The following is a 144,179-nucleotide window of genomic DNA, read 5'->3' on the forward strand; positions in this document are numbered from 1 at the left end:
TCAGTAGCAGTGCAAGAGTCTCCACTTTGAAGCCTTCCAGTCTGCGGCAGGAGAAGGTCAGGAGAAGTGCAAGAGTCTCCACTTTGAAGCCTTCCAGTCTGCCGGCAGGAGAAGGCCAGGAGTAGTGCAAGAGTCTCCACTTTGAAGCCTTCCAGTCTGCCGGCGGGAGGAGTCAGGAGTAGTAAAAGAATCTCCACTTTGAAGCCTTCCAGTCTGGAGTAGTGCAAGAGTCTCCACTTTGAAGCCTTTCAGTCTGCCGGCACGAGAGGGTCAGGAGTAGTGCAAGAGTCTCCACTTTGAAGCCTTCCAGTCTGCTGGCAGGGGATGGTCAGGGAGTAGCGCAAGAGTCTCCACTTTGAAGCCTTCCAGTCTGCCGGCGGGAGGAGGTCAGGAGTAGTAAAAGAGTCTCCACTTTGAAGCATTCCAGTCTGGAGTAGTGCAAGAGTCTCCACTTTGAAGCCTTTCAGTCTGCCGGCAGGAGAAGGTCAGGAGCAGTGCAAGAGTCTCCACTTTGAAGCCTTCCAGTATGGAGTAGAGCAAGAGTCTCCACTTTGAAGCCTTCCAGTCTGCCGGCAGGAGAAGGTCAGGAGTAGTGCAAGAGTCTTCACTTTGAAGCCTTCCAGTCTGGAGTAGTGCAAGAGTCTCCAATTTGAAGCCTTCCAGTCTGCTGGCAGGAGAAGGTCAGGAGTAGTGCAAGAGTCTTCACTTTGAAGCCTTCCAGTCTGGAGTAGTGCAAGAGTCTCCACTTTGAAGCCTTCCAGTCTGCCGGCAGGAGAAGGACAGGAGCGCAAGAGTCTCCACTTTGAAGCCTTCCAGTCTGGAGTAGTGCAAGAGTCTCCAATTTGAAGCCGTCCAGTCTGCCAGGAGGAGAAGGTCAGGAGTAGTGCAAGAGTCTCCATTTTGAAGCCTTCCAGTCTGCCGGCAGGAGAAGGTCAGGAGTAGCGCACGAGTCTCCACTTTGAAGCCTTCCAGTCTGTCATTGGGAGAAGATCAGGAGTAGTGCAAGAGTCTCCACTTTGAAGCCTTCCAGTCTGCCAGTGACAGAAGGTCAGGAGTAGTGCAAGAGTTTCCACTTTGAAGCCTTCCAGTCTGCCGACAGGAGAAGGACAGGGGCACAACAGTTTCCACTTTGAAGCCTTCCAGTCTGCCAGCGGGAGAAGGTCAGGAGCAGGGCAAGAGTCTCCACTTTGAAGCCTTCCAGTCTGCAGGTAGGCGAAGGTCAGAGGTCAGGAGCAGTGCAAGAGTCTCCACTTTGAAGCCTTCCAGTGTGCCAGCAGAAGATCAGAAGTAGTGCAAGAGTCTCCACTTTGAAGCCTTCCAGTCTGCCAGTGAGAGAAGGTCAGGAGTAGTGCAAGAGTCTCCACTTTGAAGCCTTCCAGTCTGCCAGCGGGAGAAGATCAGGAGTAGTGCAAGAGTCTCCACCTTGAAGCCTTCCAGTCTGCCGGTAGGAGAGGATCAGGAGCGAAAGAGTCTCCACTTTGAAGCCTTCCAGTCTGCCGGCAGGTGAAGGTCAGGAGCAGTGCAAGAGTCTCCACTTTGAAGCCTTCCAGTCTGGAGTAGTGCAAGAGTCTCCACTTTGAAGCCTTCCAGTCTGCCGGCAGGAGAAGGCCAGGAGTAGTGCAAGAGTCTCCACTTTGAAGCCTTCCAGTCTGCCGGCGGGAGGAGTCAGGAGTAGTAAAAGAATCTCCACTTTGAAGCCTTCCAGTCTGGAGTAGTGCAAGAGTCTCCACTTTGAAGCCTTTCAGTCTGCCGGCACGAGAAGGTCAGGAGTAGTGCAAGAGTCTCCACTTTGAAGCCTTCCAGTCTGCTGGCAGGGGATGGTCAGGGAGTAGCGCAAGAGTCTCCACTTTGAAGCCTTCCAGTCTGCCGGCGGGAGGAGGTCAGGAGTAGTAAAAGAGTCTCCACTTTGAAGCATTCCAGTCTGGAGTAGTGCAAGAGTCTCCACTTTGAAGCCTTTCAGTCTGCCGGCAGGAGAAGGTCAGGAGCAGTGCAAGAGTCTCCACTTTGAAGCCTTCCAGTATGGAGTAGAGCAAGAGTCTCCACTTTGAAGCCTTCCAGTCTGCCGGCAGGAGAAGGTCAGGAGTAGTGCAAGAGTCTTCACTTTGAAGCCTTCCAGTCTGGAGTAGTGCAAGAGTCTCCAATTTGAAGCCTTCCAGTCTGCTGGCAGGAGAAGGTCAGGAGTAGTGCAAGAGTCTTCACTTTGAAGCCTTCCAGTCTGGAGTAGTGCAAGAGTCTCCACTTTGAAGCCTTCCAGTCTGCCGGCAGGAGAAGGACAGGAGCGCAAGAGTCTCCACTTTGAAGCCTTCCAGTCTGGAGTAGTGCAAGAGTCTCCAATTTGAAGCCGTCCAGTCTGCCAGGAGGAGAAGGTCAGGAGTAGTGCAAGAGTCTCCATTTTGAAGCCTTCCAGTCTGCCGGCAGGAGAAGGTCAGGAGTAGCGCACGAGTCTCCACTTTGAAGCCTTCCAGTCTGTCATTGGGAGAAGATCAGGAGTAGTGCAAGAGTCTCCACTTTGAAGCCTTCCAGTCTGCCAGTGACAGAAGGTCAGGAGTAGTGCAAGAGTTTCCACTTTGAAGCCTTCCAGTCTGCCGACAGGAGAAGGACAGGGGCACAACAGTTTCCACTTTGAAGCCTTCCAGTCTGCCAGCGGGAGAAGGTCAGGAGCAGGGCAAGAGTCTCCACTTTGAAGCCTTCCAGTCTGCAGGTAGGCGAAGGTCAGAGGTCAGGAGCAGTGCAAGAGTCTCCACTTTGAAGCCTTCCAGTGTGCCAGCAGGAGAAGATCAGAAGTAGTGCAAGAGTCTCCACTTTGAAGCCTTCCAGTCTGCCAGTGAGAGAAGGTCAGGAGTAGTGCAAGAGTCTCCACTTTGAAGCCTTCCAGTCTGCCAGCGGGAGAAGATCAGGAGTAGTGCAAGAGTCTCCACCTTGAAGCCTTCCAGTCTGCCGGTAGGAGAGGATCAGGAGCGAAAGAGTCTCCACTTAGAAGCCTTCCAGTCTGCTGGCAGGCGAAGGTCAGGAGCAGTGCAAGAGTCTCCACTTTGAAGCCTTCCAGTCTGGAGTAGTGCAAGAGTCTCCACTTTGAAGCCTTCCAGTCTGCCGGCAGGAGAAGGTCAAGAGCAGTGCAAGAGTCTCCACTTTGAAGCCTTCCAGTCTGGAGTAGTGCAAGAGTCTCCACTTTGAAGCCTTCCAGTCTGCTGGCAGGAGAAGGTCAGGAGCAGTGCAAGAGTCTCCACTTTGGCACCTTCCAGTCTGCCGACAGGAGAAGGAGTGGAGTGGTGTAAGAGTCTCTGCTTTGAAGCCTTCCAGTCTGGAGTAGTGCACGCGTCGCCACTTTGAAGACTTCCAGTCTGCTGGCAGGAGAAGGTCAGGAGCAGTGCAAGAGTCTCCACTTTGAAACCTTCCAGTTTACCGGCACAAGAAGGTTAGTAGCAGTGCAAGAGTCTCCACTTTGAAGCCTTCCAGTATGGAGTAGAGCAAGAGTCTCCACTTTGAAGCCTTCCAGTCTGCCGGCAGGAGAAGGTCAGGAGTAGTGCAAGAGTCTTCACTTTGAAGCCTTCCAGTCTGGAGTAGTGCAAGAGTCTCCAATTTGAAGCCTTCCAGTCTGCTGGCAGGAGAAGGTCAGGAGTAGTGCAAGAGTCTTCACTTTGAAGCCTTCCAGTCTGGAGTAGTGCAAGAGTCTCCACTTTGAAGCCTTCCAGTCTGCCGGCAGGAGAAGGACAGGAGCGCAAGAGTCTCCACTTTGAAGCCTTCCAGTCTGGAGTAGTGCAAGAGTCTCCAATTTGAAGCCGTCCAGTCTGCCAGGAGGAGAAGGTCAGGAGTAGTGCAAGAGTCTCCATTTTGAAGCCTTCCAGTCTGCCGGCAGGAGAAGGTCAGGAGTAGCGCACGAGTCTCCACTTTGAAGCCTTCCAGTCTGTCATTGGGAGAAGATCAGGAGTAGTGCAAGAGTCTCCACTTTGAAGCCTTCCAGTCTGCCAGTGACAGAAGGTCAGGAGTAGTGCAAGAGTTTCCACTTTGAAGCCTTCCAGTCTGCCGACAGGAGAAGGACAGGGGCACAACAGTTTCCACTTTGAAGCCTTCCAGTCTGCCAGCGGGAGAAGGTCAGGAGCAGGGCAAGAGTCTCCACTTTGAAGCCTTCCAGTCTGCAGGTAGGCGAAGGTCAGAGGTCAGGAGCAGTGCAAGAGTCTCCACTTTGAAGCCTTCCAGTGTGCCAGCAGGAGAAGATCAGAAGTAGTGCAAGAGTCTCCACTTTGAAGCCTTCCAGTCTGCCAGTGAGAGAAGGTCAGGAGTAGTGCAAGAGTCTCCACTTTGAAGCCTTCCAGTCTGCCAGCGGGAGAAGATCAGGAGTAGTGCAAGAGTCTCCACCTTGAAGCCTTCCAGTCTGCCGGTAGGAGAGGATCAGGAGCGAAAGAGTCTCCACTTTGAAGCCTTCCAGTCTGCTGGCAGGCGAAGGTCAGGAGCAGTGCAAGAGTCTCCACTTTGAAGCCTTCCAGTCTGGAGTAGTGCAAGAGTCTCCACTTTGAAGCCTTCCAGTCTGCCGGCAGGAGAAGGTCAAGAGCAGTGCAAGAGTCTCCACTTTGAAGCCTTCCAGTCTGGAGTAGTGCAAGAGTCTCCACTTTGAAGCCTTCCAGTCTGCTGGCAGGAGAAGGTCAGGAGCAGTGCAAGAGTCTCCACTTTGGCACCTTCCAGTCTGCCGACAGGAGAAGGAGTGGAGTGGTGTAAGAGTCTCTGCTTTGAAGCCTTCCAGTCTGGAGTAGTGCACGCGTCGCCACTTTGAAGACTTCCAGTCTGCTGGCAGGAGAAGGTCAGGAGCAGTGCAAGAGTCTCCACTTTGAAACCTTCCAGTTTACCGGCACAAGAAGGTTAGTAGCAGTGCAAGAGTCTCCACTTTGAAGCCTTCCAGTATGGAGTAGAGCAAGAGTCTCCACTTTGAAGCCTTCCAGTCTGCCGGCAGGAGAAGGTCAGGAGTAGTGCAAGAGTCTTCACTTTGAAGCCTTCCAGTCTGGAGTAGTGCAAGAGTCTCCAATTTGAAGCCTTCCAGTCTGCTGGCAGGAGAAGGTCAGGAGTAGTGCAAGAGGCTTCACTTTGAAGCCTTCCAGTCTGGAGTAGTGCAAGAGTCTCCACTTTGAAGCCTTCCAGTCTGCCGGCAGGAGAAGGACAGGAGCGCAAGAGTCTCCACTTTGAAGCCTTCCAGTCTGGAGTAGTGCAAGAGTCTCCAATTTGAAGCCGTCCAGTCTGCCAGGAGGAGAAGGTCAGGAGTAGTGCAAGAGTCTCCATTTTGAAGCCTTCCAGTCTGCCGGCAGGAGAAGGTCAGGAGTAGCGCACGAGTCTCCACTTTGAAGCCTTCCAGTCTGTCATTGGGAGAAGATCAGGAGTAGTGCAAGAGTCTCCACTTTGAAGCCTTCCAGTCTGCCAGTGACAGAAGGTCAGGAGTAGTGCAAGAGTTTCCACTTTGAAGCCTTCCAGTCTGCCGACAGGAGAAGGACAGGGGCACAACAGTTTCCACTTTGAAGCCTTCCAGTCTGCCAGCGGGAGAAGGTCAGGAGCAGGGCAAGAGTCTCCACTTTGAAGCCTTCCAGTCTGCAGGTAGGCGAAGGTCAGAGGTCAGGAGCAGTGCAAGAGTCTCCACTTTGAAGCCTTCCAGTGTGCCAGCAGGAGAAGATCAGAAGTAGTGCAAGAGTCTCCACTTTGAAGCCTTCCAGTCTGCCAGTGAGAGAAGGTCAGGAGTAGTGCAAGAGTCTCCACTTTGAAGCCTTCCAGTCTGCCAGCGGGAGAAGATCAGGAGTAGTGCAAGAGTCTCCACCTTGAAGCCTTCCAGTCTGCCGGTAGGAGAGGATCAGGAGCGAAAGAGTCTCCACTTTGAAGCCTTCCAGTCTGCCGGCAGGTGAAGGTCAGGAGCAGTGCAAGAGTCTCCACTTTGAATCCTTCCAGTCTGGAGTAGTGCAAGAGTCTCCACTTTGAAGCCTTCCAGTCTGCCGGCAGGAGAAGGTCAAGAGCAGTGCAAGAGTCTCCACTTTGAAGCCTTCCAGTCTGGAGTAGTGCAAGAGTCTCCACTTTGAAGCCTTCCAGTCTGCTGGCAGGAGAAGGTCAGGAGCAGTGCAAGAGTCTCAACTTTGGCACCTTCCAGTCTGCCGACAGGAGAAGGAGTGGAGTGGTGTAAGAGTATCTGCTTTGAAGCCTTCCAGTCTGGAGTAGTGCACGCGTCGCCACTTTGAAGACTTCCAGTCTGCTGGCAGGAGAAGGTCAGGAGCAGTGCAAGAGTCTCCACTTTAAACCTTCCAGTTTACCGGCACAAGAAGGTTAGTAGCAGTGCAAGAGTCTCCACTTTGAAGCCTTCCAGTCTGCTGGCAGAAGGCCAGGAGCGCAAGAGTCTCCACTTTGAAGCCTTCCAGTCTGGAGTAGTGCACGAGTCTCCACTTTGAAGCCTTCCAGTCTGCCTGCAGGAAAAGGTCGAGAGCAGTGCAAGAGTCTCCAATTTGAAGCATTCCAGTCTGCCGTCAGGAGAAGGTCAAGAGTAGTGCAAGAGTCTCCACCTTGAAGCCTTCCAGTCTGCCGGCAAGAGAAGGTCAGGAGCAGCGCAAGAGTCTCCACTTTGAAGCCTTCCAGTCTGCAGGCAGGCGAAGGTCAGAGGTCAAGAGTAGTGCAAGAGTCTCCACCTTGAAGCCTTCCACTCTGCCGGCAGGAGAAGGTCAAGAGTAGTGCAAGAGTTTCCACCTTGAAGCCTTCCAGTCTGCCGGTAGGCGAAGGTCAGGATCAGTGCAAGAGTCTCCACTTTGAAGCCTTCCAGTCTGCCGACAGGAGAAGGACAGGGGCACAACAGTTTCCACTTTGAAGCCTTCCAGTCTGCCGGCAAGAGAAGGTCAGGAGTAGTGCAAGAGTCTCCACTTTGAAGCCTTCCAGTCTGCCGGCAGGAGAAGGTCAGGAGCAGTGCAAGAGTCTCCACTTTGAAGCCTTCCATTCTGGAGTAGTGCAAGAGTCTCCACTTAGAAGCCTTCTAGGCTGCCGGCAGGAGAAGGCCAGGAGCGCAAGAGTCTCCACTTTGAAGCCTTCCAGTCTGGAGTAGTAAAAGAGGCTCCACTTTGAAGCCTTCCAGTCTGCCGGCAAGAGAAGGTCAGGAGTAGTGCAAGAGTCTCCACCTTGAAGCCTTCCAGTCTGCCGGCGGGAGGATGTCAGGAGTAGTGCAAGAGTCTTCACCTTGAAAAAGCCTTCCACTCTTCTGGCGGGAGGAGGTCAGGAGTAGTGCAAGAGTCTCCACTTTGAAGCCTTCCAATTTACCGACAGGAGAAGGTCAGTAGCAGTGCAAGAGTCTCCACTTTGAAGCCTTCCAATATGCCGGCAGGAGAAGGCCAGGAGTAGTGCAAGAATCTCCACTTTGAAGCCTTCCAGTCTGCCGGCGGGAGAAGGGTAGGAGTAGTGCAAGAGTCTCCACCTTGAAGCCTTCCAATTTACCGACAGGAGAAGATCAGTAGCAGTGCAAGAATCTCCACTTTGAAGCCTTCCAGTCTGCCGGCAGGAGAAGGCCAGGAGTAGTGCAAGATTCTCCGCTTTGAAGCCTTCCAGTCTGCCGGCGGGAGAAGGCCAGGAATAGTGCAAGAGTCTCCACCTTGAAGCCTTCCAGTCTGCCGGCGGGACGATGTCAGGAGTAGTGCAAGAGTCTCCACTTTGAAGACTTCGAGTTTACTGACAGGAGAAGGTCAGTAGCATTGCAAGAGTCTCCACTTTGAAGCCTTCCAGTCTGCCGGCAGGAGAAGGTCAGGAGCAGTGCAAGAGTCTCCACTTTGAAGACTTCCAGTCTGCCGGCAGGAGAAGGTTAGGAGTAGTGCAAGAGTTCCAGTCTTCCGGCAGGTGAAGGTCAGGAGTTGTGCATGAGTCTCCACTTTGAAGACTTCCAGTCTGCCGGCAGGAGAAGGTTAGGAGTAGTGCAAGAGTTCCAGTCTTCCGGCAGGTGAAGGCCAGGAATAGTGCAAGAGTCTCCACCTTGAAGCCTTCCAGTCTGCCGGCGGGACGATGTCAGGAGTAGTGCAAGAGTCTCCACTTTGAAGACTTCGAGTTTACTGACAGGAGAAGGTCAGTAGCATTGCAAGAGTCTCCACTTTGAAGCCTTCCAGTCTGCCGGCAGGAGAAGGTCAGGAGCAGTGCAAGAGCCTCCACTTTGAAGCCTTCCAGTCTGCCGGCAGGAGAAGGTCAGGAGCAGTGCAAGAGCCTCCACTTTGAAGCCTTCCAGTCTGCCGGCAGGAGAAGGTTAGGAGTAGTGCAAGAATTTCAGTCTTCCGGCAGGTGAAGGTCAGGAGTTGTGCATGAGTCTCCACTTTGAAGCCTTCCAGTCTGCAGGCAGGAGAAGGTCAGGAGAAGGGCAAGACTTCTCAAGCCACCGCCTGATTGAGAAGTCTGAGGAACTTGATCGCAGTGTCATACTCTGGAAAATGAGGAGAACTCTATGAGTTGCCCCTTTCTTCAGTAAATTGAAAAGTTGCCAGGATGTTATGCTGGTAACGTTTTTGGCAAAGTGAAATTGTCTGCGGCATGAGCCTAGTGACGCTGTTTGAATAATGTGTATCTGAATACTTTGTACTGTTTATTAATCCATTAATCTTCTGAAGTGCATTCCCAGTTTTTTGGGAAAATAATGTATCTATCCCCCAACTTTTTGCCAGGAAGAAAGAGTGTCCTTCCTCACCATTGAAATAACCCCCCCCCCGCCCCACTGCGTTCTCAGGAATCCTCCCCTGGGAGGTGCGTCCTCCCTCTGGAAAGAATACTGGCTGCTATCCTGGAGAGTGGCTTGGCACTCACGCCCCCACCAGCAGTGACACCTGATGCATCTCTGGGGCACTAAACCTGCTGTCTGCTGTATCCAGACCTATCTAGAGATGGACCCCAAATGACTAAGAACCAAGCATGTCTGTGCCAGAAGAGGCGGCTTCCGTGGGCATCTGCCATGTTGCGCCACTTAGGTTTCTTTTTAAGCAGACTTGCCTTTCCTTTTTGTGCCCTGAAGTTTTCCAGCATTATCCAGAAACACACGACTCTCTGGATTCACCCACTCAGTATTTCCGGATCAATCCATCCACCTTCCATCCAGCGGGCTCAGCTAATTCTAGAATCTTTTGCAAGGGGTTCCATATCCGGCAATCAATCCTCACGAGTACACCAGGCCATGCGTACCCCATTACTGGCAACCCAGACTAATGTCGCTAAACAGGTGAGCATCTAGCAGCGGGAGGGTTGACCTTGGGCACTGCCAGCTTATTTGAAGCCAAGCATTGGGCTGTGCACTTCAACTGATAAGCCCTAAGCATACTGAGGCGATATTAAATGAGGTGGCGGGCTAACCATATAATTTACAGCCCACTACCCAAGTTAAGGGCCTGAGTGTAGCGAGAGTCCCTTTATGTGGGTAATGGTGCCTTTACTGGCAGGGTTGGCCCGCCGCTGATTTCAATATTGCTATTACCACCCGTGAGTTCTCTACACTGGTGTGTTAATGATTGTTTTTTTTTTTTTAAGATAGAAATTTACGTTTTCGGCGTGGCCCAAGGCAGCACAGCCCATCCTCCAGGCAGTCCAACATTGAAGATGGACTGCCTGGATGACAGCACTGCGCAGCGCGGGCAGTGCCTCAAAGGTAAATCTCTTTTTTGGGGAACCTCCCCCGCACCCCACACACTCTTAGTGCCCATGTAGGAAACTATCCGGGTGCTAAGCGGTGAGGGGGTTGGTGGAGCGGGGAAGGGAAGGGCGTGCTGCCTGCCCAAGCAGCTCGGAACATGGGGTTGTACCATACAGTACAGCCCATGCTCCGAACCTCCTGATTGGGCAGCGCCATTTCCCAGAGTGCTAATGAGCAATGTGTGAAGTGTTGGGATGGAAATAAGCCTATCCCACTCCCCTAGGCACTTTTACATCCATAGGCCCTTTAAGTGAGGTAGCACCATATGGGATGGATGGGGATGCAAATTTTACTCTTGCACCAATAATAAGAACGACTCAGGAAGTTGGCACATCTTTAGCTGTTTTATTAACAATGATCTAAAACAGGGAGTAAAACAGACATTAACGGACGTTCGCCCAAGTCGCTCAACGATTTACATGAAAAAACACAGTTATATAGTAAAAACTCATCATCATTCATGTCATACTACGTGGCAACATAAGAAAACCTAAGTTATATTGTGGTTGGTCTATGGGCAACATCTAGGTAGACTTGTTATGGGGGATAGGATTGTAATTGTGACTCTAAGCTCAGGTGGACAGCTATGCCCACCCCTAATGCAAGTCATCAGTGTCATAAAATACACAATGTTTCATTGGCTGTAAAACTATAGCGCTCTTTGCTACGTGGACATTAATTAATGGTTGGCACGCTTGTACCCGTCTGGAATATTCCAATCACTAGCAGCACACAAGCTGGTACCCCAGGTGCTTGTGGGTGGACTTGACCATGCCTACCCACCCAATTAGCCCATCATCCATCCTCACTCCTGCTGTCTGCCATTCGGATTGTCTTTGAACTCGGCCTTGCAAAGTATCACTGTGCCTGAGAATAAAGGGGAGTGTGAGCACAGTTTTATCTTCAGTCTCGATGTAGGTCACCCAAAGTCTATTTTCATTTACACCATGTGACAGGTGATCGTGTTATAGCTCCTTCTTCTCCTTTAAAACTAATAAATGAATACAATTAAGTAGTCACTCATAGTGTTTTTCTATTGCACCTCAACACAAGCTCGCCTCACTTCTCACGTTCTGTCAAGAATATGGGATGGTGGAGGCGAAAGAGGTGTTTAAAGTTGAAAAGAGCTTAGTGTTGGTACCTTGACTGGAAAAACTACATTTCCCAGCAGTCCTTTGTCATATCGTAGTCCTTGCAGTGTGCGTTGACCAGATGTCTGTAATTAATAACAGCTTATCAAGGGCCAACGGCGCACGGCAGGTGTGGCTTATTGTTTCCATGAGGCAAAGCCATGCCGGAGGTTTGTGCGGTCCAGCGCACGCTTACAACAGGATTCAGGAATCTTGGCAGCACATGGAGAACTATGCGGTCCTAGAATGTACGCGCGGCTAAGGACATGCAGCCAGAAGACTTGCGCTGCTTCGTTTAAGCTTTGCTCTTCTCCCGGCGAGGACACTACGAGCGGGGTCGCTCTCATCTCCATCAAGGAGTCATCGGTTCTCATCTGGGACAGCTTGCGAGTCTCCCAGACGCACAGATAAGTGCTCAATGCTTTTGTTGCTTTTTGTGAATTAACTTAGGGCAATGTGTACAGGACTTCTTTGAGCATATCATATGGGTCGAACTCTTGATTAGACCAGGTCTGGGAATTACTGAATGTTTGACACTAAGGAGGCAATCAGTGGTCACGCTGTACAACATACAGTTTATCATTAGGAACCTGGTACCTCATTATGTATATGTGTTGAAGTTCATTCTATGTGGGTGTTGAAAATCACACCTTTTGTCCTACATGTTTTATGAGTGTTAATGTTGCTTTTTGCTTGCCCAAAAGGGACATGTGTCATGTTCTTCATGTTGGGCAGTCATAGCCCCTGAGTTTGTTTCATTCACGCTTGCTTATATGTATTCCATGTCCTAGTAATAACTACATGTGCCTGTATCAAGAGGCTATTAGAGAGAACAATTACACTATCTAAGGTCCTTATTCAGTCTGTATTAAGGGGGCATATTGATGATCTATGTGTGTGTGATGTTTCAGGGTTTACCATATTAGACAGTGTAGGGTTTTTCCCTGTTTCTTCCCCCCATCCTATCCACTGTAGGTTTTTTCCTAATCCTCTATCCGGTTTTCCTTAAACTCCCCATCCCCGTCTACAACCTCTCCCTAACCCTCTTCCCCCCATTGGCTGCCACGTGGTATCCTGTGTTTTGAATATCAGGTATCTGTGCCAACCACGGGTGGAGGGTCGACTTCATTTGGCTTCTGGGGTTCGGGGGAGAGTGTCGATACTTTCCTCCCCTATGGTGTTTCTTACATAATAAGCCACCCCCAAATTGGGATACTTACAACCTCCCGAGCCTAATGGAGGCGACCGATTCGACCTTGGCAGATGTGCTCAAGGCACTTCAGGATATTCAGGTAGAGTTAGTACAAGCAAAACAGGATTCGGATACGTTAAGGGCCCAGGTAGAGGGTCTGGTAGCGCAGCAGACACCGTTGGAAGGAGCCAATGTGGCTAGGGGGTCCCAGAGTCAGAATCCCATGGTTATTGTCGAACCCTCCAGTAGTGTCCCGTTAGCAGCACCAGAACGTTTTGCTGGTGATCCTAGAAAGTATATGACATTCCTGACCCAATGCCGTCTTCATTTTTTGTGTAAACCTACTGCGTTCAAATCTATTCAGGCTAGGACGGCATTTGTAATTTCATATTTGACAGGAGATGCGGCTGCATGGGCAATGCCGTTGGTACAGAAGGATGATCCCTTATTATACATTTGGGATGGTTTTCTAGGAGAATTTGGCAGTCTATTTGATTGCAAAGAGGTGTCATTATCTGAAGACAAGGAATTGTTGGGATTAAGACAGGGCGGTCGGGATTTAGTCACATATGTTACCCAGTTTAACCGGTTGGTCATTGAGACCGAGTGGCCAGTGGCAAAACAGATGGTGTTATTCTATCAGGGATTACGTGAGGAACTGAAGGATGCCATTGCTCAAGTGGAACCACAACCCACCATTTGCACGGCTACGATTGATTTAGCTCTTAGATTGGATCATCGCATGAATGAAAGGAAAGGAGATAAAAAGAGACCGGAAATGGGGCCTTTTGTGCGTTTAGACAGAAGCAGAGGAGGAAGGACAAGTGAAGTGGAACCAATGCAGATTGGTAGTGTAAGAGGACCCTTGTCAGCAGCAGAGAAAGAACAACGAAAGGTGAATAAACTGTGTCTTTATTGTGGGCAAGCAGGGCATTTCATATGTACATGTCCCAATACTCATCAGAAAAGTGGGAACAGTGTGAAAATTACCAAGGAAGCGGGAAAAGAGATGGGCCGGCCTTAAGGGGAACACAGGTGACAGGCCCCATGGAGATCAAGTACCCCAGATGGGTTGCAAACACAGTGGTGGTTAAGACTTCCCACTTATATATATTAGTGACATTATGTTTTGCTCTGACAAAGCAGGAGGTTCTGGCTATGGTGGATTCAGGGGCTACTGGTAATTTCGTGGATATTACTTTGGCGGAACAGTTAGGATTGCCTCTGTGTGACAAAAGCAAGGCGGAAGGGTACAGTCAGTGGATGGGTCTCCTTTGGTATCAGGCCTTATAAGGAAGCAGACAGCAACATTGGAAATGATTTGTGGACAGGGGCAAAGGGAGGAAATTTCGTTTGATTTGATAGCAGCCCCTCAATTTGGATTAATTTTGGGAATACCCTGGTTGGTGCTTCATAACCCCAGAAGATATTGGGTAACACGGACAGTGTGGTTTGAGGAGGAGCAATGTCAAGAGCATATCTTTTCGGACACAGAACCAGTGACATGGTTAGTTGAAAAGAGATCCGAAGATCAAATTGTGGGAGCAGTGTCGGAGGACATTCCTGCACCATACAGAGAGTTTAGTGAGGTGTTTGACAAGAGACTGGCTGAGCAATTACCTCCGCATAGACCGTATGATTGTCTAATAGAGTTGGAGGAAGGAGCAAAATTACCTTGCAGCAGAATTTATGCCCTTACTTAAAAGGAAAATCAGTATTTGAGGGAATATTTAGATTAAATGTTGTCCAAGGGATTCATTAGGCATTCCACCTCTCCGGTCTCCTCACCTTTATTTATTTTTCCAAAAAAAGAAGGAACTTTACGTACTTGTATTGACTACGGAGCCTTAAATAAGGTAACTATCAAGAATAGATTTCCCTTGCCATCGATTTCAGTTTTGTTGGACCAAGTGAGGTCCGCTAAGATTTACACTAAGTTGGATTTGAGAGGAGCTTATCTTTTGATACGGGTTAAGGAGGGGGATGAGTCGAAGACGGCTTTTAGAACTAAGTTTGGTTTGTTTGAATACCTTGTAATGCCTTTTGGTTTATGTAATGCCCCTGCTGCCTTTCAGTTCTTTATGCAAGAAGTTTTACAGGAATTCATTGATGTTTTTGTTATTGTTTATATAGACGATATCTTGATTTATTCTGAATCCCCAGAGCAGCATGTGCGACATGTAAAAACAGTATTGCAACGCTTACAGGATTGTCAATTATGTGTCAAAGTGGAAAAATGTGCCTTTAATGTAACACAAGTGGAATTATTAGGATTTATTTGGACAAATACAGGTATTGTGATGGACCCTAAGAAAGTGCAGGCAGTGAGAGACTGGCCTTCGCCACAATGCATCAAAGATATCCAATCCTTTTTAGGCTTTGCCAACTTTTATAGGCGATTTATCAGCAATTTCTCTAACATAGTCACTCCCATCACGCATTTGTTAAAAAAGGCAGTGAAATTTACTTGGAGTGAGGAAGCGGAAAACGCCTTTTAGAAGTTGAAAGTAGCCTTCACTACTGCTCCTGTGTTGCAACATCCGAACACGAGAGAGTATTTCAAGTTGAGACAGATGCTAGCAATGTGGCAATAGGAGCTATTTTGTAACAGAAAGACGAAAAAGAAACTTGGCACCCGGTTGCATTTTATTCCAGAAAGCTGTCAGGGTGTGAACAAAATTATTCTATAACTGATAAGGAGTTGTTTGGCAATTCGAGCAGCATTCCTTGAGTGGCGACACTACTTGTCGGGTGCTAGATATCAGGTGGTGGTGGTAACCGACCACAAAAATTTGCAATATTTCAAGACAGCACACACACTTAGTCCAAGACAATTGCGATGGTCTCAATTCTTTAATGAATTTGATTTTGTGGTTACTTTTAGACCAGGTAACAAAAATGGGAAGGCAGGTGCACTTTCTAGACAACAAAATTAGGAACATCCAGTAGGGGAAGGCAAAACTGTAATATCACAAGATAAAGTTGTTCGGGCCATTACCACACAAGTCACAGAATTAGTCAAAAAGCGTTAACATCAAGACAGATGGTACAGTGGTGGAACAGTCATCCGGCACGCATTATACGAGAGGGGTTGCCGTATCATCAGAAGAGATTGTATTTACCAACAAAAGAATTACAAGACAAGGTGCTATTCTGGTGTCATCAGTTTCCTTTAGCAGGACATGCAGGATTGAGAAAGATGCAGACCATGTTGGAAAAATATTTTTTGTGGCCTTCTCTGAAAGAAGATATGGAGAAATATGTGGAATTATGTGAGAATTGTGCAAGGAATAAAGCAGAGCATGTTAAAAAAAAAGGGTTGCTACAGCCTTTACCTACACCTGAGCAACCATGGACACACATTTCTATGGACTTTATTACTGATCTGCCACCGGATAAGCAATATGACACAATATGGGTAGTGGTAGATTTTCTGTCAAAACAAGCTCACTTCATTCCTTGTGAAGGAATACCTGGGGCAGGCAAATTGGCTGAGTTATTTCTACAACATGTGGTACAGCTGCATGGATTGCCAAAAAAGATTGTCTTCGAGAGAGGTTTGCAATTTACCTCCAGATTTGGGCGGGCTTTTTGTCGAATCTTGGGAATCAACGGTGCTCTTTCCACCAGTTATCACCCACAGACTGATGGGCAAACAGAGAGAGTGAATCGAACACCTGAACAATATTTACGGGGCTATTTGAGTGATGGTTGGAACTCTTGGGTGCACGCTTTATGGTTAGCAGAATTTACTTACAACAATACCTATCATACTTCCTTGGGTATGTCACCTAACGAATGCCTATATGGTCATGAACAAAATATGATACCAGAAGAATTGCCGGAAATACGAAATATGCCAGTGTTACAGGAGCGTAAACAGTTGATTCTTGAGGCCAGACGGAAGGCACGAGAAAATCTGGAGAAAGCCAAGATACAATACAAAAGATAGGCGGATAAGCATCGACAGGAAGGTCCTCAATATAAAGTGGGAGACAGAGTTTGGTTATCTACTCGCAACTTGTCTTTAATAGGGTCACGAAAAGTTCTGCCTCGATGCATTGGGCCGTATGAGATTTGCAAATGTATATCTGCAACTGCCATGAAATTGAGTTTGCCTGCATCTTTACATATCCACTCAGTGTTCCATGTCTATTTACTTAAACCTGCAGCTCCAGGCATGACTATGAAAGATGGTCAAGAAGAATACGAAGTGCAGAGGATTCTGGATGTAAAAAAAAGGAATCAACAATGTTGGTACCTCATTCAGTGGAAAAGGTATGGGCCAGAAGATTGTTCTTGGGAACCTGCAGCTGAGGTACATGCTCCAAAATTGGTCAGACAATTTAATCGGCAACATCCTGATAGACCAAGCCCTTGGAACGGCCCTGAGAGAGGAGGTAATGTCAGGAATATGGGATGGTGGATGCGAAAGAGGTGTTTAAAGTTGAAAAGAGCTTAGTATTGGTACCTGGACTGGAAAAACGACATTTCCCAGTAATCCTTTGTCATATCGTAGTCCTTGCTGTGTGCGTTGTCCAGATGTCTGTAATTAACAACAGCTTATCAAGGCCTAACGGCGCACAGCAGGTGTGGCTTATTGTTTCCACGAGGCGAAGCCATGCCGGAGGTTCGTGCGGTCCAGCGCACGCATACAACAGGATTCAGGAATCTTGGCAGCACATGGAGAACTATGCGGTCCTAGAAAATACGCGCGGCTAAGCACATGAAGCCAGAAGACTCGCGCTGCTTCGTTAAAGCTCCGCTCTTCTCCCGGCGCGGACACTACAATCGGGGTCGCTCTCATCTCCATCAAGGCGTCATCGGTTCTCGTCTGGGACGGCTTGCGAGTCTCCCAGACGCACAGATAAGTGCTCAATGCTTCTGTTGCTTTTCGTGAATTAACGTAGGGCAATGTTTACAGGACTACTTTGAGCATATCATATGGGTCGAACTCTTGATTAGACCAGGTCTGGGAATTACTGAATGTTTGACACTAAGGAGGCAATCAGTGGTCACGCTGTACAACATACAGTTTATCATTAGGGACCTGGTACCTCATTATGTATATGTGTTGAAGTTCATTCTATCTGGGTGTTGAAAATCACACCTTTTGTCCTACATGTTTTATGAGTGTTAATGTTGCTTTTTGCTTGCCCAAAAGGGACATGTGTCATGTTCTTCATGTTGGGCAGTAATAGCCCCTGAGTTTGTTTCATTCACGCTTGCTTATATGTATTCCATGTCCTAGTAATAACTACATGTGCCTGTATCAAGAGGCTATTAGAGAGAACAATTACACTATCTAAGGTCCTTATTCAGCCTGTATTAAGGGGGCATATTGATGATCTATGTGTGTGTGATGTTTCAGGGTTTACCATATTAGACAGTGTAGGGTTTTTCCCTGTTTCTTCCCCCCACCCTATCCACTGTAGGTTTTTTCCTAATCCTCTATCCGGTTTTCCTTAAACTCCCCATCCCCGTCCACAACCTCTCCCTAACCCTCTTCCCCCCATTGGCTGCCACGTGGTATCCTGTGTTTTGAATATCAGGTATCTGTGCCAACCACGGGTGGAGGGTCGACTTAATTTGGCTTCTGGGGTTCGGGGGAGAGTGTCGATACTTTCCTCCCCTATGGTGTTTCTTACACGTTCATTGTCTCTCCTCGAATAGATAAACAGTTTCTTGGCGGCCCAGCCCTTGACACTGGGCCAGACAAGGCTTCTTGAATCTTCCTTCATCTTCAGACGTCTTTCCCTACTGCACCACACTTTCAGCCTTTTCTGCTCAAGGGGTCCTAGTTTGTTAAAATACGACGTGGTACATCCAGATTCTATATACATATATAAAATGGCAGTACCGCCTGCAGTCTATTCACTGTGTATAGCCAGCCTTCATGGTTACTTAGTCTACTTGCGTTACTGCATCTGTACAGTTATAAAGCAATTTGCATTTTTCTTCAGTACTGTTCACATGTGCAATCTTCATTCTGCACATTAAATGTTGCTCAATTCTTCATTTCGCCATCAGATTCTATAAGGTCTATATACTCTCTTCATTGGCATCTCTCCTGGGTGCATCATTTCTGCTTCATGTGACGTTACCAGTCTTCTCTTTCGTTCATCTTCGCACTTCTTCCAGAACCTCCTTTATGAGACTGTCATCTCTCCGCAGCTACATCACATTGAGCTTTCTCAATGGATACCGTGTCTCCAGGATTCTTCGTGTAATAGGTACCATTATTGGCATCGTGCATGTCGCAATTTCTGGTTTCCAACAAATAGGCAAAATATGGGAAGGGCTTCCGGTAGATGCATTTGGCTTCTCCTCCACACTTTCAAATATGACAAATACCACATAAAGTGAAATAACCTACAAGGGGGCAGTGATCACCCTCCTCAGGCACTGTATCGTGGCGCTATAGCACTTAGAAGTAGGTGCATGGCACTAGCACTGCCCATAACCCTCGACTCCCTTTTGAGTCAGGCCCAGGCAGGGTAAGCTGCAGGCTCACTCTGTTCACGTTCCTCGTTCACAAGTCTAAGTTCTGCACAACATGATGGCTCCGCTTGAGCTCTGTTCCCACGGAAGTCCATTTCCCTTTCGTCCCTTCATTGTTGCAAATATCAAATTCACTGGAATGCACCCTTCAGGAGCGTGAGACAACACTAGGCTCTGCCCTTCGTACATTAATCTCCACTAACCTGCCAGGAGGCCTCTCACCCCCACCCAGCCAGGCCGGAGCCAGCCTCGCCCCATTGCCTGACCCCCATACCTTTGCGCTCCTTGACATGAACACGACCCCCAGGTCCCAACCCTCATCAAGTGTCCACAGGAGATCTAAGCATACGTGGCAATATTTCTTCTAGGCAACAACACATACCCCATGTAACACGAGGTACTAGGGATGATAAGTAAAAGATCAAAACCCAGGGTGGGGATCTTGAGTGCAGGAACTGCAGTATCAACGAAGCCTTGAATGTGTGGGTTAGCATGACTGTATTTTATCCTCCCTTTCCTTTCTCAACACCTCCCGTACCGCCCAGGGGCCTGCCACAATGAGTTCATATTCAGGCTTGGTATAGATAGAAACAAAGATTTAATGTGTGACCCGACCTTAACTGCGAGGATGAGCCCAGCTGACCCACATGGACGCTGACGGACAGGACAAGAACCAAGCAATTACTGCCTGGCATCCCATATGGAGCAGGCCCATGAATAGGGTCCCAGCAACCAGCTATGCTAATTTTTACTGTATAGTGATGACGATGTAAACACTTGTATATAGGCGCGTTATAAATGCCACATCTTATCATATCATAATGCATTTTAAGCTTCTGCTTGTACTGATATTGGCTAGAGCGCTCTCGAGCAGCAGAGTCCTTTGCTGGAATTTGTATTATGTACAAACCTTGTTATCCTTGCAAAGCTATCTCTTGGCCTATTTCCTAGCGGGTTGTCTTTACTCTGGATTGTGCGCATAGAGGGACTTGTCTTCAGAAGTTAGAACTCACTCTTTAGCAGGAATGATCGCCTCAGGATTGATCTCCTGAAGCGTCTCCCTTTTGTTCTGTCCAATGTGGGTGTATTGTTACAGGGTGAAATGAAAGTCCAAACTGCTAGCTGGGGAATTGATCTTCTTGACTGAGCTCCACAGGTGACAAGGTATGTACAACAGGTAAGTCCAAGGTAAGTAAGTAGGAAAATATAAGAGAGACATCCACCGGCCTCCACTCTCACAGGCTGCTCCACTTCAACTGATATTCATGGAACTTAAAGGGGCACTCGCACCACGGCATTCCACCAGGCATACATTCCACCGGGCATTCTGTCAAGCAAGCATTCATGCAGGACCAAGGCAGGGACCACACAAGACATATCATATCTCCCTCCTCAACAGAAACCAAGGTATGGAAAGAAGCACAAGGGAAAACCACGAGGTAATGCAACCAAAGCATGAAGCCAACAACACTCTAGCCACAACCAACCTCCAACTCCAAACTCCAATCCAATTCCCACTCACTCCCTTGCGAAGAACAAGTGAGCATATGGCCCTTTGGGTATCGTGCATGCAATGGATGGGGATGCAGAGTAACTCTGATACCAAATAATCAAACCAACTCAGGAAGATGGCAAAGGGTGCTGTTTTAATAACAATGATCTAAAACAGGGAGTTACAACGGACATCAACATAAATATCCTTTTATACAAAATATCCATCAGACTTTGTTATCAACAGAAGCGAAGAGGGCAGGAGCCCCTTCTCCCGCGCTCAGCTGATGCAGGAGCGTCCAGCTGCATCATCCTGAGGACTGCTGCACATCCAATGCCAGGGTACATCTTTTCATCATCCTTCTCACCCGCTGTGAAGCGGTGAGCACTACATGGTGAGGGCACCTCAACTACCATTTGCTTGGAGCCACAACAGCACATTTTGTGTTTTTTATTTCATTCGATGGCTCTTCCTCCTCGCTACCGCCTGATTCTAAAAAGGCCGGCGGCACATGGCACCATAACAAGGCTGTGTGTGTGTGGTTGCCTAGCAACCAAGACTTTAATTCGTCCAATCCACTGCGCCTGCAGGCGGAAGCCGGTCAGGCGAAGATGGCCAAAGAAAAAGCCCTTGTCTGCACATTGTCTGCGCTAGGGACGTGCTACTGTGTCCTTTTTCTCTACCTTAGTTGGTTGCAACCGCCTTCAGTCTTTCCAGCCTGAGGCAAGCGTGCACTGTTCCCCGCCTTGTCAAAGCCTGCCCATCCCGTAGCCTTCACATATTTATTAATACTAATTACGTCACAGAATGAGCTATCTCACACTAGACTGTTCTCCACGACCCAACTAGGCAGCTGATCGTCAGCAATACATGGCCATGCTTTAACCTCAATCTGCTGAACTCTTGTCTTGACTCTAGTCCAGTCCTAAACTTGAAGTTATGTTTGCTACGGTTTCTACACATTGTCTCCTGTTGAGCGTTTTTACACAATTGTACTGCCTTTGGTAATTTACTGCCGGCATTGCTTGCCTCTACATGTGCATCTATTGTGCTTTTGTATCATTTGTGGACAGCGGCTTGCTTAGCTGCAGGGAAACAGTTAAATATCACTGCCTTATTGACTTTTTTTGCAAAATGTACATGGACAACCACAGTAAATTATCTATACGCACTAGTAGCCACTTAATTGATTTAGACCATGGGTAAAACTGTTAACTTGGCGATTATCTGTTAGGACCTCGGTCATAGCTGGACGTATATTCTTTTTTACATTCTATAGGTATACTTCATAACTGTGTTTGCCATTCAATGATTTACCTAAACTACTTGACTCGCTGCTTAGTCTCTTGGAGGCCATACTCCCTTCTCGTTAGAGTGCATTCCACCATATAGTAGTTACTATCTTGTTCCGCCCTATCTGTCTCACCTCCAGAGCCAGCTGACCGCCTCATTCTTACTATGTATGCTCTCAGGTTTTGCATTGCAAAACTGGAGCTTCTTCTACTAGATGGTAGCTATTTTGTGACAGTTGTAGACTCCTTACACTCTGAGTGCCAGTCTCCTACCATGTCCACTCCCACCTCACTACCACTATGGATCAAACCAACTACATTTCTGCCTCACTTTAAGCATTGCCTCCAGTCATCATCTATTAAACCCACCACCTTCGTACCAGAGCTAAAATTGGTAATCAAGCATCATAACACAGCTGCTCCCATTTCCACTGGCTCAGAAGGTAACTATCTCCCATTCAATGGTTTAAACGTTCTGCTACCACCCTAGCACCTAACATTCCTTGTTCCATTGGAGCTACAAAAGGTTGGCTTGGCTCAAGATCCACCAAAACCTACTCTCTACAGACCAGCCTTCCTACTAAATCTAGACCCTTGCTTAACAATCCTACCACCAAGACCAACCACATTAATAAAAACTCAACTAGTGAGAGAAAGCTCCCTACTAACACTCCCAACACTGATACCTCTCCTATCAAAGGTACCCTAATCAACCTGAGATCCTTGGTAGCTCATGCCATCGCCATAGCTGACCTGATCATTTCTGAAAAATTAGACTTCTTAGCTATAACGGAGACATAGCTCCACGCAGCAGCTGGTCCGGCTCTCTTACTTGCCATACCCGAGAACTGTCCTACCTTGAGAGCATATAGGGCAGTCTCAAGAGGGGGCAGCATTACCTTTATTGCTAAGTCTAATCTAGTCCTTAGAGGATCCACTTCACCCCATGCCCAGTCCTGTGAACTGCTATCGGTGAAATTCCCCATCTCTAATTCTCATACCCTAACAGCTCACCTACTCTATAGACCTCCAGGTCCCATAAGCTCCTTTGAGGAAGACATCACCACCATAATTTCTGCAAACAACAAACCTACCTCGCAAATACTAGTGATACGAGACATCAACCTTGGTCTAAACGGCCCAAACGACCAACACGCATTGGCTCTTGCGATACCCTCACTGAATTTGGCCTTACCCAAAGAGTCAATCAGCCTCCCCATGATAAAGGCAGAACCTAAGACTGGGTGGCTGATCTCTATTGCGAGACATCGATCACCTCTATTGAACCTCAGACGTGGACAGACCACCACTTAGTGTCCTTCACTATACAAACAAGTGCACTACCCATTAAGACTAGGTTAATAGCCCCTCCACTCCTCACTAGGAACACACAGAATATCACAGTAGACAGGTTAATGCCTCATCTGCTGTCTATCTTATACCCTTTGCCAGCTACGTCTGACCCAGCTACCTTAGTGGATTTATACAACTCCACTATCACACAGGCCTTAGATTCTATTGCCCCGTTCAAAATGTGCAAAGGTAAACCTAGAGCCCACCTGAATTCATGGTTCACACCCCAACTAAAAGCCCCGCGGGCAGAAAAAAGGAAAATGAAAATCCAGTGGACAATCCTCCCTACTAAGGACAACAAATGTAACCTGTTGAAAATGTCTGCGAAATACAAAGCTGAAATACTACTAACTAAACGAGAGACCTATAATGACAAGATCAATAAAGCTAGTTCCAGTACCAAGGAACTTTTTATTATCCTTAAAGAAATGGAAGCCCCCCTGTGCCCTGCAGTCAGATGCATTAAGGATCACATATGGTGCACTAACATCCAGAATGCACTGTCCAACAAAATTCCCTCCTCTAAACAAAAATCTCAGAAACTTGAACATTCCCTCATCAAGCACTGCTCAAAGAGTCCTAGATCAAACCGCAAAACCTCTCCTGCGTTTCAAATTTGCACAAGTCACTATCCAAGAGGTGGAAAAAATGATTGCTTTGCTCAAACCATCAAGATGTCAAGGAGATATCTGCCTACCCCAGATTATCAAAGAAGAGGCCAGAAAGCTGGCTCCCTTCATCACCAAATTAATTAATGCCTCATTTCGATCATGCAACGTCCCTGCTAATCAGAAGGACACTTGGGTCCTGCCACTCTTAAAAAAACCTTCTTTGGACCCTGCCATCCCAACTAACTACAAACCGATTGTAAAGAAGACCGGTGGGGGGGTCTGTACTTCTGCTCTCTATATGGTAGAGGGGAGGCACAGAGGACCCCAGCCAAGATTCTCTAATACGGTAGCGATGGACGAGCAATCAAGGCCTAGCTTCTCAGGAGGTGATGCAGGCTGGTTCTTAAGTACAGTGTATCCCCAAGCCCCCACAAAGGAATGTCCACACACTGTATTACTGAAAACACAGTCTTTATATAATTAATATTCAAGGGTTATGTACACTTATCACAATAACGCACTTTGTGCTCAGGAAAATCAGCAATGGTAAATATCTACAATTCTAAAGTGGTACCACTAATATTAGACCTCATTAAAGTGCATTCACAATACTGTAGAAATGGCACACAGATCAATAAGAAGGAAACCAGCAATAGAGAGAGGAGAGATAACAGAGGGTTGAAACAATAGGCAGAATACTGGCCCTTGCTACTGGACACAGTTCTGTGTGGAGATCCCCCCACCTGGGCAACCTGCAAAATAAAGAGATATAACCCCAGCCCAGTCCAGATATTGTTCAATAGTCTATTTTTCTCCTATAATGTTTTTACCCCCCCAATGTACCTGGTGGAGTCGAGTTCCTCGAAAAGGCGTCGACAAGCGTCGAGGGACTCGCTGTTCGGCGACGGGGAATCGACGGCCCTTCTTGAATGCCTTCCTTTTCAGGCGGGAGGCACGGGGCGTCGAACGTCCGTCGACGAACGAGGCCGAACGTTGTCGAAGAGGCGGCAGCTCCGTCCGAGCGGTGCTCGTCGGCGTCGGGGCGTCGGCGTCCTGCAAGGCGGAGGTGTGCGGGGCACCTCGATGACAATAGTTCTGGACCGCAAAGATTGTAGAGACGGGAGCCCAGCAAGGGCGTCGAGTCGTCCGAGTCTTTGGGGTCGTCGGGTGGCGGGAAACCCACCGGCAGGTTTCTCCTCGGCGCGTTGGTCGTCCTCGACTTTCTCCGGCAGGATAAGCGGTCGACGATGCGGTCGAGAGAGTCCTTCGATTGAATGTTCTTAGGCAATGGAGCGGACGGCTCCGATCGTCGGCGGCACGGCGTCAAGTGGTTCCCACGGCTGGGCAACACAACTTCGACGGGCCTCCAGCGGTTACACAGACCTGCGAACCCTGGTCGACGGCAATGGACTTCGACAGCGTCGATGTCCGGGTGCTTCACTTCGATCTCCTCGGCGGTCCCGTCTCGGGTCGGCAGCCTTTCGAGGGTCTGACTTCCAGGGCGCTTCGGCGAAGATTCAGCGGTGCTCGATGGTCCCTCGGAGCACGGGAAGAGGGCGCCTTACCAGGTCCTCTCTCGGGTCAGTCCTCGACGATTTCGACAACCTTCAGTTCCGTCGAAGCAAATGCCACAGCAAGTCTTCTTCTTCCAGCTGGACGTCGAGGATCAGCAAATCCAGTTACTCTTGAGTGGAGACTCAGCTTCTGAATGCTTCTGAACAATTTCCAGTGGTGAGAGGTCCCCAGATATACTATTCTGTCTCTCATCCACACTGCTGGCACACACACAGCAGCCAATCACACAGAAGGGCATTCATGCAGTCAGTCAGCCAATCAGGCACACAGTGCATTCAGGCCACACTCCTCCCTTTCAGACACTCACAACAAGGAATGTGGATTGGGACAAGTACCCAGCCATTCAACACTACACACTGCATTCAGGCCAGTTTCGGGCAGGGCTGTCTCAGTCTTTGTCTCTCATGCCAGAAACCAGACAACCACAACAAGGAGTGTATATTGGTCACACACTCCATTCACCCAGGTCCCACCCACAGGAGGTACCCACAACATACAGTCACTGGGAAGGCTCCAGTCAGTCTAGCTGGGCCTTCACAACAACACCATATATGGAACTTCCACCCAACAGCCAGTCAGGGGGAAGGGACAGAGTCAGGGCATCCCAGGACTTTGGGAAAACAAGACAACAGGCAATAGAAAGCAAGAGGCCACAGGGGCCATCTTGTTTCTATCAGGAATCAACTGATCCCAATGGCAGGGCCTGGGTATCCCAAAATGGAGGACACCCAGAGCACCTGTCCAATTCAGCATGGAGCTGCCACCAGCCCATACCCTGCTCTGTGGGCCACCCACAGGTGCCCAAAAACATACACTAGGGGCACAGGGTTGTACCCCCCCACCCATGGGTGCCATAAGGGTATCCCAGGGGTCTGTTCACCAAACCAAAAGAGAGAGCTGCACTGCCAGGAGTCCCAAATGGATTCCTGGGCAGAAAACATAACAGAACACACGATAAAAGGCAGAAGAGGACAAGGATTCAGAGGCCCTGTCCCTCTGATACATTTCCAGCATCACAGTCGCCCCCCCCAGACTGAGGTGGAGGGTGCCTAATCTCCCACGGGATAGACACCCTCATCCAGACGGTCAACATACCTTCTGGAAAGGCCATCTGCATTATCGTGACTCTTCCCTGGTCTGTGCTCTATGGTGAAGTCTAGCCCTTGTAGGCTAATCGACCACCTGAGCAATTTCGGATTCTCACCCTTCATCTGCATAAGCCACTTCAGGGGCTTATGATCTGTTTGGACCTTGAAGGTGGACCCCGTAAGGTAGGGCCTAAAACGCCTAAGGCTCCAAACTATACTAAAACATTCCTTTTCAACAGTAGCCCACCTAAGTTCTCTACCCTTGAGTTGTCTACTGATGAATATGATAGGATGTTCTCTCCCTTTGTCATCTAACTGGGACAAGACAGCTCCAATTCCGGTGTCGCAGGCATCCGTCTGGACGATAAAGGGTCGGCTGTAGTCAGGCGCACTCAACACAGGTGCCCTACACAGACTTTCTTTCAAGCCATCAAAGGCCCTCTGACAGTCTTCAGTCCAATTAACCTTCCTAGGCTGTTTGGGTGAAGTTAGAGCTGTCAGGGGTGCAGCTATGGTTCCATAGTCTGCCATGAAATTGCGATAGTACCCAGTGAGGCCCAAAAAGGCTCTCACCTGGGTTTGAGTAGTGGGAGTCTCCCAGTTCTGTACGTCCTGTACTTTACTGGAGAGAGGTTGGATTTGACCCCCTCCTACCTCATGACCAAGATAGGTAACTTTCCCCTGAGCTATCTGGCACTTGGTGGCCTTGATAGTGAGGTTAGCCCTTTTCAAGGCCTGCAACACCTTATCCAGATGTGTCAAATGCTCTTCCCAGGTGGAACTGTAGACGGCAATGTCGTCTAAGTAAGCCACACAAAAGGCTTCCAGCCCACTGAGCGCATGGTTGACCAATCTCTGGAAGGTGGCAGGGGCATTCTTCAACCCAAAGGGCATGACCCTAAACTGGTAGAGTCCCTCAGGTGTGGAGAATGCCGTCTTTTCCTTGGCATGGTCCGTCAGAGCTATTTGCCAATAGCCTGAGGTAAGGTCAAAGGTGCTCACAAATTTGGCAGCACCTATAGTGTCCACGAGCTCATCAGCCCTGGGCAATGGGTGCGCGTCAGTTTTGGTGACGGCATTGACTCCTCGGTAGTCCACACAGAACCTCCAATCCTTGGTACCCGCCGGGGAACTTGCCTTGGGGACAAGGACCACTGGACTGGACCAGGGACTGGTGGAGGGTTCAATAACACCCAGATCCAACATCTTGGCGACCTCAGCCTGGATGTGGTTTTTGACGGTATCTGACATACGATAGCTCCTGCTTTTGACAGGCACACTGTCACCAGTGTCAATTTCGTGCTTACACCACGGTGTAAGGCCCGGTGTCAGTGAAAACAGAGGGGCATACTGCTGGAGCAAAGCCCGGCAGGCCCTCTGCTGCTCTGTTGTCAAATCGGGAGAGAGTTGTACTCCCTCCACTGAGCCATCCTGAGGGTTGCTATGCAGCAAATCAGGAGGGGGCTCACTCTCATCCTCTTCTTGCCCTGAAGCTAGCAAGAGACATGAGACTTCTGCTCGCCTGTGGAAAGGCTTGAGCCTGTTGACATGGAATACCTGGGGGGCTACCCCAGAGGCTCCCATGTCCACCAGATAATTGACTTCGCCCATCTTGGAGATGATCCTGAAGGGTCCAGTCCACTTGTCTGCCAAAGCTCTAGGCTTGGTAGGCTCCATCACAAGGATTTCCTGTCCCGGAGTCCAATCCACTTGCGAAGCTTTCAGGTCATGCCAGTACTTATTCAATTCCTGGCTGGCCTTGAGATTTGCTGTTGCCTGACCCATCATTTGTGTCATCCTCCGCCTGAGGCCTAACACATAGTCCCCCACTTGCTTGGCGGGACCTGGAGGGGTGGCTTCCAAGCCTTCTCGGATCAAGGCGAGGGGCCCCCTCACGGGATGTCCAAAGAGTAACTCAAAGGGGCTGAAACCAACACCCTCTTGAGGTACCTCTCTGTAAGCAAACAGCAGGCATGGCAGGAGGAGATCCCATTTCCTCCTTAGGGGCTCTTCCAAAGCACCTAGCATGCCCTTGAGAGTTTTGTTAAATCTCTCAACCAGACCATTGGTCTGGGGGTGGTAAGAGGTGGAGAACTTGTAGGTTACCCCGCACTCTTTCCACATGGTTTTCATGTAACTAGACATGAAGTTGGATCCTCGGTCAGAGACAACCTCCTTGGGGAATCCAACACGGGTGAAAATGCCCAGGAGAGCCCTGGCAACCACCTTGGCAGTAACAGTCCGAAGGGGTATTGCCTCAGGGTACCTGGTGGCATGATCTACCAAGACCAGGATGAACCGATGTCCACCTGAAGTGGGAGGGTCAAGGGGACCGACGATGTCGATGCCCACCCTCTCAAATGGGGTGCCAACCACTGGTAATGGCTGCAGTGGGGCAATGACCCTGCCTCCAGTCTTGCCAGACAACTGACAAGTTGGGCAGGTCCTGCAGTGGGACTCCACCTCTACTCCCATCCGTGGCCAGTAGAAATGGGCAGAGAGCCTCTGCTTAGTCTTCTTGGTCCCAAGATGACCAGCCAAGGGCACCTCATGCGCCAACTGCAGTAGGAAGGGCCTGTAAACCTGGGGTACCACCAACCTCTTGCGGGCACCAGGTTCGGGCTTAGTGGGCTCACTAACAAGGAGCTCACCCTCCCAATAAATCTTGAATGTCCTAGGCACTTCACCTTGTGCCTGGGACAGGGCCTGTTTCCTCAGGCCCTCGAGAGAGTGGCACTCTCTCTGTCCCTTACAGAAGTCTGCCCGGGAGGGTCCCCCTTCAGCTAACAAGCATTGAAGGTCGGGATGATCCTCCGGGTTGAGAACCTCTCCCACAGGAGAGTCTTCTGTCTCTTCTCCCACAGGAGTTGAGTTTGGGTTTTCCGCTGGACCCAGCCCGTCCGGAGCATGGATCCCATTGGGTGCTGTCGGAACAGCAGGAAGAGAAGGTGTTCCCTCCACAGAGGTGGCCTTCTTGGTCTTCCTTCTTCTTGCCTTAGGCCTCGCCTTTGGCTCGGATACCTGACTCACAGCCAGACCCGGTGTCACCTGTGACCTAGTGACTGCAGCAGCAGTCATGGGAAGACCATCCGAGATCAACCCCAACTCTACTAGATCGTTTCCTAACAGAATGTTAGCAGGGACATTGTCCTGAACCAGGACAGGAAGCTTTGCTGTCTTGTCTCCAATCATGAGTGTGACTAGGGTTACAGGCGATAATTTGGGAGGCCCACCAGCTAACCTGGTGGTTCTCAGAGGAGCACCTACATAGTCCTCTGGCTTGAGCAGGGTCCTGTCCACCACTGTCATGCTTGCCCCAGTGTCTCTCAAACCAGTAGAAGGCTGGCCATTCAAGAGGACACTTCTCAAAAACCTACGGGTGTTCTGCGGGATAGTCGCCAGTACTTCTGCGTACTGGTCCCAGGCCCCAAGGGACACTAAGGAAATCTCTACTGGAGCACCAAATGTGATTCCTGTAGAGGAGGGGAGGACAGTGGCCTCCACCTCAGACACGGGGTAAGGGTAGGTCAGGCTGACAGCCTGTACTCCAAGTGCCTTACCTTTACACTTGGGGTCACCCCTTTTGTGATCCAGAGCCCCACAATCCCAACAAGTGCCAGGAGTGCGGGGTACGGTACTGGAACCACTGGGAGCCTGCTTTGCAGCAGGTGGACCACTACTCTTATTCCCACCCACAGAGGACTTATCCCCACTAGATTTTTGGGTCTTAGGAGAGGAAGGTTTTGGTTTACCCGACTGTGACTGCTTTTGGGACTCCTCAGCTTTCTGAGAGGCCCCCTTTTCTTTGTCCTTGTCCTTCCCACTGGAGTCCTTAGGGGACACCCGGTGGGAGACCCACTTGTCAGCCAACCTAGCCAGCTTAAAGGGGTCCAAAATGTTCTGGTCAGCCACATACTGACGCAGCTCTGGTGAACAGGCTTCAGAAAAATGCTCAAAAAACAAGAGGTGGGACAACTCAACAAAAGTTTTCACCTTGTATCCATCAATCCACCCCATCATGTTCATGTGCGCAGTACTCACCCAGTCAACCCAAGACACATTCTCTCTTTTCTTAAATTCCCTGAACCTTTTAAGGTATTGGGCAGGTGTCTTGCCAAACTTGGCAATCAAAGCAGACTTCATACACTCATACTGACCCCTTTCTTCCACACTCAGCTTCAGAATACAGTCATATCCAGTTTGAGGCACTCTGCTTAACAAACACTTAGCCCAATCTCTTTTATCTACATCATGAATTGCACAAGCCATTTCAAACGCTTCAATCCATTGGAGGATATCTGAACCCTCCACAAACACACCAACCAAATCTTTCATAAACTTGGTGGCTGGGGACCTGACACTCTCACTGGATCTAGCTGAAGTCTCCACTCTGGCTTTCTCTAGCTGGATTCTCTGACATTCAGTGTCCTGGCTTTTGAGTTCAAGGTCCTTATTTCTGAGTTCAAGATCCCTATTCTTGAGTTCCACTTGCTGTGCCAGCTCCTCTTTCTTAAGCTCAGCTTCTATTTCCAACTTGCGATATTCAAAGGCTAACTTCATCCTCAATAACTCAAGTTCCATGGAATTGCTGGGGTTTGGAACAGAGGCAGCAGGAATGGTGGCATTCCCAGAAACAGATTCAGCGACAACCCCAGGGGCAGAGTCCTCAAGAGTTTCACCATCAGTCTGGTAATCCACCAGGGCAGCTATCAGCTCAGCCCTAGACTTATCCACAAAGTCTAACTCCCTGGCTTCACAAGCACTCTGGAGAGCCTCTAAGCTCATCCGAGTCAATTTACCATTTGCAATGGCCTCCATTGCTTGTAATGCAGTTATTTGGTACACACCCAAACCTTAATCTAATAAAAGTGCGGATATTTTGTAAGTGGCACGGTTATACACTGAGTCTTAAAACCATAAGCATCCCACCGCTGCCACCAGCTTTGTAAAGAAGACCGGTGGGGGGGTCTGTACTTCTGCTCTCTATATGGTAGAGGGGAGGCACAGAGGACCCCAGCCAAGATTCTCTAATACGGTAGCGATGGACGAGCAATCAAGGCCTAGCTTCTCAGGAGGTGATGCAGGCTGGTTCTTAAGTACAGTGTATCCCCAAGCCCCCACAAAGGAATGTCCACACACTGTATTACTGAAAACACAGTCTTTATATAATTAATATTCAAGGGTTATGTACACTTATCACAATAACGCACTTTGTGCTCAGGAAAATCAGCAATGGTAAATATCTACAATTCTAAAGTGGTACCACTAATATTAGACCTCATTAAAGTGCATTCACAATACTGTAGAAATGGCACACAGATCAATAAGAAGGAAACCAGCAATAGAGAGAGGAGAGATAACAGAGGGTTGAAACAATAGGCAGAATACTGGCCCTTGCTACTGGACACAGTTCTGTGTGGAGATCCCCCCACCTGGGCAACCTGCAAAATAAAGAGATATAACCCCAGCCCAGTCCAGATATTGTTCAATAGTCTATTTTTCTCCTATAATGTTTTTACCCCCCCAATGTACCTGGTGGAGTCGAGTTCCTCGAAAAGGCGTCGACAAGCGTCGAGGGACTCGCTGTTCGGCGACGGGGAATCGACGGCCCTTCTTGAATGCCTTCCTTTTCAGGCGGGAGGCACGGGGCGTCGAACGTCCGTCGACGAACGAGGCCGAACGTTGTCGAAGAGGCGGCAGCTCCGTCCGAGCGGTGCTCGTCGGCGTCGGGGCGTCGGCGTCCTGCAAGGCGGAGGTGTGCGGGGCACCTCGATGACAATAGTTCTGGACCGCAAAGATTGTAGAGACGGGAGCCCAGCAAGGGCGTCGAGTCGTCCGAGTCTTTGGGGTCGTCGGGTGGCGGGAAACCCACCGGCAGGTTTCTCCTCGGCGCGTTGGTCGTCCTCGACTTTCTCCGGCAGGATAAGCGGTCGACGATGCGGTCGAGAGAGTCCTTCGATTGAATGTTCTTAGGCAATGGAGCGGACGGCTCCGATCGTCGGCGGCACGGCGTCAAGTGGTTCCCACGGCTGGGCAACACAACTTCGACGGGCCTCCAGCGGTTACACAGACCTGCGAACCCTGGTCGACGGCAATGGACTTCGACAGCGTCGATGTCCGGGTGCTTCACTTCGATCTCCTCGGCGGTCCCGTCTCGGGTCGGCAGCCTTTCGAGGGTCTGACTTCCAGGGCGCTTCGGCGAAGATTCAGCGGTGCTCGATGGTCCCTCGGAGCACGGGAAGAGGGCGCCTTACCAGGTCCTCTCTCGGGTCAGTCCTCGACGATTTCGACAACCTTCAGTTCCGTCGAAGCAAATGCCACAGCAAGTCTTCTTCTTCCAGCTGGACGTCGAGGATCAGCAAATCCAGTTACTCTTGAGTGGAGACTCAGCTTCTGAATGCTTCTGAACAATTTCCAGTGGTGAGAGGTCCCCAGATATACTATTCTGTCTCTCATCCACACTGCTGGCACACACACAGCAGCCAATCACACAGAAGGGCATTCATGCAGTCAGTCAGCCAATCAGGCACACAGTGCATTCAGGCCACACTCCTCCCTTTCAGACACTCACAACAAGGAATGTGGATTGGGACAAGTACCCAGCCATTCAACACTACACACTGCATTCAGGCCAGTTTCGGGCAGGGCTGTCTCAGTCTTTGTCTCTCATGCCAGAAACCAGACAACCACAACAAGGAGTGTATATTGGTCACACACTCCATTCACCCAGGTCCCACCCACAGGAGGTACCCACAACATACAGTCACTGGGAAGGCTCCAGTCAGTCTAGCTGGGCCTTCACAACAACACCATATATGGAACTTCCACCCAACAGCCAGTCAGGGGGAAGGGACAGAGTCAGGGCATCCCAGGACTTTGGGAAAACAAGACAACAGGCAATAGAAAGCAAGAGGCCACAGGGGCCATCTTGTTTCTATCAGGAATCAACTGATCCCAATGGCAGGGCCTGGGTATCCCAAAATGGAGGACACCCAGAGCACCTGTCCAATTCAGCATGGAGCTGCCACCAGCCCATACCCTGCTCTGTGGGCCACCCACAGGTGCCCAAAAACATACACTAGGGGCACAGGGTTGTACCCCCCCACCCATGGGTGCCATAAGGGTATCCCAGGGGTCTGTTCACCAAACCAAAAGAGAGAGCTGCACTGCCAGGAGTCCCAAATGGATTCCTGGGCAGAAAACATAACAGAACACACGATAAAAGGCAGAAGAGGACAAGGATTCAGAGGCCCTGTCCCTCTGATACATTTCCAGCATCACACCGATCACCACAGTCCCATTTTTACTTAGGATTATAGACAAGGCAGCCTACATCCAGATCCAAGCATATTTGGAAACTAGCAATCTATTAGAGTTTCGGCAATCTGGTTTTAGACTACAACATGGCACATAAACGACTCTGATAGATTTGAAGACACAAATTGAGGAAATCAAAGACAATAGGGAACTTTCCCTCTTACTGTTATTAGACTCATCAGTGGATCATAAAGTGATATGCAAACACCTGTCTACAGCGGCTCATTTCTCACAGAAGGCTACGGCATGGATTCAATCATTTTTTAACAATAGGTCTATGAGAGTGCTCTCACCCTCAGCCTCAGCAGATCCTACACCTATAACATGTGGGGTACCTCAAGGTACTTGTGTATCACCCCCACCATGTATAATGTCTTCACTAAACCATTTTTTGATGACCCTGACCACCTGGATGTCGCATACTCAAATTATTCAGATGACACCCCAATCCTCATCCCACTTACTGGAGACTATGATACCGACCTGGCCTTAGTTAACAAAATGTATCTAATCATTCAGGCGTGGATGGCCAGACACGGCCTCTGCTTGAATGCCGATAAGACGGAGTTCCTAATCCTACGAGCTTCGGCCAATATTAACAAGCTCTGCATTAAATACTCAGCCTTTAACATTGACTGCATTGAAATAAAAGTGCCAAAGGAGATACAAACCTTAGGTTTTTATCTAGACTCAACGTTCAGTCTTAGCAAACAAGTTAATGCTACTGCCTCTGCAACAGCTTATACTTGTAAACTGGTACAGGCTTGTAAACCATTCCTCTCCACAGGAAGCTGCATCACTCTAGCGAGAGCCTTCATTTTATCTAAACTTGATTATTGCAATGCCCTTATATAGGTGCGAGCAAATACATTGTCAATAAACTCTAAATACTTTAAAATAACACACGTAGAACTGCCCTTAGTATACCTAAGAGACAACAAATCTCTGAGGCTAAACGGAACAATAACTGGCTCTCAATCAACGACAGAATTAAGTTCCAAACTGTCTCTCTCACCTATAAATGCTTAAATAATTATGCCCCACATTATTTAAGGGAACATTTTTTTTTTAATAACATCAAGACGTCCAACAAGAACAGCCAACTCTTTCTGCCTCATAGCCCCTAAATTTAATCTGAAAAAAGCAGGAGGCAGCAGCTTTCCTGTTAAGGCCGCCCAATTATGGAATGTTCTCCCCTTTCCTTTGAGAAAGGACCAGCCATTCTACAGTTCTAGGAAAAACACTAAAAGCTGGCTCCTCTCTAAGGACTTGTGATGTGTTGCTCATGCCCTAGCACGATATAACATTGTCTGCTGCCATGTAAATTAGTGATGTGAGGAATATCACGCATGTACTATATTGCCTGCTCCCGCAAGATGTCTGTATATAATGTCTGGAATTTCTTTTTTACATAATGACTAGAATATTTCTATGCGCAAATGGAAACTTGTTGCCTGTATATAAGGACTGTAACTTTCTATGCTATTGAAAACTGTAACTTACCTGTAACGCACCCAGATACCTAAGGGTTTGGAGCGCTATATAAATTGATAAACAAATAAACAAACGTGACATCATACTACGTGACAAATGAGACAAACCTACAAGGGATTGTGATACGTTCAAGGGGAACATCTAAGTATACTTTCTTTAAGAGCTAGGATTGTGATTGGTTGTCTACTGTCAGGTGGACAAGTTATGCTTACCTCTAAAACATATCATCTTCAACACTATTAACTACACGGTTCAATGTGATTTCATCGCCTGCTTTTACATCGCCAGGCTTTTAAATGTGCACATTCCATCAAATGTGCTCATCGTTTTATTTTTTTTATTATTTTTTGGCGGGGACCCCCCAGATTCCCCAACCACACTTATTTTCTACTATTGCCCACCCGCCTAAACCCTTATTTGCCCTTTCCCACCCCCCCTAAAAAATTCTATGAGCACATTTGATGTAATGTGCACGTTTAAAAGCCTAGCGATGTAAAAGCAGGCGATGAAAGGACGTCGTACCAACTACACAATATATCATTGGTCTTCAAACTATAAGGCCCTCCATTATACAACCCTCCATAATTGGTTGGCACACTCGTGCCATGTCTGGAACATTCGGTTCACATAGCAGCACGTAAACTCATTCCCAGGTGCCAGGAGGTGGACTTGATATTGATATTGATGTTTTATTTCTATAGCGCTTGTACACAAGTGTTTCAGAGCGCGACAAGGCAAGTGAGGGGAACCGGGGAGAACAAAAGAACAATCTTCCTAGACCCAGTGACATTGAGAACGCGCAAGTGCATGGGAGAGGGGGAGGGGAAAAGTGCATGGAAGGGGGGAGAAGTGGAAAGTGTGGAGCAAAGATAAAGGCAACGAACAGTGGTAGTGCAGCCAGCAAGTGGAAAGTGCTGGGTTTAAGGCAGCAGACAGGGCAGGTCTGATAAGTGCAGGAAGAAAAAGGGGGGGCTGTATGTGTGGAGATACAGACCACAGTGCAAGGGGTTGCCCGGAGGCAGTGCAGGAGGGTGGCAGGGTGAGCAGGTTCCTGGGCACGGAGGACAGATGGTGGCCAGGGGAACGGTGCCAGGTGAGAACAGATCAGCAGGGGAGAAGGGGAGCGAAGGCAGAAGCAAAGAGAAAGGTCTTGAGGTGCTTCCGGAACTGAAGATGGTTCTCCTCAAGCTTTAGAGTGGTAGGGAGGCTGTTCCAGAGGGAGGCCCGAGCCGAAGACAGAGATCTACCCCCAGCTTGTTTCTTTGAAAAAAGACTGACCCTGAAGGAGTTAGAGGTAGAGGAGCGACAAGCTCAAGAGGGGAGGTATTTGCGGAGGGATAGCTGAAGGTATTTTGGACCCAAGCCCCAGAAAGCCTTGTGGACAATGCAGAGGGTTTTGAATTTAATCCTTGCATCCACTGGGAGCCAGTGGACAGATTTCAGAGCTGGAGAGATACGATCCTAGGGCTTGAGGCCAAGGACAAGTCTCGCAGTCCTGTTCTGGATTAGTTGCAGAGGGCGGAGAGTAGAGGCAGGTAGATTTAGAGTGAGGCTGTTACAATAGTCCAACCTAGAGACAACCAGAGCTTGGGAGACCATGAGCTTCTGGGGGAAGGAGAGGAAAGGCAGAGTACCTCTGAGAAGATGCAGTCGGACGTTTGACTTTTAAGAGACCTCAGAGATGTGGGTGGAGAAGGAAAGTGTGGAGTCAAAGATGATCCCGAGGTTCTTAGCCTCGCAGGTGTGGGTAGGAGGAGGGCCAAGGGAGGTCGGCCAGAGAGTGAAGGGAAAGGATGGTGAAGGTGTGCCAATGAGGAGGATCTCCGTCTTGCTGGCATTCAGACAAAGATCATTGGCAGCACACCAATTTTGAATGGCAGTTAGACAGTCAGAGATGAGAGAGGGAGAGGAGGTGGCAGAGGGCAGCCTGAAAATGAGTTGAGTGTGGTCAGCGTACCACTGGAAATTTGAGCAGAAAATCATAATGCAGTGGGCGAGGGGTGCCAGTTATTGGTTGAAAAGCCAGGGCGAGAGGTTAGACCCCTGAGGAACACCACAGGTAGAGAGGAAGATAGATGATAAGAAGGACCCAAATTGGGCAGGGGATGGTCGATCTGAAAGGAAAGATGTCAGCCAGGTCAGAGCCTGATAAGTGATACCCAGGTTATCATGGAGACGGTTGAGCAGGATGGTATGGTTGACCATGTCAAAGGCAGAAGAGAGATTGAGTAGGATGAGGACAGAGGGAATGTTAGAGTCAAGATTGGAGAGCAGATCTTCTCGGATGTTCAGGAGAGCAGTTTTCATTCTTCTGGCAGCTCTGAAGCCAGACTGGTGGTCATAAAGACAGCCAACAGAATTGGAATGAAGATTAAGCTGAGAGATGGCCAACTTTTCCAGGAGTTTGCCCAGAAAGGGACTAATGGAAATTGGGCAATAATTAGCTGGACAAGAATGATCAGCTGTGGGTTTCTTGAGAAGAGGATGCACAAAGGAGTGCTTCAGAGGGGAGAGGAAGGATCCCGAGGCAAAGGAGTGGTTGCAAAAATCAGCAAGGGCCGGAGCGAGGGTGTCAATGTGGGCCTTGATGGTTTTAGAGGAACAGGGATGAACCTGTTTTGACGAGGCTTTCATAGATCGTACTTGTCTAGCGACCTCGTCATGGGAGAAAAGAGGAAAGGACGAGAAGGAGGGTGGGGGGTGACTGTAGGAGGGTCAGCAACCACAGATGGAGAGGGGAGAGGAGGGGCAGGGGTGAAGAGGGTGGACAGGATGTCCTGGGTTTTTGAGATAAAGTGAGAGACAAGGGCATTGCAATGAGCCTGAGATGCAACAGGAGGGTTAGAGACTGCAGCAGGATTGGCCAGCTCCTTGCAGATTTTAAAGAGTTCGGCCGAGTTGTTAGATGCCGCAGAGACACGGGCTTGAATGTGGACTCTCCTCTTGGTACTGACAGAGAGACGGTATTGTCTTTGGAGAAGGCGACAGGCCAGTTTGTCAGAGGATGAGCAGGAATCCCTCCATTTTCTCTCAGCCGCCCTACACATATGTTTAAGTGTAGTTAGGTCAGAGTCATACCAAGAATTGCACTTGGCTTTGGACTTCAAATCGATCCTCATGACAGGGGTAAGAGCATCAAGAGTATCAGAAATTGAAGAGTAGAGCAGAGACAGGGCTGTGTCAGGATGTGGGACAGCCAGAGGTGGTCTTGACTTTACCTCCCCACCCAATTAGCCCAACATCTCTCATCAGCCATGCCTTCTGCCATGCAGATTGTCTTTGAACTTGGCCTTGCAAAGTATCCTTGTCTGTGTGAATATATGGGAGTACAGGCTTTCACTATCGTTGTTCTAGGACTCCACGCTCAACTCTGTTTCTATCCTCGGCTCACGTGACAGGAGACCATGATTCTGGTCCATTCTGCAGCATTTAAATGTCTTAAATGAATAAAACTTGGCACTCTTGGTGTTCTTTCTTTGCTCCTCGATAAGGGATGACCCATCCTTCTAATGTTTATTGCTTTCAAGAATAGATAACCGACATTGACGACTTCTGTTTTGATGCCAGACAGCCCTGACAGGCTCTTCCACGATCTCAGCTTATTCGTGCTGCGACTCAATTCTCTGCCTTTCCTCTCCATGGGTTTCATCTTACTAAAATTCATGATACTGATGTCCAGCTTCTATACAATGGCGGCTTCGCCTGCAGTCTATTCACTTTGTATAGCCAGCTTCTAGGTTCACTTAGTCTACTTGTGTTTCAGCGTCTGTGCAATCATTGAACGGTTGCATTTCTATAGCACTTGGCATGCGTGCAATCTTCTTTTCTGCATATGAAAGTTTACTTGTTTCTTAACTTTGTCATCAGTTTCTGTAAAATCCATACATTCTCTTCAGCCAGTATCCTCAGGGCATCACACTCGTCTCTTTTGACGTCACTAGCTTCTCTTTCACTCTTTTTCATATTCCTTCGGGGCGTTCCCCCCTCAGATTGTCATCTCTTCGGAGGATACATTTGATAGGGTTTCCTCAGTGGACACCTTTTCTCAAACACTCGCTGCAGAATCTTCGCAACTGCTGGTGTCAAACATAGTGCAGTCTCTGACTTTCAACATATAGGAGGCGGGGGGGCGGGATTTCCTGCAGCTGCTCCTCTACAGTTGTTTATGCATGTGCTGTCCCAGACATGCAGGACATCTATTAAATGTACAGTGTGTTAATCCTTGTAGTCATAGGAGCATTAAGGACATGTAGCTAAAGAAAGTATATATTTGGCACGTGTATCAACAGTTGTTATATTTAATACCCTCATTTTGAATTAGCAGAATATATGATTAACAGATGTCAATACCCATGTTGAACAGCAGTGGTGGTTTATAGAGTAAACATAGAATTACGGGCATTGGGGTACGTGCCTCTTTCTTCAGTTGTAATTAGATTAATCTCCAGAACATATTGCCCTCTATATATTTGAATAAGCATAGATTTGATCAATACTAAACATTTGTTTCAGCCACTTTGAAGATGGAGCCCACATTAGCTGGATGTGTCCTGCATACAGCCCAGTGATCGAACGGCACACACCCATGACGCTAGGGTTACCTCCACGTGACTTTTGTTTTCGACATTACTTCCTCCTTAAATAATCCCATAGTGCCGCGGCTGTTTGTCTCCCCGCATGCGTGGCTTACTGAGGATTAGGATCCTGCGACCGAGTTTAGGTAAACATTACTGGATTCTCCGGCTGCTGTGAGTTTCTGCTTGCCTGTTGTTTACCCTGCCGGGCACATAGTCTCCTGTGGTGTGGGTCCCATGGGCCCGCCTCCTCTGCATCCTCTGGTCTCCTGCTTTCTGGCCCTCTGGCCTCTTCTCAGGCGTGCAGCGTCCGGCCCTGGTCTCTAGTGGAGTTTCTGCTCAGGTGGTTGCAGGTCTGACATTGGCCTCTCGTGGACCTCTTGTTGCCGGCTGGCAGGATTGTGGTGCCTCTCTAGGTGCCCGTTCTGGTGTTGTGGTTGTAGGGGCCTGTGGTGCAGCATGACTAGTCCGCTTGGTTGGCTTGTGTGCCACTCACCGGGCCCTGTTGTTTGTCAGGGTTTTCCCTTCCGGCCGGGCGGTAGTGGTGTGCCTCGCGCCTGCATTGGCTTATGTCCCTACAGTTGGGGCTCTGGTTCCTTTGTGCCCGGGCATCTCGGTTGGCTGCCTGAGAGGTGTTGCCTCTGGTGGCCGCACATGTTTGTGGGGTGGGGGTTCAACTCGGCTGGTTTTCCCCAGGTCCCTGCTTCTGGTCGTATCGGCCTGGGTACGTTGCTGTGGTCTGCAGTCGAGATGAGTAATCAGTCTTTGCATCTCGTTACTCTCCGGCGTTGGTGTCGAGGAGTTGGGAGGGGGCTTTGTTGTGTCGCCCTCCCTTTTTTCTGCGGGTGCTCCGTTTCTGTGGTTTTGTGCTGTGTCCCCCACTTTTTTGCCATTGGGGATCTCGTTTCAAGCGTTCCCTGGTTCTGGCTCTCTAGGGTTTTTCTCTTGGTTCTCCAGTACCCTGACGGGGTTGCTTGGCTCACCGTTCCTGTTCGGCCGGCTGTGTTTGTTGGTTTTCTTGCTCTGGCGGCTGTGTTCCGTCATTGTGGTTGCTGCTTGCTCATTTTGGCGCATTTGGGGCAGGGCGCACTGCCTTGGTGATATCATTCTGCCATTGGCACCAGTTTCTCCTCTCCCAGGCTTTGGGGGCTGCTGGTTTGTCTTGGCCTGGACATGTCCAGGGGGTTAGTGGCTTCCTGGGCAAATACCCAGGTGTTGTCTCTTCAAGAGAATTTTAGGGCGGTCACCAGGGCGGATCAGGGTAACTTTATCTCCCATCCTGGCTGCCTGTGTTCCACTCTGGGGAGGGTTCCTTTGGGGAATGGGGTTTGTCTGTTGTTTTGTGATTTTCTGTAGAGTTCCAGTTGTGCTTTGGGTTGGTGCTTTAGTATACCGCAGATGTAAGTACTCGGACGAGGAAGTGGGTCGTAGAGGTAATGCTATGATTACTTACCGGTAATCATCATTACTCCTAGCCCTATTCTTCCTCGTCACAGTACTGATGGCCCTTCTCTCCCTCACTGCGGGGAAGGTTTCATGTTCCAGCTTGGTATTATACCTCAAAGAAAATAAATGGAAGGAAGGTTACTGGGTCAGAGGCGGGGCCTCAGAGTTAAGTACTGTGACGCGGAAGAGTAGGACTAGGAGTAATAAAGAGTGCCGATAAATGATCATAGCATGAATAGGCATGATAGGTGCATCGTTGGATGATGACAGACTAATGGGGAAACGGAAGAAAGACTTAGTAAAGACTCACTCCTGAAGCAGAGAAAGGTGACTTCCCAGGACAGTCCAAGGCCAAGTGGGGTCACCCTCTTTGACAGTATCATTCTCGTCAGCACATACTTTGTTGTTTTTGGGGGGCAAAGGTTAGGTTGCTGCTGTAAGTTTAAAGGCGGACAGGCTGTGGGTGTGTTTCATAAACTGTCCTTACTACCCTTCAAGTGATAGTGTGGGCTCAATCTGAAGGCCTTGCGCCCCTTGATTGACCAGAAAGATGGATCTCAGATAATGGACATGAACCCGAGGGATTGTGGGACATGTAGTCTATACTGTGTGCGCGTTTACAAAGGATAACATTTATGCTGCTGTGCAAATAAAATCAAAGAAAGCTTCCATTGCTGCCGTTAAATAGTTATACATTCAGCATGCCCATGGCGGTTGCAATCCCAGGCCTGCGCTATACATAATGTGCTCACAAGGTATCATGAGGGAATGGCTCGCCTGACAGCTTCACAGCCCTCAAGACCCGGTTCTGAGCAAATGAGACCTCAGAAGGCTGATGCTGGCATAAAGGGACCACGCTGGACCTGCATGCAACAGCCATGCTGCGCAATACATCCTGCTTTCCTACAATACAAGAGGAAAATGTGTGTTTAAAAAGATGTTATGGTTTCCTTCCAGGCACGAGCTACCAGGGCCCTGGCAGATCGCTCCGTGGATCACGTGTCCCCGGGCGGAAGTGTGGCACATGGTGGTCTTCTGAGGCCTTCACTGTGAGTGTACACAGTCTGGCCGGATCGAGTCCCAAAGCCTCGTCAATAGGGGTCGAGGGTCAACCAGAGGTGAAGGATTAGGGCAGGCCTTGCAGCATTGCCAAACTGGTGTTTCGCAGAAAGCCTAAACACATTTAAAAAAACGACCAGCAGATCTCAAATCCCTGTTGGCCCTTTTCTCCTGTACAATTGGCTTTGGGTTTCCGATTCCTCGTCCAGTCTGGAGCCCCCATTCTCAGTCTGGGTTCGGTGCACATTGCCCGGTTTCTTCGGCCAATCAGAGACCTTTTAGGCTGGTTTGTTGAGTTCCTTCAACGTCTAAAATGAAGACTGACCCTCAATAAAGTCCCAGCTCAATTCTTGCTCCGTGTTGGGGGATCGTTAGGGTGTGAGTGAAGGTGCACAGCGGGGTTCATACTTGGTGGACGGCTGATGTGTTTCTGGAGAGCTTTCATGAGAGTTTTAGGTGCTAGGTGTTTGCATTTGTGCAGCTCTTTCTTGTAAACACGTTTTATTGAACAGCTTATGCACGTCCGTTAATCAACAGCTACTCCAGGAAGTGATCCGCAAACACTGTCGAATCTCGAACAAAATGCATTCTGGAATAACTAGCAATTACAATAGCAGTTATTAATAAGGGTTCTAGAGCCGAAAGATGTACATTAGCAAAGAAGAAAAGAAGGAACGGAAGAAAGAAGGCAAAAGAGCAAAGGAAGAACAAGCAGAGAACTACTGAACATGCTGGAGTTTTTTTAAATAGTTGCATATAAACACTGCACACATCCCCCCCGCCCGCCCACCGGTGACTCAACTACATCTGTCCTGACTATCGGTTGTCCTTATAAGCGCCATGATGCATTTGGTGAAAGAGCGCTATACAAATGGCTGTGCCAACAGTTTGGGCTTTTCTGTAGGCATGGGAAAGGTACTTGCCAGGCACTGCTGCACTAGTATTAACCGCCCATTGATGGTAGCAGGTGCAAAATGCTGTGAATACCTGGGCATTTAACAGCAGTGCCTGGCACATGCCTAATACTTAGACACAAGCCAAAACTGCTGGTTTTTCCAATGCTCGCTTTTAATAGGACTTTAGTGAAAGGCACATATGGTGCGTATACATCGCGTGGCTGAAGTCAGACTTGGTTAAGACAGTGTTATTACACCAGTAGTGAGACTGCAGCTCCAATTAAGCATTAACTCTCAAAAAACTGCTTTGAAAAGCCACTGGCACACACTTCGAGCACACAGTTTGATAGTAAGGCTTGTTTAAAGCAAGCTCAAAGAGCTCCCATGAGGAGGTGTTTTGGACAGGGAGGGGTTGAAATGGGTGGGAGTGGCTATATGGTTTAGCATGGCCATGGGTAGTCAATGGGGGGGCAAATAACCAAACAACACCTACAATCTGTTTGTCCGTCCTCATGCCATTCCTCCGTATCGGTACTGTAATGCAATAGTTTGGGTTTATAAGTTTATCAAGCGACCCCTAGTAGCCCAAACAAATAATATACCTTACTGATATACTATCTACAGACCCCAAATGAATGTATGCATGATGCTATATGAGCACCCACTGCCACTGCAGCTCTCTGAGCAGTGCAGCAGCAGATGTTCAACATGGCTGAGCAAGACTTTAGACCTCAGTAGCTAGGATTCCTAATAGATCCCAGGGCCCATGGGTGGCCATAGGGCTTAGCAAGACCTTAGATCTCAGTAGCTAGGATTCCTAATAGATCCCAGGGCCCATGGGTGGCCATAGGGCTAGCAAGACCTTACACCTCAGTAGCTAGGATTCCTGATAGATCCCAGGGCCCATGGGTGGCCATAGGGCTTAGCAAGACCTTAGACCTCAGTAGCTAGGATTCCTGATAGATCCCAGGGCCCATGGGCGGCCATAGGGCTAGCAAGACATTAGACCTCAGTAGCTAGGATTCCTGATAGATCCCAGGGCCCATGGGTGGCCATAGGGTTAGCAAGACCTTAGACCTCAGTAGCTAGGATTCCTGATAGATCCCAGGGCCCATGGGCGGCCATAGGGATATCAAGACATTAGACCTCAGTAGCTAGGTTTTCTGATAGATCCCAGGGCCCATGGGCGGCCATAGGGCTAGCATGAAATTAGACCTCAGCAGCTAGGATTCCTAATAGATCCCAGGGCCCATGGGCGGCCATAGTGCTTAGCAAGACCTTAGACCTCAGCAGCTAGGGTTCCTAATAGATCCCAGGGCCCATGGGCGGCCATAGGGCTTAGCAAGACATTAGACCTCAGTAGCTAGGATTCCTAATAGATCCCAAGGCCCATGGGCGGCCATAGGGCTAGCAAGACATCACACCTCAGTAGCTAGGATTCCTAATAGATCCCAGGGCCCATGGGCGGCCATAGGGCAGGCAAGATATTAGACCTCAGTAGCTAGGATTCCTAATAGATCCCAGGGCCCATGCGCGGCCATAGGGCTAGCAAGATATTAGAACTCAGTAGCTAGGATTCCTAATAGATCCCAGGGAACATGGGCGGCCATAGGGCTAGCAAGACATTAGACCTCAGTAGCTTGGATTCCTAATAGATCCCAGGGCCCATGGGCGGCCATAGGGCTAGCAAGACATTAGACCTCAGTAGCTAGGATTCCTAATAGATCCCAGGGCCCATTGGCGGCCATAGGGCTAGCGAGACATTAGACCTCAGTAGCTAGGATTTCTAATAGATCCCAGGGCCCATGGGCGGCCATAGGGCTATCGAGACATTAGACCTCAGTAGCTTGGATTCCTAATAGATCCCAGGGCCCATGGGCGGCCATAGGGCTAGCAAGACATTAGACCTCAGTAGCTAGGATTTCTAATAGATCCCAGGGCCCATGGGCGGCCATAGGGCTAGCAAGACATTAGACCTCAGTAGCTAGGATTTCTAATAGATCCCAGGGCCCATGGGCGGCCATAGGGCTAGCAAGACATTAGACCTCAGTAGCTTGGATTCCTAATAGATCCCAGGGCCCATTGGCGGCCATAGGGCTAGCACAAAATTAGACCTCAGTAGCTAGGATTCCTAATAGATCCCAGGGCCCATGGCAGCCATAGGCCTATCAAGACATTAGACCTCAGAGGCTAGGATTCCTAATAGATCCCAGGGCCCATGGGTGGTCATAGGGCTAGCAAGACCTTAGACCTCAGTAGCTAGGATTCCTAATAGATTCCAGGGCCCATGGGCGGCCATAGGGCTAGCAAGACCTTAGACCTCAGTAGCTAGGATTCTTAATAGATCCGAGGGCCCATGGGCAGCCATAGGGCTAGCAAGACATTAGACTTCAGTAGCTAGGATTCCTAATAGATCTCAGGGCCCATGGACGGCCATACGGCTAGCAAGATGTTAGACCTCAGTAGCTAGGATTCCTAATAGATCCCAGGGCCCATGGGCGGCCATAGGGCTAGCACGACACTAGACTTCAGTAGCTAGGATTCTTAATAGATCCCAGGGCCCATGGCAGCCATAGGGCTAGCAAGACATTATACCTCAGTAGCTAGGATTCCTAATATATCCCAGGGCCCATGGGCGGCCATAGGGCTATCAAGACATTAGACCTCAGTAGCTTGGATTCCTAATAGATCCCAGGGCCCATGGGCGGCCATAGGGCTAGCAAGACATTAGACCTCAGTAGTTAGGATTCCTAATAGATCCGAGGGCCCATGGGCGGCCATAGGGCTAGCATGACATTAGACCTCAGAGGCTAGGATTCCTAATAGATCCCAGGGCCCATGGGCGGCCATAGGGCTAGCAAGACCTTAGACCTCAGTAGCTAGGATTCCAAATAGATCCCAGGGCCCATGGGCGGCCATAGGGCTAGCAAGACCTTAGACCTCAGTAGCTAGGATTCCTAATAGATCAGAGGCCCCATGGGCAGCCATAGGGCTAGCACAAAATTAGACCTCAGTAGCTAGGATTCCTAATAGATCCCAGGGCCCATGGCAGCCATAGGCCTATCAAGACATTAGACCTCAGAGGCTAGGATTCCTAATAGATCCCAGGGCCCATGGGCGGCCATAGGGCTAGCAAGACCTTAGACCTCAGTAGCTAGGATTCCAAATAGATCCCAGGGCCCATGGGCGGCCATAGGGCTAGCAAGACCTTAGACCTCAGTAGCTAGGATTCCTAATAGATCAGAGGCCCCATGGGCAGCCATAGGGCTAGCAAGACAAGACATTAGACCTCAGTAGCTAGGATTTCTAATAGATCTCAGGGCCCATGGACGGCCATACGGCTAGCAAGATATTAGACCTCAGTAGCTAGGATTCCTAATAGATCCCAGGGCCCATGGGCGGCCATAGGGCTAGCAAGACATTTGACCTCAGTAGCTAGGATTCCTAATAGAACCCAGGGGCGATGGGCAGCCATAGAGCTAGCAAGACCTTAGTAGCTAGGATTCCTAATAGATCCCAGGGGTGATGGGCGGCCATAGGGCTAGCAAGACATTTTACCTCAGTAGCTAGGATTCCTAATAGATCCACAGGCCCATGGGCGGCCATAGGGCTAGCAAGACCTCAGACCTCAATAGCTAGGATTCCTAATAGATCCCAGGGGTGATGGGCGGCCATAGGGCTAGCAAGACATTAGACCTCAGTAGCCAGGATTCCTAATAGATCCACAGGCCCATGGGCGGCCATAGGGCTAGCAAGACATTGGACCTCAGTAGCTAGAATTCCTAATAGATCCCAGGGGAGATGGGGCAGCCATATGGCTAGCAAGACCTTAGACCTCAGTAGCTAGGATTCCTGATAGATCCCAGGGCCCATGGGCGGCCATAGGGATATCAAGACATTAGACCTCAGTAGCTAGGTTTTCTGATAGATCCCAGGGCCCATGGGCGGCCATAGGGCTAGCATGAAATTAGACCTCAGCAGCTAGGATTCCTAATAGATCCCAGGGCCCATGGGCGGCCATAGTGCTTAGCAAGACCTTAGACCTCAGCAGCTAGGGTTCCTAATAGATCCCAGGGCCCATGGGCGGCCATAGGGCTTAGCAAGACATTAGACCTCAGTAGCTAGGATTCCTAATAGATCCCAAGGCCCATGGGCGGCCATAGGGCTAGCAAGACATCACACCTCAGTAGCTAGGATTCCTAATAGATCCCAGGGCCCATGGGCGGCCATAGGGCAGGCAAGATATTAGACCTCAGTAGCTAGGATTCCTAATAGATCCCAGGGCCCATGCGCGGCCATAGGGCTAGCAAGATATTAGAACTCAGTAGCTAGGATTCCTAATAGATCCCAGGGAACATGGGCGGCCATAGGGCTAGCAAGACATTAGACCTCAGTAGCTTGGATTCCTAATAGATCCCAGGGCCCATGGGCGGCCATAGGGCTAGCAAGACATTAGACCTCAGTAGCTAGGATTCCTAATAGATCCCAGGGCCCATTGGCGGCCATAGGGCTAGCGAGACATTAGACCTCAGTAGCTAGGATTTCTAATAGATCCCAGGGCCCATGGGCGGCCATAGGGCTATCGAGACATTAGACCTCAGTAGCTTGGATTCCTAATAGATCCCAGGGCCCATGGGCGGCCATAGGGCTAGCAAGACATTAGACCTCAGTAGCTAGGATTTCTAATAGATCCCAGGGCCCATGGGCGGCCATAGGGCTAGCAAGACATTAGACCTCAGTAGCTAGGATTTCTAATAGATCCCAGGGCCCATGGGCGGCCATAGGGCTAGCAAGACATTAGACCTCAGTAGCTTGGATTCCTAATAGATCCCAGGGCCCATTGGCGGCCATAGGGCTAGCACAAAATTAGACCTCAGTAGCTAGGATTCCTAATAGATCCCAGGGCCCATGGCAGCCATAGGCCTATCAAGACATTAGACCTCAGAGGCTAGGATTCCTAATAGATCCCAGGGCCCATGGGTGGTCATAGGGCTAGCAAGACCTTAGACCTCAGTAGCTAGGATTCCTAATAGATTCCAGGGCCCATGGGCGGCCATAGGGCTAGCAAAACCTTAGACCTCAGTAGCTAGGATTCTTAATAGATCCGAGGGCCCATGGGCAGCCATAGGGCTAGCAAGACATTAGACTTCAGTAGCTAGGATTCCTAATAGATCTCAGGGCCCATGGACGGCCATACGGCTAGCAAGATGTTAGACCTCAGTAGCTAGGATTCCTAATAGATCCCAGGGCCCATGGGCGGCCATAGGGCTAGCACGACACTAGACCTCAGTAGCTTGGATTCCTAATAGATCCCAGGGCCCATGGGCGGCCATAGGGCTAGCAAGACATTATACCTCAGTAGCTAGGATTCCTAATATATCCCAGGGCCCATGGGCGGCCATAGGGCTATCAAGACATTAGACCTCAGTAGCTTGGATTCCTAATAGATCCCAGGGCCCATGGGCGGCCATAGGGCTAGCAAGACATTAGACCTCAGTAGTTAGGATTCCTAATAGATCCGAGGGCCCATGGGCGGCCATAGGGCTAGCATGACATTAGACCTCAGTAGCTAGGATTTCTAATAGATCCCAGGGCCCATGGGCGGCCATAGGGCTAGCAAGACATTAGACCTCAGTAGCTAGGATTCCTAATAGATCCCAGGGCCCATGGGCGGCCATAGGGCTAGCAAGACCTTAGACCTCAGTAGCTAGGATTCCTAATAGATCCCAGGACCCATGGGCTGCCATAGGGCTAGCAAGACATTAGACCTCAGTAGCTAGGATTTCTAATAGATCCCAGGGCCCATGGGCGGCCATAGGGCTAGCAAGACATTAGACCTCAGTAGCTAGGATTCCCAATAGATCCCAGGGCCCATGGGCGGCCATAGGGCTAGCACAACATTAGACCTCAGTAGCTAGGATTCCTAATAGATCCCAGGGCCCATGGCAGTCATAGGGCTAGCAAGACATTAGACCTCTGTAGCTAGGATTCCTAATAGATCCCAGGGCCCGTGGGCGGCCATAGGGCTAGCAAGACATTAGACCTCAGTAGCTTGGATTCCTAATAGATCCCAGGGCCCATGGGCAGCCATAGGGCTAGCACAAATTTAGACCTCAGTAGCTAGGATTCCTAATAGATCCCAGGGCCCATGGCAGCCATAGGCCTATCAAGACATTAGACCTCAGAGGCTAGGATTCCTAATAGATCCCAGGGCCCATGGGCGGCCATAGGGCTAGCAAGACCTTAGACCTCAGTAGCTAGGATTCCAAATAGATCCCAGGGCCCATGGGCGGCCATAGGGCTAGCAAGACCTTAGACCTCAGTAGCTAGGATTCCTAATAGATCAGAGGCCCCATGGGCAGCCATAGGGCTAGCAAGACAAGACATTAGACCTCAGTAGCTAGGATTTCTAATAGATCTCAGGGCCCATGGACGGCCATACGGCTAGCAAGATATTAGACCTCAGTAGCTAGGATTCCTAATAGATCCCAGGGCCCATGGGCGGCCATAGGGCTAGCAAGACATTTGACCTCAGTAGCTAGGATTCCTAATAGAACCCAGGGGCGATGGGCAGCCATAGAGCTAGCAAGACCTTAGTAGCTAGGATTCCTAATAGATCCCAGGGGTGATGGGTGGCCATAGGGCTAGCAAGACATTTTACCTCAGTAGCTAGGATTCCTAATAGATCCACAGGCCCATGGGCGGCCATAGGGCTAGCAAGACCTCAGACCTCAATAGCTAGGATTCCTAATAGATCCCAGGGGTGATGGGTGGCCATAGGGCTAGCAAGACATTAGACCTCAGTAGCCAGGATTCCTAATAGATCCACAGGCCCATGGGCGGCCATAGGGCTAGCAAGACATTGGACCTCAGTAGCTAGAATTCCTAATAGATCCCAGGGGAGATGGGGCAGCCATATGGCTAGCAAGACCTTAGACCTCAGTAGCTAGGATTCCTAATAGATCCACAGGCCCATGGGCGGCCATAGGGCTAGCAAGACATTAGACCTCAGTAGTTAGGATTCCTAATAGATCCACAGGCCCATGGGTGGCCTTAGGGCTAGCATGACCTTAGACCTCAGTAGCTAGGATTCCTAAAAGATTCCATGGCCCATGGGCGGCCATAGGGCTAGCAAGACATTAGACCTCAGTAGCTAGAATTCCTACTAGATCCCAGGGCCCATGGGCGGCTATAGGGCTAGCAAGACATTGGACCTCAGTAGCTAGAATTCCTAATAGATCCCAGGGGAGATGGGCGGCCATATGGCTAGCAAGACCTTAGACCTCAGTAGCTAGGATTCCTAATAGATCCCAGGGGTGATGGGTTGCCATAGGGCTAGCAAGACATTAGACCTCAGTAGCTTGGATTCCTAATAGATCCCAGGGGTGATGGGCGGCCATAGGGCTAGCAAGACATTAGACCTCAGTAGCTAGGATTCCTAATAGATCCAGAGGCCCATGTGTGGCCATAGGGCTAGCAAGACCTCAGACCTCAATAGCTAGGATTCCTAATAGATCCCAGGAGTGATGGGCGGCCATAGGGCTAGCAAGACATTAGACCTCAGTAGCTAGAATTCCTACTAGATCCCAGGGCCCATGGGCAGCCGTAGGGCTAGCAAGACATTGGACCTCAGTAGCAAGAATTCCTAATAGATCCCAGGGGAATTGGGCAGCCATATGGCTAGCAAGACCTTAGACCTCAGTAGCTAGGATTCCTAATAGATCTCAGGGCCCATGGACGGCCATAGTGCTAGCAGGACATTAGACCTCAGTAGCTAGGATTTCTAATTGATCCACGGGCCCATGGGCGGCCATGGGGCTAGCAAGACCTTAGACCTCAGTAGCTAGGATTCCTAATAGATCCACAGGCCCATGGGCCCCCATAGGGCTAGCAAGACATTAGACCTCAGTAGCTAGGATTTCTAATAGATCCCAGGGCCCATGGGCAGCCATAGGGCTAGCAAGACATTAGACTTCAGTAGCTAGGATTCCTAATAGATCCCAGGGCCCATGGGCGGCCATAGGGCTAGCATGACATTAGACCTCAGTAGCTATAATTCCTGATAGATCCCAGGGCCCATGGGCAGCCATAGGGATAGCATGACATTTGACATGCCATAGGGATAGCAAGATATTAGACCTCAGCAGCTAGGATTCCTAATAGATCCCAGGTGTGATAGGCAGCCATAGGGCTAGCAAGACCTTAGACCTCAATTACTAGGATTCTTAATAGATCCACGGGCCCATGGGCGGCCATAGGGCTTGCAAGACCTTAGACCTCAGGAGCTAGGATTCCTAATAGATCCCAGGGCCCATGGGCGGCCATAGGGCTAGCAAGACATTAGACCTCAGTAGCTAGGATTCCTAATAGATCCCAGGGCCCATGGGCGGCCATAGGGCTAGCAAGACCTTAGACCTCAGTAGCTAGGATTCCTAATAGATCCCAGAGCCCATGGCCGGCCATAGGGCTAGCAAGACATTAGACCTCAGTAGCGAGGATTCCTAAAAGATCCCAGGGCCTATGGGCAGCCATAGGTCTAGCATGACCTTAGACCTCAGTAGCTAGGATTCCTAATAGATCCACGGGCCCATGGGCACCCATAGGGCTTAGCAAGACCTTAGACCTCAGAAGCTAGGATTCCTAATAGATCCACGGGCCCATGGGTGGCCATAGGGCTAGCAAGACATTGGACCGCAGTAGCTAGGATTCCTAATTGATCCACGGGCCCATGGGCACCCATAGGGCTTAGCAAGACCTTAGACCTCAGTAGCTAGGATTCCTAATAGATCCACGGGCCCATGGGTGGCCATAGGGCTAGCAAGACATTAGACCTCAGTAGCAAGGATTCCTAAAAGATCCCAGGGCCTATGGGCAGCCATAGGTCTAGCATGACCTTAGACCTCAGTAGCTAGGATTCCTAATAGATCCACGGGCCCATGGGTGGCCATAGGGCTAGCAAGACATTGGACCGCAGTAGCTAGGATTCCTAATAGATCCACGGGCCCATGGGCACCCATAGGGCTTAGCAAGACCTTAGACCTCAGTAGCTAGGATTCCTAATAGATCCACGGGCCTATGGGTGGCCAAAGGGCTAGCAAGACATTAGACCTCAGTAGCTAGGATTCATAATAGATCCCAGGGCCCATGGGCAGCCATAGGGCTAGCAAGACCTTAGACCTCAATAGCTAGGATTCCTAATAGATCACAGGGCCCATGGGCTGCCATAGGGCTAGCAGACTTCTTGAGAGATGACCCTCATGCGATGAAGACTGGCAACTATATTCCACCAGGAAACCACAGAGCACTGGAGTAATCTTCCCAGTTAGATACTTTTACCCTGAAGGCAATCATCATCAGTAAGTCATAGTGTTTCTTCTGGGAGGGATTACCGAGAAGTCAGGATTTACACTGCCCGTATGGGGAGGGACATGTTACAGAAGCCCATGATCCAGGACCATATAGAATCACACAATCTCGAAGTGAAGCTCCATGTAAAGAGCTTCTGTTTCGGGGTTCCTCTTTCTGGTTGACATGGCCAGCAACGTGCTCCAGTGGAGGCCTGTGCCGCCTTCATTCGTTTTTAGGGAGTGAAGAAGACTCTGTTGAATACAATGTAAAAAGTTTGAGTATTGGAAGCAGTGTGACGATTCAACTTCGGGGCACCAGTGATCCATGTATGAATATCGGTTTTGTGCAGTAGCACCTGGAGCATTCCAAGTGCAGATGGGATTAACAGTAAATAATCTCAGGCCCAAATAACCCACAGACTCAAGGAATATGGCAAAGTACTACTTTATTATCAGCTCAATAAAGTAGGGAAACCTGGCGAACAAACAGAGTGTAGCTCACACACTCTCATCGCATTTCAATTACACAAAAGGCTTTATACCTCGATATACATCAGGTATGTCTTCATCCTACGTGGCAAATAGTAAAAACCTATTAGACGAAGGGATTGCTTGGGGGAACATATATACCTACAGTTCGTTTCGATGTTAGTAGCATAATTAGCTTCCACTTATCTGGTAGGCCCACATTGAACTACCTCTAACTACATATAATACAGATACTAGCAGAATAACAGCAGCGGAGAGGCTTCTGCAACAATGTATAGTTCACCATTACATAGACCATCTGATTGGTTGGCATTCTCTCCCAACCTTGGGCATTCAGATTGTTAGCAGCACGTAAGCAAAATGAAACCCAGGTGAGCGGAAGGGTGTCAGACCACTGTTCAGTTGGCCAACTAACCTACCGTCTCTCATCAGTTAAGCCATAAACCAAGGATTCTTCTTTGAAGGTGACCTTGCTCACTGTTCTCTTCCTCAGAACTTTAAAGGGAGTGAAGGTAAGCCCTCGGCGAAAGGGCGAGTTTACTACTGTTTAGCTTGTGTTGGTGGAGTGGGCGGAGTTACTCTTCGTCTCTGCTTCCGTCATCCAGCCTGCGGCAATGAGCTGCCGATCTGAGGTGCCCGCAATTCCAACTTTAGCCCCATCCCAGATCTTATCGAAAATGCGGGCACAAACTAAAAAAAGGAAGCCTATTGAAGTTCTGCGAGATACTACGAACCCATCTGCTCCACAGAGACGACGATCCTCATTGGACCAAGTAAGTCTACTGTACTCTTGCGGTGGTGATGCTATGGTTCTTGATGTAGATGCTGATGGTTGCACTAACTGTGCGTCCTGTGTGCCTTCGGCTCATGATAACCTAAGCGAAAATGGTAACATGATGAATGCTAAGTCCCCCCTGCTCATTAACTTGAACACACCTCCTGTCTGCTCCTCTCCCACACACTCGATCTTGACAGTCTACGCTTGCATATGCGCCTATGTCTACTAGCAAGGAGCCAGGGGAATCTGGGGGTGTCGGACATTTGGAACTTGGACGTGTGGACTTACTTTGGCTCGGGGCAGCAAACTCTAACATTATTCCTGAAGCTGAACTAGCCAAACCAGCTCCTCTGGGTCTTTGTTCCTCCCCTACCCATTCAACTGCCTACCCAACCAATTTAACATTGCCAGGACGCGGTGGAGAGTGTGCTTTATTACCAGCAGATGCCCTGGCTCGGGACTCGGTCCCTCTCAAATCTAGTCGCTCAATTTACCTCAGCGCCTCCGCCACTTTTCAAGAAAGAGCCGTTGGCACCCTCAGTGACGAGGTTTTTTTCAAAGACACACTGCCTACTGATGCTCAGGCTAATTCAATTACCCAGCCCTCTCTTACTTTTCCCTCTTTTGAAAATCTCAAACCCACGGGCGCATTTTTACCTGCACATAACAATGAGAATCGCCACAACTCAATTGACATTGCAGATAAGATAATAGTTCAGATGAATAAAGCTCAGCAAAACCAGCAAGCCGAGATTGCTGCTCAAGTAAATTCCTCATGTACAGATCAAACGAAATTATCTGATGCCCAAGCTGCCGACCATGATACTATGATCAATTCAACAATTAGAGATATTGTGGGGACAAAACGCAGGCGGACGCAAGTTAGCAGCTCACCCTCTATGTAATGCCTGAGAGCAGTGTTACGCAAACACAAAAATTGACTTGCACCTTCTGCTCTTGAACTTGAAGCACAACCTATAGAGACTAACGATCAACGGTCGCCTGATTCCTCTGCATTAGATACTTTATCATCCGACTCCTCAATAATGGAGCACCCTTACCCAAAAATCAGGTCAAGCAGGCGACACTATCGGCACAAACAGGCAAGTGACGATTGGAATCTTGAAGCTCCCCGAGAACAACCTTCATCTAAAGACCTGCAGGCAATTATCATGGCATCCATGGGAATATCTATTGCCCCTCCCTTTAAGCTCTACAAACACATTAACGTAAATATCAAAGACCTTACAACATTGACTGCACTTCTTAACACAAAAATAATTGATGTCGAAAGGAATGGTATTGTCTGTAAAGAAGATCTAACCATCATATGCAGCAAAATGGATCTAATGACAAAGTCCATCTCTGGACACACTCAAAACCATAATGAGGATAAAAAACTTATTGCAGAAGTAGCCAAAGAAGCTCTGAAACTTTTTAGGTCTAAATCCGAGCCCCACATGTATACTCTTGGCACGGCGGCTGCTCCCTTTGGCAACGCCTCAAAAGATAAAGAGCTGGTGTACGTTTCAACAACAGTCAACACCAAGCCAACTCTAGCAGACTGTGGCTTACCTGCATTGACCAACGTAATTCGGGACCTAACTACAATAAATGGTCCCTCTACGTGCCTCCAACCAGCACTAATAAAGCCCATGGCTCCAGCAGCCGACGTCCACGACACCCCGTGTTGTCCAACAACCAAGTCTGCCACGATCCTCAACAACAACTCGTTACTCACAGGTCCTGATCTAGTTGCACCTAACGATCGCTCCAGGGATCTGGCACAGCAAGTTTTGGCCTCTTTTGACAAGGCGCTGGAAAATAGTCGCCAATCCAGCAATCCTGCCTTATCAAATCCTCAAACACCTTTATCATCAAGAACTGCCTCCCTGACCTTTGGTAAAAGCTTAAAAGATGGCAAAGTCGTATCAGGCACAGTTGACTCAAATACTTCTAAGACTTCGAGTGTATTTGACATTTTCAAGGGAACTCAATGTCCAGGGATACCAACAACCACCTTTGCCCTTGGAAAAACTCAAGTTCCCAAAAAAAACCTAAAAATCAACCTGCAACTAAGACACGGCATGGAAATGGCGCCAGAAAATGTCTGCGCAACCTAAAAACTGTAAACCTAACAGTTCACAACAACACTGGATGCAATGAACCGACCCCTCTGAAATCAAAACTGGTGTGCAAAAATCCAAACTCATATGTTGATTCTAACCCCTCTGAAACAAGCCAGAATGATGAACCTGACTTGATGAACTTATCAACATATGACGACGAAGAAGAAATCTCCCAAATTGAGCAGGTTTGTCCCTTACTTAAGAGCACGGACACTGGCTCAACTGAAATTGCGAAATCAAACCAATGTAGCAACAGTTCAGATAAACCTCTGCTCTTTGATTTATCAGGAGCTACTAAATCAATGAATTCACAAAGAATCTGTATGCTTCTGAAATCAGTGACCTTGGATACAAACAAGATTGCAGAACCAGGTTCCCCTTTCGAGACAATGGAGGAAAAGCGACTGAAAATAATGAAAACGAGGGTCCCTGCAACTGATTTTGAAAATCGCTCCCTCAAGTCAAATCATGTCTCTCAAAAAACTGGGAAGATGATAAATTTGCAACAGCGTCAAACGACTCAAGATTTATATATCCTTATATATCCCTCATGGTCAAATCCCAGATACAACACAGTTCTCCCTTAAAAGTAACTTGAGAAACTCTAAAATAACAAAAAATGTTTCAGCATGCGAAAAACTGATCCTAGAAAGAATAGATTCTTCTGATCACCTGATTTTGAATCGCCAGTACATAACTAGGCTATTCCATCTTTTGCCTAATTTGAGAATGATACTTCCAGATGATTTGAAAATTGTGGAGTTCCATTGCGAAAGAAGAAATGACACAGTGACCTTGCATCTTGCTTCAAGAATAATTTGAGATATACTATTAGAAGCAGTACCAGCACTCTTGCACTTGGGATTTGGCTTATACTTACAGCCACAAGATGCCCTATCGTCAGAGCTCTCAATTAATGGAATGCGCGATAAAATTATTAGAAACTCAGAGAAAACAACAATAACGATTACAAAACAAAAACTCTTCACAGGTCAAGACTCTAAGGTATTCTTGGAACCCGAGTCCTCAATTCAAAACAAGGAAATAGCTCACCCTACAGCTAATGAGCAAATCCAAATAACCATTGAAGGCCTAAGTACAAAGCCTGTTATAATTCCTCATGAGGCCTTGACTGGATGTACTCCTGATAATGGAAATTGGGCATGGCTGGCCTCAAACCTGAATAAAAAACATAGCAAGTAATGCCAGGAATAGCACTAAAGCAGGTCAATGACCTTTGGATCCTGGAACACGCAAGGTTTTGTCCACCTGTTCAATACATCCTGGATGTGCAACCTGGATCTGATTTGTCTACAGGTAACATGGTTAACTGACTGTCCTATTTCATCCTTGTTCGAGATAGCTATCAACCCTGCGCTTAAGCCCCTCAAAGGTAGGCCTATGGCTGGGCTCCTAATAGCTGTAAAAAAAGACTGTGGTCTCAGAATTGTTGAGACCAAGAATGTCACACCTTACATCCAAACTGCCAAAGTGACGACTCCCGGTTCTTGCTAGCTGAGTTCCTGTATATTATCAATCTTTACTGGAACCAGATTGCAACCAGAATCTCACAATTCATTGATCAAGTGACTCTGATCATAGACACGATACTTGAAAATTCATGTGTCGCTCAAATTATACTCTGTGGTGATTTAAACATCGATTGTCTGAACATGAAGACTAACACAAAAATAAAGTAATCCAGTAAAAAGGCTAATGAATTAGCTGCTCATACATGGTGGACAGAAATCATTCCCGAAAACTAACACTTCTGAATGGGAACACTCCTTGTGACTTCCTGGCTAATTCAACATGGAGCCGAGACCAACAGTCCTCAATACTGGACTACTTTTTTTGTGTCAGAATCTTTTGTACCAAAAGCCTATCACTTGGAGGTCTTCAAGATGGAACATAGTGACCATGATATGCTAAAGATGACGTTTACCACTCAACAATACATTACAAACATCATGGCCTCATGCGATTATCTATCGATCTGGAAGGATAAGACTCAACCTTAGAACAAGTGATGTCAACTCGATTGTAACCACCATGTCGCTAATACCTGATGAGATAGAATACCAGCATCTCTTGTCTCAATTCTCAGAACACAAACAAGGCCTGAAACAATGCAGGATGCATCACAAACACAAGTTTGACATTCAAGTGCTGCAACATAAACGACTGCTGCGCGGAGAGTTAAGGAAACTGCCTCGTGATGACAAAGATCTATACCGTGCAGGAAAAAAACGTGCAGTCCAAAAATACATAAACTGGAACAAGACTCATAACGCGGCACTGCTTCAGAATGATTCAGAGGAGATGCTAACAAAACTCAAGAACAAAAACTCCTCCGAATTCTGGAGCCTTGTAAATAACCTTGCTGGTTCTCAGGATGCGCTTCAAGCTTCCCCAATCTTCCAAGAAACTTGGATCAAACATTATACAGAAATGTTTAGTTCATCCAAAGTCGAAACTGAGAAAGTTTTTGGAATCCTAGCGCCATGAGAGTTGAAGTTTGACAAAGCTAACATCACAAGTTCTATTGAGAACTCTAGTGCTTTGAGAGCTCTGGGACCAGATGGTCTTACAAATTACACTCTGAAACTAAATCCTGATGCATGGGCGAATCTCTACATCATTCTGTTCGAAAGTATAAGAAGGAAACGTTCAACTCCAAAATCGTGGAAAAATGCCATTATTGCACCCATTTTTAAAAAAGGCAACAGATTAGACCCGAGAGATTATCGACCAATTGCCCTCCTCGAGGTACTTAGAAAAATCTATGCGAGCCAACTTCAACAAATGCTGCTATCCTGGTCAACAAAGAACAATCACATTGACCATTGGCAAGCTGGCTTTGTTAAAGGCGTTGAATGTGGCCTTAATACTCTCCTTTTGAACCTAATAAAAATGGAAACAATAAGAACCAACACTTCCATCTGCGTGGCAACAATTGACTTTTCAAATGCCTTCGACAGCATTGATCGCCAAATTCTGTGGGACAAACTGGAAGCCTGGAAGTGTCCACCTAGTCTCCTTGATGCTGTAAAGACTGGAGGGGGTGTTTGTACTTCTGCTCTCTATAAGGTAGAGGAGAGGCACAGAGGACCCCAGCCAAGATTCTCTATTTGTTGGTAAACGTGGTCGAGCAATCAAAGCCTAGCTTCTCAGGAGGTGATGCAGGATGGTTCTTAAATACAGTGTAGTCCCCAAGCCTCCACAAGGGAATGTCCACACACTGTATTATTGAAAACACAGTCTTTATATAATTAATATTCAAAGGTATGTACACTATCACAAAAACACACTTTGTACTCAGAAATCAACAATGGCAAATATATACAATTCTAAAATGGTACCACCAATATTATCAGATCTCATTAAAGTGCATCAACTATACTGTCAGAATGTCACACAGATCTGAAACCAGCAGTAGAGAAAGGAGGAAAAGCAAGATGGTTGAAACAATAGGCAGATTCCTGGCCTCTACCGTAAAGAACAGTTCTGTGTGGAGATCCCCCCACCTGGGCAACCTGTAAAATAAAGATATAGCACAAGCCCAGTCCATCAATTGATCAATAAGTCTTACTTTCTCCTATAATGTTTTTACCCCCCCAATGTACCTGGTGGAGCAGAGTTCTTCGAAGAAGCGTCGATGGATCCTTCTTGAGTGACCCCCTTTCAAACAGGAGTCACGGATCGTCGAGAGGCGTCAAAGAAAGTGACCTTGGTGTCGATGGCGTTCATGAGAAGTTCGAGGGTGCCGAGACCACAGCGTCGATGCAGGCGGTGCTCGTCGGCGACGTCCTGCGAGGATGAGGTGTGCGGGGCACCTCGGCGTTTGATAGTTCTGGACTGCAAAGAGTTTCAGAAGAACTGTGGCCCTGCAAGGGCGTCCAGTCGTCGAAGTCTTTGTGGCCTTCAGGTGGCGAGAAACCCATCGGCAGATTCTCCTCGGCGCGTCGGCGTCCTCGACTTTCTCCGGCAGAACAAAGCGGTCGATGTTGCGGACAAGGGAGTCCTTCGATTCAAATGTTCTTAGGCAAAGGAGAGGGCAACTCCGGTCGTCGGCGGCACGGCGTCAAGCGGTCACCTCTTCTGGGGCAACACAACTTTGACGGGCCTCCAGTGGTTACACAAACCTGCAAACCCTGGTCGACGGCAATGGACTTCGATGGCGGCGAAGTCCGGGTGCTTCACTTCGGTCTCCTCAGTGGTCCCCGTCTCCGGTCGGCAGCCTTTCGAAGATCTGGCATCCAGGGAGCTTCGGCGAAGGTTTAGCAGTGCTCGATGGTCCCTCGGAGCACGGGAAGAGGGCGTCTTACCAGGTCCTCTCTCGGATCAGTCTTCAACGAATTCGGCAGCTTTCAGATCGGGTCGAAGCAAATGTAACAGCAAGTCTTCTTCTTCCAGCTGGGCGGCGAGGATCAGCAGTTCCAGTTACTCATCAAGTGTAGACACAGCTTCTGAACAATTTCCAGTGGTAAGAGGTCCCCAGATATACTATCCACACTGCTGGGTCACACAGCCAATCATACAGAAGGGCATTCATGCAGTCAGTCAGCCAATCAGGCACATAGTCACATAGTGCATTCAGGCCATCCTCCTCCCTCTCAGACACTCACAACAAGGAATGTGGATTGGGACAAATACCCAGCCATTCACACTGCATTCAGGCCAGTTTCGGGCAGGGCTGTCTCAGTCTTTGTCTCCCATACCAGAAACCAGACAGCCACAACAAGAAGTGCATATTGGTCACACACTCCATTCACCCAGTTCCCACCCACAGGGTGTACCCACAACATACAGTCACTGGGAAGGCTCCAGCCAGTCTGGACTGGACTTCACAACAACACCATATATGGAACTTCCACCCAACAGCCAGTCAGGGGGAAGGGACAGAGTCAGGGCTTCCCAGGACTTTGGGAAAACAAGGTAACAGGCAATAGAAGGCAAGAGGCCACAGGGGCCATCTTGTTTTCCATTAGGAATCAACTGATTCCAATGGTAGGGCCTGGGTATCCTAAAATGGAGGATACTCAGAGAACCTGTCAAATTCAGCATTGAGCTGCCACCAGCCCATACCCTGCTCTGTGGGCCACCCACAGGTGCCCAAAAACATACACTAGGGGCACAGGATTGTACCCACACTCATGGGTGCCATAAGGGTATCCCATGGGTCTGTACACCAAACCAAAAACAGGAAGAGCTGCACTGCCAGGAGTCCCACATGGACTCCTGGGTAGAAAACAATACAGAACACAAATGGAAAAGGACTACAGGACAAGGACAGGGAGGCCCTGTCCCTCCAATGCATTTCCAGCATCACAGATGCAATAAAAGAACTTTATCTCAATTAATCAGAACATATAAAGGTGTGAAACAGGGCTGCCCTTTGGCTGCCATTGTTTGCAATCTTTTAATTTCTGATATTGGAGATACACTTAATGAGGCAACAGCTTTTCCACCTAAAATTCATGGGTCACACTTAGGCTGGCTTTTATACACAGATGATTTAATCCTCTTAGATGTAACACCTGTCGGACTTCAACGAAGACTGGATGTCCTTGAAACGTACGTTAACAAAAACGGGATTTACATTAACAAGCAAAAATGTGAAGTCCTGATTCTACGTAACCTGGCATCCCATAAAAGAGGAACTAAACAATATGCCTGGCATCTGGAAAAAACAACTCTTAGAATCTCACCACACATGAAGTATTTGGGATCTCTGATAAGTTCCAATGTAAACGACGGCCCATGGGACGAGGGAATCGAAAGAAAATGCCAACAGCTAACCTGCTAAGCCGCCATCATAAACACAAAATTGGCAGAATTCTCTATAAACCCTATGGTTGACTTCTATTGGCAAAAGGCTGTTCCAGCACTCATTTATGGAGCGGAAAAGATCTTTGGCTGCCTATATGAGTTGTGGAACACACTAGAGAATAACCTTTGGACAAGAGCATTGCATCTTCCAAAGGGATGTCCGAGTAGTAACATAAAATATGAACTGGGTCTGATATCTATACAAGCTAGAGGGTGCTGGAACGCACTTAATCTCTATAGGAATCCAGTTCCACAATTTAAAATTCTACAAAATCCAGACACCGACCCGGGACACACAGTTCTCTCCAAATGGAGTAATCTATGTATTGAAATCCTTGATGCAAACAATATAAAAATCATAACTCTACTAGAAAATCCAGAAAAAGCTAAATTACAACTGTGGAGAAGGGACTGGCGTCAAACCTGTGTAGATAGAGCAAGCTCTCATCCTATGAAAGGTGCACCACTGGAAGCAAGAGAGTTTGACAAAATACAGTACTACTTGATCCAATCACCAGATCAAAACTCTAGATTATTATTTCTACAATTACGACTTAATCTTTACTTGACTATAGATTGTACAAGAACCTGGAAACTGAATGGAAATTCCAACCTGACTTGTCGCTTCTGTGAACACTCTACAGAGACTCTTAAACACCTGACTTTATTCTGCCCAAAGTTTCAATCATCACAAACAAAACTGTTCAGACCTCTCTTTGAGGGACGCCAAACTTATTTCACAAATGAATGGTGGAAAGCCATGTTTGATGGCTCAGAACGAAAATCATGTTTGGTTTGGTGACGTTCTTCAAAGACTTGAAAACTTGTCTGGCTGAATCGAATCCCACACCTGCGCTGTCTCTAACAGATTATCTGGTCTAATTATGAGAGACTATGAAACAGTCGTGAACCTATGCTACGAGGGTGTGGGTTCGTCTGAAGTGTAACTGTGAGTGCATTTTTTAAAGGTTTTTCGAAACCAAATAAAAAAAAAAATAAAAAAAATAAGGGAGTGAAGGTACATTGCTATCATCATCTGGAGCTTTATGAATAGGCCTTTTCTTTTGGTCTTATGCCGCGTGTGAGGAGACCATGATTTTGTCCATTCTGTCCTTCAATTTAGTGCTATTTGATTCAATTATATTGGGTGATATTACCCAATATAATTGGGTAACATATTGGCCTCCTCCTGGCCTCTGGGGACTTGGTTGCTCTGTTCTGCATGTGCTTTCTGCATCTTTGATTGTTCAATACTTGGCACTTGCAAAGGTTCACTCCTTTACTTAACCTAAGAAAAATATGTAGTGCGTATGTAGCTTATCCTCTTCGTCTCTTTTTGTGCCTCGCAGTTCCTTCTTGCAAATAAACACCCTTTGTTCTTTGCATGAAGCTGTTTCCAGCACCTGTCAGCTCTGCAGCCTTGGTCTCTCTCCTTTAGGCTTCTCGCTTACTATTGTACGATGCTGACACCCATTACTGGCATTGCACATGTCACAATTTCTGGTTTCCAACATATAGGCAAAATAGGGGCGGGAATTCCTGCAGAGGCATTCAGCTGCCCTTCTACAGTCCCCAGCTGCAGGGCCTGGATGTGGTGGGAATGGAATTTATTTATTTATTGTGCATTTTTAAGGGGCTTATACATCAAGGGAATTGTGTTTCAAAGTGCACACAGGGCAACCGGGAGGGAACATGGGAACGAAAGAGAGAGGTGGTCCTACTAGGCCTTGTGAGCATTCAGAACGTGCCATTGCAGAGAGAGAGAAGGGATGAGGGAGGTGGTAAGTGCTAGGAGTTCCATGGATGGAAGTGCTAGGGGGTACGTAGCAAGCAGTATGTTAAGGGCCTGGCAGAGATCACTTGGTAAGAGCTGTCAATACAATAAGTGCAGGCCTGAGAGACAGCACATGCTACTGGGTGCCCAAAGGCAAGTGTTGAGAGTGGGAGGAGGTTAAGGCTATTTGGGAGGGGGAGGCTAGGACACAGAAGGGCACATAAGGGCCCTGGTCACCAATATCTGCGGCTGTGGGATTTATCAAGGGAGGGAGAGGAGGAAGGAGGAGGTGAAGAGGATTGTCTTGAGGAGCTTCCGGAATTTCAGGTGAATAGCCAAAGACGGACAGGAAGCGGGAGGCTGTTCCAGGGGAAGCAGCCAGCTGACGAAAGAGATCTGTCACCCACACACTATTAAGAGAAGCGCTTGAAACACAGAGTGTTGGCACTGAAGGAGTGTAAAGATCTGGAGGGAGAGTATTCGGTGAGAGCCAGTTGTAGATAGCATGGTCCCCCACCTCGAGACAGCCTTATGGGTGATGCAGAGGGATTTTAATTTGGTCCTTGCAGCAACCGGTAACCAGTGGAGATATTTTAGGGCTGGAGAGATGCGGTCCCTGGGCTTGGGGCCAAAGATACGTATTGCAGCCCCATTCTGGATAAGCTGGAGGAGACGTAGAAAGGAAGAGGGTAGATTAAGGAAGAGGCTGTTGCAGTAGTACAGCCTGGTGAGTACAACACTCTAGAGACATTGAGCTTCTGGGGGAACATGAGAAAAGAAAGGATTCCTTTGAGCAGGTGGAGTTGAAAGTGGCCCTTCTTGGAAAGGTCCTGGATTTGAGGGAGGAAGGAAAGATAGGAGTTGAAGATGACTCCAAGTTTCTGGCTTCAGATGAAGGAGAAGGGGGAGAGCCCATAGTGGGTGGCCAGAGTGAAGGGAAGAAAGTGGGAGCAGGAGTTTCGAATAGGAAGGATCTCAGTCTTGCTGGCATTGAAGCAGAAATCATTGGATGCACACAAGGACTGGGTGGCAGATAGGCAGTCAGGAATGATGGAGGAAGTAATGAGAGGATTAGAGGGTAGTTTGAAGAAGAGTTGCGTGTCATCTGCATAACACTGGAATAAAGGGGAGAAAGTGGAAATTAGGTGTACAAGAGGAGCAAGATAAACGTGAAAGAGCCAGGGAGAAAGGTTGGAGCCCTGGGGAACGCTGCAGGTGGAGATAGAGGTGTGAGAGGAGAAATAGCCGAAGATCACCTGGGAGGGGTGGTCAGTGAGGAAGGAGGTCAGCCAGCCCAGTGCCCGCTCCGAGATACCAAGGGTATCGTGGAGTCATTTTATGAGGATGGAATGGTTGACCGTATCAAATGCAAAGAGTTCAGGTAGAATGAGAACAGCTGGCGAGTTAGCGTCAAGAGATGTGAGTAGTTCTAAACAGGTGTTCAGGAGAGAAGGTTGCATGCTTCTGGATACTCGGAATCCAGATTGATGGTCGAGTAGGCAACCAACAAGCTCAGTGGGGGGAAGTCCAGCTTCTCCAAGAGTTTCCAACAGAAGGGGGTGATCGAGGTGCAGTGTAGGTAGCCAGACACGTGGGGTCGGCAGACATTATTTTTCAGGAGCGGGCATACAATAAAGTGCTTGAGGAAAGAGGGGAAGAGCATGTAGCAAGAGATTGTTTGCAGAAATCCGCAAGTGCAGGGGCATGAGAGCCGATTTGTTTCCTTAATAGTTCTGGAAGAACAGAGGGAGACCTGTTTGGAGGAGACCATCATAGACCGGATAACTCTAGTGACCTCATTGGATGTGATAGGAGAGGAGGAGAGAAAGGCAAAGGGGGGATGGGACGCCCTAGGTGGCAGGGAGGGCGAAAGAGAAGCTAGAGTGCTCAGGATGTCCTGAGTTGTTGTAGTGAAGTGTGTGGCCAATGCATTGCAGAGGGCCTGAGTGGGAAGAAGTAAGGTGGAGACTGCTGCAGGGTTGGCTATTTCCCTGCAGATTTTAAACAGTTCAGCCATGTTGTTGAATGCACCAGAGATGCGGGCCTGGGTGTGGGCCCTTTCCTTGGAACAAATGGAGAGTCAGTATTGCCTTTGGAGAAGGCAACAGGCCAGTTTGTTGGAGGGTGAGCCTGAGGTCTGCCACTTCCATTCCACAGCTCTGTACTTGTGTTTCAGGGCTGCAAGTTCTGAATTGTACCAGGTGTTACACTTGGTGGCATGTTTCAGGTGGAAGCTCATGACAGGGGCAAGAATGTCGAGAGTGTTAGTGATGGCAAGATGAAGGTAGCTGAGAGCTGGTCAGAGGTAGAATCTGCAGTGGGGGGTCAGAGGGTGGGTGAAGGTGGATGCAAAGCAGTAGCTGACACTTGTTTCACCCGGACGGATGTCCGTGAATGAGGTTGGCAGGGCTGGTTGGTGCAGTCAGATAGCAGAGAGGTCCCAGGTGAGAGGAGAGGAGGGAGTGGTTTTACCAGAAGAGTGGGGTGGTGAGTGGGGCAGAGAGCAAAAGATCAGTGTGGATCAATGCATCAAGAGTGTGTCCAGCCGAGTGGGTCGGACCAGAGGGGAGAATGTAGCAGGAGAGCGAGGTGCAGAGGTCACAGAAGAGAGTGGACACTGTGATTGAGGAGTCAAGGTGGATGTCACCGTGGAGAAGGAGTTTAGAGGTAGGTGAGAGGAGAGAAGAGGAGAAAAGAGCCCATTCTGAGAGCAAAAGGGTGAAAGAGCCAGGTGGCATGCAGATAGTGGCAAATGTCAGGGGGGAAGTGGGAGAGATGACCAGCTTGCAGACCAGGCTCTCAAAGGAGGACTATGGCTGGGTGGGTATGAGGGAAGAAGGGGCCCACTCAGGGAAGGTCAGGGCAGCCCCAACGCCAGCACGGTTAGGGCGAGGCTTGGAGATGATCTTGTATCCATCAGGGAGAAGGGAGTCAAAATAAGTGACTGAGATGGCGTTGAACCACGTCTCGGTAAAAGCGAGGATATCGAGGTCAAGGTCTTCAAGGATGACGTATATGTCAGCAGAATGTTTAGAAGCAGAGGGAGCATTAAGCGTTGTTAGATGCAACAGGTTACTGCCTTTGAAGGTTTTCTGATGGGTACAGGGATGTGGTACAACAGTCGAATGAAGGGGTACAGAGAGAGAGGAAGAAGGACTAGCAGGTGTGGGAAGGAAGTTGATGAGGGATGGCAGGTGCCAGTCAAAGAGGAAGAGGTTGGGCTGAGGACCCTGAACCACGATAGTGCCATTGTGATAGACATTAATGATACACCTGGATGATGAGAAGCCGGCCAAGAGTACTTACCATCTAATGCCACCATTAATGGGTGAAGATGTGAGAGGAGAGAGAGGAGAGATAAGATGAGGCATCCAAAGACCTGGAGAGGGGACAGAAAAAAGTATGTCAGTGACAATCTCTCTGGAAGTTGTGTTGACGTAGGTGTCTGCAATGGGTAGACTGGGGTTAGTGGTCAGGATGTCTTTTTTAAACTTTTTCCTTTCAGACTTCGTGAGAGAAGGGGATACGTGATAGTATTGTAGTTTGAATAGATAGGGGAGATGGTGAGTGCCATAGGGGTGGCACAGAGATAAGGATGGAGGATAGAACAAAGACTGCACAGCACAAACACAAACTCACCAGGCGGACTACTAGCCAAAAAAGTGAGAAAACAGATGCAATCAAAACACTGGGGTACCAGAAATGGGGGTGTAGAATTGGTAAGAACACACCAGGATTTGAATTACCAAAAAGCACAGAATGTTTTTTGATTGAAGAGCAGGAAGGAATGTGCCCTTTGAAGGACAGATTCATGAGAACAGGGCATAGGGTGATGTGATGCAAATGGGCAAGGAGAAGATTTAGAGCACTATTGCCCTCACCTACAAGCAGTCATCCCATTTGAATTACAAGCACACGTACAACCACAAACCAATAAATCACACAAATTCAGACTCAAGAGCGGTGCCCTTGACACGTCATAACTGGTCACCTAGGGTTGGATGAAGATAAGGGGGAATCCATGTCTGGAACAGTCAATAATTTGGGACAGGAGAAGCAGAGGTGATGCCAATACATTTAGTATAGGGTCGGGGTTGCAGCTTGCATGCGCCGCGGCATCTGATATAATGAAGAGGCCTATTTTCTTATCATAGCCAGGTTGACCTTGCCAGTATACTCTGAGCACATCTGAAACAGAGGTTGCACATCATGTGATAATTGCAATGTATCAATACAGATACACCCCCAATCCCGTACCTGGATTTGTTAGGGACGATGTAGGGTACCACGTGTTTAGGGGAATGGGTTTAGATTAGATGTGGCCAATCGGTCCAGGGACTATAGGGAGAGTTAGCAATGCCAATGAGGGTGGTGGGATTAAATTGTACTCATTATTATGCATAGTATTGTTAATATATGTTGTTTCCACTATATGACCTGCAACTCCTTGCGATAGGACAAGCTGCATGTAAGTTCGATTCTACGGGACCATCTGAGACCTTTTTGCATGTAATAAAACTTATTTTCCCTTGGAAAGAGGTGCAGTGGTTATTTTGCCTTCTGGACTATTTTAGCCATTGTGAAAAAGGGGTAACTGGTATTGTATACATTTCTGCCCCAACTGGGCTATAGGACAGGTGGGTGGTGTTCACTGGAGTTTTGTCAACATAGATATCCTGGAGTAAACCTCAGGACTTAACTGGTTGGAGAAAACAGTTGATACAGGACTGTCCCTGCATTGTGCTGGAATGTGAATTTCCCCGGCCTATCATTTGGTAGGCACCCATTAATGGAGGCCCCAGGCATAAAGCCATGACTATTCCAGGGTCAAGCATTGTTGGTTCAGTGCTGCCAGCATTCTGATCTTCGGTGTCGTCGAAGAGGATTGCAACTGGGCATTTAACCATTTTTAAATTGAAGTCCCCACCTAAAATCAGTATCGGCTTATTGGTTCCATTCTAAATAACGAAGTATCCATTACATTCTGAGAGGCAACGACCCACGTCTTGCTTGTAGGGACTATTATAAAAGTTGATGAGCCAGATTTCATTTTGCCCATCCATACTGAGTTTCACTGTCTGCAGAAAAGTAGGCAAAGGGTTTAAACTTACAGGCTGGCATACATACTTTGTCTTTGTTAGAATTGCCATGGCCGAAGTGTCTACCTTGGATGGTTTTTGGAGCCAGAGCTTGATATGAGCAGAAACCATTGATGACCAGGTTCTCAGCAAGCCGGCCTCTTGGAGTAAAATAATATCTGCGCGCTCAAGGTAATTACTCGCGGCTGGACATTCTAGCGTGTTGTTTGCCCCTGCGATGATCCATGAGACAGAGGATATGGTATTCTCTTCTTGAGGCTCTCGAAAGTGAGACAGCCACACGGGTGTCACTGGGCTAAGTGATGAGACATCACGGGGTGCTGGGCTAAGTGATGAGACATCAAGGGGTGCTAGGCTAACAGCTTTCTGAAATATGTCCATACGCATCTCACGCAGGGAGGCAAGAAGGAGACCTTTAAAGAACAGGGATTGACTTGTGAGCGAATGGCGTTGCAAGCTCCCCAATTCTGAGACAGTCAATCAATGTCATTTAATTGAGGCAAACAATCAAAAAGGTTTCTTCAGGGTAAGGCACACATATCTAAAAGTGAAGTGAGTGTTCCCCTAGGGCATGTTTCATGGATTGCCTACTGTGTCATGTGGAAAGGTTGACACATCGACCAGAGTATATCAGAAAAGCCAGAAGAAGGAAGACACTTTGCCTGGTGTTCCGACACTGTGCTGCTGGAGAACCGGGAGAAGAGAGGAACTCATAGACCAGGAGAAAGAAGACACTTTCCCTGGTGTTCCGACACTGTGCTGCTGGAGAACCGGGAGAAGAGAGGAACTCATAGACCAGGAGAAGGGTGACACTTTCCCTGGTGTTCCGACACTGTGCTGCTGGAGAACCGGGAGAAGAGAGGAACTCATAGACCAGGAGAAGGAATACACTTTCCCTGGTGTTCCGACACTGTGCTGCTGGAGAACCGGGAGAAGAGAGGAACTCATAGACCAGGAGAAGGAAGACACTTTCCCTGGTGTTCCGGCACTGTGCTGCTGGAGAACCGGGAGAAGAGAGGAACTCATAGACCAGGAGAAGGAAGACACTTTCCCTGGTGTTCCGACACTGTGCTGCTGGAGAACCGGGAGAAGAGAGGAACTCATAGACCAGGAGAAGGAAGACACTTTCCCTGGTGTTCCGACACTGTGCTGCTGGAGAACCGGGAGAAGAGAGGAACTCATAGACCAGGAGAAGGAAGACACTTTCCCTGGTGTTATGACACTGTGCTGCTGGAGAACCGGGAGAAGAGAGGAACTCATAGACCAGGAGAAGGAAGACACTTTCCCTGGTGTTCCGACACTGTGCTGCTGGAGAACCGGGAGAAGAGAGGAACTCATAGACCAGGAGAAGGAAGACCCTTTCCCTGGTGTTCCGACACTGTGCTGGTGGAGAACCAGGAGAAGAGAGGAACTCATAGACCAGGAGAAGGAAGACCCTTTCCCTGGTGTTCCGACACTGTGCTGCTGGAGAACCAGGAGAAGAGAGGAACTCATAGACCAGGAGAAGGAAGACACTTTCCCGGGTATTCCGACACTGTGCTGCTGTAGAACCAGGAGACGAGAGGAACTCATAGACCAGGAGAAGGAAGACACTTTCCCTGGTTTTTCGACACTGTGCTGCTGGAGAACCAGGAGAAGAGAGGAACTCATAGACCAGGAGAAGGGTGACACTTTCCCTGGTGTTCCGACACTGTGCTGCTGGAGAACCGGGAGAAGAGAGGAACTCATAGACCAGGATAAGGAAGACACTTTCCCTGGTGTTCCGACACTGTGCTGCTGGAGAACCGGGAGAAGAGAGGAACTCATAGACCAGGAGAAGGAAGACACTTTCCCTGGTGTTATGACACTGTGCTGCTGGAGAACCGGGAGAAGAGAGGAACTCATAGACCAGGAGAAAGAATACACTTTCCCTGGTGTTCCGACACTGTGCTGCTGGAGAACCGGGAGAAGAGAGGAACTCATAGACCAGGAGAAGGAAGACACTTTCCCTGGTGTTCCGACACTCTGCTGCTGGAGAACCGGGAGAAGAGAGGAACTCATAGGCCAGGAGAAGGAAGACACTTTCCCTGGTGTTATGACACTGTGCTGCTGGAGAACCAGGAGAAGAGAGGAACTCATAGGTCAGGAGAAGGAAGACACTTTCCCTGGTGTTCCGACACTGTGCTGCTGGAGAACCAGGAGAAGAGAGGAACTCATAGGCCAGGAGAAGGAAGACACTTTCCCTGGTGTTCCGACACTGTGCTGCTGGAGAACCAGGAGAAGAGAGGAACTCATAGACCAGGAGAAGGAAAACACTTTCCCTGGTGTTCCGACACTGTGCTGCTGGACAACCAGGAGAAGAGAGGAACTCATAGACCAGGAGAAGGAAGACACTTTCCCTGGTGTTCCGACACTGTTCTGCTGGAGAACCGGGAGAAGAGAGGAACTCATAGACCAGGAGAAGGAAGACACTTTCCCTGGTGTTCAGACACTGTGCTGCTGGAGAACCGGGAGAAGAGAGGAACTCATAGACCAGGAGAAGGAAGACACTTTCCCTGGTGTTCCGACACTGTGCTGCTGGAGAACCGGGAGAAGAGAGGAACTCATAGACCAGGAGAAGGAAGACACTTTCCCTGGTGTTATGACACTGTGCTGCTGGAGAACCGGGAGAAGAGAGGAACTCATAGACCAGGAGAAGGAAGACACTTTTCCTGGTGTTCCGACACTGTGCTGCTGGAGTACCGGGAGAAGAGAGGAACTCATAGACCAGGAGAAGGAAGACACTTTGCCTGGTGTTCCGACACTGTTCTGCTGGAGAACCAGGAGAAGAGAGGAACTCATAGACCAGGAGAAGGAAGACACTTTCCCTGGTGTTCCGATACTGTGCTGCTGGAGAACCGGGAGAAGAGAGGAACTCATAGACCAGGAGAAGGAAGACACTTTCCCTGGTGTTCCGACACTGTGCTGCTGGAGAACCGGGAGAAGAGAGGAACTCATAGACCAGGAGAAGGAAGACACTTTCCCTGGTGTTATGACACTGTGCTGCTGGAGAATCGGGAGAAGAGAGGAACTCATAGACCAGGAGAAGGAAGACACTTTCCCTGGTGTTCCGACACTGTGCTGCTGGAGTACCGGGAGAAGAGAGGAACTCATAGACCAGGAGAAGGAAGACACTTTGCCTGGTGTTCCGACACTGTGCTGCTGGAGAACCGGGAGAAGAGAGGAACTCATAGAGCAGGAGAAGGAAGACACTTTCTCTGGTGTTCCGACACTGCGCTGCTGGAGAACCGGGAGAAGAGAGGAGCTCATAGACCAGGAGAAGGGAGACACTTTCCCTGGTGTTCCGACACTGCGCTGCTGGAGAACCGGGAGAAGAGAGGAACTCATAGACCAGGGTAAGGAAGACACTTTCCCTGGTGTTCCGACACAGCGCTGCTGGAGAACCAGGAGAAGAGAGGAACTCATAGACCAGGGGAAGGAAGACACTTTCCCTGGTGTTCCGACACTGTGCTGCTGGAGAACCAGGAGAAGAGAGGAACTCATAGGCCAGGAGAAGGAAGACACTTTCCCTGGTGTTCCGACACTGTGCTGCTGGAGAACCAGGAGAAGAGAGGAACTCATAGAACAGGGGAAGGAAGACACTTTCCCTGGTGTTCCGACACTGTGCTGCTGGAGAACCCATGCTGGAGAAGAGAGGAACTCATAGAACAGGGGAAGGAAGACACTTTCCCTGGTGTTCCGACACTGTGCTTCTGGAGAACCAGGAGAAGAGAGGAACTCATAGACCAGGAGAAGGAATACACTTTCCCTGGTGTTCCGACACTGTGCTGCTGGAGAACCAGGAGAAGAGAGGAACTCATAGACCAGGAGAAGGGACTCATTCCCCCTGGTGTTCCGACACTGTGCTGCTGGAGAAGCAGGAGAAGAGAGGAACTCATAGACCAGGAGAAGGAAGACACTTTCCCCAGTGGTGAAAAACTAACAAGCAGAATACCAGGAGAAGAGAGGAACTCATAGACCAGGGGAAGAAAGACACTTTCTCTGGTGGTGAAAAATGAATGAACACGATACCTGGAGAAGGGAGGGATTCTCCAAGACCCCAATGATGAAGAACCAACTATGGGCAATAAGCAATGTTGATGTTTGAACTGGACCTTTACCTTGTGAGTTGAATTGAGATATTGTCTGTTTCTTGGCATTACAACATGGAACTTTTGATTTATAACTTGAAAAAAGATTGTGACCCGGGGAAGGGGGTCATTCCCCCAGGTAATGTTTCCACCTCACAACTGAATCTGTGATCTGCTTTCCAGATGAAGGGAGCCATTCTTCTGGAACAAGAAGATCCACTACCTCTTTAGTTATAAGTGTGAGGGACAGACGTAGGGGGGTGTCGACACAAGATGGTGGACTATTGATTTACACGGACACCCTGATCCAAATCTTAGTATTTTAGTTGAGGAAGGGAATTCCCCTCTTAGAGTTAGGGAAGGTTAGGTTTTCTCTTCATTTTCATTAAAATGCACATTTATATCAACAACAATGCAACATGTGTGTTGGTCTCCCCCTTCTGCACCTTTACACCACCAACTGGACTGTTCTCGCCATTCTTATATGTTCCGGGTGTACAGCTGGTGCACGTAGGTTGTAACACTCTAAACTCTGCTGTTAATGTCAGTGCAACGTGAGTCCTAATTAAGGGTACATGCAACCCTTAGACAGTTGGTACATGTGACTATGCACCAACTCAGGACCACAACAAACCACAGTGCTGTTGAGAGGCAGATCTACACATCATTTACAGAGCCCACCCTCCACCTGTCATATTGGAAGAACAGCAAGAGAACACTGTGCATCACACCATCTCAATACCACATCGAAGGTATGAGAGACGTTATGCGCTCAGACAACTGTATCGTATGTACCCCCAAACTGAGTATAGAAGAACTATAAGTAAAGTCTGGCAGATGTAAAGTGACGCCACTCAAGAGAGAAAATAAGTGGAGGCACTGAACTCGATGTAAGGGGATAGCTAAAGAATGAACATGTGATTGAAATAACCAAATAAACATATATGAGACTAGGCAGAAAATCATATACACTGAGAAGATGAGTGACAAAGGATGTAATGATGTATATATCCAGAAACGCAAGGTAGATGAGACATATAGAAGCTTTCTAAAGTAGGCAATCGAACGCGAGTAAAGCAGTCATGCTAAGAAAATGGATGTTGGCATCCTGTAATAGCAAGCAAGAAGCCTCGACAAGGGAAGCCAAAGCTGTAATGCTGACAGGCACTGGAATAGAAATTCGTGCAAGAACAAAGGGTCATTTTTCTTGGCTCAGAATCAAGGATGCCACAGCAAGAAGCAACTACAAGGAACGAAAAGACTTGAAAAGGATAAGCGATGTACACAGGTCATATTTCTCTTAGATTAGGTAAAGGAGTGAACAGTTGTGAGTGCCAAGTGTTGTTCAATTTAGGATACAGAAAGCACATGCAGAATGGAGAAACCAAGTCGCCAGAGGCCAATGAGAGTAATAGCACCCAGTATAATTGAAACAAATACTATTAAATAGAAGGGGACGATTGAAAAAATCATGGTCTCCTCCGGAAAACAAGGCCTATTCATAAAGCTCCAGGGGAAGATAGCAATGTACCTTCACTCCCTTTAAAGTTCTGAGGAAGCCAACAGTCAGCAAGGTCACCTTCAAAGAAGAGAACTTGGCTTGGGGCCTAACTGAAGAGATAAGGTAGGCTAATTAGCTAAGAAAGGCAGTTGTCTGACGGTGTTCCCTTGCACCTATGTTTCATTTCTTTTGTGCTGCTAACAAGTGGAATGCTCAAGAATGGTAAGAGAGTATCAACCAATCATGAGAGTCTATGTTATGGTGCACCATACATTGTTGCAGAAGCCTCTCCGCTGCTTGTATTATGTTATTATCTTTATTTTACATAGTTAGAGGTAGTTCAGGGTGTGCCTTCCAGATACGAGACATCCAATGATGATACTAACACTTACACAAACAATATGTATACGTTTGCTTTAACCAATCCTTCCAACCAGTAGCTTTTTACTGTTAATCACATAGAATGATGTCATAGCTGACGTATGTTGAGGTATAAAACCTTTCATGTAACCTAAATGCACTGAGAGTGTGTGAGCTACAATCTGTGTGTTCGCCAGGTTTCCCTACTTTATTGAACTGATAATAAAGTTGTGTTTTGCCATATTCTTTGGGTCTGTCCGGTTATTTTGGCCTGAGATCATTTATTGTGGTAATCCAGTTGGTAATGAACATTTGGTAGCAGTGCGGATGGTTCAGATCCAGACTCTTGGATTCTTGACGTCTTCCACCATCAGCTGGAAGATTGCAGAGTTTCCTGTGGAGAGAGGAAGAATCCCGTGTGTAAAGCGAGATGGTCTGCTGGTGCCTATCTGAAGAAATTTCTATCCGGTTCCCACGGGCGCCCTGCGGACTGAAGACGAAGTTGTCGATTTCGGAAGAGTCAATACCAAAGCGCTCAAACTGAGCAACGCACGTAAGTAGAACATCGAAAGTGGCAAATAAATGGGGAGGGATTGTGTTGCATGTATCAATATACATAGTCGGGAACCATAACGGGATTGATTTAAGAAGAGATTGCCTTGATACCTATTCTCAAGGAGATAGAAGGGAGCACATCACACTCCAAGTGGGGTATTTATAAGGGATTACTGAGGCAAGACCGATATGACGGATGCGTTACACAATCCAAAATGGGGTAAAATGGAGATTAAATTCATTTACTAGAGAAAGTAAGAAAGACGATCGTAGAATTTGTTTGGGGTTATGAATATGTCAGTGTAAGTAGTTGAAAAAAGACACATGGTTTTACTTGAGATAACTCAGGATGTAGACTGGAAATAATTTGACTTTTTATCAGACTCTAAAACCAACTGATTGGCACCAATCTTAGGAGGGTAACGGTTAAGAAAAAATATAGCAAGATGAGATTCTTAGATGGTCAATAATAAAATAACAGGATAGTGAGGACCGATAGAACTGTAACAAAAAAGCAAAGAGAAAATATTATTGTGTAGGCTTGGAAATTGTTTGAAATAATCGTTTTGAGGTATGGGCAGCAATTCATGGTGATTGCCCGAATTGTTTTGGTATCTGAAGTATTGTGAAAAAAGGAAATAATAACATTGAGGTAAAACTAATTGATTAAATTAGTAGCAGAATAAACGATTTGGTAAATATTGACAGTTAAAAATGCCTTTCATCATGGGGACACTACCCTTCAACACGCGTGCAAGCATTACCGAGGTACACACCTAAGATTAGGAAATATGTTGAATGGGTAAATGGCACGGGTGACAAAATGGTCATGCCTTGGCCTCAGGAGGGTTCCCTATCATGAACAGTATTGAAACATATGGCAACATACTTACATGCTGTGTATACTGGGAACAAGTTAAAAAAAAGGTTAGCTATTCTAGAGCTATGGAAAATATATCAGAGCGGACGAGAAGACCCACCCGAGAGGGAGTGGATGCTCAATCAGCATAAAGGAGAGGGCACAAGGCCCTCGACTCCTCTTTCTCCTTCTGAAGACAAGAGTACAGACACTGAGAAACAAGGAGCCAAAAGCAGCAGCGCAGTATATTAATCTGATATATGCACCCCATGCTTCCAGTAGTGCAGAGAGTACAGACAAAAGTAAGACTAAAGAAGGCAAGCACATGACCATACGTAGTACAATTGAGGAACGCAATGAGAGAAGGGATAGATTGATAGAGATAGAAGAAAAGATCAAGAGACAGAAAGGACATAAAGACAAAGACAGTGAAGTGACAATTATACAGAATGAGTGGATGGGAGGACAATATTACTTAAGTTAGACAGGAAGGGTATTGACGAAGTTAAAGAAAGAGAAGAAAGAGAGGTACAGGAAAGAAAGGAAACAGAATGAGAAAGGGCATACAAAGATGGGAAGGAAAAAGAGAGGAAGCAAAAGGAAGAATGAATAAGGTATACAGAACAGATTTGAGAGAGAAAAGATGGGGAGAAAAAGAAACATGAGGAAATAGAAACACATGGATGGAAAGAAAGAAGGTTGCAAAGGAGGCAGAAGGAAGAAGAGAAGAGGGAGATGAGAAAAGGGAAGTGGAATTACAAAAGAAAATGAGAATAAGTAGAGGACAAAGGTAAAATGAAATAGATCACACCATTAACAGATGTCATACCAGTTAGAGAATGATGGGAATAAGAGAGTAGGTCACAAGAGCCCAGTAGGGAGCTGCACGACATGCCTCGACCACTGACATGGACTGATGAGCATGAGGCAGAAGTCATAGAGAAAAGGATCAGGGAATAATATTGACAAATGAAGGAAAAGATGGATACGGGACCAGAGGGAGTATTGAAGGATCTCTACTGAGAGAAACAAGAGATATATTGGATGACGTAATGATGGACAAGCGTAGAAGGCTGTCCCAAAGCAGACACAATCTTGATTTTGAGGAAAGGGATAACATCCATACCAGTTGGGGTATAATGATGTCTGACAAAGAAAGGGAAGAAAATGAGAGAGCATGAGGAGAGGGTGCTTGTGGCTCTTCGATAGATCCAGATGTAGGAAAGGGGTAAAGTGGTCAGATTTAGAAGAGCCAGAGATTAAAACACCAGAACCTATATCATATTCCAAACGATCACAAGGACGATTGCAGGGTATAGGGGATATGTCCCCGCCTCATGTAAGTAAATTAAGGTCATTGCCCGGATGGAAAAAAATGGGTGAAATTAGCCCCGCCTGAAAGACAAGAAGCATAGGTGGATACGATTGCAGACCAGGGTTCACACGATTCCCGTTATTAGAGAAAGGAGGGGGACAAGCACAATATATACAGTGACCGCGGATGGATAAAGATAATTTGAAATGTAAATTACCATGTATGACTTCGGGAGTGGGTAAATGGATTAATGAGTTAGAAAGGATGACAGCAGGAATGACATTAGCAGTGGGTGACGTAAAAGGCCTACTAGCAGCTATTCTTGGGTAGAGAGCTGACAACATTTGGAGATGAGCAGGATATGCAAGTGTGACAGCACAAAACATGACACATGATGGAGCGCCACTTATTAATTGCAGAGCAGACATATGGAGGGCACTTAGAGTACAGTATCCTGATATGTTAGACATGGGTGCTATTATGACACAGAAAACGGGAGAGAATGAAGGACTGTTGATTATATTCAGAATATTCAAGAACGTTGGCGTCTTGAGAGGTGAGAACCATGGGATGTAACCATAGTGTTATTTTATCATATTTTATGACAGGGATTACCAGTGCAAAGGCAGGTAGGGATGGAAGCGAATCCATGGCCAGTAATACAGTTGACTAGCGTACATCATTGTCGATTGTTACCACAGAAGAATAATAGAAAAAAAGGAGAATAGGAAGCTTGAGGAAGCAAATCTAGTTCAGAAGAAGTTGTCGAAATTTGCTCTAGAAGGAACAGTTCTGACGAGCTGATACGTAGTGGTCACACAAGAGTTGCCGACTATGCAGCCAATCAATGTAGGGTATCCCGTAGATTAGGGCAAGTACAATTTTTGGCCATGTGGTAGCGGGAATGGACCCAGAGGATGAGGGGGCAGATTTCAAAACCCTCAATGGAGGAGGATTTAATGAAGGACAGATGCAGCAGTGCTGGAATTGTAGGAGGAAAGGACATATTGCCCAAATGTGTAGAAGTAGAGGGAGCATGCAGCAGAACTGTCTAGGTCCAAGAGGGGGAATCGGTCATTTCCCACAGTATAATACGGAACCTCCAGAGTATTATGCCCAAGATCACACTCAGTATCAGACATATGTGCCGTGAATACATCAAACGCAGCAGATTCCGCTGCAGCCACAGTCACCACAAGGGCAACCAGAGCAAGCACCTTTGCAAAGACAAGCACAGACACAACAGTACAGTCCGATGCAACAGGCAATGATGCCACAATGGATGTCAGACCCCCACAAACTCCATCTCCCAGGATAGGGATTGTGACAGTAGTGGGAGGTAATCCTTTTACGGTTACAGGGATGAACATTAGGAAAGCCCACAGGGTGACTTGATGTGTTCAGTACTATCTGTGACACCAGACCCCCAAGAGGAACCGAGGGTCGAGGTAATGATAGGAGGCAAGACATTTTGTTTCTTGTAGACACAGGAGCAACTCGCTCTTGTGTTCAAGAGGGAAAGTATCCAATGTCTGGCATTGCCATGAATATGCAGGGATTCTCTGGGGCTGTGAGCTTGGTTTCGTTTACTGATAAATTACCAATTTCATTAGGAGAACATGACATGTCCATGCCGCTATTGTATTCTCGACAGACACCAGTTAACATACTATGACGTGACTGGATGACAAAACGTAATATGACAAAATCTTTTACTGACAAAGGGATAATATGTTCTATTCCAGGGGTACATCACATGAATGTAAGAGCATTTATATCCGCATTTGCAGGTCAAAAAGCACTACAAGGTTTCCCTTTAGATCCAGAAGTATTTTAGTATGGAGTAAATATTTTATTGAAATGGCTTCCTGGATTGGTAGATAAATTGCTGAGGATACCTGACACCTGTTTGTTTAGACCAGAGGTACCTATGAATTGCGAGGAAGGACAGTTTATTCCCATAGAACTAGAATAAGCAATAGTAAGAGAAGTAAGAAGGATTATTCTTGGGACAGATGACGAAGGAAGAACATGGAGAACAGTAATAGCTCTTGATGAAAGGTATAAACTACCAAACTTGACAGACGAGGAGTTGTTCAGAGATGAGAATTCAGACGAAGAATTGGCATTTTTCATATTTCTCGCCATTGAATGAAAGTGGGGAATAGGGAAACACCACAAATAATGGCATTGGTAAGAAATAAGTAATTTCTACAGACAGATCTTGAAAAAGTGCCAAGCATTTTTGTGGACCAACATTCAATATGACGTGGGTCTATTGAGCAGAGCTGGAGCAGTTGAGGATGAAGCTTAAGCCAGGAGCAATTGTATCACAAGCAAAACAGTACCCCGTGTCCAGAGAAGCAGATTAAGGTATATTTGAAACCATGTCCACTTTGATACAGCAGGGAATATTGCTCCCGTCACATTCCCCATGTAACACGGCTGTGCACCCAGTAAAGAAATCAGCAGGGGGCCCTGGAGATTTATTCAGGACCTACGACCCCTAAACAATATTGTTGAAGCAGAGTCTCCTCTGGTTCTGAACAGAGCTACCATATTATGTACTATTCCAGCTACAGCCAAATAGTTTACACTGGTATATTTAAAGAATGCCTTCTTTTCAATTCCCTTTCATGAGGACTCCCTCAGTTTTGTATAGAAACCAGCAGTGGAAACATACAAGATTACCACAGGGGTACTGTGAGTACCCATCAATCTTTAATATTATCCTTCAGATGGATCTAGGTAACGTACAGCTCAAGAGCACAATAATTCAGTATGTAGATGGCATATTAAAGTGCAGTGAGACAGAAGAAAAATGCAAAGAAGATTCAGTCCAGTTAATGACAGTGGTATCAGAAAAGGGATACTAAGTGGACAAGGAAAAACTACAGTATTGCCGGAAGAGGGCCTGTATATAGGACAGCTAATCGCTCAGGAAGGGAGAAAGGTGACACATAAGAGAGCAGAAGCAATCATGAAAACTCTAAGACGTGAGCCACTGAGGGAAATGCAGCAATGTTTAGGCCTATGCAATTATTATAGGGCCTGGGTTTTGATTACAGTACATATGTTAGACCACTTGTAAAAGGACTCAAAGAAGTGCAGATGCGTCGAAAAAGTGAGATAGTATGGACAGACAAGATGACAGAGGGATTTGAAGAGTGAAAAATGGGCGATTTGTTCAGCCCATGTGTTAGGAATTCCAGACTATAATGAGGAGTTTTATTTACTTTTGCATTCAAATGGAGTGGTCAGGACATTAGCCCTTAGGTAGAAGACAACATTAGGACATGGACATGACCCATTGGCTTATTACAGTGGGATTTTAGACCAAGTAATGAGAGGGCATTACCCCTGTGAACAGGCATTAGTTGCAAGTATTACAATGGGATGCTCGAAGAGATTATTCGTCAAACACTCCTTATTCGCCATTTTGGAGAAAACGAAAAGCACGTCAACTACACAAAGAGCATCAGGTTATGAGGTGATCATTTTAAATCCAAGGATCAAAATACTTAGATGTAGAGTAGTGAATCCAGCAACATTTACAGCAGATCCAGTAGAATAGGAGAATTATGTACATGATTGAACATATACTAAGTTTCATGATGATATTGCCCACGTTAATGAAAATTCTCTAGGACGGGGAAATTCTATTTATTGATGGCTGTTTGAAAATTGATCAAACAACAGGAGAGAGACATACAGGATTGGCAGTAGTGAAGTTAAAACAGAATGGTGAATTTGGAGTAGTGACAAGTACAAGATTGCCTTCACATTGTTAAGCGCATGTTGCAGAATTAGTGGCGCGTATTACTGCGCTCCAGATATATGAGGATGAGGAAGTGACAGTGTACTTTGACTCCGCCTATGTGACTTCAGCCATACACGCAGGATTGTCATGCTGGAAAAGACAGGGTTGTTCTTTACCCCCCACAGAGGCTATATGGAGACAAGATCTCGGGATGATAGCTCAGCTGCAAAACGTGCTCGCCTTGGAAGCAAGAAGACACGGAGCAACACAGTTCGATCCCCGGGTCCGCACTTAGAAACCTCTAGGTATTAAGTGCGTTATAAATAACCTATCATCATAACATCATAAAATAGTATTGGAAAGCCAGTTATTTATTTATTTATTTATTTATTTATTTATTTATTTGTGTTTATGGTTTACACAAAGCTTTACACAAAGTTAAAAGAAGATTTATAGATATATTCCATTGCAAACATTGAACAGAAAGACATATACTTACATTTCTTATAATATGCAAGTTATGACCAGTTAACAAGGGTTTAATAAATAGTTCATATCAAAATAATAAGACAGTAGATGAAAATATAAATATCATCAATAAAATCATCTATAAAAATCATCATAAAATAAAAAATGGGGGATAAAAGCTCCTTTTCCTAAATACATGTTCCCAACAGGAATAATACTTCAATAAAAGAAAAATACAAATAAAACAATGTATTATTAATATACATTAAAATCCATTCACAGCAAACAATTCAATTAATTTAGCTTCTGGGGAATTATTCGGGTAACAGCCTACTTCCAAAAATAGTAGGCAGCACCTGACATAACAACCGATTCAGCCAAAGAAATTGCAGCCCAGAACTGATTCTCTTCAATATGTGTGATACTAGAAACACACTTGTTATAACATTGGGTATACTCCCTTGATAATTATTTACATTGGGTAAGGATTCGTCTAGAAGTTTCATTTTTTAACCCACATAGTCCACAAAGCCTTTTCTCTCTTGGAATCTGTGCCCAAAGGCCAATATGCTCAAGAGTTGGTAAGATATTAAAATGTAAATAAGTTATGAATCTTCTAACTTCTTTAGAGCAGATTTAAGTAAGATATGAGAAAGGGGCACCCAGTGTAAAGGCCTGTGTACGATATTCCTTGTACATAAGTAATCAATGTTCATACAACGATCATACTCTTTAGATTTCTTCATACTGAGAATCATTCGATTGGGATTGATTAATATTTACTCCAAGTCTAAATTAAGAAGCTTCAGATATTCCTCGACAGATTTTCTCAAGTTAACAAAGAAGACATTGTTACTGTTTTTATTACATTGCTCTGCCATAAATCCATAGATTGATTTTTCATCTATTGAAGTTAAAATAATGTTAAGATATGAAGCACATTTTATTATTAATCGGATAGATCTAATTGATGTTATACCAAGTTCCATATGAAGCGCAGTCACAGGAACTGTCTGAGGAATGCTTAAAATGGTGCGCATCATTTTTGCTTCTCATTTACTTTTCGCTATGGTCGAGAGTCGTAAGTGATGCTGGGAATGATGCTGCTAGTATAAACCTTTTTTCAACACCTTTAAACAGACATTGCTGAAGTAAAAATCCTTACAAGGAGCATTTTGAATAGGGACTCCTGAATAATTATACATATCGACCACCTCCAGCTTAACACCATTAAAGTACCAAGCAGATTTAACTGTTTTGCTTTTATGTCCAAACATTAGTGCTTTGGTTTTTAAACCATGTATCTTAAGATGATTATTTTGGACATATTCAGCTAATGCGTTGAGTGATCGTTGTAACCCAATTGGGGTATGAACCATAATGATGGCATCATCGGCATAGCTGATCCATGGTACTGGTGTGGTCCCAATAATAGGTGGAAAGTTACAAACTTTTTTTTATAAATTGATCCATATCCGCTGCATACAGATTGTACAAAATTGGGTCTAATACAAACCCCTGCTTAGTGCCAGTACTGGTAACCATATCAGGGGTACCATCATTGTTAAGCTTAATTCTAACTGTTGTATCTGAATATAGAGAAATCATAAAATGATCAATCCCCCATTTTATGATGTTTACCAGAGACACAGCCTGTACGTGTCAAAGGCATTACTAAAATCAATTAAACATACTTATAACCGATCCTGCCTTTTCTGTTTTGTGGCCACCATAGAATAATTGAGTAATTTAATATTAGTCAAAGTATTCATACCCCGGCGGAAGCCCGTTTGGAATTGCGACAAAATCTCAGCATCACAAATCCATTGATTTAATTTTCTTAAGAGCAAAGCAGCAAATACATTTTGACTGGCATCGACCATGGCCAATAGTCTATAATTGGTGGGTTTAGTGTGGTCTCCACCTTTAAAGACTGGGACCATGATAGATTTCTGCCAGCTCATAGGAATTCTGCCATCTCTTAGTATAATCTTTAATACATTTTCCAATATGGATGCGCAAAATTTAGGATTTTCTATCAAATCATATCAGGGCCCAGAGCTCGGGCTTCACATCCTGTCTAGCCTTTTTAACTCTTGGGGCATTTTTCAAATTGTCATGTGTTCTTAAAGGGCTCCTCATCCTTTAAACGTGTCTCAAGGTCTCACTTATCAGACCCAAACGTTTTTGTCTCTTTCGAGAGAATCATCACCTCTGTCTATGCAAACTATCCTGGGTCTACCCATGACAGTTTCATATACAGAATGTCTGCCCTGAGCCGGGACCTGGAAGCTGGGAAGCATGGCGACACATGGCTCATTGGTGAGTACAAATGTCTGTGCACATGCATGCCTGTCACACACAGACAAATACACAAACCCAACTAATGACAACCATCCTAAGCCCTCCAGGGGACATTGACTACCCTCTGAGCAACCACATGATGACGCCAAAACGGAACACCACCACCCCACCCCTGGTAGGATACAACGCAGCCCATATTGCAACCAGAGGCATAGAGGAGCACACATTCAGAGTGCTCAAGTCACGCTTCTGCTCCCTTGACCGCACTGGCGGCCAGCTACTATATGCACCCCCAGTAGTGTGCAGGATCGTTGTGGCAGCATGTGTCCTGCACAATGTTGCAACACGGCAGGGTGTACCGGTGGACATGGTGGTGCCCCCACATCCCCAACCACAGGCACAGGCGCTGCTCATGGGAGGAGAAAGGGCATGTGGCGAGGCAGCCCGGACCCAGCTTGTGGCCACATTTTTCTCCTAAACTCCCACCCCTACGGAGTGCACACAGGCCTGGCACATACCAGGTGACAATCGATGATGACAAAGAGACAATCAACTGTCACAACCTTACCACCCTGAGAATGTTGCCACAGAAGTGCTACATTGTGTGCATTCCTAGCTACTTAAACATAACCAATCCTGTGTGACCAAAAGGAACACATGCAAGGTACATATCACACCACCCCCCTGCAAAACAGGCCATGAAAATCACTGGTATTGTACCCTAACCCTCCCAACCCCCATCCCCCTCGTCGACCACACCATGACATGGCATGCAACAGCAAAAGAGCAAACCAAAAGCACAACACATGACCAATCAGATACAAAGTGAAACGTGATAAATGGAAAGAAGCCTGAGACAATCATACCTGACATGGAATCAGATGAAATGACTGACCAACAACCACCCACACATACAAAGGCATACACAAATGCATGCCACCAGCGGTACCATCAACAAAAGACAGAATGCCTGTTGGCATGCACATTGCCCAATTCAAATACGCAAATCCCAAAACCGTGTGCTGTGTGTGTCTCCTGCAACACACCGCTCAGCACACAGCATAGTGAGCAGCCATTGTGTTGGGGATATACCTTGACCATCATATACAAAGGACAAGCAACAAAAAGAACCCAGTGACGCATTTACACAATTCCCAAATGGTAAGTGATCATGCGCTGCAGGGACACAGCATGCCATAGAAGGCAATCTGTGTGCACGTCTGGGCATGGAAGTGTGGTTGTATGATTGGCGGTGCATTGTGTAACTGTGTGTATCAGTAGGGACATGCACTCAATACATGCATGTGAAATGAAGTGACCCTCAGTGTCCTGTACACATCACATGTGAACATTGTCCATGTGGACACCCCAGTATATCAAACCACAACAATCCCCTGACACCTGAAAAGTAAACCCAACACAGGAACAGCCATTGACTAGCAGAACACATCATGTACATAGGACCCCACAATGACAAAGTCAGAGAGTGCCCAAACACTGCAGACCAAGCGTACTGTCCGACAACAAAAGCCCCTCCCTTATTTACCCATCACCAAGACCTTCAGAAGAACTGTGTCTGGTGTCCGTTGGCTTCTTCCTTCTAGTCTACCTGGCTTCAGAATCCCCATTCCCTTGATTTACATGTTGTTCCTTTCGTGTAAATAGGGTCCAGCCCCCTCAGAGGCCACCTTGACTGGTAAAAATACCAAATCGCAGAGAACTCCAAGGATCCAAACCCCCAAACCAAGGAACAAGCCTCTAGCCACCAAAAAAACGTGGAAGAGTCTCCAGTAGATGACGTGAAGTTGCTGAATATGGTCAAGCACATGTCCAAGCAGAATGATAGAATAACTACCAAGGTAGCACAGTTGAACAATGGTTCAATAGGATGGGTAGCAATTTGAGTACACAATAATCAATGAGGATGCCACAACTGATGGGTAGTATCGCAGCTCCGGTCTCCAGACACAGGAGTGGCACGAACCAAACACCCCCTCCGCGGTCTGAGTGCCTGCAAGGTAAAACTTAGACAGGCCTCCGAGACCCCGGCTGGGAAAGAGGGCTAGGGATCCGTTGGTTGGATAGGTATCATATTTAGAATAACTGGAAAGAGGCTCAGGAGAGGGGAGGTGGATGGGCAAGGGAAAGTAGGGAAAATACAAAATACAACAATTGACAATTACACATACTCAATTAGAGAAACCATGTTCTTCATGCACATTGTACAAACTAGCTCAAAGGTGAGCCAAAGAGAGACTTACCTCTGGGGTGAGTGCTGGCCTCCTGTCTGCACACTCTCAGGTCTGGTAAGAGGAGCAGTTCAATGCTGCAAAGAGAGCGTGAGCTACTATTCTGTGGGTGTTGCCTCACACACACATAACACCATTCATGCCTCGAACTTAGTGACTCCTCCCCAAGCAAGCACTCTTGTCTGCTCCTTCGTTCGTATTGTTTTGCTTGCCCCGTGATGGTTCATACACTGTTTATGCGGTAAGGTAGCCGCACGTGGCTCCACGGTAAACAGAAGACCATGTGTTAAGAATCACACATGATAGTATGGGCCTTGGATTTGCTGCTAGCCATGTGTGGCGAGGTGCGACTTCAGTACAAGTTGCGTTCTGCCAGCCGCGGCCTTCTATAGGCAGCGCACGTGGCTAATTTCATATGCTAGTGATATGCACTGCACTCGAGTTTGTGCGTCGTTGGGTGCCCCCCCTTGTGCTGTATTAGTTTGTGGCTAGGAATGCTACTGCGCTAATAACTTAGCTTCTCTGGAGCAGGGGGGACTCGAGGATATGGCAACGCCCCCTGTGTGTGCCCCTGACAACTTGGAAAGCTTCTTGCCATTTGCTCCACAGCACAGCTTTGCTGTACTGTGCATATCTTCCCCAACGCCTGGCGAAGCTCCCCAGTGCTCTCGCTACTTAGCTTGCATGTGCGAGGGGCCTGGAGGAAGGTCGGCTGGGGAGTGGCCCCTCGTGCTGCTCCCCTTGCTCGGAGCTCCTGGAAACACGTCTGCTTCTGTCGGACGTCTGAGCACAAGCCCTGTGCTTCTGCCAAATGTGGGAAGGGTTTTGTAGTTCTTGGCCCGGTGTCTGCTGGGAAAGGTAGTCTGGAGGCTCCTTTTCCTGCAGAAAGGGCATAAAAGCCTTTTATAAGGCTGGAATCCTTTCCGTGTGTGTCATTAAGCTGCTTGTTACTGGGCCATGTCCGAGACCTCCATCTGACATCCTCCCACACAACCCCAGGGTCTGTACCATGACAGGTAGAGCAGGAACTTGAGTAGAAAATAACCAAGGAGGCAGGCACAACTGGATGGTGGAGCTGAAACCCAAATTCTGAGTGGAAATCAATCCTTGATAGCGTGAACTAAGAAAGGCAGAGACAGCACAAGTCTGAAAAGGCACAGTGAATGTAGTATAGCTTGAAACAGCTGACAGCAAGTCAAGATCCACAACAGTTGAATCGAATTGGTAAAAGCCAAAAGTCAACATAAAGGTATGGATGTAATAGATGAAAGATAGGAGGAGTGAAAGAGAGAGCGAGAGAGAGCGAGAGATGCTGTGGAACAGAAGTGTACTGAGGCAAAGCAATCAGTGTAAGAGTATGCAGAAATAACTGCCCGAGAGACGGGCAGACAGATCTGCAACAAGGACAGTAGCAGGAAGAAGAACAGGGACTAAAGGCACCAGAGTGTAAAAATCAAGTAAAAGAGCTGTAGTTCAGTAGCAAAACTGTGCCGTCAGGCAGCATCAAAATACAAGAGGGAAGACAGATACAACGTGCCATCCAAACGGAACGGAGCATAGTAGTAGTATAGGCGGACATCTCAGGTGAGGATTGGACCGTGAGTTGTGCCTCCTGGGTCACATTACTAATGCATCCTCCTTTGCCACAATCCCCAGGGGCTGAACTCAACACATACCAACTTGACATTGTCACCTCCCGGCCCCCTCCCACCATGAGTGTGACTTTGACAGCTAAAGGGTGCAGGCTACCGTCTCTAGCATGAAGTGCATCAGGCACGTATACAGGCAAGAAATGAACTTACATCACAATCAACATCAATAAATGGACAGTTAAAAAATGTACTCACCAAAACTGATTGCAGACATGCCGTGGAGAAAACATCCATAATCCCCGCTAGGGGTGTAAACACAAGTAGTACAGCAGCAGACAGGCCAGAGATATGATGAAATTCCAATTCCCTTGTGTAAATGGTTGTCACACCGAACCATCCTTCCAAGCCCATGGAAAGGGGAAGCAGGAGTGTCATATGTGTCAGGACCCCAAGCCACAAACACATACACAAGACAAGCTTGAATGGGCCAAGCTGGAACAGACAGTGGATGCTATCAAAAGCCATAAAGCACCACATTGTCACATGAATGCACAATAGACAAACAATATTAAACTAATTTAACTAATTAAACTAATAAAATAAAACATTACCACATATGACCCGGAGGGAGGAAGGCACCCAGAAAGGGGGAGGTACAGGGTGCACCTCAACACCCACATGCAATGATGTTGAGATAAAAAAAAAATACTCCATGGGCTCAACGCCTGCCTGGCCCGACCTGTGTGTGAGATAAGTCGTCGTCCTGTTCACCCTCTGGATGGAAAGCAGAAGTTGGACGTGGCACAGTACCCTGACCACGCCTATGCGCAGCTTGCCCCTCATTGGCAGCAAGTCTGTGGGACTGGTAAGCCTGGTCCTGTGCCGCAATGACACGTAGGTCAGCATGCAGCACCTCACGTGATATGCGTGCTTCCTCTTGCAAGGTAGCACGTGTAACACAACAGAGTTCTTCCTCCATGGCCTGGCATGATATCTGGAGCACCTCCCGGCTTGCACGTAGCTTAGCCGAGATGGTATTCTCAAGCTGCTCCAACCTCTCTTCTGTCCACTGCCTCTGGGTCATGTTGAGCACACCAGAGTAGATCTGAGGGATCCATGGTCATCCCTCAGGGCCTCCCTGTGTGCCACTGCGTGAGCAGCAAGTGCTTGATGCAGAGACACCATTTCAGCCCGGCGTGCCCTGTCTGAGGCTGCCATGCCCAGCCTGAGTGAGCGGGCCATGGACTGTGCTGCCCGCTGCTGGAGATCCACCTGCCTAGCAGGGGGAAGCACGGATTGGGCCACACGTTCCATGCTCTGAGCGAACTAATCAATAGCTGCTCCCTGTTGTTCTGAATTGGCATACATAGATTCCTCCAACTCAGTATACCCGGTGGCGCAAGGCCACTGCATTGCCGGGCTTGACAACCGCGTGGTCCTCACTGGATTGTCACCGCCTGCGGCTGCAGGACTACATCCCTCCATTGGCATGATGGCCCAGGCACATCAGCAACTGGTGTGGAGTGTGACCATGCGTCCCGATCCACCACAGGCAGAGGTTCCAACACTGTCTGGCCCCTCAGTGCAGGTGTCGCAGACAGAAGATCGTCCACATCAGGATTGCTCACCGTCGACGAATGGACATGACGTGCATCCAACTCAACATTGTTGTCAGAGTCATCCTTAGAGCTAGACTGATTGACAGCCCTGGACACGATGGTCTGGAGCACAAGTGGGTTATTGTGGCCTACCACCCCACGACCCCCACTTGTGCCGGGTTGCTGATGTAATTGCAACCCGGTGCCAGGAATGACATCACCATCCTCTGGCTCCATTGCGTCATCATCTGTAATGTTGAAAAAACAAACATGAGTACAAATGTCAGAAGCACATAACGCACACACACATAGACATCACATCGACAGCCAACACATGAAGCAGACATGTCACACAAAAATGAAATTCCGGCATGCATCCAGTGGCATTGATATGCAAACACATACCAAAAGCAGAAATGGATGTGTGTAAATAGCAAAGCCTACACATGTGTAGAATGTAGTATATCAAGTCTATCACACACCACCTCTGACAGGCACATGTCACAGGCAGAAATGACAGATGGCAACAAAGAGATGGCACATACAATAAGCACGTCTGAACTCCAAAATGGCCACAGCTGCAAGTGAATCCAAACACACCATGACACACGTAATATGCATGTACACATTCATCACTAAACTATCATCACCAAAATAGCTTCATCCATCTGCAGCTTGGCCCGTACCGGGTGTCATGGGCCATGTAGATATAGTGAATGTCCCGAGCAAAGCGAGGACCTGCAACCAGGCATGAGGGACCATAACGCCCAGTACGGTCCGAGCTGCCGGCCATGAAGCCTCCAGAACACCCCTCAGGGCCTTATTGAGCACATTGTGCATTGATTGTGCCCTAAAACATTATTCAGTGTGTCAATTCATCACGGCCAGGCCCCACCAGATTAGCTAGGTGGGCCTGGGCGTACACATACTGCACCACAGTGCACCTTCAGGATTGTGCCAGTTGAACATAACAGGCGCAATGCTGAAATCTCACCAGCATTAATGTTAATCAACTACATATTAGTCATGCAACTAAAAAGCTGCAGAGGACACATGTGTAAATGAACACTTTCACACATACGTAAGTGAGTAGCCGCAATGTTGCACTACACAACATTGAAGCTGCTTGCATATGTACATGTGAAAGTGTTCAAAAACACCCGTGTCCATACACACCCGTAAGGTGATTATGAACAGCATCCAATACAGCAAAGCAAGCAGCCACACACGTATACACATATACACGTGCAGGCAGCTCCACAGTCATTACTACCTGATTGGCAGGCTATACCAGCTAGTATAGACTGACCTTTCAACTTTGCTAAACACCCGCTAGTGTGTTCCAATACTGAGTACATGTGTCACAGGATGCACCTGTGCATGTGGCATTCATGACAGTGAAGGGATGAAAATCTGACCCTACATGCCAGGTCACTTTGACATTGCCGCAGTGAGTAGGCATGTAGAACGGTGTAACACGGCTCAGAAGTGGGTTGATGCAGTGCAGAACATGTGTACGTTACCCACTATCTACATAAATAAGTACATTATGATGTCAATCGATAAACACGAAGGCAGTGTAAGGGCAAGTTCAGGCATCACGTGTAATGCGTATGCAATGGGTTGCATGGCTACAGGCAACCCCCCGCCCCCTTTGTGAAAATACAGGGAGTGAAAGGTTGACCAGAGAACTGTGTATTGGCAGACAGTGTTGAGTAGCGTCAATTGCATCATCGGAGTCAACTGACAACACAGCAGATGAGAATGGGACAGTAAGCAGGACACATGATGAACCCTCAGTAGTACACCCATGTGTGCAGAAGCCACTACACCAGTTGAACAGAGTCAGGGGGCCTGAAACAGGCCCCACACAGACTGTGACACCCTAAACATGTGCGTGATGCAGGTCTGAGCCAGAGTGAGCATGGAATGGATGATCAAATGCCATTAAATGTATGTCATCCTGGACACGTGCTACAATGATCATCCTGCCAAGGACACATAGGGGCATGCATGGAATGCACATGGAGCATGAATGGGCATTCATGTCCCTTCGGAGCATCTGCCATCTGCACAGTCCGAGTGAGACACCCTGCATCAAGGACAAAGGATGTACCCCACAGTATGTGTCTGGCAGGTTGGCAGGGGGTAGTGTTCATGTACACAGGAGCATTGAACAGGCCATTTCAGTAGTCCAACATGATACCCACCAGTGCCATGGTGAAATTTGGGTGCAGGGGGGTGGAGGGGCAAGGGAGCATGCCTACGTGGAGTACCCGTATGCAGGCAGAACACACATGCACGTCAGTCATGCAATGACATAGTCCAAATTCTGAGTGGAAAGACACCCCTGGCTACATGCAGAAGGGCCAGTGAGCTGAACATGGGCCGGAGGGGCAGCTGGGTGACTAGCATGTGAGTAGGGTGCAAGTGTAGTGATGAGGACAGTCCCCGTCTGCTCTGCATGTCCAGCATGCTGCACAGCAGGAATGCCTCAGTGAAGCATTGCATGACTCGCACATGAGATCCATGTACACATAGCATGTAGTGGCAGTCAAGCACAACTCATCACACAAGCAAACCATGGGCTGGACAAACACGCAACAACACTCACTGGACGGGGCATCAAAATCCAGCATCTCTCCCACTCCTTCGACCAATTGTGACAGGATGAACTGCGCAGCGATCACCTCATGCAGAGTGAGTTTTTCCTCCTCAGGTGCTGGCCCACTGCCAGTCACCAGAGTCATGGCATAATTGGAGGCACGCTTTAGCTTAGCACAGCGTTGGAGGTCATCCCAATGCTTTTTGCACTCCTGAGCTGTGCACACCTCATGTCCGAATGCACTCACACCCTCTGCAACATGCTTCCAGTGGTCCAAACGCTGGGTAGCCGTAGTATGACAATTTGGGACCACTAGCATATCACAGTCGTGTTTCGACACGTAGCCCACAAGGAAGTCCAGTTCCTGCTTGCAGAAAGGCTTCTTCCTCGACGTGCCACAAGAGGGTCCCAGCCTCTTGTGCAGGTGCAACCTTCCTCCTCTTGGGCAGTGATCTGGACCCTGACTGGCAAATTCCGCCCTGATCAGTAGGGGCAGCGCCTCTGGTGGATTGAACAAAGGGAGTGGCAGGTGGAACTAGGATGGAAGCCCTGACTTGCGTCAGTGGCTGCTGGTTGCTCTTGACTGGCCCCAGCGTAACAACAGCCGCTGTGCCAAGGTCATTGACCAAGACTGTCCTGGCTGGCAGACTCACAGCCGGGTTCGTGTTGGCTGCATCTGTCCATGCAGTTAACAACACCCGGCTGGTGGGGGCAGAAGATGACAACACTGCCCCATGGACATGTGCCTTGGCTTGGTCAGAGCAGCCCTGCGTACACTTACCACGTGCCTCCTGACCACCTGGAAATCATCCTAGGACTCTTGAGGTGCCAACACTGCATACGCTGGCCGACCCTGAGCTTGGGTGGTGGTGGCCACAGCTGCACCTGCAGCTACCACTACCCTTGGGCCCGTGGCAGTAGATGAAACTTACTGCCGGGTCACATGGGCGCCAGTGTCAGATGCAAGAGCTGCATCTCCGGGAACCACAGGGGTTGGTAGCATGACTGCACCAACATGTGGCGGAACATCCTGCTGAAGTGGCGCACCCCTGCCTCTTCCCCCTCTAGTCAGGGAATAAGGGGAGTCCCCTTATTCCCTGGTCACCCCGGCCACGTCCCTGACCACGCCCACCAAATGGAGGAAGCCCAGCTGAGGCGCCCCTCACCTTTCGTGGCCTCCCAACCAGGGCACAGATGTAGCAGTGCCAATGGGAGGTGTACACAACAATTGTCCTGGGCAATTTGGGTGAAGGGGGTGGGGTACTAGATGTAAACAGCACCCCTGTGCGCCTGCAAGGCTGTATGTGACCCCAGTGAGAAAATGATGGGTCACATAATGCTCAGGCACCCCAAAGCTGCAGTAAAACCGTGTACACAACCCCAGTAGCCCATGTGTGTGGAATTAACCTCCCAGAGTACACGGTGGCACCCAGGGACACGGAAAACACGTACGCATGGGACACACAGGCTACTATGACCTCGAAAATTGGTAAGCGATACACAGGGGGACCCGCAGTGGGAAAAATAGCGTGCGCGACTCACCGTCTGACTAGCATGGTAATGAAAAACACGCATAGCCAATACCCCCACCAAAAGAAGAGATACGTCCTTGATCCGCTGTGAAGTAGTGATGGCACGTGAAACGACAAGAAGTAGTAACACACGTGTCGGTCTCCACGAAAAGCACATACAGCGAACTGCTGGGCCCCGCCCACCTTTAACCTGTGCTGAGGGAAACGCCCGGAGACCACTGGCAATCCCCAGCCAGAGAGGCACAGGGCTGCCAGCTTCACTGCAGGAGAAGTTGGCATCCTGGTGGAACAAGTCCTGGTGCATTATGATGCCCTCTTCGGAAGAACACACACCAACAAGGATGGACGGAAGAGGATCTGGACGGACATCGTGGTTGTCATCAACGCGGAGGGGATGGCATCCCGCGACCTACCACACAATCCATAAGCGCTGGGAGGAACCTGATGAAGGCTCAGCGCCTCTTGGACGCAGCGGATGCACTGCGGTGCCAGGTCTGCCTTACCACCGACCAGATGAGGGTCCTTCAATGCATTAACCCAGCACTTCACCTCCAGGTCCTCGAGAGGCAGACCCGTCCCGAGTCGAGCGGTAAGTGTTCAAGCGTACTGATTGGACGCAGTGCATGTGGAGGTGTGCCAGGAGTGTGCAGCTTGGACATATGTCTGGAAAGGCCCATGTATGGATGTGTATGTGTAGGGACATGACCCTGCTGCATGTGAGTCCAGTCATGTGTGATGCACATCAATGGTGTATGTGTTCCAAAGAATGATGCACAACGCGATTGGCCTGGCGCAAGCGGGGTACGTGTATTCCGAGGGGTGCGTGGGGAGTTTTGCATGCGATTGGGATCTCGCGTGTGGGCTGTGTGGCGTATTTAGTGCATTTTCATTGTTGGGGGGCTGTATGCTGGGATACTGGCCTTTGCACCATGTAGGGGATTTGTGCAGATGTTTTTGACGCACAGGGCGCCACGCTGCACCTCGGCTGGTTACGGATGTAAGTATCCATGAATACGCTGTGCGTCAAAATGGGTTTTGGCGCACACAGCTGGCGCAAGCTGGTGCACGCTCCCTCTGTGAACCAGACGCATGCGCTGCTTCTGCGCCGAATTCTATGAATTACCCTCATAGTACCAAGTCACAACATGAGTAAATATTAAACAGTCATTAAAGATAATGGGCCTCATTACACGGTAGGCGGTAGGGATTTAACGTTACCGGTAATGGAATACCGGTAACGTTAAATCCCCATTCCAATTATGACCCGGCTCACCGCCATTAGCGGCACCACTAAGTACGGTGCCACTAATAGCGGCCAGTCCGCGTGCACGCGACCCTCCATCCCGTAAATAACGCCATGCCGCTAATAGCACACCATCAAAAGCGGACATGCCAATAGCGGCATGGTAAAGCCCCCAAAATCCCTTACCGCCATGGCGCTAATACCGGCATTGCGAACCACCCGTTAAGAGAACTGAGCAGTGTTCCCACCTGCCACAGGTGGACACGATCAGCACAGGTGGAGGCAATGGGGACTGTGGCAGCACAAAAGGAGCACACCACCCCCCTTCCCACACCACTTCCCACACCAAGATGGTCCCAATACTAGCAGCATTACATGGGCTGGAGGACATGATTGCAGTGCAGCAGCAACAACAACAGGCATTACAGAGGAGACGCAGGAGGAGGAGGAGGGCAAGACAGTCACAGCAAGCACCACCAAGGCACCTAGTCATACCACAGAGGCAGCCACCAATCCCCAGGATCAGAGCCAGTCCATTACACCTAACCCCTGAGCAGAGGGGTTTGGACCGGGATACCATCACCAGCATCGTGGACATGATACACAACGACATTGTGAGCCTCATATACATCAGAACTGCCATCCCCCCTCTACTGAAGGTGGTGACCATGCTCCACTTCCTGGCCACAGGCACCTACCAGCATACAGTGGGGCAGATGCATGGCATCTCACAACCAGTATTCTCACGCACGTTGAACCAGGTACTCGATGCCTTCCTGAGGCATGCACCTGAACACATATTCATGCCACGGACTGCCCAGGAGATTGCAAACACCAAAGTTGGCTTCTATTCACTGGCAGGCATCCCAAGTTGCATTGGGGCCATCGACTGTACCCATGTGGAATAGGTGGTCCCACATCACAATGAAGTTGTCTACCGAAACAGGAAGCAATTCCACTCCATCAATGTCCAAATGGTATGTGACGCCAACAAGATAATCACACATTGTTGTGCCTGCTTCCCCGGATCAACCCATGATTCCATGGTCCTGCGGAACTCAACCATCCCACGCTACATGGAGCGACAAGCCGGACAACGTTTGTGGCTACTTGGTGAGTAGCAGGTCAAGCACATGGCAGTGCGATTGGGTGGGGGGAGAGATACATACTCCAACTGGGTGTGATTTGGGGGGGATACATATTACAACTGGGTGTGATTGGGGGGATACATACTCCAACTGGGTGTGATTGGGGGGGAGATATATACTCCAACTGGGTGTAGCTTGTCGTCCGTAGGACAAATGCACATACAGATGTACGCCAATGTCCAATATACCTGAGATGAACCGACATGCAAGTATAAGCTATACAACATAGAGAACAATCTAGGTCTAGAAATATTAAACATCCATCCACATCCCTATTGCACAACATTCAACACCACAAAATACACAAATCTCCTACATGGCATCAAGATACTCATACAGAATCAGCGCAGCACAACCACAATAATGCAATGTGCTCTTGAATGCATGCAAAGGCATCACCCCTACCCATAGCATTGTACCACGCACCTATAGCACCACTGAAGTGATGCCTCTCAGCATGGCAACATAAATGTTTGTATGGCAGTACACTAGCAGTGTGGTACCAATTCTGCCTGGGCCCAGGTACACATAAGACCTGGCCTCACCCAAGACATGTCAATTACTGTTGGAGGCATTAATGGGGCATGTTCACTTGCAGGTTCGAGCTCAACTTTGCACATTGCAGTCACACAGATCGTCTGCATGCATGCTGTTAATTGTGGACTTCAATCACAATGCAAAGTCAATTTGTGTGATATGAACAGGCCGCTCTTGAGGTGAACAGTAACCAGACCCCATTCGTCCCCCCATACAGGTGATGCTGGCTATCCCCTGAAGAGGTGGCTCCTTACCCCTGTACAGAACCCAAAGAACAGGCACGAAGAGGACTACAATCGTGCACATACCCGTACCCGCGTCGTGATCGAGCAGACTTTTGGCCTTTTGAAGACACGGTTTAGGTACATTAGCAGGTCAGGTGGTGCTCTCCTGTACGGCCATGAGAAGGTGACCAAGATCACCACGGCATGTGTCATGCTGCACAATATGCGTATCAGACGGAATGTGCCACTGCCCCGTGACGTAGAAATAGAAGCACCTGATGAGGATGATGATGATGGGGATGAGGATGGAGTTGAAGGGGATGCAGGTCATGCAAGATGGGATGGCCAGGAGGGACGTGCTGTGAGACAGCATCTAATCAACCAAATATTCTGAGTTACAATTTTTCTTTTAGTAGGAATGGATATGGGTAGTAATGCACTGGTGTCTGTTTGGAAGCGCACAACGGACCCTGTCGCCAATAAAGTACAAATACACAATGAAGAAGTCCAAGCCTGTGTATAGATCAAACACCAGTGTATTAAGAAATGTAAAGATGTAAAAGTGCATGTCCCCAAACATCCCACCACCCTTCCCCCCATCCCCCACAACAGTCCAAAAACACCCTTCTCCCTACCCCCCTCAACAGTGCAAAAACACCCTTCCCCCCACCCCCACAACAGTCCAAAAACACCCTTCCCCCCACAACAGTCCGAAAACACCCTTCCCCCCACCCCCACCCCCCACAACAGTCCCTTATGTGTCTGGCACAATGTTGTTGTCCAGCTATGCACGTGGAAGCTTGACCATGCAGTCCCTATTCACCATTGCCACCACCGGCATTAGGAGGCTGGCTAGACGTGCGCCAGGTGGTGCGTGTGGAGCGGCGTAGGGGGCTTGTCTGCCTTGAACTGCCTTGAGGAAGTGGCTGACTGTCCTGGTGGTGGTCGTGGTGGGAACTGGCGGTCCATTGCGTACACTATCCGCTTGAGGACCTCCCTAAATTGCACAATCTCCCCACACAGCCTGTTGGTACAGGCCTCCATTGCCTCCCTGGAGTGCCTGGCTGTCTCTGTAATCTCCGCCCTGAGACTGGCAGCCTCCTCCACATGCTGCCCAACCAGCACAGTTATGTCCTCTTGGCGCTGACTGATGCTGGCCAGGTCAAGGGCACTGTTGCGTTCTGGTGGTGTGGCTGCTGCGCCTTCCGATGCAACCAGGACAACTGGTGAAGCCACCGGTGGGCTACTGAAACCTTTCATGTTGTCCTCGCCAGGGACACTGGACCCAGGTGTCTGCTGTGGTGATGCCTCGGGTGTTCCAGGGGGGGTTGGGGTGTGCATCTCCATGTGGAAATCTGTCGTATCCTCCACATCTGAGAGTGGCGCTGTGGCTGCCGCCTCTCCTGTGGAACTAGTTGCAGCTGAGGGTGGGCCCTCCGTGGCTGGGATCTGTGGTGGTGGGTTAACCTCAGGAGGTGGTGCAGTTGTTGCTGGTGTGGACAGTTGCATCTTGGAAGTGGCGCTCCACCGATGTTTGGCACTCTGCATGGGGACCCTTCTCCCTTTGCCCCTTGATGTCGTGGGGGTGTCCTCTGTGTCCTGTGGCCTTTATTTTTTACTCGCAGGGGGTGCCTGAGTTGCAGTGCCAGTATCCTCACTGTCTGTATGTGAGCCAGTCGGGGGAAAAAGAGGGGGATAGCATTGGTTACGGTTCTATGTAGTTAATGCAGTATACGTCAATAATGCAGTTGTGGGCATTTGGACTTCATTGGTAAGGATGCAGGTGATGTGTCTGTTCAGTGGCTCATCCATGCATGGTTTTATGTGGCACTTGTCTCTGGTGATGTGTGCATGTGTGTGTGTTTGGGTTTGACACTGACATGGCCAGGGTTGTATGCATCTGTGGATGTTTGGGCATCCATGAGGTGATTCTGGGCTCACATTTGGGGGGACCTGAAGATTCACAGTGCATACTTTCATGTGTACACTCACCTCCATCTGAAGTGGTTACCACGCCGACCTCCATCGTCCCGACTCCCTCTATTGATTCCACTCCAATCAGGTTGGCGCAGGTCTCTTCCCACTCCTTTAATTTAATCGGCAAATCTGATCCACCTGCTGTGGCTATGTTGTGGTTCGCAGACAGGATGCTTCTGACTCGGAGGCGGAGATCATCCCACCGCTTTCTGCACTCACGGACATTGTGGGTGGTGGTGCCCACTGCACTCACTTTCAAGGCAACCTCTGCCCAGATTGCCTTCTTTCGGATAAGGGTCTCCCGACGCATGTCGCTCGCAAATACCACAGCGGCATTAGTAGCAAGGGTATGTGTGAGCATTATTAGCTCCTCCGTGGTGAACTTTTCCTTGCGCTGCTGGTCTGTGGTTTTTTTAATGGTCTTAGGCATGGCAAGGGTATGCCTGTGGATTTCCAATTGCAAACTAGTCAAAACAGGTCCAGGGGGTAGAGGATGGCAATGGATTGTGTTTTTAAAGATGGCCACCATGCTCCTTCCCGTTCCTGTGCGATGACGCTATTTCCGGTTCCACTTTTTAACCGTGACCGTTAATTGCGGTGACCGCTGTTTGCATGTTGCTGGAGGTCGGAAGTGCTATCTGCGCTTTCATCGGTGCCGGTAAGGGTCTTTTTGGGGTCTTTAGCGGCATGGCGGTGGGGTCATTACCGGCATGGTGCTATGCTCGTGTCCGCGTACTCGTGATGGTACGCTATTAGCCCCCTCTTGCAAGGGCGGACACGTTAATAACGCCATGCTGGTAATTTGTGATTTTTAACGCACAACGTGTAATGAGGCCCAATGACATTGATCTGAAGGTTGCACAGAAAAGAAAAGTGTTCTCCCAGAGCACAAAAGTCCTGCACTTGCACGTTCTGAATACTCACAAGGCATAGTAGGTTTGTCCCTCTTCCTCTTCCCCTCAGCTCTTAATATTGTGTTGTAATGTACCCTGCCTGCCCTGTGGGTGCTTTACAACAGTATATTCTTATTGTATAAGCACCTAATAAGCAAACAATAAATAAATAAACAAAGGCAAGGACCAATCACTCATGTCGTACAGCCACGCCAACAATTCTGGGAAGAGCGTAGCGCACAACTGAGTATTTCTAAACAGAGCTCAAAGGCACCCGGGCACGCAGTCACTCTGTATGGAAAATATCAGTGACCACCTGTGTGGTTGTTAAAAAGTCCTAAGGAGGCCATAACGAAGTTAATTAAAAAAAAACAGCGTATAATAAAATTCCTTTGTCTTAGAATGCAAGAGCTAAGAGGCAGCAGACAAGGCCACAAGCCCTCTCAAAAGTAGCAATGGTGATGATAACAAAGCAGAAGAAGCATATAGGTCGGAATTATTTGAGTAACAGTTGCCATAATTGCTATCAGATATCATACCAATTGCTGCTAAGACTCAATCCTCACGGTCCACGCAGACTGCCGCGGCCGCTCTGTGGAATGGTGGGCATTATGTAGGTGTGTATCACTCCTCCTCCAGCGTAAAACAAACAGCGAGAAAAGACCTCCACGAGGGTGCAACATGCAAACTGCAGTGTTATCTCTGCAGCAACTCTGTGGCAACTCTGCGGAATGGTGGGTATTATGTAGGTATGTCGCACTCCTCCTCCAGCATAAAACAAACAGCAAGAAAATACCTACAGGAGGGTGAAACTTGCAGACTGCAGTGTTAACTCTGCAGCAACTCCACCAGTTATGCCTCTAGCATTATTGAAAGTTGCGCTGGATCAACTTCACTATCCTGCTCATATAACCAGGGAGTGTCTTGCTGCCATGATCGCAGAAGACTGGTTTTCATCAAATTTGTTAGAACATGTTGCACAGTTTATTGTGAACTGTATTGTCTGTCAGAAATTCACAGCAGGGCATACCTTGCGAACAGTAAGAGGAGCAATAACCCGTCCCATTGGTCCTTTTTCAGCATCTGCATATAGATTATGTGGATATGTTGCAAACATGCAAAGGCTACAGTTATATGTTAGTTGCAGTATTTCCCTTTTCCCGATTAATTGAGGCAGGTCGATGCACGCACACCGATGCCACATGTGCTTCGAAATGTCTTGTATGTGAGGTGTTTCCTAGGTGGGGTGTGTGTGAAGTCCTGATGTCCGGATGTAAGTCACAGGATCAAACTAGAATATCCGATTCTCTTTCTATGAATAATAATTTGTTAAGATCTACGCTCTGTGAGCAGAAATTATAGGTTTTCTACAAGCTATCAACTCACACTTGGCCTTCTTGTAGTAAAAGGCACAGTGCATTTTTCCACCACAATAGTAAGGTATCCTATTTGGAAAGAGCACCCTCCCCCCTCAGTAAAAACAACCACCCCATTTCCTCCATACCTCAGACTCGGTGAAACAATGATTCTAGGGGAATTAGCTAATTGCCTCCATATTCAGCACTCATCCAGACAGAACCGGTGGTGTTCGTTCCTGCAGCTTTCAATTCCAGAATCCGAGAGTCTCCTTCCCTGTCTGTTTATGCTTTTTAAAATGGCAAGTATTCGCCATTGTTAAGGCATAAATATTTCAATGTTTTTTATTGGTCATGTTCTTCCTTTCCTCAATCTCCATTGGATGGTCAAGGGTCACATATGACAGAGGTGGGGACCGATTTGCTTGGAGTAATGTTAATTCTAAATCTGTTTTTGTTTTACATTTTTTCGTGGCAAACATACACAACATCAATAAAACATAAATATGTATAAACCCTGGTCCTGATGCACATCTTGACAAACAGGTTTCATTGGTGCAATCATTTTTCATGATGTTATTAATATTTGGCGTCTTCATCATTTTTTATCAACAGAGGACTTTTGAATTTAGGCTGCTTAGATAGAGCATGATAGCATGATATCAATGTCCCTCATAGTTCTTTTGTAAGTGGTATGGTTTCAGAGATATCCTACACATCATTTTTAAATTCAACTGTCATTTCAATGTGAGTGTTCCATGGGTTCCTGTGGCATCTCAGACTTAGTTTCATTTCTGGGGTAATGAAACTTGTGATGCAAGCAGGCCCCTCTGTTGATGATTGATTTGAGTCATATGGCAGGCCCCTTGATTCTCATTCCACTAAAACAACCATGTTGTCTACGTAATGGGAGGCAAGGTTCAAAGGTGAACATTCTAAGTGTAATAATGTATTCTTTGAGGTCCCACAAGAGCTCTGACTCACTTGCCACTTCAGATCTTAATCTCTGTGAAAACCATGAATTTGATTTCTGTTGGTGTTTTTGTTTGTATTTATAAGAATATCTTGTTCTTAGATGGACTTGCAAATGTGGTGACTGCTCATTAACTCAGAAGACCTGTTCACAGGGCCTTTTGCCCTGCAAATATAATGGGCCTCATTCCGAGTACGGCGCTAAACAATGGCGCTATTAACGCCTTGGTTGACGCCGTACCCGGACCGGCAGCGCCTTGGTGGATGGCGGAATTACCGCCCCATTCCAAGGTTGGCGGGGCGGTAATTACCCATTCACCAAGGCTCTTCCCCATTCCCAAATGAGCCCCCATAGGGCTCAATGGGAATGGGGAAGATGCAAATAACGGTGACCGTTCATTACGGTCACCGTTATTGGCTTGGAGGCCCCTTTGCGCCCTCGACTTTAAAACCTGCTCAAAGCAGGCGTTAAGGGCGAGGGCGCAAAGGGAACTCGGAGTATAGCGGTAAGGGATCACCGTCACCGGTCTCGTTACCGGTGGCCGCTATCCCTTAACGCCATACTCGGAATGAGGCCCAATGGGTTCTTCTGATGTGATGAATGAGCCTTCTCCTATATGGCAGAAGTGTCAGATTACAGCAAGGTCTAAACATGCACCCTGTGTTATGGAACATTCAAATCTGATTGGTCTGTTAACTTGAATATTCACATTGAAATCTCATATAATTGTGTAGGCATGGATAGCTCATTTGCTTCTTTTGGAATGACAAAGTACATGCCTTTCTCATCAGACAAAGGTTCAATGGCTTCCTTCCTTTGTGCTCAACATGTTCTATATAAGAATCATTTTGCAGTTTACACCCCGCCAATAAAAATGAAAACAATGCTTTGATGCTTCATTTTTCAAGCATACCAACATATTTGAGGTATAGTGTTACGGATGACTACATAGACCAGTGTTATTGTGTACATTAACATGTTTCCTGGTTTGTGATTCACTCAGGATATCTTTAGCTTTTAGCACCTTTTTCCAAAGTGATAAGGCACTCCTTTAAAGGTTTGCAGACAATTTTTCTTTGTTAATGTTTTCATAAATTTGGGGTGTTGGTTTAGTGTTTAGTTCCAAATATATTTAACATTTTTAAAACCCTGTGCCATTTATTAGGTGGTGTCTCTCATGGAAGCAAGCGTCTGGTGAAGATGTTAAGGCATAAAAGGATGCATTATTTTAGTGACTCTCGCTTTTCATTAAGGCACTCTTCATGTCTTGTGTTAGGTTCTGTCCATTACATAAGGGAGCCTCTATTCACTTGCCTTGTCAACACATTTCTCCATGAAGCTGAATTGGTTGCTTCGCACTTGAAGAAGCAGTAAAATATTCATAGCCTTGTGCTTTAGGTAATTGTTTTGGGTTCCATTTATGATGATAAACCTCTCACTTCAAATGCTCACTCTAGTGTCTGGAGCCCCCAACAGTGGAATACGATTCAAAGATCATCCTGTGCTAACACTTGATCTACAGCAGCCTCATAACAGGTATGGATGGTGTTGTAGCGAGTGACAATCTTTACTGAATTTCAGCCGAACCTCCACAATTTGGTCACAATCATGTAATTAATTATGAGACAAGTAATTCTGCAACGTAGTGATTTGATCCATGGAGTTATAAGTGGCGTTAGACTTTGCAGATCACATTGCTTTACAAACAACCGAACGTGGCCCCTACAGTGCCTCTGCAGGAGTAGGAGTCGTTGAAACCTAGTGAGATGAATCAACCTCTGGGGCACCAGTGGTCAACGGGTGAATCTCGGTTTCTAAACCATCAATCAGCCCCACACCTCTAGTACACCAGAAGGGATCCAAACAGATTGGAAACACAAGCAAATTATAAACCTCCTTGTCCAATTTTGGTAACATGGACGGAACAGAAAGGCTTATCTATGCTAGGTCGTCGATCATTTGTTAGTTGCAACACAGCGAAAATACAATTATTACCCAATGAGAAAAGGGACTGTCCAGTCACGTGTCCATAAAAATATCTACCTTATTATTTTCACAACAGACAGTTCTAGCAACACTACAAAATACAACCCACCCTAAAATGGAATGCAGAGGATAGACAGGGTTGAGTCAACTTCAGGGCACTTGCAGGCTCTGTGACAGAGTTCAAGATTGGAGTCAGATGTGGGTATGAGGCGGCAAGACGGTTTGATGAGCGAAGCTGGACGAATGGCTGCAGACTGGCCTATAAAGTGGCTCGGGTCAGGAATCATTGTCACAGTGCTGGTCGGCAGATCTGAAGCACTGGTCGAGACATCTCAGATGTCTTTAAGTGAATGCTACTTGACAACTGTCAGCGTTGCAGTCCATTGCAGCTCGAGGAACTCGACTGGCTCAGAAATGTCCTTTAAGGCAGATGTTGGTAGATGCTTTTCGATGCCCTCCTCCTAGCTTCTTCACTGGGCTCTTATCGTCCTTTTAGGCAGACAGCGCACAGTTGTGGAGTGTGTTGCGTGCAGCTGCCTTATACTTGGTTGTAGGCTCAGATACCTTCTGGCACTTTCTATGTAGAATGTTTGCTGCAGATCCCTGCAGGGAAAGCTGTTAGTTGCATATCAATTCTGAAGCATCCTCTGTATTCGGTATCTCCCTCTGTTCCCTGGAGAGGTTTAGGGGAGGAATCTTGCTTCCCTCTTTGGAAATCCTGGCCTTCCTTCACTGGCGGAAGATTTAAGGCAGGCTGTACCTTCAGCCAAGGTCCAAGGATGAGTTCCTCTTGCTACTCTTTCCAAAGTCTTAAGATGATCTGCTCAAAAGAGGGACTTGACCCTGTTTTAAATCCAAATGGAACACAGGGATTTGTGTACTCTAAGCCTACGTTAATGAACAATCCTGGGGACCTCATCAGCAATCTTCTATATGCGGTTGGTCATAGGGGTAAAAACATGTAATACTAAATCCCACTCATCTTCCTGCCTGTTGTGGATCAAATGGTCTCTATGTTTAATTGAGCTCTCTGTGGTTCCTGGTTAAAGCGGAAGGTCACCCTTGAAGCTGCAATGAGTCCAGACTCCTGCAAAGAACATTCTCATACCTAATGAATGGGGTCTGGCTGCGGATTGAACGATTGTAAACAGGCAGTCCCAGACATGACAGCTCACAAACAATTGATACTGTAGGTGTGAGCTGGCTTCAGGTTGGCACAGTTACATATGAAAGGTTGTTGGGGTTTCCTGTCTCGTTTGTTATCCTTTGCAGCCAGGCCCCATGTGGAACTGCTTAAAAGTAAATTTTATTAGTATGTTAATGATGTTAATCACTGCCACCAGCTGCAACACAACACAAGGACATGGTGGATCCATGGAACCTGTGTTAGTTAATTTGGCTGCCCATGGCAGGGTGAAGGTTTGGCCCTCCCCCTTCTGAAGATGCATTGTGCACTTCTCCTGTCATATCCCGATTTAATAAGACAGGGGGCACTGCACCTGTAAGCTGTGTGCAACCAGAGTACACAGGTCTATGCATATGTCATGCACTGAGAATAGGAAAATGTGTGCCGATATGCCCCACACATTTTCCCGAGGTTGATCTATCATCATTCAATTTCATTTAAAATTTCAAAAAAGCCCAGGCGATCACACACCCATCTTGCAGATGGTTAAATTCCTCACACCTAGTGAGTCAGACGTCACTGTGGCTGTAATATTGCCCTCTCGCTCACAGTCTTTGAGAGAAATCCCTGCAGCTTGGTCTCTCTCATTTTACAAATGCCTCTAAATGTTTATGTTCTTTGATCTGTGACGAACAGTGCCAACAGGTGGTTTAATACACACTGTGCCGCGCTTAAGAAATGGTACCATTCTGTCACTCAGTGGAGGAGCCAGACTCCCAGAGAAGAGCAGGCGCCTATGACACGTCATCAGTAAGGAAGGACCCAGAACCAGCCACTGTGCAGGGACGGACCTAGGCTTGCATAGAAGGGCGTCATCTATGGACGAGTCCCCGTGCAGCGCAGGGCTCGAGGAAGGATGCTTTTGACTTATTCCCTCCCTTTGCCCTTCTTTCCGCTTTTTCATACCTTTATGTCGCCTCCCTTTGATTGTCATCCTGTGATCTGTCTGTTCTTTTGCCTCTCCTCGTGTGTGCAATCCAGCAGGGCGCCTGGAGCTCTTCAAAGCACAGCGGCGGGAAGCGCGCCTCCCAGTAACGCAACATCACCACCAGAGCTGCACCCTTAGACTAGAACCGCGCGATCCCGTGTGATGGAGCAGAAAGGTGCATTCTCTAGGTTACCCAGCAGATGGCGCAATAGCATCACAGACAGAGGCCTCTTACTCGAGCACTTTTCCCGGATACTCCTGGGTGTGTAAACGCTGCCACCTCGTGTATGAAGGGAAACCTGCGCCGCGCGCCCCATTTCTGTCATGTTCAGACTCGCCAGCAACCAATGAACGAACAGCTCGCTCTGCTCCCACGACCTTTGCTTTTACAGCGCTGTGCAAGTATCATCTTGGTCTGCACGTACTGCAAAATCAGTGCTTTCCAGTACTGACCCCGTGCAAGTGCCGACCCGTCTGTGCATTACACGAGAGCTTTATTACAAACCTTTCACACGATTTCCAGTACATTTCTATATCAAGTATAAAAATTCCAAATCCCATCACAATTACATTAATTCAACTAATTCCCATAAAAATGTTTTTAAAAACTGCTTTTCAGGACAATTTTTAGTTCTTATAAACTCTCACTTATAAAAAGAGGATGAAAGCACTTAATGCTCACGACCCAAACCATCTCAAACGTGTAACTTGTCATGAATAGGGTCCTGGCAACATTTCACAATGATAAGCATGAGGCTGCTCGGTCCTGCGAGTAAGATCGAGTTCCCCACTCCTCGCCATTCAGGGTGGGCGGCTTTGGAGGCGCCCTACCAGCGTATTTCTCGCGTAAGTACATTCACCCACCAACGACTCACCCGAGCCGCTCTCCCTGCACAATCCGCAAGTGGGTTCAGCGATATCCACTGGCCCCGAAGGCCCAGTGCTGCTCTAGTGGGAAGTGGGTCTAAGCGGAGACATCTCTAGATCTGGGGCAGGGACATTAACCGCAATCCACTCATGAGAGAGATCTAATGGTAACCTACACATGTTTCTTCTGTCTTGTGTGTCTTGCGTGTCAATCCAGTCTTGGAGCAGTGCTCCCCTTTTCACCTTCTCAGCATTCGTTTTTAAAACCTCTACGGATACATCAAGCCTACTCAACCATTGAGAGCATGTTGCTTTCCAGGTCAAGGCTACTCAACCATTGAGAGCATGTTGCTTTCCAGGTCAAGGCTACTCAACCATTGATAGCATTTTGCTTTCCAGGTCAAGGCTACTCAACCATTGATAGCATTCTGCTTTCCAGGTCAAGCCTACTGAACCATTGAGAGCATTTTGCTTTCCAAGTCAAGGCTACTCAACCATTGATAGCATTCTGCTTTCCAGGTCAAGCCTACTGAACCATTGAGAGCATGTTGTTTTCCAGGTCAAGGCTACTGAACAATTGAGAGCATGTTGCTTTCCAGGTCAAGGCTACTCAACCATTGAGAGCATGTTGCTTTCCAGGTCAAGGCTACTCAACCATTGAGAGCATTTTGCTTTCCAGGTCAAGGCTACTCAACCATTGAGAGCATGTTGCTTTCCAGGTCAAGGCTACTCAACCATTGAGAGCATGTTGCTTTCCAGGTCAAGGCTACTCAACCATTGAGCATGTTGCTTTCAAGGTCAAGCCTACTGAACCATTGAGAGCATTTTGCTTTCCAAGGTAAGGCTACTCAACCATTGATAGCATTTTGCTTTCCAGGTCAAGCCTACTGAACCATTGAGAGCATTTTGCTTTCCAAGTCAAGGCTACTCAACCATTGATAGCATTCTGCTTTCCAGGTCAAGCCTACTGAACCATTGAGAGCATTTTGCTTTCCAAGGTAAGGCTACTCAACCATTGATAGCATTTTGCTTTCCAGGTCAAGCCTACTGAACCATTGAGAGCATTTTGCTTTCCAAGTCAAGGCTACTCAACCATTGATAGCATTCTGCTTTCCAGGTCAAGCCTACTGAACCATTGAGAGCATGTTGTTTTCCAGGTCAAGGCTACTGAACCGTTGAGAGCATTTTGCTTTCCAAGTCAAGGCTACTCAACCATTTAGGGCATTTTGCTTTCCAGGGATCCAATAATCCACCGATCTCCCCATAGGTCTCTGTCTTGGCACAGAGTTCTGCGTCTGCAAGCGGCATCGTGATCACCTTGGAAGCAAGATGACACTGAGCACCACAGGTTTGATCCCTGAGTCCGTGCTTAAAAACCTCTGGGTATTAAGCGCATTATAAATAACCTATCATATTATATCATTGTCTTTCACAGAGGTGGAGCACCATTCCTTATACATTTATGAAATAAAACCAGGGACTCCCAAAGGACTTTTGATTGGAGGGATTGGAGGGCTAATTCATACCTGATCCTAGTCACTGGAAAACTTTCCGGCAGACGGAGAACTCTGTGCCAAAATTCCCAAATTTCCCAGGACAAATTCAGGGCCGTTTCCGCTCCTTACGTCTTAATCAAGGATACCTTGTGTTTATAAAATATAGGAATTGCACTCATGGAGAACATATCGTATTTCCTATGTAACATCAACCCTTGCAGTGTTACCTTTTCACTTTAGATCTTAGTTCCAGCTCCCATCCATTCGTGTTCTCTAATGTTGCCATTAATGGGAACTCCAAAGTACTTCGGTGACTGCGTGTGTTCTAGTGTTGTGTCTCCTGCATACAATTTGAATTGACCCTTTCCATTTCCCTGTCACCAGCAAAATGACACTATTTTCGTTTTTTTAACTTTAATTCTTAAGTCGTTCTCCTTAATATAGGATTCAACAGTATCAGTCTCCGCTGTTGACCGATAGGTGTCTGATCCAGCATGATCAAACCATCGGCATGTGTAATCCAGGCTACAGATTGGTCGTTAACATTTGGTCAAAAGTCACCAATATCCTTATGGGCGTTTCCCAGATCCAACAAGCAAAGGTTGAATAATGCCGGGGCTAATGGGCACCCCCGATTGAGACCACGATAGGTGTCAATCTTTTCAGAGAAGGCACCTTCACGCGACAGCCTAACTTGGATAGAAGTCGCAGAATATAGTGCTGTGATAGCATCTATCAGGTCCAGAGGACACTTCCAATTCAACCGTTTATGCCACTTTCCCTTCCTGCTATCAAACGCCTGCTCCAAGTCTTTAAAAAAAAGATTGGTTTTAGTTATGGCTTTGAGGGCTCTAAGCTTGAACAAGTTCCACAGGAACAGATTAAGATTGTGCCCCCCACCCTTCACAAATCCTGTCTGTCTGGCGTCGATTCTAGGCCAGACAGTCAGGGTCGTTAGACGGCGCAATAACACTGATGCCAAAAGCTGCCCCAATGTCTCAAGGAGAGAAATAGGCCGATAATTGCAAGGATCTTCTCCATTTCCCCTTTTGAACTCTGAGAATATTGTTCTCCAAGTGGGGGGTACACCTTTGGCATTTATAATGTGATCAAATAAGAGAACACGAAAATCAGCCCATGCTGCCGCATTAGATCCAAGTAGGTTATTAGGCAGGCCATCAGGACCGGGAACTCGTGAAGTATGTACACTTTTTATCAACTTCACAATCTCGTCTCTGTCAAAATCAGTCGACCATTTGTCCAGGGATTTAGTCTTAATGTCCCCGCCCCCACAGTCGTTCCTTGTTAAAGAAGTTGAAAAATGATTAGCCCATCTACCTTCCGGTGCTGACGTTATCAATAATGCAGTCACAGTCGTTTGACTGTTGATTAACGCCCAAAGATTACGTGTGTTGTGTTTACATATAGTTTTTAACATCATTTCCACGTTTGATTGTTAACGTTGGGCTCGTGAGGCCAGCCACCACTTTCTATATTCTGCAATTCAGTTTTCTTAAGTCAGATGGGTAGACGTTCCTCATCGCTACCAGTTCTTTATTACACGCGTGTTTACTTTTAAACTCACGCTTAAGGCCTCCTTGATTTTCCTCTTGAAATGCTCGCAAGAGTAACATAATGCCAGACCTCTCGACTCGTTCCAAACTCTTTATTCAGGTCTATCCTTAGGGTTATTGTGAGCCTGTTTCTTCCATTTGAAACCCGTATATGGCTGAATTTTTGTACTATTACACGTTTGTGGTTTGCCTTCCACATCAGCAGTAGTGGTGATCACTCTTATCACTGGAAATCACTGACAACGATATGACTTGGGAGACCATATTCTGGGAACCAAATATGTAATCTAAACATGATTTTTGGTTGCCCCGAGACCACGTCGGTCTGGACGGGATATCCCCGGTTGTTTGAACATCCACCATATAAAGACCACGATCCTGAAGTTGATTACGACTTACCACTCCTTTACTACTAGCAAGTTCTTTGCAAGCAGCTTCCCCCTGTCATAAAAAGAAGACACATTGAGGTCTCAACATATAATTATATATGGGTTGTTGAATAGACGATGAAAGTTATCGATCACAGTTAATATATGGTCGATGAAACAGTCATCACCAATTCCATCCGGATTCCAATACAAGTTCAAGATGAACAATGTTTTCAGTTCATTCTTCCGAGGGTCATTCCAATTAGGCATCGATACTTGTATAAATTGATTAGGGTTGCCCCTTTTGCACAGATAAGCCCAGGCCAGATTTCATTAAAGTCAATGACCCAGAACGAGGCTGACCAAATAAACCCTTTTTGGCCACATTCAAGTATGCATTTGAACCGATCGTAGCCAGATCTCCTGGAAGCATCAGAATTAGCCTCACCAAAAAGGTGCATACAGCTTCCAAGTGTTCCAAGAGCAGAATTGTAATGGTTTGACTTCTCGAAGATCTTGTTGCTAATTTCTATGTGACGGAGCCTGGGAACTGGCCATCCATGAACAGTCATCTTGTTGGTACTTAAGAGGAGGTTTATTCTGCGGCTCCACCACTCTCCTGTCATTTATCTTTCATTGGATTAAATCTCACTTGTATCAATGGGTGTGCAGCTTCCATGGGATCTGATCATGAGTTGGCCAAGTTACACATGGGGACAGTCCGATTGTGCGATTCGTCTCTCCTGCTGAACTGTTGTTGTATTGGGCTTTGAGAAAAAACGTTCTCAGTTAGATGGTTCAGCTCAATCGTTGGTACAAATGCATGTCTCGGTGGAACTTCCGATAGTCCGCAACTGAGAGAAAGCAAAACTGGGGACACCTCTAACAAGGCCGTTTTCACTATCATCAAAGTTAAATAAAGTATTACCCAGTCCATTCTATTTTCTCCCATGAACTGAATAATCTTTATATCATCAGACTCGATATACCCGAGTCTGGGGACATGAATGAAGAGTTTCAAAATATTAGCTCAATTTAATATCAAATCATGCTTTGTGACCAACAGTCTTTCAATCACAACTATATTTCCAGTCAAGTTGGGATCATATATTCTAGATGGTATGGTTACTTTTGGTGCCAGCTTTCTCCCTTTCTCAGTTTGAATGGTTTTGCCTACCACGCCTGCAGCCCTCCTCATCGTGGCAAGTCGCTTCTCCTCGAGTGCCAAGGAATTTTCACATGCTGTTGCCTGGGATTGACGCAAAGGTAGGACTCTTTCATTTTGAGTAGTAGCACTTTCAGTCTTTGAATCAACTCCATCGCAGAGACCACCATCCTACACCTCATTCTCAAAATGAGTCGGAGACTCATCAGGCTCGTCTCCCGCCTCAATCGAAGAAGTAGATAGAGCCAAGAGGGCTGCAGGCAAATGCTCTCCCTCCTGATTAGGAGAAATGACACCCAGGTCTCTCATGTGTGATTGCTTATTCTCAAGCCTGTGCTGTGCTTTCATTCCACTGGCAGATCCCTTTGCAGGTTGACTCCCCATCTGCACGGCAGATACATTTGATGTATGGATCAGAGGAGATTTAAAATTTCTCAAACAATCTCTCAAACCATTCGACTTCGATTTCTTTCCCTACTGAATATTCTTAGATTTTTTTCTCGCTGGATCTCATTCAATGGGTGCGGTTTTTGGACTTTATCCGAAACAACTTTTTTGAGATATCAATATTTTCCACCCTGGCATCAGAAGATATTAGAGCAGGCAACGCACTCTTCTCAGTAGACGGCCGAGCAGCTATGTCATCTATACAAGCAGCTATGTCATCTATACGAGCAGCTATGTCATCTATAGTTACTGGCCTCAAACTGGAATCAACCTCAATGAGAGACACGGTAGAGGCTGTTAGATGGAGCACCATTGTGTCCTAGAGTCGAGGAATAAGGTGACCTTCAATCATAGCTTTTTTTGAGGATCAAGGATTGTAACATTAGCCAAGTCCACCGGATTTAGAGACTTTGCTGTTTTTAGGAACACCCAGCCTATTAACATGACCATCTGATTTCCTGTTCTCATTATTTAAAGGCTGCAACCCTTTCATAGCTTCCAAGATCGAATCCATCATCATATCTTTTATGAGCTTCTTCACTTCTTGCTTGATCAAAGAGACGCGATGGAAGCTGGGCTGTCAATTCCGTTTCCTTGTCCAATCTTGACCAGATCGTAGTTGTAAAAGATTCCAGAAAGACCTGCTTGGAATGGACCATGGCTAACAGCGTGGTTTGCTCATTCAACAACTCGTTCATGGTCTCATGAAGTTTAGTAAAAGGTGTTAGAGCAATGGTTAGCACATACATGACGTTGGTTTGGATCTGGGCCATGCCAACATGAGAAAGGCCAAAATCAGACCTAGCTTTGTTAACTGGTCCACTGTGGGGCTCGTCCCTCACACTTGCAGAAGAGTCCGAAGCCGATGATGAACCCATAGATACGTGTCAGTCCAGCGAAGCGATTCTCGAATGCCTGATTAGATCTAGAAGAGGCGTAATAGTGAATCGAGGTGCCGGGTCTTGGACAACCTCCTGTATTGTACCCACAAAGTGACAGACTCTTGACAGCCTTAGCCACTGCAGTTGGCATGATACTGGACTTTAGACATAACAGGGATAACTTTCCCTTGGACATCACAGTTGCCAAAGTTTGACCAAATCCATCACTACGTCGCTTCTGGCTCTCAATCAGCAATTCTATTTCAGCTCTATCCTGCGATAAACCAGCTGCCAACTCACCAGGACGTTTAACAGAGTCCAGTGTAGCGCTTACCCCTTGACTGGCGAAAGGTGAGGACTGTCCAGTATCCATGTCTAAAAGTAGTACCTCGTTTGTATTGACGTCCAAAAGGGGCTGCCTCCTCCAAACAGAAATCTTCTTTCGAATTTAGTGGTTTTGCCATATGTCCTTGAAATGGCTTCGAGATTTGCATCAGAGCAAGTGCACCAAAGTAATTATTAATACATATCACGTCGGCAAGCAGAAGATGCTCTTGAACCGCCATGTCGACCCGGGTATGTTAACACCAATGTACTCTGGGGAACAAGCCGTCACAGTCCCATTACTCAAGTCCAAGTGCAAAGTCAAGTTGTGTGGTGCAAACTGGGGTCTCTCAGCTTTCCCCGGGGAGACAACCTCCCTAGTTGATATCAAACAGATATTTGTATGGCTTAGTTGCCCTCCTCCCAAACCTTCCGATGTTAATCTAATTGCAGTTTTAGGTCTAAGGCGGAGCCCCACATCGATAGAGCAACAGGAGAATAATGCTCGGAGACCTGAACAGAGGCAGGATCGGCATCGGCAGAAATAATCCTGAGCCGCTGACTCACCTCTAGACCCTGCTCCAGCGTGGTCATCCTGAGCCGCTTATTCACCTCTAGACCCTGCTCCGGCTCGGGCATGGTCATCCTAAGCCGCTGACTTACCTCTAGATCCTGTTCTGGCGCAGTCATCCTGAGTGCTGGCTCACCTCTAGCTCCTGCTCCAGCATGGGTCCAGTCATCCTGAGCCGCCTACTCACCTCTAGATCCTGCTAAGGCTCGGTCAGAGGCATCCTGAGCCACTGACTCACCTCTAGACCCTGCTCCGGCGTGGTCATCCTGAGCCGCTGACTCACCTCTAGATCCTGCTCCGGCGTGGTCATCCTGAGTGCTTGCTCACCTCTAGACCCTGCTCCGGCTCGGGCATGGTCATCCTGAGTCGCTGACTCACCTATAGACCCTGTTCCGGCGCAGTCATCCTAAGCCGCTGACTTACCTCTAGATCCTGCCCTGCTGCGGTGATCCTGAGTGCTGGCTCACCTCTAGATCCTGCTCCAGCTCGGGCACAGTGATCCTGAGCCACCAATTCACCTCTAGATCCTGCTACGTCTCGATCACAGGCATCCTGAGCCGCTGACTCACCTCTAGATCCTTCTCTGGAATGGTCATCCTGAGTTCTGGCTCACCTCTAGATCCTGCTCCAGCTCGGGCACAGTCATCCTGAGCCGCCTACTTACCTCTAGATCCTGCTAAGGCTCGGTCAGAGGCATCCTGAGTCACTGACTCACCTCTAGACCCTGCTCCGGCGTGGTCATCCTGAGCCGCTGACTCACCTCTAGATCCTGCTCCGGCGTGGTCATCCTGAGTGCTTGCTCACCTCTAGATCCTACTCCGGCTCTGGCACAGGCATCCTGAGCCGCTGACTCACCTCTAGATCCTGCTTTGTCTCTGGCACAGGCATCCTGAGCCGCTGACTCACCTCTAGATCCTGTTCCAGCTTGGACACAGGCATCCTGAACCGCTGACTCACCTCTAGATCCTACTCCGGCTCTGGCACGGGCATCCTGAGCCACTGACTCTCCTCTAGATCCTGCTTCGTCTCTGGCACGGCATCCTGAGCCGCTGACTCACCTCTAGATCCTGTTCCAGCTCGGACACAGGCATCCTGAGCCGCTGACACACCTCTAGATCCTACTCCGCCTCTGGCACGGGCATCCTGAGCCACTAACTCTCCTCTAGATCCTGCTTCGTCTCTGGCACGGCATCCTGAGCCGCTGACTCACCTCTAGATCCTGTTCCAGCTCGGACACAGGCATCCTGAGCCGCTGACTCACCTCTAGATCCTACTCCGCCTCTGGCACGGGCATCCTGAGCCACTGACTCTTCTCTAGATCCTGCTTCGTCTCTGGCACGGGCATCCTGAGCCGCTGACTCACCTCTAGACCCTGCTCAGGCTTGGGTGCGATCATCCTGAATCTGTCGGTGCTTCTTCACACGATCTTACTTGGCGTCTAGTCATGGGCCCGCTCAACTCCATTGTCCCGATCAAACTCGACCAAACTCCGACACAACTCCATGCCAACATACGCTCTTGGCTGCGGTGTATGAAGCAGATAACGTTTTTTTTTCTTTGTTAAAGGAGCAGCGCACAGCAGTATTAGGAGCAGCCTTCCACAGCGATACTCCGACACAACTCCAGGCAACTCATTTATAAATACTACAGTACAAACATAATATTACAGTACGTTTCGTTCGATGCATTTTCTGGTGCTCGGGTGACGAGCAAGACTGTCCAGGTGCACAGATCCCTGCACCCTGCATCCTGCTGTCAGCGGCCAGCTGTGGGCGCCTTAGAGACCTGAGCCCAGGGCACCACGTCGAAACAGTGGGCGCCAAAAGTGCTCCACCCAAACAGGGCAAAACAGAGCTGATGTCCTTTCCACTGATGTGTTGGTGATTGGTGCCTTGTACAGAGTGTTATTGAAAAGAGGGTGGGGGCACCTGGGGACTTGGGGGTGGCAGTAACCGAGAGTCGGAAAGGTTAGCACCAGGTAAAGGTAGTCTACCACATGGTAGGTTTCTTTCACTTGTAAACCATATGATCCAATCCATGGGCCTACGTGATGCATTCACATTAATCTGCTGAGTCAACAAGTCCATTGATCAACGAGACTTGCCCGTATTCCCTGAGCTCGTTTGGAATAAGGTGTTAAATAGTGTCACTTTAAATGCCTTTCTGTTCTTTTCCGGCTTCGTTCTTGTGGTCACTCCATTTATTAGGCCAATGGCGTCTAGTCTTCTACCACACTGCCTCACTTCTAGATCTGTCTAGACAAAGCTTCATGTCTCTGCTGGAGCGCACGAGGAGACCTGTTCGAGGGACCGGGGTGCCAGTCGGGCGATGTGCTGTGCACAAAGAGTGTCTCACAGTGAAAGGTCTGGTAGAGTGGCAGCCATGTTGAAGGAGTGAGTTAAACGTCTCGTGTGGGGGAGAGATCATTTGAGTTATGCTTTTCGGAGTATGTTTATTCACATTCTGAACACTGCCCCTTTCACGTTTGTTCTGCATTACAGTGGCATTAACTAATATAATTATGATGCCCCCGAGGCACAGCATTTACCTAATGCCGCATTTTTCACAGACACCACCTGGGAGTTGCAGCACATGCTGGACAACATACCAAGTATTCCTTCACCGGGGCAGCAGGGCCCAGTCACAGCGCGCAGATGCACGCAGAATTGCGCAGTCAAAGAACGGAGACCTGAGCCCTAGCAAACTCAATTGCTTTGGCTTTGTAAATGCAGAGGGTATTTCTTTTCAAAGGCCGCCCCAATTCAAAAAAAGCTTTTGCCGGTACATTTTCAAAGCCAGACCTGCAGACGTTGCCAATGCTTCTCTTCATATGGTTTAGTAGAAAGTGCTCACACTGCTGTAGAGTGCCTGGATTATTTCCTGTGATAAGGGGTGTACCGAATAGCAGATTTAAGTATTCGGTCGAATACCGAATAGTTGAACAATTATTTGGCTTGAGCCGAATAGTTGCATTTATAATAAATAAAGTTAAGTAAACAATAAAAACCCTTTGCAAATTAAAAACACACTTTAACATATGTGCATCCATTCTTTATTGAATGTCTTTTCTTTGTTGTCTACAGAAGATGTTTGTATAAACCCTGAACAAATTATCAGAAAATAAACCGTTCAATAGCATTGTATTTTGTGCATTAATAGGTATTGCTTGTTCAGCAGGGTCCAAGTAACTAAGACTAGCCCAAAAGTATAGTGTGCATGTAGGGAATCACTGTGAGGGGAGACTGGGGTGTGTCTACTTGTACGTTCAACTTTTCCTTTTGTGCTTTCCCTGTCGTTAGCCTTCTGGCTCTAGCAAGGCACTGAAACACAAAAGCTGTCACCACAACTCCAATTAGTTAAACATTTACATATTAGAATAGGCTATGTAAGAACAAAGAAACAATTAAAAAAAGTAATTCCCCAGTCTTTCCAAATCAATCCAAGCTCCATCAAGTAAACGGTGAGCCCACTTAGTGAAAGGCTGCATGTTGTCTCTCCTTTTGTTCGGCAGGCTGGGCCCTGAAGGAGGCATTATGGGTGCTGCAGGTGGGGGAGAGCAGAGGAGGGAGAAGCGCCGCTTTTGGTGCTGTGAATTACAGTTACACAGAACTGCAAGAAAGCGCGAGAATCACAAAGGGGCAGGGGGAGCAAGTGCTGCTCTCAGAGCGCTGTCAACCATTGTCGACCTCAGAGGGCAGGGTGCGGACAGCGTCTCCCCCCCATCCCTGACCCCACCTCCTTATCAACTTTTTCCTGAACAACTGGAACTGGTTGCAAGACCGTGTATAGGAGAGATCCCAAGCTCTACCTTTGACAGCTGATCAAAAGAAAATAGGCCATGCTTTTCAGACGTGTGTCCACCCTGGCCTTCATTGCTGGTCCTTTGAACAAAGGCGACATCCGCACACTCTCAGTTGGTACAAGACGGGGGACAACCTGCTCCCTACTGCCCCCGGCCTTCTTGGGAAGGGGGGCTCACTCTTGTCCTGGAGCGACTCTCTGTCGGGTTCATTTCACCCGGTACTTTTTTTCTATATGTTTATATCGCAACACACCCGCGCCAAAGGTGTGGTATTGCAAACTGCAAGCAAGCATGTCAACATTCAAAGGTTTGTTTGTTTGTTTGTTTGTTTGTTTAGCATTTATTATGCGCACCGAACCCTGGGGTATAAGGGCGCAGAAAGTAAGAAGATGTACAGCTTAGAGCATAAGTTACGGGTTACAGTTACATGTTACAGATAATTACCAGTTACAGATGCAAGTTTACAAATACAAGTTTACAATCATATGGTACAGATGCTGTGTAGCAGACAGGCGTAAGCATTTTCATATATTCATTTGGCAGTAGCCGTCGTCAGCCAGTTAATTACAATTTGCCTGAATTTGGAAAAAGAATGTTCTAGCCTCGCGGTAGTAGGTAATTCGTTCCACAATTGAGCAGCTTTGACCGGGAAGCTAGCTCTGCCTATGGTGGTCAGTTTAAAACGAGGTACTTGGAGGCGATTGGTGTAAGCAAGTCTGGTTTGTCTTGTGGGGTGTGATCTGGTGAATCTGTCCTTAAGGTATTGAGGGGCTTTGTTGTGTATAGATTTGTATGTGAGAGATGCAGTTTTAAGTCTGATTTTCTCATGGGTGGAGAGCCATTTGTGTTTCCTTCTTGTTTCTGTAATGTGTTCTCTCCTGGGGATGTCCAGTGCCGCTCGGAGGGCCTTGTTTTGCTGTATCTGGATTTTGTTGATGATGGATTTAGTGGCTCCTATGTACAGTGCGTTACAATAATCTAGTTTAGAGATGATAAGGGCTCTGGCTAGTGTTAGACAACTGTGCTGGGATAGGAATTGTTTTCCTGCTCTAATGAGCTTACATGTGTAGGCTGTTGAGGAAGCTAGGGAATTTACCTGTTTGGAGAATGATAAGGTAGAATCAAGGTAGATCCCTAATGTTTTAACTTCTTTAGCAACTTGTATGCAGTTCCCATCTATGATAAAGGGGGAGTAATTTGTGCTTAGTTTATTGATGAGGGGTTCGGTGCCTAGGATAAGAAGCTCAGTTTTATCATCGTTCAGGCATAGGCCATGGGTTGCCATCCATGCCTGAACGATGCTGTATATTTTGTTCACCAGTGCTAGATCTTTTTCGTAAACCCCCGTGAGTGGGAGGAGGATCTGGGTATCATCAGCGTAGTTAGTATACGTGATACCCAGATGGTCCAAATCATCAAACAGGGGCTTAGTGAATATGTTATATAGCGTTGGTGAAACGCACGATCCCTGTGGCACACCGCAAGTAATGAGGATGGGGTCTGCAGCTGCTGTATGTGAGAAAACCCTCATGGTGCGGTCACTAAGGAAAGATTGTATCCATGCTATGGCCTCAGTGGAGAAGTGTACTGCAGAAACTAGGTGGTTACATAGGACTTTATGGTCCACTAAATCAAAAGCGGCCGATAGGTCTAGTAGCAGGAGGAGTGCTGGTTTTCCAGAATCTCGTACTTTGTCTATTTGAACTTTAAGGTCAATCAATGCAGTTTCTGTGCCGTGAAGAGGGCGGAAGCCAGATTGTCGGGAGCCTAATAGTTGGTTTTGTTCCAGGAAATTCTGGATTTGGATATATGCCACCTTGTCCAGGATCTTCAAGAGGAACGGTACCGTAGTAATAGTTCTATAATTGGTGGGTATAGTGGGATCTAAAGTAGCCTTTTTAAGAGTGGGAGCACCCAAGACTCTTTTAAGTTACTGGGGATAATGCCTGTGGTAAAGGAGGCATTAATTAACTTAGTGATAAATGGTGCTAGATCTCGTGCGGCATCTTTGATGAGTTGTGCTGGACATAGGTCTCCTTTGCAGTTGGAGGGTTTTAGACCGAGTATTACTTTCTCTACTTCAAGTATGGAGACTTTGGAGAAGTGGAATTGCGTAGTGGGTTTGGAGTTAGGGAGTGTCTTAGTAGGCGGTAATATATTGGGTGCTAAGGTCTCACGTTTTAGTTCTATTTTCTTTTGAAGGTTTCGGACTTTGTTAGAGAGAGCGTGCTGGATTTCAGAGCACCATTTTTTATCTTTAAGGCAGTTATCTTGAGGTGTTATTGGGTTTTCCAGTTCTCTGAGTATGGCGAACAGTTCTTTTGTGCTTGAATTAGCTTGTGTAATTCTGTTATTGTAAGTCTCTTGTTTAGCTAAAATGATTTCTTTTTTATAGTGAGAAGAGATGTTGACTAGTTTCAGTTTATTTTCTGGAGTGGGGTTAGTTTTCCACGTATTTTCCCATTTCCTTTTCTCTAATCTCAGATTTTTTAGGAGAGGGGTGAACCAGTTGTTCAGGTGGCTCTGTGGTTTGCTGTTTCTGAGCTTTAGTGGTGCGATGTCGTCAAGGGTTTTGTTCATGATGTTGTTAAATTCTTCCAACAGGCTGTTAGGGTTAAGGTTGTCAGGTAAAGCGTCCAAAGTGGGCATGATGCCGGGAAGTAGTTTGTCTAGTGTCATGTTTTTTTTGTTTCTGGTAAGTGCAGGTGGTGCACACGGTTGTTGCAGTTTAGGGGTGACAGTGTCCAAGGTGAAATGCAAGAAACACCAGCTGCACACACGCATTGCTGCAATCAATTTACAGGCCTGCTCTTTGAGGAAAAAGAAGCACTTTCCACAAAGGTGAGCTCATGTAACACCCAGTGCACACAAGGCCCCAATAGTGTAGCAAACATTTCTTTCTGATTTTAGATTTCTCCCAGGTTCGCTCATCTGCCTTTTACCCAGTGGTGTGTTTATCTTTACAAGGGCAGCCTCTCACCATCTCACAAAGTTTCACAGCTGGGGCTGCACGCCTTTCACCGCAGGGCCAGAGTATTGAGGTCACGCCCGGGCAGTTTACAGCATAGTGCTGTGAACCGGGCAGTTTACAGCATAGTGCAGATAGAACAAGCATTGCAGCGTGGATGGACTTTCCCTGGGGATTTACAAGGAGCATCGTCAGGGGTTGGGTAGAGGTGACGGTGAGGTGGATCGGGCCGGTCTACCCGAGCAGCGCGGGATTCGCGTTGCCTTTTTGGGTCACAGAGTAGGGGATGGACAGGCATCCGCTGCCACCCCTCACACACTATTAAGTGTTTTTTAACATATCTGCACAACCTTGATGATACGTGGGTATTGAATAGGGGTGCAACTTCGGCTTTGAGTAACGATTCAAGTAAATATTTGGCGAAAGCCGAATAACTGATTTTCAGCTGGAATTTGGCTGAATACTTTACTTTACTTTACTTTTTTTAATTTCTACCACGCTCCATGGTACCCGAGGGCTTACCGGCGCAGAAATAACAATAATAAGACAGACCAACGGTAAATTCAGGCGGTCTTCCTTAGCAATCACGAGTAGTAATGAATTCTGTTGGTAATTTCTGGGTATCTAGTAAAATAAATATGTTTTTAGCTTCTTTTTGAAAGTATCTGTGGACTCTGTCTCTCTTAGATCATGGGACTAGCATTACCTTGCCGAAGAGGCTGCCATGCTACATGTTCCCATCAGGGTTTTGCTAGTTCTACACCGCTGCGTTTTTAGTAAGTGGGCATTGTTGGATCTTAATGTCCTCTGGTTCTGTTTTTCCACCACTCCTTCCATTAGATAGGTTGGCATGCAGCCCATCCGACATGTGTGTGTGATCAGAATCAGTCTGAACTGGATTCTTGCTTTCGCCGGCAGCCAGTGCAAGCTGCGCCTGGCATCGGACGTGTGTCCTCACCATTTCAGGCCTTTCACAATCCTAACTGCGCTGTTCTGAATGACTAGCAGGTGAGTGACTTCTGCTTGTGTAACCCCTATAAGTAGCCTGCAGCAATAGTCGGTCTTAGCGCCGATCACGGCTCTAGCAATTGCTTCTGCGTTGTTTTGTGACGTTTATGGCCGTAGAGGAGCCTGTGATTTTAGTGGGTGGAAGGTGAGATCAATTTGTTCACTTGAAGCTTCATAGTTAAATTCTGATCTAGAATTATGCCCAGGCCTTTAACCTTCCTTAGGGACTCAGTCTGACAATCTGCCATGATGAAGCTATTAAATGATGGCCCTAGCTTATCCAATTTCTTCTATATTCCCACCACCGTGAGTTCTGTTTTTTGTTTAACGCTAGACTGTTAAGTGCCATCCATATTTGGATGATATCATATATCTTATTAATTTCAATGTTGCCTGTATTGTGTTCCCCTGCGAGTGGTATAACACACTGTGTGTCGTCTGCATAATTAAAGAAAATGAAAAGACACCATGAAGATGTTGTACAGACAAGGGGATACACATGCACCCTGTGGGACTTACTCAAAGCCGAAGTTCGGCACACCCCTACCTGTGGTTCACGTTGATGCGGTCGCTGTACATATCCAGTTTTGCGTTTTTCAGATTGCAAGTGCCACAGTGTGAGTAGCTGATCATTTTCATTTTCCCAACTGATTTCTCTGCTAAAGGCACCGATGGTTGCAGGAAAAGTCCTCATTCTGTACTCGCGAGACGCTGCGCCGTTCCAGCCATTCCCGCTTTCCTTTGCATTGAGGAATGTCCCCATTGATCCAGAAGACTTCTGGGAAGGCAAGACATTCAGAAGTTTAACAAGATTCCTGGACCTCTTCGTCGCCTGGTTTCAGGCAGCCGTGCATTGTGTAAACTAATGCGCCTGGCTATGGAGTGAGGACTGTGACAGCCCAGCTATGTGAAACGGGCACACAACATCCAGAAGGCCATTGTTGGCAGCTTCTTGAAGACTGGAGAGCCGAAGAGGGGCATCAGCTTAGAAAAAAAGCTTTACATTGGTTTCAGCTCTGGCATGGGTTTGGTCCTATGCACCCGAGTCTCCCATCCCAGTGCAGCCTGCCCACCAGCCCAAGAGACATACAACCATAACCATTGGTCTGTTTCCCTGCAGACCTTGGGATGTGCCAAAGACGCAGCACCTGGAAGACAGAGCCTGGCCCGATCTTTTGACGGTACTCAAAGTCTGCCATTGTTGAACCAGGAGCCCTCAATTCTGGATGGCTGCCAGTGCCTCGGTTACTCTGTCAGTGTTTTCCTTTGGGTTCAAGTGGCTTCCAACATTTATCTTGTGAACTGTGACCTCCACACGTCTAATTGCTGCATGCCTTACTAAGGAAAGCCTTCTATGGCAATGCGCAGGGCCCATTCCTGACCGGCTGTGTGCCGGCTGGGTGGTGGAACTTGCTAATTCTTCAGGTACAGCCTAGCATTTGTAGACATACATCATGACCACTCACCACCATTGCAAATTCTAGGTGTACCCCACCGCCAGGCCGTGTTCCCCACATGGAATTAATGCGTGTCAGAGTACTGCACGTGACCATCCGGGCAGCTGTTCTGCTCTGTCTGCAAACTCCATGATCACTGGATACAAGACACGCCACACTTCGCACGCCAGATGCATTGTGTGTTGGTCAATGAAGCTTGAACGACACGCCCTGACCTTGACAGTGCAGAACCTTACTAGATGAGAGCATGCACTGATGTGATGGGAGCTGGGACTCCTCCCCCTGTCCTACACTTCCAGTGTGTCCTGGGGCTCTGAGCCACTGCCCCGTTCCACAGTGAGACCACATGTGGCGCTCACCTGCTTTCCAGGAGGACAGACTCTATTAAGCCCTAGGGTCCTCTTCTACCTCTCTGCTTGGAAAAAGAACTGGCCCACGATCAGTCCAAGTGGGGCTCGACCGCCAAGTGAAGAAGTCCAGCACCCTCAGGTGTGTAGCGATGCCCACGCACAGGTGAATGATCAGGGAATACCTTGAGTGGTGAGATAACTCTTCTGAATACCATTAGCCCCCAGGGATGGGCAGTTACCTAGTCAGAGCATACCTGAGTATCTTCCCCAGAGTAAGGGAATAATACGTCTGTGCGCCATTCTATGGCGATCACATAATATACATGGGTTCTCGGCTGCAGATACCCAACTAGGACTGATATGCACGTAGTCAGTCAGGAAGAATGAATAGATGCAGAGTAGTAAGGTGCAGTTCCGCGTCAGTGTTAATTAAAGTCAATTCAAGCGTGTATAACCAGAAGGGACTTACTAATGAATAACACCTCTCCCTAGGTACCTACGTACAGTCCTAGGTTATCCTAGGTTTTATTACCCTGCCTAAGCAAACATCAACAAATGCTGGCATGTGCTCACGTTTCTCCCGTCACTGGGCTTTGTCAAGGCGTAGGCTCAGGAAGGGTAACTGCATCTTTTCATCTTGCCCAGAGTGTCTTAAATAGCCGAGTCTTGCTGCGTCAGAGTCACATGGCTGCTGCGACGTCCCGGGTCAACCAGCGCCAAATACTCCACATTGTGTTTCCAGCGAGGAAGTGTCTTCCGTAGACATTTAAAATCCATTCACCTGAAAGACGACCATTGTTTTACATAACTATGCAGCTCCAGTAACTCATGCGCGCACTAGGTCGCTGCACGGCTCCCAGGATGACTAGCTGTTAACGATACACTGTATACATTTGAGTGGAGGTAACACGTTATTTCCTTGGAATGTGGCACTCAGGCAGAATGTCCCGCCTGACATTGGCTTGGGGCGTAGACAGAGCAGACCTGTCTTCTGGTTCTTTGCTTCCTGTATGGGGTGAGTTCACGTCTGCACATGTGAATCGCAGGCCTGAGGCTCTCAGTGAGGTAACTTGGGGACTTCAAGGTGACAGCCTTGTAGATGGTGCAGCAGGACTTGAAGGTGGGATACAGTGCAGTTTGATGAGGGGCAGGTTGATGTGGTCGAATTTGAGGAGTCCATTTGTGATCGAGCATGAAGGACACATCTCAGGGGTGCCAGGGTGTTTGGTTAATGGTCTTCTGGGCTATGCAACCCTCAAGTTTGTAGCTTGTTCTATTTTGCCATACATAGGTGGTATGCCATCAACTCCATCATCTACAGAGGGCTGTTGTCTAGTATCAGGAGTTTACTTGTTTATATGCCGAGTTTGCTTCCAGGACTCGGCATGCAGTCTTTCTCTTACTTACTGTGATGGTTAGCATCTTCTGTGGGGCTGTCATGTGGAGTTTACCCAATGATAACCCAACATTGCACACAGTCCTGTGGCAGTTATTTGGAGCATCGGCTTGGGGTATTGGTGGTGGTGCAGGTACACAGAGTGCTTTTCAGTGCAGGAATGTGATGTATTGTTTTCTCAGCCTCAGCTGTGGTGACAGATTCATTGAACACATTGTGAGAAACCAAAGGGTGTCTCACCCGCTAGTCCTCATCCAGGTGGCCAGGACACAGCCATTGCTTTTGGATCCACTTCCTGGTTTTAATGCGGGAGGATCACCTGGGTGAGCGGTCTTCGGGGAGAGGGGGTGAGACAGCTGACGGCGAGACACGGTATTCCCCCCTTTTTTGTTCATCTACCCAATCCTACTTTGTAGGATTTTCCAAAGTCCCAACTCCCCCCTCACCCCATTTTTACACAAACACTTGGCCAAGGAAGAGGGTGATTCAGAGCAACCAGACTAACTCTCTCACATCGTACTGGACAATCGTGTCAGGCAAAGTCAGGCACTTTACACTGAGTGCATACACCTGATACCAGTTAGCTCTCCTCAGACGGATAAAAGGCAACACCTAAAGACACACTCTGAGAAAGGTGGAAAACGAGAAGGAGCAGGGCTTCCGGGACAAAGGCAAACTTATTGGAGCAGAGCGACAGACCAAGGGGCAAGAGCAGCAGCTTGGAAAACCCCAGAGTTCCCTCCAAGAAGTCGTTGCCACCGGCAGATCTTGAGAGACACACAGAGAAGGCCAGATGCCACAAGTGAAAACTGTATCATAGTTCAAGGAGGCCAGCGACACTCCCGGGTGAAAGGCAGAGTTGGGGAGGCAAGGCCAAGCATGTGATACTAACCGTGACTCGTGAATTAGAAATTGTAAAGCGAAGAAGAAACGCATTCAGCCGGTGAGTTGGCAAGCAACCTGAAAGATTGGTGTGTGTTAAAGCTTGAAATAGCAACATTTTATCACAAGTCAAGGCTGCACCCATGTGAATGAGATGCAAGGAAAGGCAGACCCGTGAATGAACTTTGAAGTAAAAGGCAGCTGGGAGTGCCAGCGAATGGACGTAGCCCACCCGAAAGTCTCAGTGAAAGGTAAATAGTTTGAAGTGAAAAAGCAAACATACAGCAAAAGTGATATGGAAGGGTTTGACTCCTAGAAAGGGGAAAGTAATTGTTGAACAATACAGTTCGTGTCAAAGTGGTCCCGCAGTGGTCTGAAAAGTAAGCCACGCACATTCGAAAGCATTCGACATCCGAAAGAGGTCCGAGCCGCCAGAGGGAGACCTGAAGTGAAGTAAGCTTGGGGAAGGGAGCACCCCTTGCAAGGTTATGTTGAACCTTATCGTAAGAGGTCTGAGCCCAGCATAGGGGGACCTTGGGGAAGGGAGCACCCCTTGCAAGGTTATGTTGAACCTTATCGTAAGAGGTGTGAGCCCAGCAGAGGGGGACCTCCGAGAACTGTGTGGTAAAAGGTCTGAGCCCGACAGAGGGAGACCTTTTTGAACATTTTGGTTGAAACATTATTTTTGGAAGTCGTGAAAAGTGATTTAAATGTGGAAGGCCAGACGGGCCTCGACCCAGGCTCCAGAACTGTATGTCATCCAGCCTACAGGGACAGTCGTACTCTGTGAGGTCTACCGTGGGGAGGAGAGCTGATTCAGCCTCATTTATTCCTTCGGACACTGATTTTTCCTTTACCTACATTTCTCCTTTATTCACTTTTTTGTACAAGAGATAGGGCAGGCATTAGGTGCTGTTTGCATAGGCCATTTCGATTTGACAGACTCCACTAGGGCTGCATTATTTATTATTTGATGGTCGAGACGACTCCCATCTTAGTTATAGGGAAGACTAGGAGTTTCTCGAACCCCAGCCATTTAAAAAAAAAGGTTTTACACATTGTACACATTATGTCAGTGTCATACTTGTGATACCATGCCTCTCCTACAGTAGTCAATGGTGAAGAATAAAAAGCAGAATATTAGTCAGAGAGCGTGTACCATGGCAGCGGCACCAGGCATAATGGATACAGAGTGTGGGCACAAATGAGTGACACCAGCTGTACCACAGGGTTGTGCTGCAAGGGAGATGAGGGCCCGAGTGCTAGTGTGCTGGCTGTCTCTTACCCTTCAACAGGATGTGTATTTACATACTCTGTCGGTTTAGGCGTCTATATGCACGTGCTCTCTTCACTCCATCGTTGGGGTCAGAGCAGTGAGCAGGTCAATCAAAGATTCACAAGGACACCAAACCTGGTCTTGGTGGGACAAAGGGAGTGAGCACCAGTCTTTGTTTAACCCCAGGGCGACTGGAAGGTTATTTCTGGTAAGGTCTGGCAGAGGTTCACTGTTTCACTCAGCATACCGTGAGTACTGCACACTGGGACACTGCGAGAGTCTCAGAGGCATTTCTCCGAATAGCTGAGGGTCCCGGGCTGCCATCAGTCTGCACAGGCAGCAGGTAAACAGGGGAGGGGGTTGTTTCCTCCTGCAGAAATGGAGCAGTAAGGAGCTCTTCACATCCATACTCAATTATCTGGCCATAGGTGGGACTAGAGGACAGAAATCAATAACTATTCAATATCGGTCAAACAGGATGGGATCTGGTGTTTAGTTTTAAGAATATAGTAGGGGCCATGGGTGGCCTAATAGAAAAAGCTGCCGATAGGTGAGCCTCTCTCTCCCCCAACAGTCACGTTTCCAATCCCTAAAACACCTACAACCTCCAAAAAGGGGCCTTTTTAGGATCTTGTAGAGGAGCAGGTGGATGCCTCTTCTCTTCTCTTCTAGCCGGTAAGATAGCTCAGTGGGTTGAGCGCTCGCTGCTGCAATCTGAGCATGATCTGCAGGTCGCAGGTTCGAATCCCGGCAAGGCCAACTCAGCCTTTCATCCTTCCAAAGTCGATAACTGAGTACCAATTTCGGTTGGGTGATATTGTATGTAAATATGTGCTCTGTAAAGCGCTTTGGATTAAGGCGCTATACAAATAACACATCATTATCATTCTCTAGTCCCGCCCCGTCACCACTGTCTTATTGGAGTAGCAGATGAAGAGCGACCATAGGGAATTCACGCACAGGTTTACGTGACATGGCCATACCGCGTCGATTGTGTGTATGAAAGACGACATGCACTCAGACAGCCAATCAGAAGATACCCTCATGTTGAGACAATTGAGGGAGGTTACCAAGAAGGATGTCAATTGCCAAAGCACCAGAATGCAGCTCTGGGAATCATGGACAAACTCTAGGCCTAAGTCGAAACAATGTGAACATACTTAAATCTGACGATGTAACAGAAGCATAAGAGAAACATGTACCAAATGATGACGTTATCATGAAAATAAGAAGATGAAGTAACTTGCTGATGAATAACTGTAAATACTCTGTAATGCAAGGTAGAAGAAGCATAAAGAAGCATGCTAAAAAGAGGTATATATATAATGTTTAGGACAGACATTGGAAGAAAATAGACGACGGCCTGTGTTAAAGAATAAACCCTGATATCTCAAAAATAAGCCTCGGCCTGCAAATTGAAGAATTGATGAAGAAGCCGTTTCCGTGTGTAGAATAAGGGAGTACATTGGCCTGAAATCAAGGAGGCTATTTCGAGAGATGGGGTGTAACGCTCACCAGGTATCCACAGGGACGTCACTCAGCCTGTTCTGACCTCTTACGACCTCTAACCCTTCCCTGGAGTCTACTCGACTGGAGACTGGGCCTGAAACACAGGATTGGTAGAGTTTAACTCCCTATTGTCTCTGTGTGCTTGAACCCCTTCTTCCCCGGGGTCCAACCCTTCCCTTTGATTCACAGCTCACCTTTTTTTCTTGGATAGTGTGCTCGCCGTCCTGTCTTCAGCACAGAGGCGCGTTGATTGATGCGGGCTTGTTGCTGCCTAGTTACTTCACTGGCAAGAGTCCGACAGGTAAGTATAATGAGTCTTTAAAACAGTTCTCTAACTTCGTTCCTTTCCTTCCTTAGATGATGGCCGGCGTCCGGGGATGACGACGTGCTGCTGAGATGAGTAGCACTGAAGGTGAGTGAGAGCGTGATGCGCGATGCGATCCTTTCGTATTTGTATTGAACTGAGTTCTTTTTCTGTGTCTTTTAGGTGCCGCGACGTTTTCAGCGTGGATGCTGGTTATGAAGAAGAAATGCGGTGAGTAAGCGCGGTATGCCGCGCCTCTAGATGTTTCCACGCTAACCTGGAGTGTCTTTTCCCTCTTGCAGATGGATGAGAGGTTCCGGAGACAGAGTTCCCTCAGAGCGACTAGGATTCAGGTAAGCGTTTGAAGCTCGTACAGTCTTTAAAAATAAGCGAAGATTTGCTGAATGCTTACTAATGCCTTTTTTCTGTTCTTTCCCTTTTCCTTAGGAAGCGGTGTGTCGGGATGGGAATGACACCGCCGAAGATGCCCGCAGAACAGAAGGAGCGATGAATGATGGGCAGAAGCGCCGCAAGGTAATGCTGTTCCCAACGGTGTTCTTGTTCTTGCAGGAGCTGAGCTGAGCGCAGAAGAAAGATGCAGGCCCACTGGAGACCGATCCGAACACGGTGAGTGTCACGCTGCAGGTGCAGAAAACGCAAAGCATGTTTCTCAGCCTGGGCATGGCTTAAATAGTCTCTGGGTATCCCAGGTGTCTCTGGGCTGAACCACACCCAAAAGACTAGACCGCACATGCAGTTCTGGGAACCAAAATATGTGGGGGCATCCATCTTGTCCCCATCAATGCACTACAAGTCCAATCCCCAATGTTATCCTATGGGAGTGAGTGAGTCTGGTGCCACAAGCGCCAAGTCTGACTCCAGGTGGGTCTTTGGAGGGATGGAGAGGCCCTTAAAGGCCATTTAGGTGATTGTGGCCTGGCTCCAGACTGACATCTTGGAGGGCTGGGGACATGAGGGGTAGGAATCATGACAAGGGGGCAAGTGTCACGGTTTGGAGAATGACTTGCAGTCACCGTAGGGGTATTGTCCAAATGACTGTCACGGTTTGGAGAATGACTTGCAGTCACCGTAGGGGTATTGTCCAAATGCTTCGCTTTCCCACCCGAGACACCACTCTCCTCACCTGAGTCTTCAGGGTCTGGGGCTCCGACGCCGTGTCTGTGGGCAAGGTAATCCTTTTTACTCTTCGTTGTGAGTGCTCTGACACGGAAGGAAGCCGTGGTGGAACTCTGTATAGGTTACCACCTTGGCTCCACTCCCGTATGCAGGCGGGTAAGGGGAAAAAGCCCAAAGGCGGAAAAAACCCCTGAGTTGTAGTCTTGGGTTGCGATGGGAGTTGTAGTCGTCGCTGGATGGAAAGCGGAATTCTATAGCCTCGGAATCCCTGGGTAAACAACACGAAGGTTCTTCAGGAGAGGAAAATGACCAGGGAGGAAGGTACGCTGGCAAGTAGCCGGTAAGCGTAAGAACGCAGAAGCAGAGGGGAAATAGGTGGAGAGGAGGAACCGCCAGGGAGACGGGGGAAGGAGGAGAAATGAAGGGAGAGAACTCCCCAGCAGGGGAAACAGGAGCAAGCGAGGGAAAAGCACTGGAAGCGTCTCACCGTGAAAACGAAAGGAGACGGTTGCAACGCAAGGAATCATGGGAAGCAGGAAGTAAAATAGGCTGGATGAGGAACAGAGGAGAAAACACTAGACCGTAGACAGAGAAACGTGAAAGGAACGTGGTGGCCGTGTTAATGGCGGCGAAGCCGTAACAGCGGCATCCATCGCCAACCAAGAGGGTTCATGACAGTATGCCCCCTCTTACTGCCCACCCCGCCCGGCTTACCAGGATGGCACCGATGAAACCTAGCTACTAGGCGGGGCGCTTTGACAAAATGCACGGGTTCCCAAGAATCTTCAGACCTGGGATAACCTCTCCAGGAAATGAGATATTGTAAACGTCCCCGGTAGTAGCGGGAGTCACGGATCTTTGAAACTTCATACTCCTCCTGGGAGTCTCTGGGTGAAATGTCTTGCAAGGGTGTAGACCTGAAACGTGGTTCAGTATGTGACTCTTTGAGAAGGGAAGTATGAAACACCGGGTGCACCCGGCGAAGGTAGGAGGGTAGTTGAACCTTGTAAGCCACCGGGTTGATTCTTTCTAGGATGGGAAACGGACCCAGGAACCGAGGTGACAACTTGGAGGACCGGATCCACCTTGGTAGATATCTGGTCGAAAGCCAAACCTTCGTCCCTTTAGTCCAAGAGGGGTCCGTTTGGCGATGTCGATCAGCAAGGGTTTTGTAGGTCCTAAGGCTCCTCGCTAGACTGTCTCTGGCCGTCCGGTGAGCCTCAGAAATTTCCGACAAAGCCGCTTCGGCAGCAGGAGAGTTACTGGCGTGAGAAACAATGGGCCAGATGGACTTGGGATGAAGACCGTAGTTGCAGTAAAAAGGAGAGATACCTGTGGCAGAGTGTTTAGAGTTGTTATAGGTGAATTCTGCAGTGGGGAGGAGTTGTACCCAATTATCTTGGAGTTTGTTTATGTAGCATCTGAGATATTGTTCCAGAGTGGAATTGAGTCTTTCTGTCTGACCATTGGTCTGGGGATGATAGCCAGATGAAAGAGCACGGTCTATACCTAACCGGAAACATAAGGCCTTCCAGAATTTGGATATATATTGGCTGCCCCGGTCCGAAGTAATCTTATCGGGCAAGCCGTGAAGGCGGAATATATCTCTGGCAAAAACCTCGGCCATGTGATTGGCCGTAGGTAAGCCCTCTAGTGGAGAGAAATGGGCCATCTTGGTGAATGAATCTATGGTTACCATGATGCAAGAACAGGACTCTGATAAGGGTAAATCCACAATGAAGTCCGTAGACAAGTTCCCCCATGGCCTTTGTGGTATGTCAGGCTGAGTAAGGAGACCTAACGGTTTGCCTGTTGGATTCTTTGCCATAGCGCAGACTGGGCATGCTTTGATGTATGACTGGACTTCTCGTCGAAGATTGGGCCAGAAAAACGAGCGTTGTACGAGGTCAATGGTGTTTGCCTGGCCTCGATGTCCTGCAACTCGGCTGTCATGGCACCAGTAGAGAATCCTCTTGCGGAGATGTCCTGAAGGTATGTAGAGTCGGTTCTTGTAAAACCAGAGACCATCCTTGGTATGGAACTGAGACGCCAAGTCTTTGTCTTTACAATAGGGTTCAGCGTCCGAAGCCTCTTTGAGCTCCTGTAGAAAGGTGTGAAGAGGTGCCACTATGCGAGTAGACGGAAACATGGGTTCGATTGAGTGGTGGGCCGAACCAGTAACCGACTCCTTGCGCGACAAGGCGTCGGCTAGGACGTTCTGCGAGCCTGGTAAATAGGTAATGGTGAAATCGTATTGGGAAAAATAATAAGCCCATCGTGCCTGGCGAGAATTTGCACACTCGAGGGACTGCAGGACCTTGAGATTCTTATGATCCGTGCGAATGATGAAGGGAATACTGGCCCCCAATAACAGATGTCGCCATTCTTCACAGGCCAATTTCATAGCTAGTAACTCCTTTTCTAGGACAGTATAGTGAAGTTGACTGATGGTCAGAGTGCGAGAGAGGTAGGCGACTGGATGTTCTATACCTTCGGACTCCTGGAGTAAGGCAGCACCCACGGCCGCGGAAGAGGCATCGGTTTCCACGATAAACTGTTTAGTTTGATCGGCCTGGAGCAATATGGGTGCTGAGCAAAACAAAGTTTTTAGATGTCTGAAACTAGACTCTGCCGTCGATGACCACACAAAGGTTCCAGATGATTTCTTGAGAAGTGCGGTTATGGGTAGCACCATTTCGGAGAACCGGGGAATGAATCTTCTGTAAAAGTTGGTTAAACCCAAGAATCTCTGAACCTCTTTGACTGAGGTGGGAGAAGACCATTCTATAATGGCAGACACCTTGCGAGGGTCCATGGAGATACCCCGGTCAGACAAAACAAACCCCAAATAGGGAATGCTCGAGACCCCGAACTGACATTTCTCCGGTTTGGCTAGCAAACGGTTCTCCTTAAGACGAGAAAGCACTGTCCGAACATGCTCTTCGTGTTCTTCCTTGTTGACGGAAAATACAAGAATATCATCCAGGTAGATGATCACTGAAACAAATAAGAGATCTGAAAACAAGCGGTCCATAAATCTTTGGAAAACTGCGGGGGCGTTAACTAGTCCAAAGGGCATGACTCTGTATTCAAACAATCCGAAGGGTGTTCGAAAAGCCGTCTTCCATTCATCCCCCTTGGCAATGCGCAATAAATGGTATGCATTGCGAAGATCCAGCTTAGTGAAAATGTGTGCACCTTGAACTGCCTCAAGAATGTCCGTGATAAGTGGCATAGGGTAGCGGTCTCTGACAGTGACCTTGTTGAGACCTCTGTAATCAATGCACGGTCGTAATTCTTTGGAATCCCTCTTGGAGATGAAGAAAAAAGGAGCACCGGCCGGAGATTTTGATGGTTGAATGAGGCCATTGTGCAGGTTCACATCCAGGTAAGTTCGCAAGACCTCCTTCTCGGATCTGGACAAGGAAAACATACGACCGAACGGAACCAGTGCATTGGGCTCAAGATCTATAGAGCAGTCCTCAGGACGATGGGGTGGTAAAGGTGCTGGCTTGACTTCTGTGAAAACCTCTCTGAAAGCCTCACCAAGATGTGCCATATTATGGATAGTTGGGGATTCCTGACTAGAGACAGGGGTGACCTGTAGTTGAAGATAAGATTGTTGGGGAATACAATGCTTCTTGCAAAACTCAGACTCGAAACGTAGCAAATTAGATACCCAATCGATTTGTGGGTTATGTCTCCGGAGCCAAGTGATTCCCAAAATAACTGGAAAATGGGCAGCTCTAATGATGTCAAATTGAAGTTTCTCCACATGCTGGAAAATTCGAACTTCTAGCTCCTCAGTCGTCTGTGTTATGGGTCCCGAAGACAAGGGGGTTCCATCGACACCTTCCACCTTCTGGTCTTCGAGCCTGGCTAGCCTTTTGAGGCCCACCTTGTCAACCCACAAGGTATCAACGAAGTTACCAGCTGCTCCACAGTCCAAGAGTGCTAAAGTCTCTACGAACTGGTCTTGGATCATCACACTGATATTGATAACCATAAGCCTGGAATCTTCCGGTGTCTTCTTAGTGGATACGGCCAAAGAAACGTAGGGACTGGAAGTTTTGGATAACCACCGGTTTTCTGTCCCTGTTAAAACCGGGGTGATTCGTTTCCCGAACGCCGTGAAGGTAGTTCGGAACAGTCTTTGAGTAGATGTTTGTCAGACCCACAGTAGGCGCAAAGCCCTCTTTCTCTTCGTCTTCTTCTTTCTTCCATGGTGAGTGGTGCTCGGGTGGTTCCAATCTGCATAGGTTCTTCACTCTGTTTAGAAGATGGAGGAAGAGGGTTGGATGATGTCCCTGTGGTAAAGGGATTTTCTCTGTAGCGTCTTCTTTCATTGCGTCTCTCCTGGAGACGATGTTCAATCTGTAGGACTGAGGATAAAAGGTCCGAGAAAGAGGCAGGCCGGGGAGACCTGGCCAGTTCGTCCTTTATCTCCTCTTTGAGACCTCTGCGAAAAATGGCAAATTGTGCCTGTTCAGGCCAACCGGCCTCTGCCGCCAGTGTCTTAAATCTAGTTATGTAAGTAAGGAGGTCTGAGGCTCCCTGTTTGACATCCAGGAGATCCTCACAAGCAGTGTAGGTGAGTTCATGTCTTTCGAAGGATTCCCTGAGAAGAATCTTAAAACTCCCGTAGTTCTGTAGAACCGGATTCTCTCCGGTCACAAGAGGTGTAGCCCACGCTAGGGCATTGCCCACCATGTTCGAAATGAGGAAGCCCACCTTAGCCTGATCCGAAGAAAACGTACGAGGGCGGAAAGTGAAGTATATGGTGGCAGCTTCCAGGAACTCTTTAAGTTTCTTGGGTGAACCGTCGAACTTCCCCGAAGATAGGGCCATAGGTGGCAATTCTGGGGGAGGGGAAGGTTCTTTGCCCAGAACCAACTGTTTTAATACCACATTTTCCGCCTTAACAGTCTGAAGCTCTTGAGAAAGGGACTGTACGGCTTTCCATAGTTCTTGGATTTGATCCTGCAACTGTTCTGGAGTAGCCATGAGTATTTTTAGGCGTTGCAAACTGTCACGGTTTGGAGAATGACTTGCAGTCACCGTAGGGGTATTGTCCAAATGACTGTCACGGTTTGGAGAATGACTTGCAGTCACCGTAGGGGTATTGTCCAAATGCTTCGCTTTCCCACCCGAGACACCACTCTCCTCACCTGAGTCTTCAGGGTCTGGGGCTCCGACGCCGTGTCTGTGGGCAAGGTAATCCTTTTTACTCTTCGTTGTGAGTGCTCTGACACGGAAGGAAGCCGTGGTGGAACTCTGTATAGGTTACCACCTTGGCTCCACTCCCGTATGCAGGCGGGTAAGGGGAAAAAGCCCAAAGGCGGAAAAAACCCCTGAGTTGTAGTCTTGGGTTGCGATGGGAGTTGTAGTCGTCGCTGGATGGAAAGCGGAATTCTATAGCCTCGGAATCCCTGGGTAAACAACACGAAGGTTCTTCAGGAGAGGAAAATGACCAGGGAGGAAGGTACGCTGGCAAGTAGCCGGTAAGCGTAAGAACGCAGAAGCAGAGGGGAAATAGGTGGAGAGGAGGAACCGCCAGGGAGACGGGGGAAGGAGGAGAAATGAAGGGAGAGAACTCCCCAGCAGGGGAAACAGGAGCAAGCGAGGGAAAAGCACTGGAAGCGTCTCACCGTGAAAACGAAAGGAGACGGTTGCAACGCAAGGAATCATGGGAAGCAGGAAGTAAAATAGGCTGGATGAGGAACAGAGGAGAAAACACTAGACCGTAGACAGAGAAACGTGAAAGGAACGTGGTGGCCGTGTTAATGGCGGCGAAGCCGTAACAGCGGCATCCATCGCCAACCAAGAGGGTTCATGACAGCAAGGCACAGAGAGGGGCAAATAAACAGACCATGTGCGCAAGACATGTTTCTGCTCAGATGAAGACAGCAAGGGCATTTGCTGATGCCAAGTATTGAACAAGCACAAAGGCAGAAGCCTATGTGAGGTGGAGTGAGCAAGTCCCTAGAGGCCAGAGAGGGTAATGACACCCTGGGTAATTAAATCAAATGAAATGGGGAAAATCATGGTCTCCTGACACGTGATGAAGAACTCAAAACAAGGGCTATTCATTAGAGCTTGGAGTTAAGATAGTGGTGTGCTTACATTCCCTCAAATGTCCCAGAACAGTGAGCAGACTACGAGGTAAACTACAAATAATAGACCTTGGCTAAGGATCAGGTCGATGACATAGGATGGACTAATTGGGAAAACAGAGAGCAAGTTGATGCAGCTCAAACACAAAGATATTGTTCTGTCCACATGCTGCTAAAACAAGCCAAAGGTCCAAGGTTCGCTAGGGTTGCCAACCAATTGAAAGGCCTGCCATGCACTTTTATATGCAATGTTGCATTTATTAGTTTGCTGTCATATTCTCTGCTATCATCAATATGTGGCATGCGTAGAAGTAGCTCAGGGCGTGTCCTATAGACAAGGGGCAGCCAATGAGAGATTAACACCTATGTTATTCTATAAGTGGATATGTTCCCTTAATCCAATCCCTCCCGGCGTTAGGTTCAAGCGGGATGATGTCTTGAATGACTTATGTAAAGGTAGATAAACTCGTGCAAGCAAACTTTGGTGTGAGAAATCGAGCATCTACTTTGATAGCGGTATATCTCCCTGCTTTCTTTCATTGAGATTTAAGCAGCATTTTACCATCGGCCCTTGGTCTGTCGGATTATTTGCTCTGTGATAATTACTGGTAATCCCATCTAGCACAAAGAAGACGCTTCACGGTGCTTGAGCACAATCTAACCTCATGAGCTCAAACCAGGGAAGCTAAGGTAGCTTCCCTCATTACTTTCAATTAACATGATCTATATTTCACACATAGTGCATGTATCGTGTGTTCAGATGAATTGAGGTCAGTGGCTAGCACTGGCATGTACTTTTTTTCTTTTTTTTTAATTAAATGAGTACGTTTGTATACAAACTTTTTCATTATTAACTTGAAGTTCATGACTCTTATCTCTGCCCAACATCAAAGTTGCCTAGCGTGCATCGCTGCCTAGCATGGTGGCTTCAGTGGGGAGCATGGTGGCATACCTTCTTCTATCGGTAGCAAGGGTTGGACATTCCATGATTATATGGAAAAGAGTTACGGTTTGGGTGGCGTTAAAGCAGAAGCGGCATTTATTCAAATCCGCCAAAATTTGTTTGGTTCGTGCTAGTCCCTCTCTTGTAGGAAGTAAATTGAGGTGTAAGCGACAGAATAAGTCACAGGTCTTTTGACACAGGAAGAGATTCAGATAAGAAGGTAGTAGGTTAAGTGCTCTACAGTTGAACACACAATTTATCGCCAGTTGATATTGAACTTTCTTATCCAATGTCTCTATCCAGTCATTGCGCTGCATTTGCCTCTTCACTTCCAGGGGTCACTGTAGCAACATTTCTTCTTTGTCTTCCAATATCTTCATCATCTGTATACAGGCTTCTATCAGCATATTAAGTATTTTATCGTGTGAAGACTTTGGGCGTGATCGTAATAGATTAATCGGTGGAAGATTATCTTCTATCATTGAGTGTACGGATTGGAGAGCTAACTCAAAGCGTGTTAGTTGGACTGGGAATGACTTAGGTAGGGATAGGCTACTGGCATGTACACGGTAGGTAAACTCTTGTACACTTAGCCCTAATGGGCTTTTACACGTGTGCTTATATGTTTTCTCCAGGTGGAGGCATCTCATCAAGGGTCCTTCCTCCACCGTGCAGAAGATGGAGTGGCCATAGCTCACCAGAATTATGAACATATATCATGAATATACGTGCGACCATGATCCAAAAGGAGTCTGCCCTTTCATCCAGCCAGGCGGTTCCCTTGCTGTGCAGCTATCAAGTATGTTCTACAAGAAATCTCTCCCTGAATCAAATTCTGCGACACGCAGCACGAATAGAGAGCATGACGCGCTGTGGTGCGATGACGACCGTAGAGTCTCAAACAGGAGGAGGTTGAACATGGAAGTCAAAGGTGGAAGGCTTCATGCTGGGCATCTCTCTGCTAGAAAAGGAAGAACGAGGAGTGGACTCGCAGCCGGGGGTTCTATTGGGCAGCAAGCGGAAGTGATGGTAATCGCTTTGGGAGCTGGTTTCTAAGAGCTCCGATGCTGGAGTTGCGGGTCATGCTAGTTCAATTCCCCCAGTAGTTTGATTCATGGGGATATGATTCTTCGGAAATCAAAGGGGCAAGAAGATAACAGGATGTTCCTATTAGAGGAGATAATTTCCTGCTTGATGCTGCAGAAGGCAAGGCTGCTGGCCCCGGTGGGCTAAGACTGGCGTGCATAGGCGGTTTGCCGAGTGGTGTTCTCCTGTGTAAGCTCGGGTGTTTAATGGAAATGGTCGGACACGCATCCGGCCAACCTCATGAAACCGCCGCCAGACTCTTCCACCTGCCCCGCCATCACCCAATTTGAAGATTGGGGTGTTTCCCGCTAAGGTTGAAGGAATGGGATCCCCTTAAAAACATGTTGCCAGACTCCCAATCAGGCTTCAGGAAAAGTGTGATTGCCGTAGACCACTGCCTTCTCTTGAGTACCATCCTTGAGAAATCCACTTGAGCGGGAAGTGGCCCCATCTATGGGACCTTCTTGGATTGATCCTGGCATCGGAGCAGCCTATGATCCAAGCGGGGCAGGACTGGGGTCCCACCGGGAGGGGTAAACTTGATCCAGCTGATGCACCCAAATCCGTCATCAGCAGTACGCTAGCAGAGGGGTCATTTATTTATTTATTGTGCATTTGTTAGGCGCTCACACATCGAGTAAATTGTGTTTCAAAGCGCCCACAGGGCAACAGAGAGGGAACATGGGAATGAAAAGCAAATATAACAATGAAAGATAGAGGTAGACCTACTAGGCCTTCTGAGCCTTCAGAACGTCTGGTTATTCTCTCGATTTTCTAACAAGGGGGTTAGGCCGGGCTGACCACTACCCCCTGGTATTAGCTATTCTTTGTCTCTCTGGCTCTAATCCCTGTATGTCCTCAGATGCAGGCATCCCCACTGTATTGCAGCAGTGTCTTGCTGTGTGTGGATGACACTGAGCTGGTGGATTTAATGCCAGGTGGCTTTCATCAAAGCCTTCTTGATGCAAATACATTTTAATGACCGGAGCCTGGAGTTGAATCTAGGTAAGACAAAGCCTGCGGTCTTGGGCACAGGGGGCAGCGAAGTGGTCAGCTCCTATTCTAGGGCTTATTATTGGCCGAAGGCAGCAGCCGGGCCCTTAATATAAGGACGATTGATTGTCAAGAGACAAACTTTTGAGTTTGGCGGCTCGTTAAGATTTTATTTTAAAATATGGGGTGTGAAGACAGGATACATGTTTAAATATGTGTTGGAGGCTAAGCTGCAGTCTACAGACTTCCATGGTAGTGATTTGGAGCCATTGTAACCGCTCCCCTCCAGAACAGTGTGTTAAGAAATGTCCCTGGCAACCCTCCTAGTACTACGTGTGATGCTTTAAGTTTGGGAGTAGGAGGATGGAGTGTATTATCCATGCCAGTTTAGGTTTATAGGCAGGGCCGGCCTTAGGACAGGGCGGGCCGGGCGACCGCACGGGGCGCCATATCCTCCTACATCGCCATTAGCCGGTGCCATGCCAGCTCGGGGGAGTCCTTCCCTTTAAGGGCTCCTCTGAGCCAGCTTAGGTTTATAGGCAGGGCCGACCTTAGGACAGGGCGGACTGGGTGACCGCCCGAGTGCCATAGCCCCCATGTCAGCTCGGGGGAGTCCTTCCCCTCAAGGGCTCCTCTGAGCCAGTTTAGGTTTATAGGCAGGGGCGACCTTAGGACAGGGCGGAGTGGGCGACTGCCCGGGGGGGTGCCATAGCCCCCCATGTCACCATTAGCCGCTGCCATTCCAGCTCGGGGGATTCCTTCCCCTCAAGGGCTCCTCTGAGCCAGCTTAGGTTTATAGGCAGGGCCGACCTTAGGACAGGGCGGACTGGGCGACCGCCCGGGGGGGTGCCATAGCCCCCCATGTCACCATTAGCCCCTGCCATGCCAGCTCGGGGGAGTCCTTCAAGGGCTCCTCTTAGCCAGCTTAGGTTTATAGGCAGGGCCGACCTTAGGACAGGGCGGACTGGGCGACCGCCCTGGGTGCCATAGCCCCCCATGTCACCATTAGCCCCTGCCATGCCAGCTCGGGGGAGTCCTTCCCCTCAAGGGCTCCTCTGAGTCAGTTTAGGTTTATAGGGCTCCTTCTAGAAGCTCAAATAGGTCTCGAAAGGTACCCAAACACTAAACCCGCACTAGCAGAGATGGCATCATCGCTGGCACAGGAATGGTTTTGCTGGTATTATGGAGGTACCACACGTTTAAGAAAGAGGGTGTGTGCATCTGTCTCTGCATTGGCCAAGCTGGTTTATGTTCAGCTTAATGGAACGGTGAACCACTGGGCTCTACACCAACAACGCCCCTCTACTGGCACCCTTTTCTCTCTTAAACTCTATTCAAAGATATAGCATGGCTCAGAGTTTAGAGGTCATATAGATAATATGAAAGTCCCGAGTTCATGAAGGATTAATTACTGATCTGTTTAAATGTCACTTCTGGCCGCTGCAGGCACCCCTTTAACCACTTTGTCTCCTTGAGTGGAAGGGCTGCCTACTGGGTGTTAGCTATTCTCACTAAGAAACAAAAGGAGAGTTGGCGCACCCAGCCTGTCCTTACGTTCCTTAATGAGAGGAGCCAACCTGAAGCAGGCAGCCCTTTAACCATGCACAGTTCTTGGCTAAATGGGCTGTCTGCTGGGGGTATCTGTGGCTGGTCTGGGGAGGAGCGCTGGCAGGGCCCCAGTTCAGGAATCCTTTTTGGAGACTGCCGGGGCTCTGGCCCACCTAGACGCAGCCCACTTAAAGGCTGTCCTCGAGAAGAGCAGCACTCGGGAGCTCTGCACCGGCCCATTTCCTGCACTGATTTGCTAACTATAGTCTGAACGAACAAAGTGCTGCGAATCTGGGCTGCGACAGTGCAAGATACGATGGACACGAATAACGGGATCATTAAAGCAACCCCGCATAAGGTTTATAAAATGAAAGAAGCACTTGCTTTTTCGGGAGCTCCGTTCATGTGTGTTTACATCTGGCTCACTGTGGTGCAGAGTTGTGATAAGCACGCAGGCGTTCCACGTTGTGATGTGTTTGCCGCTGCTATGCGCAGGTCTGGGAGGCGCTATATGGACTCTTTGCGCTTTTCTGCTCTCTGATTGTTCTGGGGTGTTGCTGGTCCTGCATTCCTCGTGTGTAAAACTATTTTCTACGCGGTTGCGTGACACGCCCCTACCCCTTCTACTGGAGGGTTGGTCCTTCCATCTGAGGCTAGTGCCTGGAAGGAGTGCTTTGCACCTGTGCACTCGTCAGGTCCTCGTGACCCGCAAACTCGCGCATCTGCACAGACTTCAGAAACGCCCAAAGAACTTCTTTCTAAACAGTGGGGCCGAGCTGCGTGTAGCAATGCCATGCAATGGGCCAATGCTGCTCTCTGCCGGCGATCAGCAGCACTGCACTCAAGAACTCGTGTATTTAGGTTTCTGGCACTGCACCTCCTTCAGGGGCAGCTGGTGATTTTTTTAACTGAAGAGGCGTAAATATATGTCCCAGATATGCCATAACGACTGCATGTAGCACGGGTGCCGGCATGAATAAAGGAGAATTCGGGTAGGAGGGGAGGGTTTAACCCCGAGAAATAAAACAAACAAAAAAATCGGCTAAAATGATGCATTTTAGAGCACACTATTTAGAAAAACTGGGTAAAAAGCCAAAATGTTTGCAATTGGTTTTGTAGGGTAACTCACAGTGCACAGGAGCATTTCTGCAACACATTTTCAAGATGCCTTTTTGTACAATATGTGCCAGTATAAAACATGTCCAAACTGGCTTTGCCCATACATGTCCATGCTGACTGCACCATTATACCCTAGTATTCCCATTTAAGTATGTATTTTTGATTTAATTGGTTATTTATAAAGCGCTTAATACGCAGAGATTTCTAAGCATGAACCCCGGGTTTGGACCCGCGTTGCTCTACATCGTCTTGCTTCCAAGATGAGCATGTTGCCCCTGAGCTATCCTCTCAGCCCCTCCAACATACTCATGTTTGCATTGTGCATAATGCCAGTAATGATACTATAGGAAAACACGTCCATGTTTATTCTGCCAATATATGGCAGTATCCCCGCGTAAGAACAAATCCAGAAAGGAGTCGCCACGGTTTAGCTTTGTTTGGCTGCAGCCTTTATCATTATATTGTTGCACAAAAGCTTCCTAGGCAAACCAAGAATGACCTTTTAGAACTGTTTTCTTTTCCATTTATCTCCAAACTTTTTTCCTAACAATATGCTTTCAATAACAGAGAGGCCGAAGCAGAAGAGCTCTTTCTCAGACATAGACAGTCACAACAATCCCAAGCATCGCAGAAACAGAATCAGTCATTAAGATACTTGTTTGAACAACTAGAAAACGTATGTAAGCAAGTACTCAACAAATGGTGGGAAATTAAAACTCTTAAAATGTACTTAGAAGTGGGAAGAATCCCACGGGACCTTCAAATCTGCATTTTTCCATCATTTGATGAAGAAGACACTAGAGCAATTAAGGAATGGGTAGATCTCCTTGTCAGAACATCAAAGGAAATGATCATTCGGATCACTAATCAAGCGCCATTGACTCATGAAAAACTCCTAAAAGACATAGAGCTACTAAAAGAGAAAATTAAACTCCTAAATTGTCCAGAAATCATCTTTAAAAACGACCAAATCCTTGATGAATACTTGCTAGATTATGCTAAAGAAATAAAACTAAAAAAACAATAATCAGGGATGAAAATGACTATCTGAATAACAAAATTTACACCTTCCAGCGTAAATATGACGTAAACTATAGTGGAAAAAGGAAACCGAACAATCAAAAAACATTAATCAGGGATGAAAATGACTATCTCCAAAGAGAACTGCACCAACATAGCCAGAGCCATCACCGGCTCTAGGCTAGACTACTGTAACGCACTCTTTCTAGGAACCTCCAATAAAAACTTAGAGAGACTACAAGTCATACAGAACAACGCTCTCCGGGCAGCCCAAGGCATTGCTAAAAGAGAACACATTTCTGAGGCCAGGAAACTAGCCCACTGGCTCCCCATAAAGGAAAGGATCGTATTCAAAGCCCTGACACTGACCCACAAGTGCATTTACCTCACTGCTCCTGCCTACCTCTCACAAAGGATCCACCCCGTCTCCACTACTAGGCCAACCGGATCACCGTACACCAACATGCTCTCTGTGCCACTAGTAAAAAGAGTAAAAGCGGGCGGATCCAGCTTCCCTTATCTCGCGCCCTCTCACTGGAATGCCCTACCTCCCACTATCCGAGGTGAGGCCTCCCTCACCACCTTCCGCAAAACTCTGAATACCACCCTCTTCACATAAGGCCAGACACATCAGCACGAATACTTTTCATGTATACTGTATTATATGACCAAAAGCAATATCTGTAATAACAGTATGATTTCCTGTAACATTCATAATGTGTCAACAATCGCTACCATGCCTGTACCGTGTAACTAAGTTATTGCAAGTAACAGCGCCTCAATGCCCCTTGGCTGCTTGCGCGCTATATAAATGTAAATAAATAAATAAATAAATAAATAAATAGAAACCTCAAACCAGGAGCAATGCCTCCACACCAACTTTGTCGGACACCAAGCCCACCAGTGATCTAGAAGTAAGACCAATAACCTCAGAACAACTCCATTAGATACACAAGAAGACAGCTCAGCCACAGGCTCACCTGTTACACAAGAATTGGATCTCCCTTTTTTAGAAGAACTTTTGAGACATCGAAAAAGCTGTCGCCTACCAAACAACACCTACAGAAGCATGACAACCAACTCAAACCCTTCAGCAAATACTTTGCACCAATCCATCTGAGAGGAAAGAGAGGAAGAGGAAAGACGCAAAAAAGGAAACCAAGGAGTAGAAACAAGAGCACAAAAACAACGAAGGAGGAAATAGACCTCATTATCAACCTCTCAGACTTTCAGGTGACTCCAGCACTCAAATCTGCTCTTAGCAAAGGTCTTTCCTTCAGCCCTACATATAGAGGCAACTACTTCCAAACACAGTTAGATATATACATGTTCTGAAGAAAACTTAAAACATGTGTCAAGAGAAGCATAAGATGTGTAATTAAAACACCTTAGATAGACTTTAATCTCGATTGAAATCATTTACTTTGAAAATTAGAACTTTTTTGGAATTTATCAAAAACATGCATCTGGAAAACCAAAATATGCGAAGAAGTGTGAAGTAACACTAGCTGTAAAATTGGAAAATTGGAACAATTAAAAGAATACTAGCTTATCACCTGATCTCTTGTGTTGTTAAATCCTTTGTTACAAAAACTTGACTCACCAAAAAAGCTAATAGTACTTGTTTTTCGTAAACAGACTCTTTGGCTGGCGCATTGAGAACAAAGCCCCAAATTTTTTTTTGTCTGATACTCCAGTTGGTTTTACTATTAAAAATTCCCTGCCATGGTATGAAAACATGTCCAAACGGGCTGTTCTAAAATGCCAATCGCGCTACATAATAACACTTATCATGCTTGCATTATCAAAGGTGCACAACACAAAATGTCATACCGCAATAAGAAATGGCTAGACTGGTTGCATAAATTTGCCAGTCTTGCTTCATAATAACACTTATCATGCTTTACCAAAGATGGCCAACACAAAATCTCATACCAAAGTAAGAAATGACTAGACTGGCTGGATTGAAATGCCAATCTAGCTACATAATAACACGTATGCTTGTTTTGATCAAAGATGCCTAATACAAAATGCCATGCCACAGTAGGAATAATACCACTGATCGTGCTTGCTTTATCAAACATGCCCATACAAAATGGCATGCCTCATTAAGAAATGGTTAGACTGGCTGCATACAAAATTCCAGACTTGCTCCATAATAACACTTATCATGCTTGCTTTACCAAAAA

This window comes from Ambystoma mexicanum, chromosome 8 (assembly GCF_040938575.1).
Source record: "Ambystoma mexicanum isolate Mex_15411 chromosome 8, UKY_AmexF1_1, whole genome shotgun sequence".
NCBI lineage: Eukaryota > Metazoa > Chordata > Amphibia > Caudata > Ambystomatidae > Ambystoma > Ambystoma mexicanum.